The sequence below is a fragment of the Macaca mulatta genome, chromosome 1 (assembly GCF_049350105.2).
Source record: "Macaca mulatta isolate MMU2019108-1 chromosome 1, T2T-MMU8v2.0, whole genome shotgun sequence".
Taxonomy (NCBI): domain Eukaryota; kingdom Metazoa; phylum Chordata; class Mammalia; order Primates; family Cercopithecidae; genus Macaca; species Macaca mulatta.
In genome coordinates, this window is record NC_133406.1 from 39,917,106 (window position 1) to 40,061,284 (window position 144,179).

Sequence of the window (144,179 nt, forward strand, 5' to 3'; positions counted from 1 at the left end):
TCTAAAGAAAGTATAGCACTTTTTCAAATGTAAGTGATATTTTATTGATGATTCATTATTAACAATAATCCTTCCAGTTTTCAGTTTTCCCCCCACCCCCCATGGGAAGGCCTTTTGGACATTATATAAGCTTCCCTACAATCCCAAGGCTTTCAAATTCTTTAAACCCTCTCTGGTTGAAGAATTCTATTCTCAGTAATTCTTGGCTAAATTTTGAAGGGTTATAGGGCTTTTAGTCTTTCATCTTAATATTTACTTCCTATTAGGGAAGAACAGGAGAAATGAAGAGTTGTTTAATGAGAAAACCAAGTGCCTGAAGAGCCTTCAGAGAAAGGGAATTCAAGCCTCTTGGAAGCTGATGTTTTAATTTTAATTTTTTAAAGATGAGGTTTCACTCTGTTGCCCAAGCTGAAGTTCAGTGGTGTGATCATAGCTCACAGCAGCCTTAAACTCCTGGGCTCAAGCAATGGAGGTTGATGTTTTAAATGGGCAGAATATCCAGGAGATACTGCTTATTAAAATTACATCAAATGTAATTGTTTACAAGACCCTTAGGAGCTGAGTTTAGCAATGCAAAAGTCACCTTAGCATGGGAGAGGTTGGAACAGACAAGAGATCTTGGGCACAATTATAAAGAACTTGTCAAATAAAATATTATGAACTAAAGGCTTAAGTATAGGAGGAGTCTTGTATGCCCAAGGGGATTCAGCAGATTAAGTAAGATAAAGACTTATCTTCAGATTAAGGCCTACACCAGAAGTAAGTAGGTCACGCCAGATAGAATCTGGAATCCCTTAGAGAAGGCGTCATTACCTGTTCACAATGGATAAAGTTCTGTTGACTGGGAGATAATTCTGCCCCTAACAAATTACTGTGTCAGGAAAAGCATGGCAACATGAGCAGTGCTGGTGAGTCTCTGAGAGGGATGTCTCCAAGGCCTTGAGTCTCTCAAATAAGGCAAACCATTCATCTTCCCAGTGGTTAATAGATCTGAGCCATTCAGGGGCACCATGGGTGACTTGTGTTATTCATGCGTTTGTTTTCCTTCTCTTTCTCCTTCTTCCCCTTCCTCTTACCTTCTGCCACCAGATCTTTGAGGGGTAGGTCAGGGCCTTATTCATAAGACAACTAAGAGGGAGGAAGTAAAATGTGGATTGGGCCACCTCTCCTCCAGAGAGAAGACTGGTATGGGGTTTGAGATTATGCAGTGATTTAATTTGTTGCCAAGTCAATATTATTATGGTGTGGAATGGGTGCTAAAAGCCTTCTCAAATTATTAGGAAGTTTGAAGGCGGAACAGGTAAGAAGGAAAAACAAGAATGGAGAAATGAGAGGATGAGGAAGGGAAGGATGTACAGAGTCTTGTTTCTATATCTCCTTAAGACTGTCTTGTCAGTGGCAAGCCCTAGCATAGTCAAGCCCCTTGCCACCAGCAGTGTGTGTAGCTATGAAAAACAATCACTGGGGAATTTCTGCCAAACCCCACAGTTCTGCATTCAGATGAGCTCAGTAATTACTCGTTTAACAAATCCATGTTAGACTCTATGAATGATAAACAAACAAAAGTCCAAAAGATTGAAAATCATCGACTGGGAGCATTGGCTCATCCCTGTAATCCCAGCACTTTGGGAGGCTGAGGCAGGTGGATTGCCTGAGGTCAGGAGTTCAAGACCAGCCTAGCCAACACGGTGAAAGCCATCTCTACTGAAAATACAGAAATTAGCCAGGTATGGTGGCGGGCACCTATAATCCCAGTTACTCGAGAGGTTGAGACACAAGAATCACTTGAATCTGGGAGGCAGAGGTTGCGGTGAGCCAAGATCATGCCACTGCGTTCCAGACTGGGTGACAGAGCGAGACTTTGGCCAAAAAAAAAAAAAAAAAAAAAAAAAAAAAATTGAAGATTATCTTTTGAAAGAACAATTTATTCTACATTTACAGAACTTAGACATTGTGGAAACACTTTTAGAGCCTAGAAAAAGGAAGGTGAAAAAACAAAGTCCCTCCTCTCACATGCTCAGTTTGATGAGGAAGACAGATATATCAATGAATGAAAACAGTAAGACTTGTTAATTGTAATAATGGAGGATATACGTGATCGTGTAGGGAGATAGTGATGAATTCTACCATTGTGGTAGATTCTACCATTCTTGGTTCACCAAGAAGATTATATGTAAACCAGTTCTTAATGGATGACTATTAATTTGTAAGCTGACTGTGCTTGAGAAAACATTTTAAGCAATGGGAATATGGGAACAAAGATGTGGAGGTTTCAAGTGAGAGTACCTAGCATATGCAGAAAATAGCAATGCCTTGGCTTAGCTTGCAAACAGGAGGCAGAGTGTGTGGAGAGGCAGGAAATGAGGCTGGGAGGAAACCCCAGATGGGGTGAAGCCTCAGATACTGCACTAGAAAGTTTGGATTTTACCTTCTAGGACATCGAGGAGATTTTGAAAGACTTTAACAATAATATCAACAGATTGTGGTGGCAGTATGTGGAGGGTGGTTGGAAGGACAAGAAATGGGAGCTAGGGAGACCATTTAAGAAGCTGATGCGATAGTCTAAGTGAGAGAGCATAGAGACCTATAATGGAAGAGTAACTTTATGGATGGAAATGAGGAGACAGATTCCAGAGACAGGTACAAAGAGAAACCATATAGCATGGTCCTCCATTGCATGTGGGGGGCGTGAAGGGGAGAGAGAGAGAACAAGAGAGCAAGAGTGAGAGAGATTGAGAGTGAGAGTGAGACAGGGACAGAGACAGAGAGAAGAGTCTCAGTTTTCTGGATTAGATCATTTATAGAATGATGATTCCAGTAACTGGGACTGGGAATGTAGGAAAAGAAGCAGGTGGGAGGTCTGCACACATTGAACAAATTGGGATGAAAGTGCCTGCTGGATGTGCACGCAGATCTGGCCCATAGCTCATGTATATTTAAAACCAGAGTCAAGAAGAGAAGTCTGGACTGAAAACATAGATTTTGGAATCATCCATATGGAATAGATTAAATAAATCAAGGACTGCTTATAAAAAGAAGAGCAGAGGGCTTGGGAAGGGTACAGATAAAACACACATAACACTTAACAGCAAGAAAAAAGATGTATGTGAACAGAGTGCAAGTGCTGACACCAGCTCTGTCACTCACTATAGTATTTGTCTGGGTTTCCTTTTTTTTTTTTTTTTTTTTTTTTTTTTTTGAGACAGAATCTCACTCTGTCGCTCAGGCTGGAGTGCAGTGGTATGATCTCAGCTCACTGCAACCTCCACTTCCTGGCTTTAAGCAATTTTCCTGCTTCAGCCTCCCAAGTAGCTGGGATTACAGGCTCCCGCCACTACCCCTGGCTAATTTTTGTATTTTTAGTAGAGACAGGGTTTCATGTTGGTCAGGCTGGTCTTGAACTCCTGGCCTCAAGCAATCCACCAGCCTCAGCCTCCCAAAGATTACAGGGATAAGCCGCCGTGCCTGACCAGGAGTTTCTAATTCTATTTCTATTATATGAAGCCAACAACCACCCAGTGTCATCAGGAAAAATGATCATTTAGTTTTCTTATGTTATCATAACTACATGTTTGTGACTGTGCATGGCACTTACTGTCCTCATCAGATGCTTAGATTGAGAGATGAGCTTAGGGCATAATATTCGGACCCATTTTTCAGTCTTTCATTATGAACTTTGGGTATGACTGAATAATGTTGGGCCATTGATCAAACAATTAGTGTATTATTCACTAGTCGACCATTGTCCTCTAAGGAGCATAAGGAAGGAGTTAGTTGCTTTGTTCACTTGGGGTCTCCGTGTTTGGCTTTATGACATTCAACATTCATCTCCTTGACTTAACTTGGGCAGCACGATGATCACACCTGAGAGAAGTAATAAGTATGTTTCATGATGAAATTAACATTCAAGAAAGCTCTTGTCAGGCTGTAATGCTGGACCAAACCTACCAAGCTGAAATTTGACTGGAATAAATGTACATTCCTGCCCCTGGTTTCTGAAATGTGACTGCATAAGTAAAAGCATAATGGAGTTAATAGTGTAATATGAGAGCCCCCAAAGCTAACCCCATTTTAGGCCCCATTACATTAGCATCAGATGCAACCTAGGCAAGAGTTCTCTTATGTTCTGCTCTGGGAAGCAGTTGAAATGTTTCAGTTGTGAGTGCCACTCCAGCCAATGAGAGAACCAGATGGAGAGAAGGCCGTGTGAGGAATGGGTTGAAGAACTGCTTGGTGACTAGCTAGTGGGGTTGGTGGTAAGCAGACGTCTGTGGTGTCTTTAGAAATACTGGAAGCACTGTCTCGGGGACTTAAGTGAATTCTGTCAAGCTTCAGAGGGCATAATCTTTACATATAGAAGGTAAAGGATTATAGTCACAGTAGGAAAGAAAAAATCTACCACTTCGCCTTCTTCATAAACGGAACGGGCATACCTGTGAGTGAGTGAGCTCCCCACAGCTGGGAGTGTTTAAGCAGAACGATATTGAAAAAGAGAGTCCAGGAGAAGGGGAGAAATTGAATTGGATGACCCTAAAGGCTGTCATCATGGTGAGATTTGGCAATGTGAAATGATCCATTCAGTTATTTCATTTTCTGAACCTGAATGCAATTCTGATTCACGTTTTGGTTTTTTATTTCTCTCTCTCCATGTAGAGATAATCGGTTCTACAAATCTTATAATTCTGCTAGAGGATGAAATCTTTGCCGATTTTTTCAACACATTTCTTTCCCTCCCGGTAAGCATTCTCAGCTTTAAATACAAATATTTCATTAGCAGCTGAATAGTGAATCTCACAGAACTGAGTGACTTTTTTGTTTGCTTATTGTTATTTGGGGTTTTACTAAATTTCTTCTTAAATAAAAAAACTCTTTTAATTTGAGCAAATAAACATGAACCAGAACCACCTTTAAAATCTCCAAAAGCTTCCCATTGTTGATGTCATCAGATCCTAAATCCCCAGCCTCCTTACTTGCTTTTACCTGTCCAAAGTTACTTCCCATCACACCCTCTGCTGATTCCCAGTGCTCTGGTGACAGAGGCTCTACCCTCACTGGGTATCCCTGGCATTCACCACCTCTGAATCTCTGCTTGGGCTATGTTTGTTTTCTGCCAGGAATACCTTTCCCATAGTTCCACCTATGAAAATCTTAAATATTCTTCAAATACCTGCTTAAATTCCATTCTCCTTAAGGAATTCCTAGGTCCTGAGCATTGGAACCTCCTGATGGGAACTTCTCTGCTTCTGAGCCCCTTGGCACTTTGCAACTCTCTTGAGTTGCGTGTGTGTGTGTGTGTGTGTGTGTGTGTGTGTGTGTGTGTGTGTGTGTGGACCCCAGTAGATTATGAGACAGTGAATTCCTGCAGGACAAGGACTGAGGATTATTTATTCTGCTTTACTCCCTTCACTAGGTGTTTAGCACATAGCAACGGTTGTTGACTGGAACAAGCCTATCTATTTCCTTAATCTATGCAACTAAAACAAACCTCAAACACCCAAGTATTCTTAAACCCAAACCTGGACTTATCCTGAATCTGTTTTGGTTTAAATGCTCGGTGACATTTTAACACTGGTGCCTTTTGAATTGTGGCTCATCTTGATGCACCATTTCCCGTGAGAGGGTATATAGTAAAAGGCGAAATTTCAGTCAAGTGGGAAAAACACCCTCTATATGCCACAAGTGGTTATCGGGTGGTTACTTTGTGCCAGCCCCTGGGCTGGGCTTAGTATTGGGGAGGCACATATTAATGACACCATCCCTGCATCCCTGTCCTTATGGAATTCCCAGTCTAGTGGTAGAGAGATTTAGAAGGTCTGGGTGACATGACAGAAGTTTTCAGGAGGCAGTGAGAGTACAGTACTCACGAGACAGAGATCATCCCTACCTGGAAGAGTCAGGAAAAGCTGACACAAGCCAAATATTAAAAGACAAGGAGGTACTTGGCAGTTAACTGGAAGCAGAAGGTGAGGAGGAAAGGATGCATAAAGAAATAGGAGGAGGCCGGGCACGGTGGCTCATGCCTATAGTCCCAGCAATTTGGGAGGCCAAGGTCAGGGGATCACCTGAGTTCGGGAGTTTGAGACCAGCCTGGCCAACATGGTGAAACCAGTCTCTACTAAAAATACAAAAATTAGCCGGGCGTGGTGGCGGGAGCCTGTAATCCCAGCTACTTGGGAGGCTGAGGCACAAGAATCACCTGAGCCCAGGAGGCGGAGGTTGTAGTGAGCCGAGATCGCACCACTGTACTCCAGCCTAAGTGAGAGCAAGACTCCGCCTCAAAAAAATAAAAAATAAATAAAATAAATAAAAATAGGAGGAAAAGACTACGGAGTGACTAGCAAGAAAAGCAAAAGCCTTATAGACAGAACAGAAAGTAAAGGCACCAAAGAATACAATCTTTTGATACTTTGGGGCAAATCGTAAGTAACTCAGAAAGGCTGAAGAACAGCTGTGAGGGTGAGACACCACAAGAGATCACAAGACACCACAAGCTGCACAGGCAGGCTGGGCCAAGCCCTGGAGATCAGGCAAACTATGCCTAGGAGTGTGGACACTACCCTAAGGCGTTAGAGAGCCATCGAAGGATTTGAAGTAAAGGAGTAACATGTTCAGGCTTTCATTTGAGAAAACTACTCTGCAGAGGTCTGGCCAATGGGTGGGCAGGAGACCTTAAAGGAGGAAGGGAAAGTGGTTAGGAGGTTGTTTCAATCATCTAGGTGGCAAGTAATGAGGGTCTAAAGGGAAAGGGGAGAGGAGGATGGGATAAGTAGAGGAGACTGTTAACAAAACAAAATATAGGACCATGTCACTGTTTAAATATTGGGCGAGGTGGTAACAGGAAGAAAGGAAGCAAGGGTAATAGGTTTGGGTGCTTGGATGGATGGTGGTGTCAGGCAACAGGATTAAAATCAGGATAAGGAAGAGGCCTCTCTGAGAGTGGGTCTTTCCTGTGTTTCTCACTCTTACTATTGTCTCTGCCACTGTCTTAATGAAGGTTTCAGAAGTAATCTTTTTTTTTTTTTTTTGAGACAGATTTTGCTCTTGTTGCCCAAGCTGAAGTACAGTGGCACAATCCTGGCTCACTGCAAACTCCGCCTTCCAGGTTCAAGTGATTCTTCCACCTCAGCCTCCCAAGTAGCTGGGACTACAAGTGTGCACCACCACGCCCAGCTAATTTTTTGTGTTTTTAGTAGAGATGGGGTTTCTCCATGTTGGTCAGGCTGATTTCAAACTCCTGGCCTCAGATGATCTGCCTGCTTCGGCCTCCCAAAGTGCTGGGATTATAGGCGAGAGCCACCACGCCCAGTCAAGAAGTAATCTTAAGACCTGTTAATAAGTCAATTCACCAACACAATTAAAACAGCTCACAATAATGTTCTAGAAATAGAGAGTGATGTGGGGAGGGAGTTCCAGCCAAGAGTATAAGAAAGTGCTGGCCACTTAGGCAGCTATGGCCTATAAAGAGAGACAGCAGTAGTAGTTCATATTGAATACTCCTTAAGTTTACAAATTTCTACCACTTAATTCCCATAGTCACCGTGTGAAGTAGGAAGTATTTTCCCTTTTTACCAATGGATCCCACAAGTTAAATGATTTGCTGTAATCCCAGCACTTTGGGAGGGCGAGGCAGGTGGATCACTTGAGGTCAAGAGTTCGAGACCAACCTGGCCAACATGGTGAAACCCCATCTCTAATAAAAATATAAAAATTAGCCAGGCGTGGTGGCAGCTATTAGGGAGGCTGAGGTAGGAGAATCACTTGAACCCGGGAGGCAGAGGTTGCAGTGAGCCGAGATTGTGCCACTGCACTCCAGCCCAGGTAACAGAGCGAGACTCCATCAAAAAAAAAAAAAAAAAGTTAAATGATATGCTTAAGATCACACACTGAATCTGGGGCAGTTCTAGGAGCTGACCAGGTCTGCTGGCTCCAGGACTGATGTGTTTTCCACTGTAGCCTCTGCCCTCTGTGGTATAAATGTCGGGTAGTGAAACTGCTTCCAAACCCCATTCCCACATAATCTCACAACTTCACAGTCCTACGGCCACTCCTTAAAGGTAGCTTAACATACCAGTCAGGGTGTATTGTGTTACACACTGAGTGCAGAGCAGAGAGAGATCCCTAAGGACTGAGTCTCCTTTACAGACTTTTAACTGTAAAATGCAGACAGCAACATCACCTTCCTTCAGCATCTCACAGCCAGGGACAAGGGACAAATGGGATTGAGGGAAGAGGGCCATACACTAACAAAAGTGTGGGGCTGTTTACTTGGGGAGATGGTCAGACTGACATGATGTGCTGAGAGTTCAGTTAGGAATTAGAGCTTCAGCCCTTCTAGTTTTCTGCAAATACTTCTGGGACACTTTGAAGACATTTTGTTGTCCATGGTGAGACTGCTTAAGTTTACATAGCTGTAAACACTGAAGTCCTTTCCCATCTATTTCAAAGGTGGTTGCCTAGGTGACAGTCTCTTTTCCATGACAAAGGGGGATGGTATACTAGAATTAACGTTATCAACTTTGGACACTCTCAATGCCTCCCTGCCAAGACCAGCTCGGTCAGGGAGACCCTAACCCAGTGGCGCTAGAGGAATTAAAGACACACACACAGAAATATAGAGGTGTGAAATGGGAAATCAGGGGTCTCACAGCCTTCAGAGCTGAGAGCCCTGAACAGAGATTTACCCAAGTATTTATTAACAGCAAACCAGTCATTAGCATTGTTTCTGTAGATATTAAATTAACTAAAATATCCCTCAGGGGAAACGAAGGGATGGGCCGAATTAAAGGAATAGGTTGGGCTAGTTAACTGCAGCAGGAGCATGTCCTTAAAGTACAGATGGCTCATGCTATTGTTTGTGGCTTAAGAATACCTTTAAGCGATTTCCACCCTGGGCGGTCCAGGTGTTCCTTGCCCTCATTCCGGTATACCCACAACCTTCCAGCATGGGCGCTATAGGGCCATTATGAACATGTGACAGTGCTGCAGAGATTTTGTTTATGGCCAGTTTTAGGGCCAGTTTATGTCCAGATTTTGGGGGGCTTGCTCCCAACACCTCCCTATGTAATCTGTATCCCCAGTCTCCACATCTTTAGTCCTCTCTGTCTTCTCCAGTTTAGGTAAATCCAAAGCTATTTTTCACTGGGAAAACATTTAGACATTTGCTTTAACTCTCTAAATCCAGGGAGAAAAGTGAATACTGAATACACAAAGTAAATACATTCTAATATCATGGGCCTTGGCCTTTGCACACAAGCAAATAGCTCTCAGGTCGGCTCAGGCTCCAAAGGAAAGACAAGTCCCAGGTTGGGGCATGGTGGAGCCAAAAGATAAATGAATCTTGCAATTCAGTCTGTTTAGAGCTTTTTTGCATGTGTGCAGGGCAAGATGATGCAGTAGAATAAATTTAAGAATTAATGTCCCTTGAAAGAAAAGAGCCGTGGAACCTCCCTTCTTCTGTGGCTGTAGATGGACTGTGTCATATACATGAAGAGAAGCTCTACTCCCTTGACTGTTTCCTAGCTTTCTTTTGCAGGTTTTTGGTCAGACACCATTTTATACTGTTGAAAATTCACAGTGGAGCTTGTGGCCAGAAATACCTTGTAACTTGGTGAGTAAAATTCTTTAGAGGTACAGGGTTTAGGGTGGAGGATACAGGAACTATATCTGTTTTTTGTTGTTAATTTGTTTTTGTTTTTGAGACGGGAGTCTATTCGGTCATCCAGGCTGCAGTGCAGTGGTGCGATCTTGGTTCACTGCAACCTTTGCCTCTCTTGCTCAAACAATCCTCCCACCTAAGCCTCCCAAGTAGCTGGGACCACACAGGCACATGCCACCATGCCTGGCTAACTTTTTGTATTTTTGGTAGAGACGGAGGGCTGGTCTCAAGCTACTGAGCTTGAGCAATCCACCTGCTTCGGCCTCCCAAATTGCTGGGATTATAGGCATGAGCCACCGTGCCTGGCCTGAGGGAACTATTTGATATGTGAATTGGGAGAGGGAGAAAAAGAGGAAGTCCAGAGGGTAACTATAGGAGAAACTAAAGCAGGTGAGTAGAACTAACAACATCAATCCAGGTCGACATTTCTTCTTTTTACATTTTTTACTTCTTATCCAAGGAATTGCTGGTGAATTCTTTCCATTATATTCTAGTCCATAGTTAGCAAATGCAATTCTCACATCTACCGTGATAGGTTAGACACTTGGGAAACTGTACTGAGAAGAACTTTAAGGGCACATCTAAGCAAGAAAGAGTCTGGGAATTGACTGGCAATGTCTACAATGGGTGTGGGATGGAAAGTGGCAGCCTATGGGCCACATAATTATTATCAGTATGCATTATCAGGTGTAGATTAAGATAAGATGCTTCTCTGCAATTTCATTTTTCTTTTTTTTTGGCTAAATAGTTTAGCATCTTGTTTTTTATTATTCTACTTTATGTTCTAGGGTACATGTGCACAATGTGCAGGTTTGTTACATATGTATACATGTGCCATGTTGGTGTGCTGCACCCATTAACTCATCATTTACATTAGGTATATCTCCTAATGCTATCCCTCCCCTCTCCTCCCACCCCACAACAGGCCCCGGTGTGTGATGTTCCCCTTCCTGTGTCCAAGTGATCTCATTGTTCAATTCCCACCTATGAGTGAGAACATGTGGTGTTTGGTTTTCTGATCTTGCAATAGTTTGCTGAGAATGATGGTTTCCAGCTGCATCCATGTCCCTACAAAGGACATGAACTCATCCTTTTTTATGGCTGCATAGTATTCCATGGTGTATATGTGCCACATTTTTTTAATCCAGTCTGTCAGTAATGGACATTTGGGTTGGTTCCAAGTCTTCACTATTGTGAATAGTGCCGCAATAAACATATGTATGCATGTGTTTTTATAGCAGCATGATTTATAATCCTTTGGGTATATCCCCAGTAATGGAATGGCTGGGTCAAATGGTATTTCTAGTTCTAGATACCTGAGGAATCGCCACACTGTCTTCCACAATGGTTGAACTAGTTTACAGTCTCCCCAACAGTGTAAAACTGTTCCTATTTCTCCACATCCTCTCCAGCACCTGTTGTTTCCTGACTTTTTAATGACTGCCATTCTAACTAGTGTGAGATGGTATCTCATTGTGGTTTTGATTTGCATTTCTCTGATGGCTAGTGATGATGAGCATTTTTTCATGTGTCTGTTGGCTGCATAAATGTCTTCTTTTGAGAAGTGTCTGTTCATATCCTTCACCCACTTTTTGATGGGGTTGTTTGTTTTTTTCTTGTAAATTTGAGTTCTTTGTAGGTTCTGGATATTAACCCTTTGTCAGATGAGTAGATTGCAAAAATTTTCTCCCATTCTGTAGGTTGCCTGTTCACTCTGATGGTAGTTTCTTTTGCTGTGCAGAAGTTCTTTAGTTTAATTAGATCCCATTTGTCAATTTTGGCTTGTGTTGCCATTGCTTCTGGTGTTTTAGACATGAAGTCCTTGCCCATGCCTATGTCCTGAATGGTATTGCCTAGGTTTTCTTCTAGGGTTTTTATGGCTTTAGGTCTAATATTTAAGTCTCTAATCCATCTTGAATTAATTTTTGTATAAGGTGTAAAGAAGAGATCTAGTTTCAGGTTTCTACTTATGGCTAACCAGTTTTGCCGGCACCATTTTTTAAATAGGGAATCCTTTCCCCATTTCTTGTTTCTCTCAGGTTTGTCAAAGATCAGATGGTTGTAGATATGTGGTATTATTTCTGAGGGCTCTGTTCTGTTCCATTGGTCACTATCTCTGTTTTGGTACCAGTACCATGCTGTTTTGGTTACTGTAGCCTTGTAGTATAGTTTGAAATCAGGTAGTGTGAAGCCTCCAGCTTTGTTCTTTTGGCTTAGGATTGACTTGGCAATGCGGGATCTTTTTTGGTTCCATATGAACTTTAAATTAGTTCTTTCCAATTCTGTGAAGAAAGTCATTGGTAGCTTAATGGGGATGGCATTGAATCTATAAATTACCTTGGACAGTATGGCCATTTTCACGATATTGATTCTTCCTATCCATGAGCATGGAATGTTCTTCCATTTGTTTGTGTTCTCTTTTATTTCATTGAGCAGTGGTTTGTAGTTCTCCTTGAAGAGATCTTTCACATCCCTTGTAAGTTGGATTCCTAGGTATTTTATTCTCTTTGAAGCAATTGTGAATGGGAGATCATTCATGATTTGGCTCTCTGTTTGTCTGTTATTGGTGTATAATAATGCTTGTGATTTTTGCACATTGATTTTATATCCTGAGACTTTGCTGAAGTTGCTTATCAGCTTAAGGAGATTTTGGACTGAGATGATGGGGTTTTCTAAATATACAATCATGTCATCTGCAAACAGGAGCAATTTGACTTCCTCTTTTCTGAATTGAATACCCTTTATATCTTTCTCTTGCCTGATTGCCCTGGCCAGAACTTCCAACACTATGCTGAATAGGAGTGATGAGAGAGGGTATCCCTGTCTTGTGCCAGTTTTCAAGGGGAATGCTTCCAGTTTTTGCCCATTCAGTATGATATTGGCTGTGGGTTTGTCATAAATAGCTCTTATTATTTTGAGATACGTTCCATCAATACCGAATTTATTGAGAGTTTTTAGCATGAAGGGCTGTTGAATTTTGTCAAAGGCCTTTCCTGCATCTATTGAGATAATCATGTGGTTTTTGTCTTTGGTTCTGCTTATATGCTGGATTACATTTGTTGATTTGCGTATGCTGAACCAGCCTTGCATCCCAGGGATGAAGCCCACTTGCTCATGGTGGATAAGCTTTTTGATGTGCTGCTGGATTCTGTTTGCCAGTATTTTATTAAGGATTTTTGCATTGATGTTCATCAGGGATATTGGTCTAAAATTCTCTTTTTTGGTTGTGTCTCTGCCAGGCTTTGGTATCAGGATGCTGTTGGCCTCATAAAATGAGTTAGGGAGGATTTCCTGTTTTTCTGTTGATTGGAATAGTTTCAGAAGGAATGGTACCAGCTCCTCCTTGTACCTCTGGTAGAATTTGGCTGTGAATCAGTCTGGTCCTGGACTTTTTTTGGTTGTTAGGCTATTAATTATCACCTCAATTTCAGAGCCTGTTATTGGTCTATTCAGGGATTCAACTTCTTCCTGGTTTAGTCTTGGGAGAGTGTATGTGTCCAGGAATTTATCCATTTCTTCTAGGTTTTCTAGTTTATTTGTGTAGAAGTGTTTATAGTATTTTCTGATGGTAGTTTGTATTTCTGTGGGGTCGGTGGTGATATCCCCTTTAGCATTTTTTATTGCATCTATTTGATTCTTCTCTCTTCTTTATTAGTCTTGCTAGTGGTCTATCAATTTTGTTGATCTTTTCAAAAAACCAGCTCCTGGATTCATTGATTTTTTTTGAAGGGTTTTTTGTGTCTCTATCTCCTTCAGTTCTGCTCTGATCTTAGTTATTTCTTGCCTTCTGCTAGCTTTTGAATGTGTTTGCTCTTGCTTCTCTAGTTCTTTTAATTGTGATGTTAGGGTGTCAATTTTAGATCTTTCCTGCTTTATCTTGTGGGCATTTAGTGCTATAAATTTCCCTCTACACACTGCTTTAAATGTGTCCCAGAGATTCTGGTATGTTGTATCTTTATTCTCATTGGTTTCAAAGAACATCTTTATTTCTGCCTTCATTTCGTTATGTACCCAGTAGTCATTCAGGGGCAGGTTGTTCAGTTTCCATGTAGTTGAGCGGTTTTGATTGAGTTTCTTAGTCCTGAGTTCTAGTTTGATTGCACTGTGGTCTAAGAGACAGTTTGTTATAATTTCTGTTCTTTTACATTTGCTGAGGAGTGCTTTACTTCCAATTATGTGGTCAATTTTGGAATAAGTGCAATGTGGTGCTGGCCTCTCTGCAATTTCTAATGACGACTCGACTATTCTCCAGAGGCATGTTTTCTCCCAGTTTTTTTTCTTTATGGCCTTTTTCTTTTTTCTTATTTTTCCCCTTGTCCCCACTCCTGTTTTCCTTTTCCACTATGTAGACCTTAGACTTACCAGTGGCCTCCACATCCCCTACAAGGGGCATATAGGATCAGAAAGACCACTCTAAACCCTGATAACAACAAGGTTTTGCTTTCCATGAGCTCTGGAGAGTTGAGAAGAGACATTCTATGCTGATGCTTACATTTGATTTCGCAAGGATAACCCTGAAAACTGAAAAAAAAATTACCTCCTTTCTCTGCAGCTTGATTCCTCAGGAATACATCCTGTGTTCTAAATGATGGTATGTGTGAATCTTTGTTTTTGTACATGTGCAATTGATAGGGGTTACGAGCTTGTTAGAAATTATGAGTGTGTTTACAAAGAAGCAAGCTGAATAAAGTTGTGATCTGACACCACAGACCCAAATCTTTTCTGCTTTTCTTCTGTCAAGCAAGACTTAGATTTTTGCTTTAACAACTTCACTCAGGAATAAGAAATAATTTTTTCATGAAAGATGAAGCTTTTTATTTTCTACCGATCCATTTACTTCTTTGCAAATCTCTGCTCCTCTTTGATATTACTTTTTTTTAAGTCCAGGTTCTAGGTTTATAGAAATTATTTTTAATAAACGCACCTCTCCTTCTGGCCAGACACTGCAAGTGTGAGATGATTAGTTGCCCCTTACTAAGTTGTATTTTTTTTAACAATTCAGTTTCATTAGCATTTTTGTTTCTATTTTGCTTCAACTCTAGATTGCCAAATACAAAGGGTTATTGACCTGGTTGGAAAAACACCGATTGCCTTTCTTCTGTAAAACAAACTTGTGTTTCCATTACATTCTCTGTCAGGAGCTCATCAGTTTCATCAAGTCCCCAGAAGGAGGTAAGCATTGGTGTGCGTGTGTGTGTGTTTGTGTGTGTAGAAATATAGGAAGTCACATTTCCTAATGATCTTATGCCTGTCAGTACTATAGTAAGATATAAATATTGGCTGAATTTATAGATATGTGCATAGCTCAGCCCATGTTATGGCAATAGGTAAACTCTTAGCTGGAAATATTGGTATCTAGAGAAATATGCAGTAATCTGATGGACTGGGCTGTTTATCTCACTGTAGTCAGAAATGAGAAAATTAATGGTGGCCACAGAACATAGTAAAATTGCCTAATCTAGAACCAACAGATTTCACCACCTTCATTACTACCATCTGGTTTAAGCCACCAGAATTTCTTACCTAGTTAATGAAATCATCTCTTAATTTGTCTCCTTGCTTTTACTCTTGCTCTCTTGCTCATAGAAGCCATAGTGAGCCTCTTAAAAATTAATTGGTGGTGGTGCTGGAGGGACTCCTAGGAAGATGATGAAATAGGAAGCGCTAGGAATCTATTTCCTCATCTAGACAACAATTGCACTGGGAGAATCTCTATGATGTCAATATTTTGAAACTCTAGAGTCTATTGAAGCTTGAAACTTTCAGGGGGGAAGTTTAGACAGTAAATTGTAGTTGATCTCATTCAATTTCAGCTCTTTGCACAGTAGTAGCTACTTACGCTCAACCCCAGCCCCATGGCACAGAGTTGTGCACATGTTCCTGGGGCAGCTTACAGGAGCTAGGGTGGGCAAAAAGAACCTTGTCTTCCAAATATTAAGGATCTGTGATTTGATTGCTACTTCTGATCACAGAAGTCCAGGCAAAGATGTTGGCAGTCATTATTGTTGGACTTTCCCATTGTTGTAAGCCCCTCTCCCTCTAGCTGAAATGATTTTTAGGGGATTTACAGAGCTGACATCTTCCCCTTTCTTCATTTTTCTCTTTTTTTTTTTCTTTTGGGAGGCAGATCTTAAGGATTAGGGCATTCAAAAACAACTGCATATATGGAGAAAATTAGAAAGTAACTGCCTATGCTTAAAGAAAGTTGCAGGCTCGGAAAAGATATAGGAAGACAAGTTTACACCTCAGGCCAATTCTTGGCACAGAGATATCCTACAATAATAATAAAAAATTAATAAAAATAACAACAACAACAAAACCCCAGCAAACTCTGTGAAAAGGAGGGAATCTGATTTCCAGAGTTAACACATCATTAGGTTCAAATACTGAGTTTTTAACAACAACAACAACAAAAATCAGAAGGCACACAAAGAGGAAAGTATGGATAATTTAAAGAAAATAAAGATAAACCTAAAGAAGTTGTCCTTAAGAGAGTTCTGATGGTAGATCTACTAGATAAAGACTTTAAAACAACTGCCTTAAATATGGTCAAAGAGAAAGTTGGGAAAGTGATAAATGAACAAAACGGAAATACTAATACAGATAAAAACCTTAAAAAAAAGTAATTCTGTAGCTGAAAAGCATGACTAAAATGAAAAGTCTACTAGAAAGATTTAAAGGCAGATTAGAGCAGGCAAAAGAAAGAATCAGTAAACCTGAAGATAGGACAGTAGAAACTATTAAATCTGACAAACAGAAAGAAAAAGGTTTAAAGAAAATTGAACAAAGCCCCTTGATGGGACTTGTGGGGCACCATCAAGCAGGTCAACACTCACTCATTATGGAAGTCTAGAAAAAGAGTAGAGAAAGAAAGGTGCAAAGAGAATATTTGAATATATAATGACTAAAAACCTCTCAAACTTGATGGAAGACATGAATATAGACATTAAAGAGCCCAATGAACTCCAAGTAAGATGAAAGCTGAGGGAGCTTTCCTGCAAGAAATGCTCAAGAGAGTCCTACAGGGTGAAATAAAAGAACACTAGACAGTAACTTGAAGCCATATGTAGTAAAGATCTCAATAAAAATAAATTTAATACCAACACCATAAAATAATAAAAATAATATTTAAAAGCTATCATCATTATAATATTTATAACTGTACTTTTTTTAAGATTTAAGAGATTAATATATGTTTTAAAAGAATAACTACTAGTCTAAAAGATAGTATTATTGTAACTTTGGTTGGTAACTCCACATTAAATTTTGTTTTCCACATAATTTAGGATGTTAATGCACGTTAATGAATTATTAGTTTATATTTTGGGGAACACAATGTAATTTTGTGACATCGACAACCAAAAGAGGTGGAGATAGAGCTGTCAAAGAAGCAAAGTTTTTTTTGTGACTGAAATTAAGCTGGTATAAATCAACTTAGAATGTTATAAACTTAAAATGTTAAATGTAATCTTCATGATAACTGCAAGGGAAATAGGTACAGAATTTACACAAAAGGAAATGACAAAGGAATTTAAGTGTTTCACCAAAAAATCAATTAAACACAAAGGAAGACAATAATCCTGGTAATGCAGAACAAAAGAGCTATAAGGTGTATAGAAAGCAAATAGCAGCATGACGTAAGTTTCTTAATAGTAAATTACTTTAACTGTAAATGGATTAAACTCTCCATTAAAAAGACAGAGATTGGCAGAATAAATTTTAAAGCAAGATCCAATTACATATTGTCTGTAAGAGACTCACTTTACAGTCAGAGACATAGATTGAAAGTGTATGGACAGAAAAAATATTCCATGTAAATAGTAACCAAAAGAGAGCAGGGGTGCCTATAATGATATCAAACAAAACAGACTTTATTTAATTAATTTATTTTTATCCTTCAAAAAATAGACTCCCCTTCCAAAGTAGACTTTACATTTTTTTAAAAAGTTTACAAGAGACAAAGAAGGATATTACTTGTTAATGCAAGGTTCAACATATCAAGATGTAACAACTATAAACATCTACACACCTAATGACAGACTCTCAAAATATATGAAGCAAAAATGGACAGAACTGAAGAGAAAATAGACAATCCTCAAATAATCATTGGAGACTTCAATACCTCACTCTTAATAATGAATAGAATAGTAAGACAGAAGATAGGTAAGGAAATAGACACTTAAACAATACATTAAACTAGCTAGATCTAAGACATATACAGGACACTCCACTCAACAACAACAGCATACACATTCTTCTCAAGTGCACATGGAACATTTTCCTGGATAGATTATATATTAGGCCAGAAATTCTCAACAGATTTTAAAAGATAGCATACAAAGTATCTTCTCTGACCACAAACGGATGAAATTAGAAATAAATAACAGAAGTTAAAGTAGAAAATTCACAAAATTGTGGAAATTAACACAGTCTTAAACAATGGATCAAAGAAAAAATTACAAGGGAAATTAGAAAATACTTAGAGATAAATGGAAATGAAAATATAACAAAACTTGTGGGATAAAATAAAAGCAGTACTAATGGGAAAATTTATAGCTATAAATGTTTACATTTTAAAAAGAAAAATCTCAAATAACACAACTTTACAACTTAAGGCTCTAGAAAAAGAACAGCAAATTAAACCCAGTGCTAGCAGAAGAAAAGAAATAAAGATTAGAGCAAATAATGAAATAGAGCAAATCAATGAGATCAAAAATTGGTCCTTTGAAAAAGTCAGCAAAATAAACCTTTAGTTAAGTGGATTAAGAAAAAGAGAAGACTGGCCCAGTGTGGTGGCTCACACCTATAATCCCAGCACTTTGGGAGGCCATGGGGAGACCAGCCTGGCCAACATGGTGAAACCCTGTCTCTACTAAAAATACAAAAATTAGCCAGGCATGATGGTGGGGTCCTTTAATCCCAGCTACTCATGAGGCTGAGGCAGGGGAATCACTTGAACCTGGGAGGCAGAGGTTGCAGTGAGCCGTGGTCATGCCACTGCACTCCAGCCTAGGTGACAGAGCAGGACTCTCTCAGAAGAAGAAGAAGAAGAAGAAAAAAAAAAAGACTATAAATCACTAAATTCAAAATGAGTCTGGCCATGGTGGTTCATGCCTATGATCCCAGAACTCTACAAAGCCAGGGTGAGAGGATTGCTTGAGGCCACAAGTTCAAGACCAGCTTGGGCAACATAATGAGACCCAGTATCCACAAAAAATGAAAATAAAAAATCCAGACAGGTGTCATGCACCTGTAGTTCTAGCTAATTGGGAAGCTGAGGCAGGAGGATTGCTTGAGCCCAGGAGTTTGAGACTGTAATGAGGAGTTTGATCATGCCACTGGACTCCAGCCTACGTAACAGAGCAAGACCCTATCTTAAAATGAAAATAAAATGAAAGTGGGGACATTACTATCAATTCTACAGAAATAAAAAGGATTATAGAAGAGTACTCTGAACAACTGCACACCAATAAATTTGGTAGCCTAGATGAAATAGAAGGATTCCTAGAAACACAAAATCTACCAATGCTCAATCAAAAGATATAGAAAATCTGAGTAGACCTATAACTAGCAAAGAGATTTAAATGGTAATCTAAAATCTCCTGACAAAGAAAAGTCCTGGACCTGATGGTTTTACTGGTGAGTTTTACCCCAAATACTTAAAGAAGAATTAATGCTAAACTATTCCTAAACTGTTCCAAAAGATTGAAGAGGCAGGACCACTTTCTGACTCATTCTTTGAGGCCAGCATTACCCTGATACTAAAGTCAAACAAGGCGTTATAAGAAAAGAAAAGTATCGGCCAATATTCCTGATGAACATCAATGCAAAAGTCTGCAATGAAATACTAGCAAATCACATTCAACAGTATATTAAAAGGATTAAACACCATGACCAAAAGGAATTTTTTTTTCCTGGAATGCAAGGACACCTCAATATATGAAAATGAATGAATGTAATATACCACATTAACAGAATGAAAGAAGAAAACTACATAATCATCTCAATAGGTGCAGGAAAAGCATTTGACAAAATCCAACACCTTTTCATTTAAAAAAAAAATCCAATAAACTAGGATTAAGAGGAAACTATCTAAACATAATAAAAGCTACATATGAAAAACCCATAGTGAACATCATACTCAATGACAAAAAACTGAAAGCTTTTCCTCTAAGATCAGGAATAGGAAATGCCTGCTTTCACTACTTCTATTTCACACCATACTGGAAACTCTCACCAGAGCAATTTGGCCAAAAGAAGAAGGAAAAATAAGAGACATCATAATTGGAAAGAAAAAGGTCAAATGATCTTCATTTGCAGATAATTTAGTATTTTATAGAAAAATCCAAAGATCACACGCACACACACACACACACACAACTGTTAGAACTAAGAAATGAATCCAGCAAAGTAGCAGTATACAAAGTCGACAAAAAAGAAAAAAAAAATCAGTTGCACTTCCATACACTTACAATGAACAATCTGAAAGGAAAATTATAGGAACAATTTCATTAACAATAGCATTAAAAAGAATAAAATACTTAGGAATTCACTTAAGGAGGTGAAAGACTTGCACAATAAAAACTACAAAACATTGCTGAAAGAAATTAAAGAAGACATTAAAAAAATGCCTCCCATGTTTATTTATGGATTGGAAAACTTAATGTTGTTAACATGCCAATACTACCCAAAACAATCTACAGATTCATGCAATCTCTGTCAAAATCCCAATGACATCTTTTGCAGAAATAGAAACGTCAATCCTAAAATTTCCAAGAAACTCCAAACAGCCATAACAGTTTTGAAAAAAAGAACAAAACTGGAGGACTCACCTTCTGATTTCAAAACTTACTACAAGTTTATAGCAATCAAAACAATGTGGTGGCATAAACACAGACATATGAAAAGATGGAATAGAATAAAAAGCCCAGAAATAAACCTTCACTTGTATGGTAAAATGATTTTTGACAAGGGTGCCAAGACCATTGCACGGGAAAAGGACCATCTTTTCAACAAATGGTCCTGGGTAAACTGGATGTCCACATGTGAAATAGTGAAATTGGACCTTTACATAACACCATATATGAAAATTCACTCAAAATGGATCAAAGACCTAAATTTAAGGCATAAACTGCAAAACTCATGAAAAAACATACGGAGGGCAAAATCTTCACAACATTGGAATTGGCAGTGATGTCTGGATATGATAGGAAAGGAAGAAGCAACAACAAAGAATTGGGTTTCATAAAAAATTAAAAAATTTGTGCATCAAAAGATACTATCAAAAGTAAAAAGGCAGCCTAAATAATGGAAGAAAATCTTCAAAATCATATATCTGAGAAAGTATTGATCTCCAGAATATACAGAGAACACCTAAAACCAACAACAACAAAGAGCAACATGATTCAAAACTAGGGAAAATACTTAATTAAACAACACATTCCTCCAAAGACGATATACAGATAGCCAATAGCACATGAAAAGATGCTCTACAGGACTAATCATTAGGGAAACACAAATCAAAACTATAATGAGATACCATCACACACCCATTGTGTACCAAGAAAAATAAGATAACAAGCATTGGTGAGGATGTAGAGAAATTGGAACTCTTTTGCATTTGTTGGTGGGACTTTAAAATGGTACAAACTGTGGAAAATAGCATGGAGGTTTCTCAAAAATTAAAAATAGAATTACCATATGGTCCAGCAATTTAACTGCTGAGTATATACTCAAAAGAATTGAAAGCAGGGTCTGGAGAGATATTTGTACATTCATGTACATAGGAGCATTATTTGCAATAGTTAAGTGTGGAAACAGTCCAAGTAACCATCAATGGATGAATGGATAAGCAAAATGTGTGTGAGAGAGAGATATATATGCAATGGAATATTATTCAGACGTAAAACAGAAATTATGACAGACTATGACACGAATAAAACCTGCAGACATTATGCTTATTGAAGTAAGCCAGTCACAGAAAGACAAATACTGTATGATTTTACTTATATGAGGTACTTAGGATAGTCAAAGTCATAGAAAAAGGAAGTAGAATGGTGATTGTCAGCAGCTGGGAGGAGGGGGAATAGGGAGTTACTGTTTAATGAGTAAAGAGTTTCAGTTTTGCAAGATGAAAAGAATTTTGGAGGTGGATGGTCATGATGGTTGTACAAAATTATTAATACACTTAATGCCACTAAACCATACATTTAAAAATAGTTAAGATGGTAAACTTTATGTTATATGTATTCTCCCACAATAAAAATATTGGAAAAAATGTATTTCAGATCACATTATTTCCTCACTGTCTGCACTGCTTCTCAACACCTCCAATACTACCAATGACTCCTGTGTCAATGAGAAATTCAGCACCCCTACAGTGATCTTCAAGATCCTAGAGAGCTGGCCCTATTTCCTCTCTTACCTCGTCTCCTCCTACTTCCCTCCTCTCACTCATTCCATTCTAGTCACATTGGCCTCCTTGCAGTTCCTCAAACATGCTGGACACATTTCCACTTAAAGGCTTTGCACTGGCTTTTTCCCCTACCTGGAATGCTCTTTCTGTAGATACTCACATGGCTCCTTCTCTCACCTCCTCAACTCTTTGTACAAATCTTGTCTCATCATTGAAGCACTACCAATTTCTTTTATCCTGCTCCACCTTTTTTCTATTCTGATTATAACCTTCAACCTCACTAGATAATGTTCTTATTTATTATGCTTATTGTATGCCTGTCTCCTTCACAAGAATACAGACTCCTTGGAGGCAGGGATTTTTTGTCCTGTTTGCTGATGTATATCAAGCACCTATATTGGTGCCTGATACTTAGTAGGCATTTAATAAACATGTATTGAAAGAATGAATGAATAAAATTTTCACCTAAAGTTGAATTAGTCACTTTTGGCTCACTAGCCAAAGGAAACTGAATATATTTCACCCCAGGCAAATTTAAGATTCAGGAGTATTCACAGAGTAAAATGTTGTAAGAAATCACCTGCTATATTCAACTAACCCCCTTCTATATATATATATATATATATATATATATATATATATATATATATATGTAAAGTTAGATTAAAATGCACACTAAGGGCAAAGTCCCTGTCAGGTTGAGACTGTAGAAGGGAAGGGGCTTTGGTTGGAGGGTGTTTATGAGCTGTGAATTGTGCGCATGCTTGTGCGTCCCTCCCATGAACCTTAACATGTGTCACTGGATGGTGCCTAGCTTCAAAAGCACCACATAATCTGGACCCTATTCATCTAACTGGTCACAATTTGTCCTCACCACACTAAACAAATGGGGGTCTGGCAGTGTGCAAGGCTGGGAGAGGGGCCAGGGGAAGAGTTCATTCTTTCTATCTTATGGTGGAATTTTCCTGGCAGCCAAGATGATGAGATGGAAAAAGGCAGACCAGTGGCTACTCCAGAAATGCATTGGCGGGGTCAGAGGGATGTGGCGCTTCTATTCCTACCTCACAGGCAGTGCAGGTGGGTTCTTGGGGTTGTTCCTGGGGCTTTTGCAAGTTCTTAATGGTTTTCAGGTTGCCCTAAGCCCCAGTTAACGGTTATGTGTGTTTATGGTGAATATAAAAATGTTTAATAATGCAGTTTGGATAATAATCTTTGAAAACTGAGGTCCATAGTGTAGGTTAAGGGAAAAGCAGTCAGAGTCCCTTTTACTCATTTATTCATTCATTCATTTAACAATATCATTGAGCACTGCTATGTGGCAGCCACTGCGCTGGTAGCTTGGGTTACAAAGGTGAACAAGAGCCATAAGTCCCTGCTTCACAAAGCTGCTATTTTGGTGGGGAGACAGACAAGGAACAAGTAAACAAATCCCGGTAATGGGAGTGATGGGAACACTGGCTTCTGTGCTATTGAGTCCAGTAGTTTCTGGGTTCTGGGAGGCTGGTAGCTGGCCCTGGCTGACACTCCAGCTCAACAACATTAAGTTTTATCCAGGCCTTAGCCCTAATTTTAAGGGTGAAATCCTGGATTTCCAGGGAGCAGGTAGGGAAGATCTAGATGGACTACATCTTTCACTTTGCCACTCAGAGTTCAGGCCTTGCCAAGTTTTAACAAAAGGGGATGTAGTCTTTGACATCTTTTGGCTCCAGTGTCCTTCTGCAGGCCATTCTCAGTCCACGATCTAGGAAATGTGTCTTTTTTTCCCCCAATCTTCATTTTTTTGGACAAAATTTAATTATTTCATAATCCACCCCCAGAGTCTTGCAGTTTCCCCTCCAGTGATGGTTTTTCTAACACCAGCAACAAAAAGTCAAAGGATTCCCATGCATTAAGCCTCTCCTCCCCATGCCTCCAATTCTCCCCCACAGTAGAACTTTTCTAGAGATGATACCTTGAACTAATCACCAGGAATGATGATTGATGCAGTGGAACAGACTGGTGGGGGATATCAGCTGATTCACCCAGATGCAACCACCAAAAGGGCAAAACTAGGGTATAGCTCTGTGCCTCTTCTGTCTCACCTGTAGGTGAAGAATTGGTGGATTTCTGGATCCTCGCTGAGAAGATCCTGAGCATAGATGAGATGGACCTGGAAGTGAGAGACTACTATCTGTCCCTCCTCCTCATGCTGAGGGCCACCCATCTGCAGGAGGGCTCCAGGGTGGTAACCCTCTGCAACATGAACATCAGTAAGAATTATAAAGCATATTTTGGGGGGGATGCAACAAAAAAGTAAATCCAGTGTCTGATAATCCTCAGTCTCCTTCTTTGCAGGAAACCCCACCTTCTTTCCATCTTTGATGTGTCAGAGATGCTAGTGGCAACCCCAACCCTTAACCAGGAAAGTGTTGAAAGACACCAGTTGTCCTTAAACTGGCACTTGCCTCTCTGTGAGATATTACCTGCCAATGAAGGCTGATTGGAAGGAAGGAGGAGGAATTGGGGCAGGATACTTGAAAAGCACCTGTAACATTTAAGCCTACATACTTTTGTATTTTATTTTTTTAATTGGGATTCTCTAGAACAAACTGCAACCCACCAGCCAAATGCAGTGTACGTGGCCTGCGAGCTAAGACCATTTCTACATTTTTATAGGGCTTTTAAAAAAAGAAGGAAATTTTATGTGATTTACAGAGCCAAAATATTTACCAGCTGGCCCTTTACATAAAAAGTTTGTCAACTTCTTCTCTAGAATGTAAGATTTATTTATATTTGTTTGTTCATTGATTAAATGAGGAGGCATTCCTAACTTGAATACAGATATGTTCCAAAAGATGTGCAGTTTGAGATTATTCGCACTCCTCTCTACTCACATAGGTAATTGAGAATTGACAACATTAAAATCAGGGCTAGTTCTACTTATCCAAACCTCTTCATCAAAAATCCCGTTCAGACATAGATGTCTCTTGTTCTTAATCATTTTTCTTGTGCTTTTGCTCTTCTTTGAAGTAACATTTAATAGTCTAAAAAGTAACTAGAAGAATCCCGTAACATGGCTTATTTCTATGGAGAATAAGATAAAGGGATCACTGTATGCTGAGAAAACCATAAAAATGTGTCGACTCTATATTTTAACTCTTCATACTCCAGGATTGTGTGAGGAACTAATAAAATGCTATACAAAGACATTTGAAAAAATTTAAAAACCTCTCCAACATCATCATCACTGCCATCATCACATCATTTTCACCCATCATTTCTCTGTATTATTTCCAGAGTCCCTCCTGAGCATCTCCATCTGGCATCCCAACCAGTCAACCACTAGGAGGGAGATCCTGAGCCACATGCAGAAAGTGGCTCTGTTCAAACTCCAGAGCTATTGGCTTCCCAACTTTTACACCCACACCAAGATGACCATGGCCAAGGAGGAAGCATGCCATGGTCTGATGCAGGAGTACGAGACTCGCTTATACAGCATTTGTTACACCCACGTAGGAGGGCTCCCTCTGAACATGAGCATCAAGAAGTGCCACCACTTTCATAAACGGTACTCAAGCAGGAAAGCCAAGAGGAAGATGTGGCAATTGGTAGATCCTGACTCTTGGTCTCTGGAAATGGACCTCAAACCAGATACTATTGGTACGCCCCTACAGGAGACATGTCCTCAAGAGAAAGTGGTTATACAAATGCCTTTCCTGAAAATGGCTTCTTCAAAAGAAACAAGAATCAGTTCCCTGGAAAAGGATATGCATTATGCAAAAAAATCCAGCATGAAGAAGAAAGCCAAGAGCCACCTCCACATGGAAGGCCTCTTTGAGACAAAGGTCTCTACTCGCCTGAGGACCGTCACCCCCATCATCCATCACTCCTCCAAGATGACAATTCAGAAGGCCATCAAGCAAAGCTTTTCTTTAGGATACATCCACTTGGCCTTGTGTGCTGACTCCTATGCAGGGAATCCTTTCCGGGACCACCTGAAGAAGCTGAATTTGAAAGTGGAGATCCAACTTCTTGACCTTTGGCAGGACCTGCACCATTTCCTCAGTGTCCTTGTGAATAACAAGAACAATGGGAATGCAATCTTTCGTCACTTGCTGGGTGACAGAATCTGCGAGCTCTACCTGAATGAGCAGATTGGTCCACGCTTGCCACTCAAATCCCAAACCATTCAGGGCCTAAAGGAACTGTTGCCTTCTGGAGATGTGATCCCCTGGATTCCCAAAGCCCAGAAGGAGATTTGCAAGGTAGGCCATGCCTCACAGAAATGAGTTAGTATCTGGCAAATTAGGACAAAACTGACTAAAAATCCCATCTGGTCACCTATACTGGCTAAGTAACTACATAATTACCCACATAAACCTTCACATATTGAAGAGTTGGTTGTTCTGTTAAGGCAGGGGTCCCTAGACCCTGGGCCACAAATCTGTATCAGTCCATGGCCTGTTAGGAACTGGGCCGCACAGCAGAAGGTGAGCAGTAGGTAAGCAAGCATTACTGCCTGAGCTCCATCTTCTGTCAGATCAGTGGCAGCATTAGAGTGCAAACAGTATTGTGAACTGTACATATGAGGGATCCGGGTTGCATGCTTCTTGTGAGAATCTAATGCCTGATTATCTGAGGTGGAACAGTTTCATTCTGAAATCATCCCCCCAGCCCCCAGTTCATGGAAAAAGCTGTCTTCCACAAAACTAGTCCCTGTGTCAAAAAGGTTGGGGACCACTGTCTTAAGGCACACATTTTGCATCCTTCCCCAAATCAGCCAATAACTCTAAAGTACAGTGGAGGTGGGGAGTGGTTGATGTCCATTCCTTCTTCACTTTCTTGTTATATGAAGCCTCCCCAAACCATGAACCTCAGAGTATTCTATGAGGAAAGTTTTAAATTTCTGTTATAAACATTATGTATTGAAAACAAGGTCTCCCTTTATTAGACTAGCCATCAAGGAAAAGTCCAATTAGGATGAGTTTATTCTCCACAATAGATCATGTGCTAAGTCACAAAAAGGTCTTAACGAATTTAAGATTAAAAATATTCCATAGCCAGATGTGGTGGCACATGTTTGTAGTCCTAACTGCTTAGGAAGCTGAGGTGGGAGGATCACTTAAGCCCAGGAGTTTAAGGTTACATCTATGATCACACCACTTCACTCCAGCCAGGGTGAAAGAATGAAACCCTGTCTCTAAAATAATAAAATGAAATAACATTACAAGTTTGTTTGTTTTTTTGTTTTTTTGTTTTTTGAGACAGAGTCGCGCTCTGTCACCCAGGCTGGAGTGCAGTGGGGCGATCTTGGCTCACTGCCACCTCCCTCTCCTGGGTTCAAGCAATTCTCCTACCTCAGCCTGCCGAGTAGCTGGAATTACAGGCGCCCACCACCATGCCCACCTAATTTTTGCATTTTTCTTAGAGACGGGGTTTCACCACATTAGCCAGGCTGGTCTCAAACTCCTGACTTCTGGCAATCCACCCCTATCAGCCTCCCAAAGTGCTGGAATTACAGGCGTGAGGCACCGCACTTGGCCACAAGTATTTTTTTTTTTTTTTTTTTTTTTTATCAAGTGCAATGGAGTGAAACCAGAAATCAAGAATAGAAAATGGGAAAATTTATAAATACACAGAATTAAACAACACACTTTTTTTTTTTTTTTTTTTTTTTTTGAGACGGAGTCTCGGTCTGTCGCCCAGGCTGGAGTGCAGTGGCCGGATCTCAGCTCACTGCAAGCTCCGCCTCCCGGGTTCTCGCCATTCTCCTGCCTCAGCCTCCGCAGTAGCTGGGACTACAGGCGCCCGCCGCCTCGCCCGGCTAGTTTTTTGTATTTTTTTTTTAGTAGAGACGGGGTTTCACTGGGTTAGCCAGGATGGTCTCGATCTCCTGACCTCGTGATCCGCCGGTCTCGGCCTCCCAAAGTGCTGGGATTACAGGCTTGAGCCACCGCGCCCGGCCTAACAACACACTTTTAAACAACTAGTAGCTCAAAAAAAAATCAAAAAGGGCATTTGAAAATACTTGAGACCAATGAAAATAAAAACAACATACCAAAACTTACGGGATGTAGCAAAAGCAGGACTAAGATGGATGTTTATGGCAATAAATGCCTACATTAAAAAAGAAAAATCTCAAATAAACCACCTAACTTTACACCTCACAGAACCAGAAAAAGAAGAACTAAACCTAAACTTATCAAAAGGAAGAAGAGGATAAAAGTTAGAGAAGAAATAAATGAAATGGAGACTAGAAACTCAATTTTTAAAAACATAAAACTAAGTTTGTTTTCTTAAGCAATAAATGAAATCAACAAATCCTTAGCTAGGCTTAAAAAAAGAGAAGATTCAAATAAATAAAATTGTAAATGAAAGAAGAGACGTTACAATTTATTCCTACAGAAATAAAAAGGATAATAAAAGACTATTATTAATAATTATACATCAACAAATTGGACAACCCACAAGAAACAAATTTCTAGAAACATACAACTTACCATGACTAAGTCGAGAAGAAATTGAAAGCCTGAACAGACCAGTAACAGTTAAAGAGACTGAAGAAGTAATAATAAACTTCCCAAAAAAGAAAAACCAGGGACAAGATGGCGTCACTGGTGAATTCTATCAAATATTTTAATAATTAATACTAATCCTTCTTAAACTCTTCCCAAAAATACAAGAAGAGAGAACATTTTCAAAGTAATTTTATGAGGCTAGAGCCACCCTGACACCAAAGCCAGACAAAGACACAAGAAGAAAGTAAACCACAGGTCAATATCCCTGAGGAAAATCGATGCAAATATTCACAAGAAAATACTACCATGGCCAGGTGCAGTGGTTCATGCCTGTAACCCCAGCACTTTGGGAAGCAGAGCTGGGAAGACTGCTTGAGCCCAGGAGTTCGAGACCAGCCTGGGCAACATGACAAAACCCTGTCTTTATAAAAAATAAAAATATTATCTGGGCATGGTGGTGTGTGCCTGTGGTCCCAGCTACTTGGGATGCTGAGAAGGGAGGATTTCTGGAAGAATTTGAGGCTGCAGTGAGCCATGTTCATGACACTGCATGTCAGCCTGGTGACAGGCAAGATGCTGTCTTTAAAAAGAAAAGCAAAAAATACTAGCAAACCAAATACAACAGCATATTAAAAGAATTATACACAATTACCAGGTAGGATTTATCCCTGGGTTATAAGGATGGTTTGACCTACACAAATCAATCACTGTGATGCAACGCATTAACAGAATTAAAGATAAAAATCACATCATCAACTCAACAGAGGCCAAAAAATTACTTGACAAATTTCAAAATATTTTTCTCTCAAAAAGTACACATATAAGGAAGATACCACCACACAATAAAGGCCATTTATGAAAAGCTTGCTGCAACATCATACTCAATGGCGAAAGGCTGAAATCATTTCCTCTAACATCCAGAACAAGCTAAGGATCCTCATTCTTGCCCCTCCTGGTCAACAGAATACCGGGAGTCCTAGCCAGAGCAAGTAGACACGAAAAATAAAAAATAAAAGGCATCCAAATATAAAAGGAAGAAGTGAAACTATATAGAAAAAGTAAAACTATCATGCCTCTGTTTGCAGATGACATGATCTTTTATGTAGATAACCCTAAAATTACCACAAAAAACTGTTAAAACTAATAAGCAAATTCAGTAAAGTTTCAGGATAAAATCAATATTCAAAACCAGTTGTGATTCTATACACTGACACTAAACCTGCATACTATTTTTCACACTGGATGCCCAAATTTACATTCGTTTGTGGGAGTGTAAATTGGTGTGACCAGTATGGAAAACAGTATGCAGGTTTCTCAAAAAATGAAAAGTAGAATCACCTTTTGATCCAGCAATCCCACTTCTGGGGATATATCCAAAGGAATTAAAATCTGGATCTTGAAGAGATATCTGCACAATCATGTTCATTGCAGAATTATTCACAATAGCCAAGATATGAAAACAACTGAAATGTGCATCAAAAGATGAATGGATAAAGAAAATGTGGTGTATATGATGCAGTACTATTCAGTCTTTAAAAAGAAGGAAGTCCTGCCATTTGCAACAACACAGGTGAGACCTGGAGGACATCATGCTAATTAAAATAAATGGACACAGAAAGACAAATACTGCATAATCTCACTTATGTGCTGAATCTAAATCAGATAAATTCACAGAAGCAGAAAAAAGAATGACAGTTGCCAGCGGCTTCAGGGAGGTGTTGATTAAACTGTACCATGCTTCAGGCATGAGAGATAAATTTACTGTACAACATATGAAATATCGTTTAACAATTCTATATTGTATACTTAAAATTCACTGAGAGAATAGGTCTTGTGTTAAGTGTTTTTACCACAAAAGAAAAAAGAAACACAAACAAAACCAAAGGGAACAGGAAGAAATTTTTGGAGGATAGGTTTGTGGTATTGATTGTGATGACAGTTTAATGGGTGTATACTTATCTTCAAAGACATTAAGTTGTATACATTAAATTTCTACAGGTTTTTGTATGTCAATTATACCTTAATAAAGGGCTTAAAAATAATTTTTAAAATACATACATAACATATGTGTGTATATATATAATAAATGTATAATTTTCATAATGTATATGAATACATATATGCATATAATGTACATCTATTATGTACACATAAAATATAGTAGTATTATATTTCAAATGAGACATAATGTGCATATGTAATATTTATAGACATGTATTTCTATTGTTTTGCTTATTTTCATTTTTTAACTTTTATTTTAGGTTCGGGGGTACCTGTTCTGGTTGGTTATATAGGTAAACTTATGTCACAGGAGTCTGTTGTACAGATTAGTAGCGCTTGGGTCTTGGGGTGCACGTTCACTTATGTAGAATGGTTGGATGTAGGCTGCCCACAGAGCCAGGATATGTGACCCTGCAGCACTGCCTAGTAGCTCAAGCCCAGGGGTTCGGTTGTAACTGTGATTCTACCCTGAGGGACAGAGCACAGCCCTGGCCCAGCGTTGGGGAAGAAGGGGTACTCTGGAGGTTTGGGCCCACAGAGTGGGTTTGGGAACCTGAGCCAGTAGCGCTCAGTGGCAACTCAGGTCCCTAGGGATGAGGCACCATGTAGTCGTGACTCTGGACCCTGGGATGGTGGGGCTCAGAAGCATCCCATACTGTGAAGCCAGCTACAGTGGCACCAACTATCCTAGAATACTTGGGATACAGTGAAAGGGATGTCTTAGCAGCTAGGACTCTGGAGGGATAGTTCAGCTCCAGGGAAGCACGATACTATAATTCTTTTGGCCTGTAGTGTGGGGTTCCTCAGCTCAGCCACTGTTCTGTTTCCCTGGGACCCGGGGTACTATGCCATCTTAGCCGTGGAATGCACAGCTGCTCAGTGCCACGTCAGCTTAGGGCCAGGGGTGTGACTATTCCAGGTAGCCCAGGCACTATTTCCCTGGGATGTAAGATGCCACTCAGCTTAGGTATTGGTGTACATGACCACTCTTCTGGGAGGCAGGACACTGTTTTAAATCAGGCACTGAGAAGATGTGACTGCTCTGAACAGCCAAGGTTCTGTTCTCCCAGGGGCCAGGGTACAGCAGCAACTGGGAGAGGTAGATGGAAGAGTTCTACCAACGCATCATTTTCCCAGGAGGGCGTGTGAAACTTTGGCTTCAGTTCACAGGTTCCGGGCTCAGCAGTGACTGGGAGAGAAATATGGCGCAGCTGCACCAAGGCACTGTTTCCTCAGGAGGCAGTATGCCATTTCAGTTCAGGCCCCTAGGGGCAGAGTGCAGCTGTGGCTGAGAGTGGTAGATGAAGCAATTGTATCAAAGTGCCATTTCCCCAGGAGAGAGCTTAATGTTCAGCCTGAAGGAGTTGGGTAGAAGTGGGCAGAGCAGTTCCACTTGTGGTTGGCCCCAAGGGAAAGAGTGTGACAGCTGCCTGCAGCTTGGCTTGGGGATGTTAGACCATGGGGTGGGGGTAGTTTGGCAGCAGTTTACCCTCAGGGATGAAGAGAAGTTGTGGCTGCTTGCCCCTGGAGCAAGATACATTCCAGCAGTAATATCAGGTCCAAGATGGTATAGCACAGTAGTCTTGCAGGCCACAGGGGGCAGGGCACAGTGTCAACTCCTTCTCTTGGGGGAGCATAGCTGTGTGGCCATTAGGCAGCTCCCTCGGCTGGGCTTAGTGCCTGTGAGGACTGCAGGGGACCCCAGTGATGAGGACTGTAGGTGTCTAATGTGTTAATGAGGGCTGCTGAGATCCTCTAGCCTAGCTTTTCACAATAGGGAGAGGTTCCTCCTGGTCCCCAGCTGATCTAGGCTTGGGGAGTGGGTGGTGGAGACCCAGTGTTTCCTTTCATTCTCTCTGAGTTTCTGTGTTCATCAGGGTTTCTGTTACTCCTTCAATGTACACTTCAATGTACACTTTCCTTTTGTTATTTTTACTTTTATTAGAATGTAGTTATTCATGTATTGTTTCAGTTGTGTTTATGGAGGCATGGGCAAGTGCTAGGGGCTTCTAGTCAGCCATCTTGCTGACATCACTCAACCTGATCCTTGGTTTTCTCATCAGTACATTGGGGATCATAATGGCTGCTTCAAAGACACTCTATATGCAGCGCCTGGTAATGAGTAGGTAAATACATGTTCATCCTCTTCTGACCTCTTTTCAGACACATATAACCTTAGAATAAGTCATTAGAGGTTCTGTCATCCCTTCTTTCATTGTATAGCTGATGGGTCAAATTCTCAGGTCTCACTGCTATTTACTGACAAGTGCAGAGCCAGTGTCCAGATTCCTGTTCAGTCTATTGCAAGGTTAGCAAACTACAGTCTGGGCACCAAATTCAGCTTCCCACATGTATTTGCATGGCCAGCAAGCTAGGGATGGTTTAACATTTCTTTATAGTAGAAAAAAATTTAAAAAAGAACATATTATGGCACATGGTTAATACATGAAATTCAAATTTTAGTGCCCATAAATAAAGTTTTATTGCAACAAAACTGTACCCATTTGTTTACATACTACCATGTCCTACAACTACCCAGTTGAGTACTTGCAATAGACTATATAGCCTATAGTAAATATCATAAAATATTTACTATCTGGCACTTTATAGAAAACATTTGCAGAACCTTGATCTATTGCATCATACACTGCTCTGAGAAGGGGCCAGGAGGGTTTATCAAGTGATGGACAAGCTCAATTCTAAAGGCAATCCTAATACATTCTAACAAAAAACTATTATAGGGTTTTTAGATGCTGTTTTATCATATTTATTATTTTTGGCTACTATTTTAATGCATATCTGGTTGTTTCTTTTAATAGAAAATGCTCTATTAAGCTTTGTTTCTTAAGAAATAAATGTATTTATCAATTAATTATTAGGTAGAGTCTTGTTTTTTTTTTTTTTTTTTTTGAGACAAAGTCTCCCTCTGTTGCCCAAGCTGAAATGCAGTAGCATGATCTTGGTTCACTGCAACCTCCACCTCCTGGGTTCAGGTGATTCTTCCACCTGAACTCCCCAGTAGCTAATTTTTGGTACTCCCTGGGGGTGGCATGCGCCTCCCACAGGTGCACGCCACCATGCCCAGTTATTTTTTTTGTTTTTTATTTTTTGGTAGAGCTGGGGGTTTCACCATGTTGCCCAGGCTGGTCTCAAACTCCTGGTCTCAAGTGATCTGCCCACCTCAGTCTCCAAAAGGGCTAGGATTACAGGCGTGAGGTGTGAATCACTGTACCCAGCCTGAGTCATAAATCTTTTTTATTTATTTATTTGTTTGAGATGGCATTTCACTCTTGTTGTCCAGGCTGGAGTGCAATGGCATGATCTTGGCTCACTGCAACCTCCGCCTCCTGGGTTCAAGCAATTCTCCTGTCTCAGCCTCCCAAGTAGCTGGGATTACAGGCAGGCATCACCATGACTAGCTAATTATGTATTTTTAGTTGAGACAGGGTTTCTCCATATTGGTCAGGCTGGTCTTGAACTCCCGACCTCGGGTGATCCGCCCGCCTCAGCCTTCCAAAGTGCTAGAATTACAGGCGCAAGCCACCGCGCCTGGCCTAGTCATAAACCTTTTAAACCAAATGGGATGTTAATAGGGTGCTCATTTCACACATGCTTTTTTATTATTTATATTTAATATATATTTACAGTTACTTATTAATGAGTAACATTATATTACATTACATATTGCTCAGATTCAATCACTGAACTGAATTGTCTCAGGAATATACTTCACTCAAGTTTCCCAGGAGCCAAGGAGATTTGTTAAAGCTACTAAAATTTATATCCCTAAACTCACCTTTTGGCTGCATGATTGAGGCAGTTGGCGGAGATAATCTTACATTCTTAAAAATTACTATCAACAATTCATTGCCTACAAAATAATCCCCAGATTACTCAGCAAGTCATTCAAGTCCCTCATATATAATTCCAACGCATCTCTGCTTCCTCTCTTGCCACTTCCCCATCCCTGGGCTCTTCACATGAATGCTACATTTCAGCCCACACTGGAGTACTCATCATTCCCGAACATGTTCTTTCCCATCCCCATGCCTTTGTTTAAGCTCTTTCTACTGCCTGGCATGATCTTTACTCAACTTCCCTATGATGAGCTCCTACTTATCTTGCAACGTGCACATTAGATTAAACCTCCTTACCTTTATGAATTCTTCCTGGATTTCCCTGACTGAATCAGAAGCTTTGTTCATACCCCTGTTAGAGCATGTGTTATGCTGCTGTTCATGCTGGAAGTTGAGCTCCTTGTACCAACACTTGCAGCATGTTGATCTCTATATTGCCAGCAATTTGTAAAGTGCCTGACACATAGGAGGCATTCACAAAGCATTTGTCAAATGAATGAATGAGTGAAACTGAGAGCACGGGTTAAAATATCTAGCTAAGCACTAACTCACAGGTTTTGTTGTGAGTTGGTGTGGGAGATATGAGTAGACACACCGAAGAAAGACGCTTGGTTTTCAGGGCCATTTTGAGAAAAAATGGGATATTACTTTGGAAAAGAATGAAATAATATGCCGATGTCAAGTAATAGTTCTGTAAATTATTTGTCATCTCTCTTCTTAAGTAAATATTTAGTGCTTTTCTCTGAGACTTAGAGAGAGGCTGTGTTAGCTGCTCTATTCAGAGATAAAAGAATGCCTCCTAGTTGGTCATAGCTAATGTTTGCTGTTCCATTAGATCTCCCAATTACAGAACCCAGAATCTTCAGCCTACTCTGCTCCCAGGTGAACATGTTCAGGAAAGATGCAGCAAGCTGACCATCCACCTCATAATGCATAGGCTGTGTTTGGCTTTCAGATGCTGAGTCCCTGGTATGATGAGTTCCTGGATGAAGAGGACTACTGGTTTCTCCTTTTTACGGTAGGAAGGACTTTGGATTGGGAAGGAATCATGAGGATGAGGGAAGAAGAGAGAGTAATTGCTGTTTTAAAAGGCTTATGTGTTAAAGTAAATGAAATTGTTATTTTTCCTAGAGTCAACCAAAGATTGGCATGGTCCCTGTTGTTCTAAAGCTAAACCTCTCAAGGAAAAGGACTCAGTGCATAAGATGACTTTGAAAAAGTCACAATCATAGAAAATTTATCCCTTATAGAAAATGAGTTCGATTAGAAAAGGGTGGAGGTTGGCATGTAAAGAAGCAATGGTTCTTAACAATTGAAAACAACCTGCGTAATAGCCGTATGACAGGGAGGCATGGAGCACTGAGTTATTACAAAACTATTGCTTCTGGTCTAATTCCTGTAACAAATACAGTCTTCCCCTCACCCTCTTCTCTTAGACACAGAATAAGTTCATCAGCTCCAGACAGCATAAAAGAGAATTTATAGGCAAAGAAGAGAACATTCTTCTTTATAAGAGGATTCAGCATTCTCTAGAGTTAAGCCAGGCTTTGGCTGACATGAAGGAAATGGACTATATGCAGTGGCGAAAGATAGCTACTGAGGACCTGAAACAAGGAGGGTCTCTTCAGGTAGAGCTGACATCTCCAGTGTTTCTCACAGGTCAGAGCAGTCACTGTAATTTTTTTGACCTTTACATATAGGCAACTGGAAAATAATATTTAACGTTTACTAATTATTTACTAAGCGTCAGCACTATGCAATGCAGAGATTACCTCATTTGATCATCAAAATAGCCTATGAGGTATGTACTAAGTAACTGAGGCACAGAGAGGATGTGACCTCCCCAGGGTCACAGTAAGTTGCAGTCAGGATTTGAATCCAGACAGAGTCACCGTAGAGCTCCCTGCTGGATCTGAGTGAGCCAGAGTGCTCAAGTGTAGCTAGACTCTTGCCCACCAAAGCATCACCACAGTTGATGCTGAATACTTCGTTTCATGCATCTGATAAGCATGTTCCACCTCACCACATTTCCTCCAGAATAAGGTCCAAGTGCATTTCTGTGAACATATTTTACAGTCACCCGCTTCCCTGACATAACACACCAGCCCACCCAGGCAGTGGAGAGATGTTGTTAGAAACAAAAGGCTTTGCTGTCCCGGAAGTCTGGGGTTACACCCGTACTCTCCCATTGACTTGTATGCTTGAGCAATGCATTTAACCTCTCTTTGACCCCCAGTTTTCTCATCTGTAAAATGAGAATAATAACAAACTTGTTGTGCTGGTGACCTGAGATCATCTATGAAAGCTATTAGTACAATGTTTGACAATCACTTAAGAGTTCAATACTGTAAATGTTAGTCATTATTATTCAAATTGAGCATACTGCTTTAATTATCTATGTTGAGACAGTTGGAATACTGCATATCTCTCAAACTTTGATCCACAATAAATATGTTTGACTTCATAATTACTTAAACATAAATATATACGTGTGCACATATATATGGAAAAAATTTCCAAAGCAATACTTGCCCTTATTACATAAGATGCTGTACTCCAACATTCTTTATTCTATTATGTTTCATGTCATATAAAAGCTAACAATATCACCATTTATTTTTTGGCACACTTGTGAGTCATGACCTACACTTTGAAAAACATGGATAAAGAGTAAGCAAAAGGTTTGAAAATTCAGTTGTACCATTCATATGCTCTGTGAGCTTTGGCAAGTTACTCCATCTCTCTGAACCTAATTTCTTTATCTGTGCAGTGGAGATAATGGCCCCTAATTTGTTTAGGATTAGAGGTAATGTATTTACATAACAAGCAGGTGCTAAGTAAATCCGACTCTTTTTTAAAACTTTAATATGCACTCTATATACAAACCAAGATGCCCTGGATGCTTGCCCCTCAGAGCCATGCTTGGGCATAAAATATTTAAATCTAGCATGAACAGGCCCTCTTTTTTAACCATAGAGATTCCACTCTCTCTCTAAATCCTGAGGATCTTAGATTCTTTCCCAGGAATCAAGACCAAGTAGAAGAAAACATGGCTGGTAAATTTCACCACACATATGTTGGGCAATGGGCATTACTTTGGGTGGCTATGGGGCACCAGGGATAGCCAGTAAGAATGTGAACCACCCTCCATGGAAGCTCCTTGTCCCTCTCCAAAGCACATATCATTACTTTCTCTATCACTGCTTTTTTGGAGCACAAGTCTGGCCTAATAAAGGGCCTTCTTTGCATTTGGCCAAGTCAGGGCCCTGAATCCCAGGTAGGCTGGTGTCTCAAGCTGTACCCTAAACTCACAGAGCACCAGAGCTAGAATACTATCTTTTTTTTTGAGATGGAGTGCAGTGGAACCATCACAGCTCACTGCAGCCATGACTTCCCAGACTGAAGTGATGCTCCCACCTCAGCTTCCTAAGTTGGTGGGACTACAGGCATGTACCACCACACCCAGCTAATTTTTTATTTTTTGTAGAGGTGGAGTCTTGTTATGCTGCCCAGGCCAGTCTTGAACTCCTGGGCTGAAGTCATTCTCCCGTCTTGGCTTCCCAAAGTGCTTGTATTAAAGATATGAGTGACCATGCCTGGCCTATGTGTGATACTTTTAAAAAATTATTTTTTTTTGTGATGGAGTTTCCCTTTGTCACCCAGGCTGGAGTGCAATGGTGCTATCTTGCCTCACTGCAACCTCTGCCTCCCAGGTTCATGTGATTCTCCTGCCTCAGCCTCCTGAGTAGCTGGGATTACAGGCACCTGCCACCACGCCCTGCTAATTTTTGTATTTTAGTAGAGACAGTGTTTCACCATGTTGGCCAGGCTGGTCTCGAACTCCTGACCTCAAGTGATCCACCTGTCTTGGCCTCCCAAAGTGCTGGGATTACAGGTGTGAGCCACCATACCCAACCACTATCATCTTTTATACAGGGAAACATGACTTCCAGAAAGGTGAAAAGACTTGCCCAAGGTTGCTCAGCAAGGAAGGAATTGATACAGGACCAGAAAACTGGATCCACTGCAGAAATAATCCACTGCTCATAACACTTATGGTCAGATTCCCCTTGATTATACATGATGAAGATGATGATGATGATGATGATGATGATGATGATGATGACATAAGAATAACTCACATTCATGAGTCCACACCCCAGTACTCTTTTTAGACTTAAATAGTATAGCTTCAGAAAGTACTGAACTACCTAGAGAGTTCCAGGAGAACTCTGTGCATTTAGATATACTCTAAATCCCAGAACTCACAACCCAAATGAATGTTTCTCCTTGATAGGCAGTAAGGTGCTATTATTCTGCTTCTGTTACCCAGATCATTGTTAAAACTTCTCTTGCTATCTCAGCCTCATTGTCTCACCACATTTTGGATACAAAAACGTATTCCCTCTCAATTCATGATGCATAACTTAAGATGATATATGGCTCTTTCTAGAAAACAATAATCCACTCCAAAGGACAATGATTTGTAACTATTGATAATATTCAGATATGTAAGTTAATTCTGAAAGTAATTCCTGAAGTTAGAGCTGAGAAAGGGAAAACATAGCATAGCATGTTCTTTGCCATTTGTTATTCTTAGGGGCTTCAATTTTTTTTGAAGCAATAGTAGAATGTTTGAAGTGCATTTGTAGGTGTGGTCTCACGCCTTTAATCCCCACACTTCAGGAGGCCAAGGCAGGAGTATTGCTAGAACCTAGGAGTTCAAGACTAGCCTGGGCAATATGGCAAAATCCCGTCTCTGCAAAAGAACAAATACTCAATCCCTCAACAGATGGATGCTTTGCAGGAGAAGCCATTCATTTGTATGAGTTACTTCTCATATATGAATTAAAAAAATAGTAGCTCTTTCAAGTCATATCTTGGTTACCCTAGCATCTCTCAGGCAAATAATCTCCATGGGTCACTTTTCCTTAAGAAGGAGAGGATCTTCTCATTCTGGAGGGGAGAGGAGGCTTATTTCCTTGCTTATAATTTAGCTTAGGGAACTTGTATTATTTCTGTAAACATCCCATTAAAACACTATTGGCCTCTTTAAATAACCTTTTTTTTTTTTTGAGACGGAGTCTCCCTCTGTCGCCCAGCTGGAGTGCAGTGGCCCGATCTTGACTCACTACAAGCTCCACCTCCCGGGTTCATGCCATTCTCCTGCCTCAGCCTCCCAAGTAGCTGGGACCACAGGCTCCCGCCACCACGCCCAGCTAATTTTTTTGTATTTTTAGTAGAGACGGGGTTTCACCATGTTAGCCAGGATGGTCTTGATCTCCTGACATAGTGATTCGCCCATCTCAGCCTCCCAAAGTGCTGGGATTACAGGTGTGACCCACTGCGCCTGGTATTTTAAAGGCAATACCTTCAACAAAAGTATATGAATCTGAACCTAGACTTTGGACAACTAAACTCTATCTCTGTTTTCCTTACTTCACAGACGTAACTAAAATGTCCTTTGAGGAGCTTTGCTACAAGAATCCAAAGATAGCCGTAGAGAAGATCAGTGACGACTACAAAGTATACTGTGAGAAAGCACCTAAAATAGGCAAGTGTTTAAAATCAGGGATAGACAAGGCAACTAGGTTTTTTCAAATCTAAGAGAACATCTGTAATCTTATGTTCCTTAAGGAACATAAGCCAAAGGAGGAACCATGCTTTGTTGGAAATGGAGAGGTGGTTAGGGGGTAATGACTATGTCTTTTTTCTCCTACAAAACCATAGAAGAGCATCAAGAAAATAAGATGTAATCGTAAATGAATGAAGTGATGATGGTCAAGATTGTTCATTTCTACTTTCTTATCTAGTTATCACTCTGGGGTTTTAAATAATGTGGATTCTTCTTCTGTCAAGTTACTTGGAGGCTGAGATTTGTGAAGGGATGTTTGTTAAGGAGTGCTCTCGGGAATAATACCTATAAGAGAGTAAGGAAGGCAGGACTGGGGAGAGGCAGATGCTCATCTGTGGAGCAATCACAACAGGCCTCAGCAGATGCCATGAGAAGCTCTGATGCCAGCGTGGCCCTTCAGAGTTGTCCGTCGGTGAGGTAAGAAATTTAATTTGAGCTTTAGTTCTTCCACACTGATCCATAGGAGATGTGAATGCCCCTGCGGAGGATATAACCTAGGGTTTATAGCCAGGCAGTTTCCTTTGGCTGAAGCAACTTCCAGAAGGGGCCTCATCTCTGGGTCATCAGCAGAAAACACTCAGGCATCTAGGGAAATGAGCGCTTTGGCCCTGAAGGGAGATTCTGGGTAGTACCCAGTACCACCCACTACTGTCCATTTGCTTTGTATAGAAATTTCACCTCACCTTGGAGTAGCTCCTCCAGGAATCTGATGGTTTCTTGTCCTGGGAAACGTATTTGAGAAAGGCAGGCTCACATTACTCTACCTTATCTGAAGACCATTGCTAATACTCCTCTTCTTCCTCTCCTGCTCCCCATCCTAGATTCCTCTCATGCTCAGCTAGCACCTCTGCTGGTCTTGGGGTCTTACTAGACTCTCATCTCTGGGATATCTGAGCCCCTAGTCATCATGACTTCTCAGGCTGTGGCTGCTTCACTTGTGAACCTATCATACAAATTGGGCCAGGGAATACCAAGGGTGGCAAGTGAATTGTCCAGTATCCCTGCTATGTACCATGATCTTAATGATTAGGATCAATTACCCTATCAGTACAGTGACTCCTTTGCTTGCCTGCTGACTTCTCAGCATAAGGAGCTTAACGCGACTGAATACCTACTATTTCCTCTAGTAGAAGCATTCTGCCTCTAGGAACTAGGATCTCTAGACTGGCACTGTCCATTACAGAAGCCACTAGCCCCATATGGCCATTGAGCACTTGAAATGTGACTGGTACATGTGGGTAAATAAAATACACTGTTAAAATTAATTTCACCCTTTTCCTTTTAGCTTTTTCAATGTGACTACTAGAAAATTTTAGATTATATATGTGGCTCACATTGTATTTTTATTGGACAGCCCTGGTCTAGACCTACAGAACCTAAAGGTATAAAGATGACAAATTTCCCTAAGTCAGTCACTGATACTGAGAGGTAAATGGAACACTTCTTTCATTCCTTGGTATCTGGGCCCATGTATTCTACTACTGAAGACACACCTTATAATGGTCTTTGATTTATCCTGGAAGATGATGCCTCATTTTCCCAAGGTATGATCATTCACCCCCAGTATTCCGGTAGCTCCAAGCTGCTTTCACAGCTATGCCTTCAAAAAGTGGCTCCATCACTCTATCAAGCCAGTAGCTCTCAAAGGAAATAGAATTAGTAGATCTCATCCTCATGGTACCCATTGGCCATTGCCACACCTTCTTTGCTATGAAGTGTATCCCTTGGTCAGAGGCAATGTTATGTGAGATCCCATTGAGGGATCAATCACTTGTAAGTCCCGAGGTGGTGATGCTGTCTGAGACCTTGCAGGCAAGATACATATCAGTTCCAGTCAAAACGAATTGCTGCTCCTTCCAAAGTAGAAGGGGTTCAGTGTAATCAGTTTGTCACTAAGTGGCTGGTTTTTATTAGGGATGTTACTATACTGGGGGCTCTGCATTTGTTTCTGTTGCCTGCAACTTGAGTGTTTGGCACTCAAACATGGGCACATGCTGTTGGTCTGTACATAGCCTCCATCACTGCCACCTAGAGCTCTGTCCACGAGCTCACTGTGCCAGCACTGGAGTGGCTTATGACAGAGCCTTGCTGGCATCAACCAGCAGAGTGTCATTTTGTCTGCTTGGTTGTTTAGTGTCTCTTTCATGGTAGTTGTTTTTTGGTGGGCTTTAAGACAGAATACAAAGATCTTCCCACGTCATGTTTATTCTCCTCGTTCCATCCACATGTGTATATTTCCAGACCTGTTCTTCCCCAGTACTCTAATCTTCCTCCTTTTAAGCCCCTGGCTTACCAGCCAAGCCATTCATCACTGCCCATGAGTATGTATATGTTCTTACCCTGGGCTACTTCTCTTTCCACACAAACGAATGCACAGGTTCACTGCCCAAAGTTCTGCTCATGGGGTCGCAGGGGATTTTCTCTCCCCATCATCTTTCAGGATCACCACCGAGAAGGGCTTCAGCTATTCATTTTCACCAATGGACCATTGAGATGGTCCATTCATGAAACAGGTTCAGCTTTTTTCCTCTCCTGTCAGCTGGTCATCAATGTGACCAGCCATAGATGTGATGACAGTGAAGCGGCAGTGCCACAGTAGTAATGACATGGGTGTCTGGGTCACCTGCTTAGGTAGTTTCTTGTACCTTCTGACCTGCCTCTTGCCTGATTCCAGATGTACCATTTCCATTTTATGATGAATTACTGTTGGGCCACCTATGACTGGGTCATCTTGAATAACCCAGCTTATGATGGTATAGTAGTCTATTCTCACACTGCTATAAAGAAATACCTGAGGCTGGGTAATTTATAAAGAAAAGATATTTAATTTAGCTCATGGTTCCACAGGCTATATGGGAAGCATAATGCTGGCATCTGCTTGGCTTCTGGGGAGGCCTCAGAAAATTTACGGTAATGACAGAAGGTGAAAGGGGAGCCAGAACTTCACTTGGTTGGAGCCAAAGGAAGAAAGGGGGACGTGCTACACACTTAACCAATCAGATATCATGAGAGCTCACTCATGATGGTGAGGACAGTACCAAGGATGTGATAATACATTCATAAGAAACCGTCCCATGAGCTAATAATCTCCTACCAGGCCCCACTTCCAACATTGGAGATTATATTTCAGCATGATATTTGGGCGGGGACACAGATCCAAACCATATCAGATGGGTAGGTCTGTCTTTCTGCTCACTTGATATCACATGGACAGGCTCTCTTACTTTACCATAGCTCAATAGCACATTCAAGTATTTTTTGAGTAGTGTAGTTTTTTGCTGCAGATAACATGGTCTTACTCCAGAACTTTACAGATCTATTTCAAAATTATCCTTTTCAGGTTTGTCATAAACTCCATTGTCTTTTCCCACTACTGATACTCCTAAAACCATGGGCTCTGTTGTGTTGTATGGCCTAAGTGGTAGGGCTATTTGTACCAGAACCTTGACTTGCAGCAAAAATATTTTCCTACTCTCGGTCCCCCTAACATCTGGCAGCCTTATATTTCAGAAAAGTATTTTCAAGTGTGAAATATGCTGTTTCTAAAACATAAAGAAGTCTACCAGATTTTATGCTTCCTTCTTAGTAGTGAAAGATGAAATACAATCTACGTCCTTTATTTTGGAGAGGATGTCCAAATATGCACCAGATCACACTGGATTCTAGAACCTTTACTGATATGGTGGACCATTCAGTCTTGGTAGGATTTATTCACCTCTGAAGCATATGTGTCTTACTAAGGCCCCCAAAATGCTTAACCTTTATTGTTTATCTTGCCCAATGTATATGGTACATGTGATACGATGCATATGATACTATTGATAATGTGGACTAATATAGTATCTAGATGGTTTGGGGCCCATTGAATTACATTATGTCAGAGGATAGAAAAGTTAATATAATAATGGCAAGACAGTAAATACATATGCCGTCCTTCCTACATCAATGTGAACTGCTTCTTGTCCTTCTTTATGATAGGAATGAAAAAGAGACAGAAAGATAGACAGACAGATAGATAGGTAATAGACTGTGTGTATGTGTGTGTGTGTGCATGTGTGTGTGTCTGTGTATCTTTTTCAGGAGATATATATTTTATATATATATTTTATTGTTTACTCAGAATTCACTCAGGAGCAGGTTGTTTAGTTTCCATGTATGGTTTTGAGTGATCTTTTTAGTGATTTTCTTAGTGATTTCTATCTTTATTGTGCCATGGGCCAACAGTGTGGTTGGTATAAATTCAGTTTTTTGTTTGCTGAGTTGTTTTATGGCTGATTATGTGGCCAATTTTTTTTTTTTTTTTTTTTGAGAGAGTCTTGCTCTTGTCGCCAAGCCTGGAGTACAATGGCACGATCTTGGCTCACTGCAACCTCCACCTCCTGGGTTCAAGCAATTCTCCTGCCTCAGCCTCCTGAAGAGCAGGGATTACAGGCGCCCGCCACCACACTTGGCTAATTTTTGTATTTTTAGTAGAGATGGGGTTTCACCATGTTGGCCAGGCTGGTCTCGAACTCCTGACTTTAGGTGATCTTCCTGCCTCAGGCTCCCAAAGTGCTGGGATTACAGGTGTGAGCCACTGCACCTGGCTCTTATGTGGCCAATTTTAGAGTATGTTCCATGTGCAGATGAGAAGAATGTATGTTCTGTTGTTTTGGGGTGAAAATGTCTGTAGATGTCAGTTAGGTCCATTTGGGTCAAGTGTTGTGTTCAGGTCTGGAAAATGTTTGTTAGTTTTCTGCCTCAAATATCTAATACCATCAGTGGGGTGTTGAAGTCTCCCACTGTTTTTGTGTGATTGTCTAAGTGTCTTTGCAGGTCTCCAAGAACTTATTTTATGATCCTGGGACCTCCTGTATTGGTTGCATACATATGTATTTAGGATGGGTAAGTCTTGCTGAATTAAACCTCTACCATTATGTAATGCCTTCATTTGTCTTTTTTGATTGTTGTTGATTTAAAGACTGTTTTGTTTGAAATTAGAATAGCAACCTCTGCCTTTTTTGTTTGTTTTCCATTTGCTTGGTAGATTTTCTCCATCTCTTTACTTTGAGCCTATGGGTATCTTTGCATGTGAGATGATTCTCTTGAAGATAGTAAAGAGTTGGGTCTTGCTTGTTTGTCCAGCTTGCCACTCTGTGCCTTTTACTTAGGACATTTAGCCTATTTACATTCAAGATTAATATTGATAGGTGTGGATTTGATTCTGTCCTCATTAGCTGGTTATTATGCAGACTTGATTTTGTAGTTGCCTTATAGTGTCAATGGTCTATGTACTTAAGTGTGCTTTTGTGGTAGTCAATAACAGTCTTTCATTTCCATATTTAGCACTCCCTTAAGGACCTCTTGTAAGACAGATCTGGTGGCAACAAATTCCCTTAGCATTTGCTTGTCTGAAAGGTTAGATACTAGATTCTTATCAGATATATGATTTGCAAATATTTACTTCCATTCTGTGGGCTGTATTTTCACTATCTCGATAATGTTCTTTGATGCACAAAAGTTTTCAATTTTGGTGAAGTCCAATTTGTGTTTTCTTTCATTTTTGCTTGTGCTTTTAGTGTCATATTTAAAAATTTTTGCCAAATCCGTGGTCTTGAAGATTTACCTCTTTGTTTTATCCAAGAGCTTTAAAGTATTAGCATCTACACTTAAGTTTGTTATTCATTTTGAGTTACTTTTTTTGTGTGGTGTGAGGAAAGAGTTTAACTTCATTCTTTTGTATATGGATAGTCAATTGATCCAGCACCATTTGTTGAAGAGACTCTTCTTTCCCCCCATTGAAAGGTGTAGACATGCTAGTCAAAAATAAATTGACTGTATATGTATGTTTTTATTTTTGGAATCAAAATTCAATTCCACTGATCTCTATGTTTATTTTTATGCTAGTACCACACTATTTTGATAACCATATTTTGTAGTACGTTTTTAAATCAGGAGATGTGAGTCCTTCAATTTTATTTTTTCAAGATAGTTTTGGCTATTTGGGATAGCTTGCAATTCTATGTGAGTTTTTGGACCAACTTTTCCATTTCTTCAAAAAATAATCATTAGGGTTTGGATTGAGATTGCACTGAATCTGTAGATCATTTTGGGTAGTATTGCCGTATTCAATCTTCCAATTTATGAACACAGGATTTATTTTTCTTTAATTCTTCTTTAATTTATTTCAGCAACACTTCGTAATTTTTGGTTTACAAGTTTTACATTTTCATGATTACATTTATAAGTATTTAATGCTTTCTGATGCTATTGTAAGTGGATCTATTTTTATTTCATTTCAGATTGTTCATTGTTAGTATATAGAAATACAACTGATTATTGCATATCGAACTTGTATCCTAAAACTTTGCTTGATTTGTTTACTAGGCTTAATAGTATTTTGTGGATTCTTTAGAATTTTCTATACATTGGATCGTGTCACATGTCACCTCTGAATAAAATAGCTTTGCTTGTACCTTCCCAATATGGACATTTTTCTTTTCTTTTCTTGCATAAGTGCTCTGGCTAAATGCTCTGGCTAGAACTTCCAGTACAATGCTAAATAGAAACAGTGAAAGAAGGCATCCTTGTCTTCTTCCTGAGCTGAGGGGCAAAACTTTCAGCCTTTCACCATTGACTATGTTTCCTGTGACTTTGCCCTTTATCATGTTGAGGATGTTTTCTTCTTATTTCTAGTTTGTTGGATGATTTTATCATGAAAGAGTGTTGGATTTTGTCAAATGCTTTCTCTCCATCAATTGAGATGATTATTTTTCATTGAGTCTTTCTTTCTTTCTTTCTTTCTTTCTTTCTTTCTTTCTTTCTTTCTTTCTTTCTTTTTTTTTTTTTGAGACAAGGTCTTGCTCTGTCACCCAGGCTGGAGTGCAGTGGTGCAATCTCAGCTCACTGCAACCTCCACCTCCCGGGTTCAAGCAGTTCTCCTGCCTCAGCCTCCGGAGTAGCTGGGATTACAGGTATGTGCCATTATGCCTGGCTAATTTTTGTATTTTTAGTAGAGATGGGGTTTCACCATGTTGTCTAGGATGGTCTTGAACTTCTGACCTCAAGTGATCCTCCTGCCTCTGCCTCCCAGAGTGCTGGGATTACAGGCGTGAGCCACTATGTCCGGCCTTGATGTGTAAACTCCTGTTAATATTCTACTGGATTTGATATGTTCACATTATACGTATTGAGGATTTTTGTGTCTATATCCATAAGGAATGTTGGTCCATAGCTTTTGTGGGTTGCCTTTGTCTGATTTATTATCAGGATCATGCTTACCTCAGAATGAGTTAGGAAGCATCTCCTCTTCTTCAATATTTTGACAGAGTTTAAGAAGAATTGATGTTAATTCTTCTTGAAATGTTATGTAGAATTTATTAGTGAAGTCATCAGGTCCTGAGCTTTTCTTTGTTGGGTGGTTCTTGATTATTGGTTCAATCTCCCATTCGAACTGTTTATTTTTTCTTGGGTAAGTTTTAGAAGTTTGTGCATTTCTTGAACTTTGTTTATTTAGATTACTTAATTTGTTGCCATAAAATTGTTTATAGTAGTCTCTTATAATCCTTTTTATTTCTGTAAGTTTGGTTGTAATATTTTCACTTTTATTTCTGGTGTTAATAATTTAATTCTTTTCCCTTTTTTCTTGATAAGTCTAGCTAAATGTTTGTCAATTTTGTTATCTTTTCAAAAGAAAAAGCTGTTGTTTTTGTTGATGGTCTCTATTGCTCTCAGAGAGTAGATGCTTCTGCTCCCTATTTTGTTTACCTCCATTCTGGTCTTTATTATTCCTTTCTTCTGCTGGTTTTAGATTTAGCTTGGCTGGGTGCAGTGCCTCATACCTGTAATCCCAGCACTTTGGAGGCCAAGGCAGAAGGATACCTTGAACCTAGGAATTTGAGACCAGCCTGAGCACATAATGAGACCCTGCCTCTACAAAAAATTAAAAAATTAACCAGGCGTAGTGGCACATGCCTGTAGTCCCAGCTACTTGTGAGGCTGGGGTGGGAGGATTGCTTGAGCCCAGGAAGCTGAGGCTTCAGTGAGCTATGATCACGCCACTGTACTCCCGCCTAAGCAACAGAGTAAGACTCCATCTCTAAAAAAACAACAACAAAAACAGATTTAGCATCCTCTTCTTTATCTAGTTCCTGAAACTGTAAGGCTAGATTATTTACTTGGTATCTACTTTTTTAATATCTGCATTTATAAGGTTTTTTTTGAGCAGTGTTTTCACTGCATCCCATAGGCTTTGGCATGTGATGTTTTTATTTTCGTTTAGCTCAAAATTAATGTACTTTTCAAGGTGCCCAACATCATCGATCAGAGAAATGCAGATTGAAACTACAATGTGATGTCATCTCACCCCAGTTAAAATGGCTTATATCCAAAAGACAGGCAATAATAAATGATGGCAAGGATGTGGAGAAAAAGAAACCCTTGCACACTGTTGGTGGCAATGTAAATTAGTACAACCACTATGGAGAACAATTTGGAGGTTCCTCAAAAAACTAAAAATAGAGCTATCATAAGATCCAGCAACCCCACTGCTGGGTATACCCAAAAGAAAGGAAATCAGTTATTGAAGAGTTATCTGCACTCCCATGTTTGTTATAGCACTGTTAACGATAGCCAAGATTTGGAAGCAACCTACATGTCCATCAAGATGGACATGGATAAAGAAATGGATCCAGATGAATGGATAAAGAAAATGTGCTCCTATACACAATGGAATAGTATTCAGCCATAAAAAGATACTATTCAATCATGTGCAACAACATGGATGGAACTGGAGGTCATTATGTTAAGTGAAATATGCCAGGCACAGGAAGACAAACATCGTGTGTTCTCACATATTTGTGGGATCTAAAAATCAAAACAATTGAATTCATGGAGATAGAGAGTAGAAGGATGGTTACCAGAGGCTAGGAAGGGTAGTTGTGGGGTTGGGGGAGGGTGAGTTGTGTAGGGTGGTGAGGGGGAGATAAGGATAGTTAATGGGTACAAAAAAGTAATTTGAATGAATAAATCCTAGTATTTGATAGCACAACAGAGTGACTATTTTCAATAATAATTTAATCATACATTTTTAAATAACTAAAAGAACATAATTGGATTGTTTGTAACACAAAGGATAGATGCTTGAGTGGATGAATACCCCATCTTTCATGATGTAACAATTCTATATTGCATGCCTGTATCAAAACATCTCATATATCCCATGAATATATACACCTGAGTACTCACAAAAATTAAAATTTAAAAAAAAAACAAAGTTATCGTGCTTTTCAGCCCCACAATTTTTATTTGGTACCTTTTGTAATTTCTCTCTCTCTTTTTTTTTTTTGAGACAGAGTCTCATTCTGTCACCCAGGCTGGAGTGCAGTGGTGCAGTCTTGGCTCACTGCAACCTCTGCCTCCCAGGTTCAAGCGATTCCCCTGCCTCAGGCTCCTGAGTAGCTGGGACTACAGGTACACACCACCATGCCCAGCTAATTTTTGTATTTTTAGTGGAGATGGGGTTTCACCATGTTGGCCAGACTGGTCTCCAACTCGTGACCTCAGGTGATCGCTTACCTACAGCCTCCCAAAGTGCTAGGATTACAGGTGTGAGTCACCATGCCCGGCCAGTTTGGTACTCTCTTTTGGTGAGACATCATTCTCCCGGGTATTTGTAAGTTTCTTTGTCCATGGTTTCCTTTAGTTCTTTGAGCGTATCTGAGACAATCGATTTAAAGACTAGTAAGTACAATGGCTGGACTTCTCATGGACAATTTCCATTGGTTCTTTTTTCCTGTGAATGGGCCATGCTTTGTGTGTGTGTGTGTGTGTGTGTGTGTGTGTGTGTGTGTACCTCATAGTTTTTTGTGAAGACTGGACTTTTTAATATCATAATGTAGCAATTGTGGAAATTAGATTCTCCCAAGGAAATTAGAAACTCCCCAGGATTTGTTGTTCTGCCTTTGGGGTTGGTGTTGTTTATTTAGTGACTTTTCTCAACTATTTTTGTAAAGTCTGTATTCTTTGTCATATGTGGCCACTGAAGTCTTAGTCCTGTTAGCCTGTGGTCATATAGTGTTTTGACAGTTTCCGTAAATTCTTGGAGCCAAAAAAGAAAACAAAAGAAGAAAAAAATAAATTACCGGTCTTTGTAGATTGGCTCTGTGTTGGGATGCTCTTTCAACACGTAGCTAGCCAGGCCACTTATGTAACTCTTCTTTAGCCTTCACTCCTCGCTTGCCTGGAAACTAAATTTCAGCCAGAGGTGAAAGTTTGGCGTCTTCTAATGCCTTTTCTGAGCATACATCCAGTTCTAGGTATGTATATGGACTTCTTGATTCTCTGGTATACATACAAGCTTTGAAAACTCTTATTACCCCCTATGTATCCTTCCCCAACTTCATCTTTTCCCAGCTTTTTGGTCTGTCAAATGCTATCCCAACTGTTGTCCCTAGGCCCAAGCTGTGGTGGTCAGTACTTGTGTCCTTAAATTCTTTTAGTCATTTCACTTGGGAAGCCTCCCCAGCCTTGGAAACACTCCAAGTATGGCAAAATAAAGGCTAGTCCTTGTGTCAGTTGTTCAGGGAGCCAGATAACTTTAGGTCAAAACAAACAACCACAATTTTTTGAAAATAAGATTCATATTTTGCCTTCTGGCACTAGCAACCTGCATTACAATATGGGCTGCTGTCATCATGGCCACCACTGATGTGGAGATTGGGGGTGGGGGGTATGTGGACAATTTAAAATGCCACACTTTCTTTACCATGATGCATCCTCATCCTTCTTCACCAAGACTTTCCCTGGTTGTCATAAGTTCTTGACTAGATTCAAGAATTCTCCAAAGCTCTGATTCTCACCATTTTTGTCATATCCTTAGTTGCTTTTGTGGAGGGATGAAGTCTGGGAGCTCCCTCCTTTGCTATTTTCTGTGACATCATTTCCTGCTATATCTTTTAATCCATGGATTTGGCATATTCCTCCATTTATTCATGTATTCATTAATTTCTATTTAAAACTAATAATTTTTATAGTTTTCTACTTAATATTATTATATATTTTCTATTATATTTATTTCTAGACCTTTGATGTTTTCTGATGCACTTATAAATGATGTTTTCTGATGTACTTATAAATTTTTAAAGTTTTATTTTTAACTTTGTCTGGCATATAGAAATATAATTGATTTTTATGTAATAGACCAGTGTTTCAAAACTGTACTAAATTAGCTAATTCTACAAGTTCATCTGCAAATTCCTTTGATACACACAATTATGTCCTCTGTGAATAAAGAGTTTCATTTTTTAAGATATTTATATATTTGATTTTCCTTTATTACCTTATTGCTCTTCCTAGGTCTTCCATTACCTTTTTAGATAGATGTGGCATTACGTTGAGACACCCTTGCCTCAATCTCAATCTCAATTTAATCACAGATTTAATCTCTTCAAAATATATAGGACTGTTTAGATTTTCTGTTTCTTTTTATGCCATTTTAGTATGTTGTATATTTTATGAATTTGGCAATTTCATTTGACATTTCAAATATATTGACATGAAGTTACTTGTGATACTCTCATTATATTTAAATGTCTATAATACATGTAATGTTGAGTGCAGTATTCTGTATATGTTAGTTAGGTGTATTTGGCTAAGCACATTCACATTTTCTATATTTTTACTGATAGTTTTCGTTTTCATTTCTATCAGTTAGAAGAGACATTACTAATCTCCCACTCTGGATTTTTTCATTTATCTTTTTAGTACTTTCACTTTTTGCTTTATTTGAGTCTACATTGTTAGATGCAAGCAAATTTGGAATTACAGACCCCTGCTAGAATAATTATTTTTCTCTAATAACACTTCCTGCTTTATAGTCTTTGTCTCCATTTGAATAGTCATTACCATTTTCCCCATCTTTTTATTGTTTAATATCCCTTTGTTCTTATATTTAAGCTAAGCCCCTTTTAAGCCTAATCTTGTTTCTTATATTTTTGTTTCCATTTAAATCCAATCTGACAATTGCCTTTTAGTAAGCATATTTAGTCCAATTACATTTGATATTATTACTCCTACATTGGGTTTAAAATGCTACCTTACCATTTCAAGTTTTTTTTTAACGCTGCTGTAATAGATGTACATAGTTTCAGGGTACATGTGACAATTAAACACATTCACATAATTTGTAAAGATAAAATTGGTATACTTGGGAGATCCATCACCCTAAATATTTGTTTTTCTTTGCACTGGAACCATTAACATTCTTCTCTTCTGGCTAGCTTGAAATATATAATAGATTGTTGTAAGCTATATTGCTATATTCACCCTGCTCATGCTCATCTTTCTCTTTTTTTTTTTTTTTTTGAGACAGAGTTTCGCTTTTGTTGCCCAGGCTGGAATGCAATGGCACCATCTCGGCTCACTGCAAACTCCACCTTCCGGGTTCAAGCGATTCTCCTGCCTCAGTATCCCAAGTACTGGGATTACAGGCATGTGCCACCATGCCCGGCTAATTTTGTATTTTTAGTAGAGACACGGTTTCTCCATGTTGGCCAAGCTGGTCTCGAACTCCCAACCTCAGGTGATCTGACTGCCTTGGCCACCCAAAGTGCTGGGATTACAGGTGTGAGCCACCGCGCCTGGCCTCACCTTGCTCATCTTTCTAACACTAGGTCTCATTTCTTCTATCAAACCACATATTTATACTCATTAATCAATTTCTTTCTTTCCTCCTTCCCCCTAATCTTTGCAGCCTCTGGTAACCACCAATCATACTCCTTGTCTTCATGAAATCCCTTTTTAACTCCCACATATGAGTAAGAACATATGATATTTGTCTTTTTGTGCTTGGCTTATTTCACGTAACATAATGACCTCCAGTTTCATTCATGTTGCTGCAAAAGACAGGATTTCATTCTTTTTTGTGGCTGGATAATATTCCATTGAGTATATGTACCATGTTTTCTTTATCCATTCATCTTTTGATGATTACTTAGGTTGATCTCATATCTTGGCTATTGTAAATAGTACTACAATGAACATTGGAGTGCAGATTTCTTTTTTCCTTTTTGGGACAGGATCCCTCTGTCACTCAGGCTGGAGTACAGTGGTGCAATCATGGCTCACGGCAGCCTTGACCTCTTGGACTCAAGTAATTCTTCCACCTCAACCTCCTCGAGTAGTTGGGACCACAGGCACATGCCACCACACCCGGCTAATTATTTTATTGTTTTAGAGATGGGGTTTTGGCATGTTGCCCAGGCTGATCTCGAACTCCTGGGCTCAAACAATCCACCCACTTCAGCCTCTCAACGTGCTGATAGTGTGAGCCACCATGCCCGGCCCAGATGTTTTTTTTGATATGTTGATTTTCTTTCTTTAAAATACATACCCAGTAGTAGAATTGCTGTGTTATATGGTAGTTCTATTTTTAATTTTCCGAGAAACCTCCATACTATTTTCCTACTGGCTGTATTAATTTACATTCCTACCGACAATGTACAGGTGTTTTCCTTTTTACACAATCTCACCAGCATCTGTTACTCTGTCTTTTTGATAAAAAGCCATTTTAACTAGGATGAGATCATATCTCATTGTAGTTTTGTTGCTGTTGTTATTTTTGTTGGATGTTGTTGTTGTTGTTATTGTTGTTGAGATGGAGTTTCCGCTCTTGTTGCCCAGGCTAGAGTGGAATGGTGTGATTTTGGCTCACTGCAACCTCTGCCTCCCGGGTTCAAGTGATTCTCCTGCCTCAGCCTCCTAAGTAGCTGGGATTATAGGCGCCCACCACCACACCCAGTTAATTTTGTATTTTTAGTAGAGACGAGGTTTCACCATGTTGGTCAGGCAGGTCTTGAACTCCTGACCTCAGGTGATCCACCCACCTGGGCCTCCCAAAGTGCTGGGATTACAGGCGTGAGTGACTGCGCCTGGCTGTCATAGTTTTGATTTGCATTTCACTGATGATCAGTGATGTCGAGCATTATTTCATACACCTGTTGACTATTTGTATGTTTTCTTTTGAGAAATGTCTATTCAGATTTTTTGCCCATTTTTAAATTGGATTATTTGGTTTGCTGTTGAGTTGTTTGAGCTTCTTATATATTCTGGTTATGAATCCCTTTTCAGGTGGGTAGTCTGCAAATATTTTCTCCCAGCCTATGTGTTGCCTGTTTATTTTGATAATTGTTTTCATTACTGTGAATAAATTTTAGGATGTAATCCTATTTGCATATTTTTATTTTGGTTGCTGGTGCTTTTGAGGTCTTACACAAAAAGTCTTTGCCCAGACGAATGTCCTGGAGCATTTCCCCAATGTTTCAGGTCTTAGAAGATTTTTGTCTTTAATACATTTTTATTTGATTTTTGTATACAATGAGAGATAGAGGTCTAGTTTCATTCTTCTCCATACAGTTATCCAGCTTTCTTTTCTATTTTTTATTTATTTATTTATTTATTTATTTATTTTTTAGACAGAGTTTCACTCTTGTTACCCAGGCTGGAGCGCAGTGGCGCAATCTCAGCTCACCGCAACCTCTGCCTCCTGGGTTCAAGAGATTCTCCTGCCTCAGTCTCCCAAGTAGCTGGGATTACAGGCATGCACCACCATGCCCAGCTAATTTTGTGTTTTTAGTAGAGATGGGGTTTCTCCATATTGGTCAGGCTGGTCTCAAACTCCCGACCTCAGGTGATCTGCCCACCTCGGCCTCCCTAAGTGCTGGAATTACAGGTGTGAGCCACTGTGCCTGTCCAGTTATATAGGTTTCTTAGCACCATTTAATGAAGAGACTGTAATTTCCCCATTGTATCTTCTTTGCACATTTGTTGAAGATGAGTTGGCTGTAAAGGCATGGATTTGTATCTGGGCTCTGTGTTCTGTCCCGTTGATCTATGTATCTGTTTCCATGGTGCTGATTTGGTTACTGTAGCTTTGTAGTAACTTTTGAAACCAAGTAGTATGATGCTTCTAGCTTTGTCCTTTTTGCTTAGGATTGCTTTGGCTATTTGGGGGTCTTCTGTGATTTCATATAAATTGTGGGATTAAAAAAATTTCTCTGAAGAATGTGATTGGTGTTTTGATAGGATGAATCTATAAATTACTCTGGATAGTATTGTCATTTCGACAGTATTAATTCTTCCAATCCATGAGCATGGAGTAACCTTTCGTTTGTGTATATCTTCTTTTTTGTTTCTTTCATCAGCATTTTGTAATTTTTCTTGTATAGATCTTTCATTTCTTTGGTTAAATTTATTCCTATATATTTTATATTTTTGTAGCTATTATAAATGGGATTCCTTTTTACTTTTCAGATTGTTCACTGTTGGTGTATACAAATGCTACTAATTTTTGTATGTTGATTTTGTATCCTGAAACTTTACTGGATTTGTTTATCCGTTCTAACACTGCTATTATTGTATTACGGTCTTTCTCTCCTTTTACATCTATTAGTACTTTGATGCTTTGGTGTTAGGCACATAGATATTTATAATTGTTGTATCCTCTTGCTAAGTTGACCTCTTTATTACTATATAGTGACTCTCTTTGTCTCTTTTTATAGTCTTTGATTTGTTGTCTATTTTATATGATGTAAGTATAGCTATTCTTACCTCTTTATTTCTGCTTGTATGGAATATCTTTTTCCATCCCCCCACTTTCAGTCTGTATATGTGAAATGGGAGAGTTCCCTGACGGCCCCACCCCCCGGCCCCACTGCAGAAGGTGCAACAGGGGTGTGGCTCATCTGTTCGGCTGCTGCATGCTCAAACCCCTTACAGAAGGAGGGGCATGCAGACAGGCAGGTGCAGGAGCCAGGGCGAGCACTTCTGGCCTCCAGCCCCACAGTAGCTTTGACAGGTGGGTTCCTGCAATTATCAGAGCCCCAGTGGGTGCGCCACAGTGCCGTTTTAGCTCTACCGTCCAGAGACAGCTTAAGTGTTAACCAGCTCAGTGCCCTCTTTGTACCTGGGTTCTTGTCTGGTGTCCGGCAAGAATCAGGGCACACACAGATTTGAAGGATGGTGCATGATGGAGATGGCTCTCAGCAGAATGGAGGTGGAAGTGAAAAAGGGATGGAGTGGGGAGATGATCTTCCCCTGGAGTTTGGCTACCCCATGGCTGATCTTCTGACTGTCCCCAGCTGAACTCCTCTCAACATTCTGGTGCTACTTCTCTCCTCTCCTTCTCTGCTGTGCTACTCTTCTGCTCCTCTGCTCTTCTGTTTATCTGCCCATGGAGCCTGGGGTTTGGGGTTTATATGGGCACAGGACGGGGGGCGGGGCATGGCAGGCCAAAAGGCAACATTTGGGTACGAAAACAGGAATGCCTGTTCCCATTTAGCAATGTGGGTTTCCAGGCCTAGGGGTAGGGCCTTTGCCAGGGAACTGCCCTCTTCAGCCCAGTATTTCCCTATCTCCAGTCCATATTGTTTTCCCCCTCTGAAGAGGCACATCTAACTGCCATTAGAATATGGATGATGACCAATCTTAGCTACTTCCTGCTGACAGGGGCATTGTTTTGGGGAAATCAGAAGTCAGATTCCTCCCAGATCTATCTAAGGGTCTCTGGAAAAACGAAGCCATCATCCAAGGCTCTGGTTGCCTGACCATTTGGAGTTTGATAGCCTAGGCGAGAGAGAAAAAACAAGTTTTATAAGGTTAAGTACGCATGGGTTAAACATGTGTATTATACAAGGAAAGAATCTAGTGCCAAAGACTACAGAAGTAAGAAGTGAAATATACTAACAACTTGTACCCCAAGCTGTTTTACCCTAGTGAAAGAAATTAAACCTTGTACGGGAGCAGTCATACTTTAGAAGAGAGATAACTATTCTTGCCACATCTGTAGCAGTTAACAGATGCATTCTGGGAATTCTGGGGTTTGCGGACTTGCATGGTGACCCTTAAAGCTTCTGCCTCTTTCTTGTGTCTCCCTGTCTCTATTGTAAAAGACTAAGGCAGCCACTTCCAGGAGGTTCTCCAAAGTACTATCTGATCCCAGGGCCCGTTTCTGCAACTTCTTCCTTGTATCAGGGGCTGCCTGAATAATAAATTTATCCTTTGGGGTTAGCTGTCACTTGACAGAATCAGGAGATAGAGAGCTGTACTTTACCAAGGCCCTTCTTAGCCTCTCTAAGAAAGCAATGGGATTTTCTTTTCTCTCTCTCTCTCTCTCTCTTTTTTTTTTTTTTTTTTTTTTTTTTTTTTTTTTTGAGACAGAGTCTCGCTCTGTTGCTCAGATGAGAATGCAATGGCGCGATCTTGGCTCACTGCAACCTTCACCTCCTGGGTTCAAATGATTCTCCTGCCTCAGCCTCCTGAGTAGCTGGGATTACAGGCACCTGCCATCATGCCCGGCTAATTTTTGTATTTTTGTAGAGATGGTGTTTTACCATGTTAGCCAGTCTGGTCTTGAACTCCTGACCTCAGGTGATCCACCCACCTCGGCCTCCCAAGGTGCTGGGATTACAGGCGTGAGTTACCATGCCCAGCCTGCAGTGGGATTTTCATTAAATCCCTGGTGTATCATGGATAGCTTGCTGTAATTGAGAGGCTTGGTCCTCGTCCTGCGTAAGCCTTCCATTATGCATACCTGAAAGTGTCTCCTCTTCTAGTCTCCCATCTCATCACTGGGATCCCATTTAGGGTCATTCACTTGTACTGCTTCTCTTCCAGTTGGATGAAGTTTGCCCCCTTCCCTGATGCTATATGTGATACAAAGCTTATCCCCAAATCTCTCTGCCGCTTGCAGAGTGGCCTGCTTCTCAGTGTTCCTCAGGGTCCATTCAAAAGTAACATCACGTCTCTCCAGGAGAGTGCAAATATTTGGGTTAAATTCTGGAAAGCCTCTATATATCTGTCGGGGTCATCTGGAAACCTGCTAAGATCCCCCTTAATTTGCTTCAAGTCCTGTAGAGAGAAGGGGACTTGGATCTTTTTAAAACCAAATTCACCAGGCATCTGCTGGAGGGCAAGAGTGAGACTGGGGGTCTACAGGGAGGACTTCTAGGAGGGGGCAAGCATGAGACTGAAGCAGGATAGGACCTTTTCTACAGAAAAGGTCCAACCGCCAGATGGTGTCGAAATGAGTGGTTCCTTCCTGAGACCAAGCCAATCCTTCATAATTTGGCCAAACTTTTGTGCAGAGGGATATGAGGCATTTTTTCCTCCAGATTCCGAGGGTCAAAGCAGTCCCAGAGGTTCAGGATACACTCCAGAGGAGTATAAGCTGGGGGTGGTGAAGAGAGCAGGTTGCCCATTTTGAAAGACAGGAAAATAGAAGTGTTTCTCATTTCCTTTCCTTCTTTCAGTGAAAACTCAGGATGTAAGGGAGAGAGAAAACAGGGAGTCCTCCTTTCTCTTCCATCTTTTCGTCCCCGAGTCCCAGTAACCACGGCAGGCGCCACCCATGGGTGTCACTGAGTCCCAGTAACCATGGCAGGCGCCACCCATGGGTGTCACTGCAGCCTGCACCCATGAAGCAGGGAGGGCCTAGAGAATAGGAATTGTCTGCATTCACTTATGTCTCCATCCCACTACTGTTGGCAACTTTGGGTTCCCTGGGCCTTATCTATGCCATAGAGCATGGCCTCCTTTCATGAAGCAGGGATTTAGTCGGCAGGAATTGGTCTTGCCCATTTACATTGTGCCTGTTGCCTGGCTTTGAATCCCTCAGATCTGGTTTTCCTTTCTAGGGCCGCAACCTGGAGCCTGGAATCGAGTTTGGGACAAAAAAACTATTTCAGAGGCTGCATGGATCTGTTTAAGTCTCAAATGGGCCCTGGTGAATTTGCAGTTATCAGTCAACAGGGGTTGCTCCTCCCTATCATAAGCAGAGTGCATGGGGGAAGGAAAGAAAAAAAAAAGAAAACAGTTTAAAGTACTAAAAAAAAAGGAAAAGAGAGACAGAGAGAGAGACAGAGGGGGTGGAGGGAGAACTTCTTGCTTTGAGCAAATGAGTTCCTTTAATTATTGTATCTTTCCCCCAGTTTAGACCAGTGAGGATCCTTCAGCCATGGGGGGAATGGCTCTGCTGGCAAGGCAAACAGGAGGCACTGGCCAGCTGCCTACGCAGGGTCCCAGCGGCAGCCGTGGTTTTTTTCTACCCCCGCCCCGCCCCCGCACCCGTGGCCATTGGGCGCAGCCGGTACATGCTGCAGACTCGCCCAGGTGCCCTAGCCAGAAGGGGAGGGGATAAGGAGAGGAGCCACTGTGCGTGGGACCCTGTGGCCGTGGGTTGGGCTTCAGGGTCGCACCAAACAGAAACCACATCGTTCTGAATTGCACCTCTGATGGCTGGGCCAAATGCTCATTCTATTTAATGTCATTGCCACAGTCTGTAGCAAAATCCTTTACATTATAAAAGAAGAGATAGGAGCCATTTCAAACCGTGAAAGAAGAGAGAGCACAGCAAAGTCCAGGTGTCCTGGCTGATGGAGTTCAGTCTTGGAGTCTTCCAGCAACAAATGATGCCTTTGTTGCCCCAGGGATTTACTTCAGTCCTCTGTGATGGCTAGGCCTCCGTGAAGGGAAACAGCCAATATTCCTTTACCCACAGGAAAGAGAGAGGTGGCAGGCCAGAAGGCAACATTTGGGCACAAAACCAGAAATGCCTGTTCCCATTTAGGGTCGTGGGTTTCCAGGCTTGGGAGTGGGCCCTTTGCCAGGGAACTGCCCTCTTCTACCCAGTATTTCCCGTCTCTATCTCCTGTCCATATCATCTGTATGGGTGAAGTGAATTTCTTGCAGGTAGCATATAGTTGGGTATTGTTTCTTTATCTGTTTAGCCACTCTCTACCTTTTAATTGCAGGATTGAGCTCATTTACACTCAGTGTTATCAATAAGTAAGGACTTACTACTGCCGTTTTGTTGCTTATTTTTCTGGTTGTTTTACAACTCCTTTCTTCCTTTTTTCCTTTCTTACTGTCTTTCTTTGTGGTGAAGTGATTTTCTCTTGTAGTATGTTTTAATTTGTTGCATTTGATTTTTAGTGAATGTATTATAGATTTTTGCATTGTGGTTACCATAAGGCTTACAAAAAACATCTTATAGATATGTTATTTTATAAAGAAGTTAATCTATCTTAGATCATAAAGAATAAAAACAAGGAAAGTATTTTTTTAAAGCTTTTACACTTTAACTCCATCCCTACCACAGTTTGACTTCAGTTATCTTAATTTACTTATTACTAATGTTTTAACAGTTTCTGTAGCTGTTACCATTTTTGATAGTTTTGCCTTTTGGGTTCATACTAAGTTATGAGTGGGTTGAACACCACAATTATAGTATTAAAGTATTCTGGGTTTGTCTGTGTACTTAATTTTATCAGTGCGTTTCATACCTTCAAATGTTTTTTCATTTGTTTGCTTTTTTAAGTTTTCTTTTCATGTTAGTGTTTTTTTCTTTCAGATCAAAGAATTCCCTTTAGTGCTTCTTGTAAAACGAGTCTAGTGTTAGTGAATTCTTTCAGCTTTTGTTTGTCTAGGGAAGACTTTACCTCTCCTTTATAGTTGAAGGATAACTTTTCCGGATACAACATTCTTGCATGGCAGTGTTTTTCTTTCAGCACTTTGAAAATCTTGTTCAACTTCCTGCTGGTCTGTATGATTTCTATCGAGAAGTCTGTTACTAGACGAACTGGAGGTCTCTTATATACTATTTGCCTCTTTTCTATTTCTGGTTTTTATTTATTTATTTATTTATTTATTTATTTATTTATTTGTATTTTTCTCTCTGTCCTTGACTTTTAGGTGTTTGATTATTATAGTCCTTGGGGTAGTCTTATTTGGGTCAAATCTGTTTGGTGTTCTCTGACCTTCCTGTACCTGGATATTTATCTCTTTCTCAAGTTTTGCAAAGTTTTCAATTATTATTGTTTTTTAAATAAATCTTCTATCCCTTGCTCTTGCTCAAGTCCTTCTCAAACACGAGTAATTCAATTTTCTCTTTTGAAATTACTTTCTATATCTTGTAGGCAAACTTTGTTGATTTTTATACTTTTTCTTCTTTTTTCTCCTCTGACTGTGTATTTAAAATAGACTGTCTTCAAACTCACTGGTTCTTTCCTCTCCTTGATCCATTTTGCTTTGAGAGCCTCTAATGAATTTTTCAGTTCAGCAAATGTATTTCTAAGTCCCAAGATTTCTGTTTAGTTTCTTTTTATTATTTCAACTTCTTTGTTAAATTTCTTCAATGGATTTCTGAATTGTTTTTCTGTGTTATCTTGGAGATCACTGAGTTTTCTTAAAACTGCTATTTTGAATTCTTGGTCAGAGAGCTCACATATCACCATCTCCTTAGTGTTATTTTCAGGTTCCTTGTTTTGGTCCTGGGAAAGGAAGATTGTGGTTCTCTGTTTGCTCTTGTTTCTTGTGGGTCTACATATGTGTCTTTGCATTAAAGGGTTATTTATTCCAGTCTTCTCTGTCTGGCTTGTTTTGTTTTTTATTGAATATATTTGCTTAGAGGATTTTTTTTGTTGCTTGTTTGTTTTGATATGGAGTTTTGTTCTATCACCCAGACTGGAGTGCAGTGGTACAAACATGGCTCACTGCAATCTCAACTTCCTGGGCTCAAGTGATCCTCCTGCCTCCACCCCCCAAGTAGCTGGGACTACAGGCAAGCACCACTATACCCAGCTAATTTTTTTTTAAAATAGAGATAAGGTCTCACCATGTAGCCCAAGCTGACCTGCTAGGTCACACCCTCCTTTTCAGCTCTAGGAGGTATCTAAACCTCAGAATTGCCTCAGTTCTAGTAAAGGATTGGAGCACTGCTCTTCCCAAATGGAGGGGATCCCAAAGGGAATATCCTGGCAGTGCGGGAAGGCTAGTTAGGGGTTTGTGCCTATGGGACCTGTGGGACAAACCTCCTACAGTGTGATGTTGCTGAACAATCACTCTAATTTGATGTCTCCTTTGACTGATTTATAGAGCAGAGTTTCCAGAACTGGGGATGGTGGTCCCACCTCCCCGCTTTGCCTGTCCTCAGGAACAAATTTCCCTTCAGGCACTCTGAGTTCTTCCCATGAAGATGTTTCCCCTGCCAGAAAACCCAAGATGGTGGAGAAGCTGGTTTTAAACCTCAATCTCACTTTTTCCACGGTAGAAACAGCAAGTTGGGGGAAAATTTTCCATGTACTTGTTGCTGGGCATAATGTGGGGAGGGGTGTCTCAGATGTGGAAGTCCAATTCTCTTACCATCTGCTCAGAGTTTTTTCACTTCTCTGCATCCCTGGGAACTGTCTCATATTATATTTGAGTTCCAGGATATTTCTGGCAACAATCTTAGCATTGTCCATTTGTTTTTGTTTTTCTGGGTTGTGGTGGGTGGAGAGTGAAGCCAGCATCCTTCCATGCTGCCATTTTGGTACTCTGTGTTACTATTTTTTATTTGTCCCTTCTGTTCTATATTTCTTTTTCTTTCCTTTTCATTTTCTTTTAGATTAAGATGGGGGGGGGTAGGTCAATAATTTCTGTATTTTTTATCTAGTAAGGTGTTTTCTTCTTCTTTTAGAGATTACCATATCGATTTTCAAATGCATCCCTGACATACTGGAGTTTGATGTAAACCAGTATTTCTAATGAATATGTATTATTGTTTTATGAGTCAATATTTATTTAGGCTAACTCACATATTTACCTTTTTCTTTCTTTTTCATTGATTTTTGCTCCCCCAAATTGCCATCTAGAAATTCTTTTTATGTCTAAAGAACACCCTTTGATATTTCCTTTAGTGTTCATCTGAAAAATGTCTTTATTTTGCTTTTATTTCTGAAGAATATAATTTCTGGATGTAGAATTCTTCTTGGAGTTGTTTCCTATTAACACTTTGAAAATGTTATCCCATTGTCTGTTGGCTTCCTTACTTCAATTTGAGGAGTCATCTGTCAGTTTTCATTGACATTGCTTAGTAGAAGAAAATAGTTCTTTTTTCCCCCTTTTCTTTACTATAATATGCCTCAGGTTTTATGCTGCTTGTAGCTTTGGAACTTCTGGACTAGATATCTTTTGTCAGTTTTAGGGACTTTTCAGTTATCTCTTTGTATTTTTCCTGCTCCATTCCATCTATCCTGATAATTTTATTTTACATATTTTTGACTTTTTAAGTGTATTTTGTATACTTTTTTCTGTATTTTTTATTTTTCCTCCTCTGTGTGTTTCAGTCTGGATATGTCCTTTGCATCTAACTCCTAGTTCAACAATTTTCTCTTTAGTTGTGTATAATCTGTCATTCAACTCATCTGCTAGTTATTACTTTTCTTACTTGTAATCATTAAACTTTTTATTTCTAGAATTTCCATTTTTTATAATAGTATCTATTTTGATATTTTTCTTTTTATCTTATAATTACTTGAACTATACTAACAATAGTCACTTTAAAGTTTATATTTGAATTTTCAGTGCTTATTTCAAGTACCATTTCCCCCCTCCCTTGGTTTTTGGAGAAGTCTTTTAAAATATCTTGTTATTTCTGCTTGATTTATGAACATCATTGGTGAAAATTTGTAGAGCCAGTTTGAACCTCTGGATGAAGTTATTTTCCTCCAGAGAGGATTTTTACTTCTGACATACACTAAACTAGTAGCATCCAAATAACCTTAATTTACCCAGGGATTAAGTTGTTTCAAAGCTAGTTGTCATTCCCTTTATGATGAGCTATTTCTTGTTTTCTTTACTCTTTGGAGTTCCAACTGAAAGCTTGGGGTGTTTATCAGGGCCTCTTCTCCTTTGCTGTTTTGTAATTTTTGCCCCCTTCTGCCCTGAGAATCTGCCAAAAGCTCTGCTAAATTCCCCAGTAGCAATTTGTTTACATAATTGTCAAATGTCTTAAGAATAAAAGCTATGTCCAATGTTTTGCCCATTTGCTAAAGACCTATGGCTTTGTCTTGTGTCCCATTGTGACTTTAACACTGGAAATGCCTTTAGGGTGGTGAAAGTATTGTTATAAACTGACATTCCTGGTTTTTAGCATCCTCCTTGTTTCTAACCTCTATATATTGATGTTGTTTTGTCTTAATTTTTTATAAATTTACTTTCACTTGGAAAGCGTATTATTTTTATCCAGTATGTCTAGGTGTTTTGTATTGGGAGGGTTTTGGTTTTGTTTCATTTTTATTTTATATCTGGTCTTCCATAGTCTAGATTTTATTTTTTCACTTAGTTGCATTTGTTTAGATCCAACATATATTTCTATTGCTTTTAATACTTTTTGTATGCTTTCTGAAGGTATTGCCAAGCTACACACAAATTTCCTGTGTGGGTACATTCTATTTAAAAATTGTTTTAAAACAATAACTATATAACTAGGTCATGTTCTAATTTCTATAAGTCAGATGAGTAACACACCATCTATACCTTTGATGAGTTCATAGTCTATGTTTTCTTCTACAACATCAACCGCAAAGGGCACTTATAATACTGAAATTCATGAAATCTATTGTTCTTCAATAATAATGTTTTGTTTTTATTATTTAAAATTATTTTTATAGACAGAGTCTTACTCTGTTGACCTGGCTGAAATGCAATGGTGTCATCATAGCTCACTGCAGCCTCAAACTCCTGGGCTCAACTGATCTTCTTGCCTGAGCCTTCCAGGTAGCTAGGACTGCAGGTGCACACAACCACACCCAGTTAATTAGAGATGGGGTCTCACTGTGTTGTCCAGACTGATTTTAACATCCCAGCCTCAAGTGATCCTCCCACTTTGGCTTCCCAAAATGCTGGGATTATAGGCATGAGCCACTGTGCCCAGGCAATAATGATGTTTTGATATATGCGAGAGAATAATGGTTTCTAAATGGCAATAGGGAACCAGACACCCATTCTGAACTTGTATGGTGTGCTAGAATATCATTTGAGAAGCTTACAGGGGAAGCAGCATCCTTGGGAAAGAAAATGGTTTTTATTAAAACAAGAAGATGGAGGGAACTCTTAAAGAAGAAGTCAACAATCTGTGAAAGTTTGCTTATTACAAAGCAGGGATTCCAGGGGACAAGTGGAAAGATTTAGGGTAGGATAATAGAAGTGTCGAGGAAGACAGAATGTCATGTGGAGTATGGTCTAGTAAAAACAGCTGATCGGAGGAGGCCTGACATTTGGCATTAACTAATGTAACGAGGAGAGAGACAATCTGTCTGAGGAAGGTGGGCGCTAGACCTAAAGGCCAACATACTTAGGTAACATAACCGGGACTGATGTTCATGTCAGGGGTATCAGTCATCCCTAAGTCTGTTCTTAACACTAATGACCTGAGATGGCAGCAGTTGTGGGGACAGTGGTTTTTTCACATGAACTTAATGTCTGAAAAATGTCCTTGCTACTTTTTCTCTTTTCATTGCTTATAATATAGTGTTCTCCAACTTAGTGATTTTTTTTCTTTTAGATTTTAAAGTGGAAATTATCAAGGAACCAAAGATATTTTCACGCTCAAATAGGAAAATGTCCTTCCTCAAAAAAACTCTTGTAAGGAAGCCATCAATGAGACCCAGGTGAGATATAGAATCTGGCTACAGCAACATCTTCAGGCACACACTTTTGAAAAATCTCAATGTGTCTAATGGTAAACTTATCTCTCTACGTGTAGGTTTTCAGACCCTGTTCCATATACAATACATAAGGCACAGATACTCTTAGTATTTTAAATCATTTATTTTCTAAAATCAGCACTATGCAATGTATATATGTTATACAATAACTTTTCAAACTTAAACTATCATAGACATCTCATGTCAGTATGTGCAGATCTACCTCCTTCCATGAGTGTACTACAATTTATATAGACATTTACATGGTCTTTAATTTTTTAATTGCCATAAACAGTATCACAATAAACATCTTTGTCCCTGTTTCTTTGCCTATTTGTGTCTTCTGGATTATGTACTGCTGTAGTAGCCTCCTAACTGGTTCCTTACTTCTTGTCTCTCTCCACTTATAATCAATCTGAGAATCAAACTCTGATAAGGTCCCACACTAGGCAAAGACCCTGTGGCCTTTTCTTTCAGGAGTGCCCACCCACCTTTCTGTCCATGTACCTCAGCATAAGTGCCACCTATACATAAAAATTTCTCCAAATATTATGTTTGCTATAACTTCCTTCTCTTCTGAAACCCTAAATGTCTAAAGTACAGTATCAAGCATTTATATGTACTACTTTTTACTGATCTTTACTTTTTAGGTATGTTTTCCAACTTCTTGACTTGACCATAATTTTCTTGTGGGCCACAGCATTCACTTACTCATGTATTCATTTTCATTCGTTACTATCTATTATCTGTCATGGCTAGCTATATGAAAGGTCCTCTTCTAGATGAGGATATGGTAGAACATACACATTTGCTAGTCAAAATCTCTGGCGGAATATTTTGCATAGAAAAAACTCCCACCAAACATTTTCTTTTTTTAATTAATTTGTTTTTCTTGAGACAGAGTCTTACTTTTTGTGTCCCAGCTGGAGTGCAGTGACTCAATCACAGCTCACTGCAGCCTCAACATCCCTGGGCTCAAGTGATCCACCTGCTTCAGACTACAGGCAAATGCCACCATGCCTGGCTTTTTTTTTTTTTTTTTTTTTTTTTGGTAGAGACTGGGTCTTGCCATGTTGCCCAGGTTGGTCTCAAACTCCTGGGCTCAAGTGATCCTCCCACCTCAGCCTTACACAGTGCTGAGATTACAGGTATTTGGACCCAGCCAAGAATGTTTTCCTTTATTGATGACATTCATTGAGGGTGATAAGTCTTTTGTCTCATCTAACCACTGTAGATAGATCTTCCTCCCTTTCAGCAACTGAAATTATTCTCTGAGGTTCAATCATTTGTCGTTTTTGCTTTTCCAATTTGTTCTAGTCACTGATCTCCAGTATGTCTATAGAAATACTTAGTTTTCAATTTCGTTAAGCATGAATACCACGGAAGTCTTAAATCACGTATCTGTAAGATCACCGAGTCCTAGAAGACATATCAGGGTCATATCGTCTAGTTTCGTGACTTCAGTTAAGACCAAGCAGAATAGCTCACAGATACCACAGCTGCAATTCTCTTAAACCTTTTCCCTATCCCTTATTCAATAAGTAAATGGCTATTGATTATATACTGTATTCTAGACACTCTGAGTTCTAATGATGTAAAAATAAGACATAGTCCTTGCTCTTAATCTAATTATGTAACTAAAGAAAATGCAAGGCTGACCTTAAAATGTCATGATACAATATTAGCTAATTACTATGGGAGTGAAAGGAGAGAGAAATTTTGAGTGAGGATCAGAAAAAGTTAGAATATCAGAAGATGCTCAGAATAGCATGTGCAAATTCAATTGCAAAGAAATTAGAGTATTTTGTAGGTAGGGATAAACCCTACTCAAAGGTGAAGATAAAACACAAAGCTATAAATTCATGAATATAAATGTAATATTCAAAGACTTGAAAATAGTCCAGTGATGTTGAAGTATAGAGTGCATGTGGCGAGGGGACATAAAACATAAAAAGCCAAATTGAGACCAAATAATTAGAAAAAGGTATTGGGTAGATTATTAAAGAATTTGCATTGATTAAATGGCAATGAGGGTATTCTTTGGGGTTTGCTGGAGCAGTGGGTGACAGAAATATCTACTATATAGATTTTTAAAATATTACTCTGACAGAAATGAGAGTATAAGGAGTCAGACATCCAGAGGTTGAAGGCAGAGATAATGTAGTTGGAAGGTCTTTGCAGTGTTCAGGAAAATGATAAAGATTTGAGGTAAACAGTGGAAGTAGAAATGGAAAGGAAAATACAGATGTACAAAGCAATGAAGGGAGAAAATCAGACTTCTGGAATGGTAGAGCAAGAACCTTGTAAGTAGTCTCTCCATAAAAGTAAAACTGGGAAAACTTGTCAAAAAGAATTTCAGAACTCTGTAAATTAACTGAAGGCATATAACAAATAAAAAATTGCTCATCCAAGAAAACTACCAAACCTCAGTAAGAATAGTGTAATCTGTGCCATTTTAACTTGTAATCACTCAGATCACCAACAAGCTTCATAGTCATGAGCACCAGCCGTCTTGCTGCCAGCAGAGGCCACTGATATGGTCTGGAGCTCTACAAAAAAGCCAATGACCAGGAGCACTGTCAAAACCAATAGTAAGCCTCGTGGCCCAAAAATTGGGAGGCCACTATCACAGCCACTTAAGGCAGTGATACTAGTTCGGCAAGCAGTAAAACATTTAAAAGTAAAAAAGGGAAATCTGGGAGCAAGATATTCCCAAGGGACTGTGCAAATGCTGTGCAGACGCTCAAGAGAGACCAAAGAGGAACCCAGTTATCTATTTATCATTGGGTTATCATAAGGCCCTGAAAACTAGTATAAAAAAGAAAATTAAGGATTAAAAAGAGAAAAAACTGAGCAGACACTTTAGTAGCCACACACTTCAGGGGAGATATACGCCACAGAACTAGCCCAAGTAAGACATTTAACAAAAAACAAAATATAAAAAGCAAACAAAACCATCAACAGCAGCAACCTTTGGTGGATGAGGGATGGGGTGTAAATTCAGACTCCAGGGTTGCGATAATATATTACCCCAAATTCAACTTTAAGCAAAAAATTATAAGACACACACACAAACAAAATCCCAGGAAAGTATGGTCCATCCACAGGGAGAATAAAGGCAGTCAACAGAAACTCTAGGGTAATTCAGATGTTGGACTAAAGACTTCCAAGCAATAGGTTCAAAAAACTAAAGAAAATCATGTCTAACGAATTAAAGGAAAGTATGATGATAATTAATGAAATATAGAATATCAATAATGAGATAGAAATTATAAAATATAATGAAAAAATCTGGAGTTGAAAAGTACATAACTGAAATGAAAAATTTACTGGAGGCAATCAATAACAGATTTAAGTTGACAAGAGTCATAGAGATCCACACATAAACACATCATAATCAAACTGTTGAAATATAAAAACAGAAAAATCTTCAGTGCTGCAGGAGAAAAAGAACATATATTCAGTGGAACTACAGCAAGATTAAAGTTTATTTCACATTAGAAACAATGATACCAAAAGTAGTGAGATTATATATTTAAACTAAACTCAAAGAAAATTAATAATAACTGCTAGTGTGTAGTACATAAAATAAAGAGAAAAACATAGAAAATCCAGGTAAATAAGTTAATTCTTTGTAGAGGTCAATAAAATTGTTAAACTGTAAGATGTATTGACCAGGGGAAAAAAGATGACACAGATAATCAAAATCTGGGTTTAAAGAGGGCATATAATCACTGCCCTGCAGAAATTAATAAGATTGTAAGGAAACGCAAGAAACAAACTAGGCAACTTAGATGCAATATATAAATTTCTAGAAACACCCAAATCATTGAAGTAAGCTAGCTACTTTTCAAGGAAAAGTAGAAAATGTTAATAAATCTATAATAAGAAAAAAATCAAATTAGTAATTTAAAATTTTCTCACATAGAAACACTCAGGCACAGACAGCTTCACTGGAGAACTCGATGAAATATTTAAAGGATAAATAATGTCAATATTCCATGAACTCTTTGAGGAAACAGAGAAAGAAGGAACACTTGCTAACTTTTCTATGAAGCCAGTATTTTCCTAATCCCAAAGCCAGACCAAAGACGTCATAAGAAAAGAAAACCACAGACCAATACTCCCTCTAGTTTCTAATGAAAACCTTCAATACAATATTAGCAAATCAAATCCAGCAATATATAAAAAAGATCAGTGGACAGGCATGGTGGCTCATGCCTATAATCTCAGCACTATGGGAAGCCGAGGTGGGCAGATTGCTTGAGCTCAGGAGTTTAACGCAAGCCTGGGCAACATGGTGAAACTCCATCTCTACCAAAAAAAAAAAAAAAAAAAAAAAAGCAAACATTATTAGCGGGGAATGGTGGTGCATGCCTGTAGTTACAGCTACTTGGGGGCTAAGTGGGGAGATCACTTGAGCCTGGGAGGTCAAGGCTGCAGTGAGCTGTATTCAGGTCACTGTACTCCAGCCTGGGTTACCAAGTGGAATTTATCCTAGGAATACAAGGAATGCAAAAACCAGTTAATACACCACATTAATAAAATAAGGGGAGGAGAAATTCACATGATTATCTCAGTTGATGTAGAAAAAAAGGCTTTTACAAAATCTAACACACACGTGTGACTTTTAAAACTCTCAATAAAATTAGAATAGAAGGGAATTATCTCATTCTGATAAAGGGCATCTATTAAAAATCTATGGCTAACATTATACTTAATGAAATAGGTGTATAAAGGAAGAAGTTGTTGGTCAAGATGTGGGTGTATGTAGAGAGGTTTAAATAATAACTATAACATAAAGATGAGGTTTGATGTGGGCAGTTGAAATGTAGAAGTGGAGCTCATGGGAACTGGAGATATAAATTCACTATATCAATAAAATTTAAAATCACTTCCTCATATCAATAAAAATTGAAATCACAGAGGAGGCACAGATTACCCAGGAAAAACCATAAAGCAAAAGAATAGAGGATTAAGGATGAAACATTAGGGGCACCTTTATTTGAGGAGCAGTGAAAGAAGAAATCAGCAAAGAAAATTTAGAATCATTAATTGAAAACTGCTAATCATGCTCCACCTCACAGAAATGACTGCTAATTAGGAGTTGTTTTGAATCCATAATGTAAAAAGAGAATTCCCTTGAAAAAATTGTCCCCGTTAAAATATCTACCTTCATCTTCCATTGGGAAGAAAGATATTGGACCAAGCTTAGAAACGGTACATAAAAGTTCAAGTTAATCACCAAAGAAATAGACAGATTTAGCCAATCCATCCACAATGCTCTTCACATATGGCTAAAGGTCCTATAGCCTGGGCAATGCCCTTCCACATTTTCTAATTGAAACAGAATCCAGAATCATCATTCCTTCCTCTCTACCAAAGATGCTTTCTTGTTTTCCAGAAACTTGACAGAAGTCCTCTTAAATACACAGCACTTGGAGTTCTTCAGGGAGTTCCTCAAAGAACGGAAGGCTGAAAGCCCATTGCAATTCCTCATAGCTGTACAGAAGATCAGTATGGAGACCAGTGAAAAGATTTGCAAGTCTCTCATAGAAAACGTAATCAAGACTTTCTTCCAAGGCCAACTCTCTCCTGGTATGCATCCTCTCCTGATCCTGTTTTCTCTCTCTCTTTAGTGTCTTAAGAGAATAGCCTGTCTCGTGTGAGCCCCCAGAGAGAGTGGTACAGAGCAGCAGCCACATGGGGCAATATTGAGACAGATTAAGAGGGAAGGCAAAAGCAGAGAACAGTAAAAATAAATCCAAAGTCTTAATACAAGTTGTATTACTCTGTTCTCACACTGCTGTGAAGAAATTCCTGAGACTGGGTAATTTATAACGAAAAGAGGATTGACTGACTCACAGTTCCACATGGCTGGGGAGGCCTCAGGAAACTTACAATCATGGCAGAAGGCACTTCTTCATGTAGCAGCAAGAGAGAGAATGAGTGCCAAATGAAGGGGGAAGCCCCTAGTAAAATCATCAGATCTCATGAGAACTCACTCACTATCATGAGAACAGCATGGGGGAAATCATCCCTATGATTCAATTATCTCCACCTGGTCCTGCCCTTGACACGTGGGGATTATTACAATTCAAGGTAAGATTTGGGTGGGGTACACAGAGCCAAACCACATCACTCCACCCCTAGCCCCTCCCAAATCTCATGTTCTCACATTTCAAAACACAATCATGCCTTCCAACATTCCCCCAAAGTCTTAACTCATTCCAGCATTAAGTCCAAGTCCAAAGTCTCATCTGAGATAAGGCAAGTCCCTTCTGCCTATGAGCCTGTAAAATCGAAAGCAACTTAGTTACTTCTAGAAACAATGGAGATACAGGCATTGGGTTAATACACCCATTCCAAATGGGAGAAATTGGCCCAAACAAAGGAACTCAGTTCCCATGCAAGTCCAGAATCCAGTAGGGCAGTCATTAAACCTTAAAGTTCCAAAATGATTTCCTTTGACTTCATATCTCACATCCAGGTCACACTGATACAATAGGTGGGCTCCCACAGCCTTGGGCAGCTCCACTCTTGTGGCTCTGCAGGGTGCAGCCCAACTCCCAGTACCAATTTACTGTATTAGTCCATTCTCATACTGCTATGAAGAAATACCTGAGACTGGGTAATTTATAAAGAAAAGAGGTTTAATTGACTCACAGTTCCACATGGCTGGGGAGGCCTCAGGAAACTTTCAGTCATGGTGGAAAGCACCTCTTTACAGGGTGGCAAGAGAGAGAATGAGTGCCCAGCAAAGGGGGAAGCCCTTGTAAAACCATCAGATCTCATGAGAACTCACCCACTATCACTGAAACAGCATGGGGGAAATCACCCCCGTGATTCAATTATCTCCACCTGGTCCTGCCCTTGACACATGGGGATTATTACAATTCAAGGTGAGATTTAGGTGGGGACACAGAGTCAAACTATATCGCTAGTAAAAGGAGCCAAGTCTAAGATACTTTCACATGTATCCTCTCATTTCATTTAATTTTATTTAATTCTAAAAATAGAATTTTATTTAATCCCTGTACTATAGGGATAGGCAGCTCCACTTTACTAATGAAGAAAAGGAAACACAGAAAAGTTAACTAGCTTGTACACTTGGTAGAACTTGAATTCAAATTCAAGTCATTTGACCATTAAACCAACTAGCCTGAAGTTAGATACAAAAAGCAAGAGTTAACTGCCTGCAAAGGTGGAGTATCCACCACCCATGAACTGTGAAGAAAGTTGTACTGGGAAGGAGAACTGTATGCCTGAAAATCTTTGTTTCATAAGTTGTGTCTTATATTGTTTCCTAAGGTGGAAGGGTAAATATGGTAAATAAAATCTTGTCTAAAAGCAGAAGTTGCAAGTAATGCAAAGCAGTGAAGACAAAGCCTCCTGTTTTGTCACAGATGGTATTTTTGTGTGTTTGTTTTTTGCTTGTAGTAAACCAAGATAAGAAAATAAATTTTTATGAATATAGAAAATATAGAAAAATAGGTCAAATTAGCAAATCTTTATTTGTAAGCAATATTTATTTGTTGATCTCAGGATGTTGAGATCTGTACAATATTTTGAATGAGCTAGAAGAGGAAGAGTGTCCACATCCTATCTTTGATTATTTTCAAGTCTCATTAATGAACACAAGTTTCTGAACAACTGGAGAACCATACTGCCCTCACAATACTTACCTGGAATCTTGGATTCCCCATCTGCCCAGCAATCTAACTATAATCCTTCTGCTCTCTCTCTAAATCCGAATTTTTCAAACCAGCTGCAGAAATAAGTCCTTTGAAAATTTCTTTCCCCTTAAGCACTCATCCTCAAAATTTGAATGAAACTCAATGAGGAAAAGCTTTTGATTTACAAATGCATTTGCACATAACATTTCAAATATGCTTTGAAGATTTTCAAACAAACTATGGCGGGATCAGAGTCTAGCCAGATTGAAAATGGGGGCTGTGAGACTCTAAGATAAAAAAACCACCAGCTATCTCAGAAATGGTAGATGAGGATTACGGCTTCTTTTCCCTCTTGCATTTTCTAGAAGAAATGCTGCAGTGTGATGCCCCTATTATCAAAGAAATCAGTCCCACGCGTCATGTCACCACAACCACCCTATTAATTCTCCAGGGATATATTATGAAATCTATAGAAGAAAAGTGGTGAGTATACTCAATGAAGGAAAGGATTCTTCCTGGAGTTGCTCCTTGGCTTCTGAAAGCCATATTCATCAAGGGTTTCATAATCCATTTTCATAGTTCATTGCCAGAGCCTCTCTACAAAATAAAAAGTCAAACTTATCTTGAACTTTCCTACCTATCTACCACACACACACACACACACACACACACACACACACACACACACACAAAAACACACATACACATTTCTGTTCATTTGCATTAACAAGAAACAATACAGTGTTGCTCAGGAAGGTTTGGCTGACATTAACAAAGGTCTGATAGAGTAAGAAGATAATTTTTCAATATTTTACCATTCCCCAATTACCACTGAGACTTCCTCTAGAGGCTGAGGTAGGTTTGCCTGGACCGTTATCTTTTATGTGCTAGATTTTTGTCCTGTTTGATATTCCTGATGTCTTTCTGGCAGGTTTAAAGATTATCAAGACCTGTTCCCACCTCGCCCTGAGGAGGTGGAAGTGCAAAGTGAAGTACAAGTTTCGTCTAGGAAGCCCTCAAAGATAGTGTCAACTTACCTACAGGAATCCCAGGTTAGTGAAGAAGAAAGTGAAACAAGACATTAGAGACAAGAAAACCATCATCTTGGGGGTAGGTTTTTAAATCCCCATTTTGCAAAGGAGGAATCTGAGACTCAAATTATTATACTAGGGATTTAAGAAGTCCCTCTCTTCTCTACCTGTGATTGGAATCAACTGAGTAATAGGTACAGGGGTTGGACACATGGAGTTCTTCTAGTTGAAAGTTAGTGTGGAGGGCATGGATTGGCAATGAAGCAAAGTGATTTTGCTGGTCCTCTGCACCCAAATTAAACTTACAAACCTAGTCACTGGTCTAATGGAACAACTTAGACCTCCACTTACCAGGGTGAGCCTCTTGCTGTATAACAAAAGGTGAGCTTGAAACAGGTGTCTTGCAGACAAACAAACCAGAGTGAGAATGCAAAGTACTGAGAACACCATTTCCTTCTTTCAAACTATCTAGCTCATTCTTTGTCCTATGGGAGGACAGAAAAAAAGGAAGAAAGAGGAGACAGGAATGTTACTCAGGAAAGTCTCTATATGGTTTGAGAACAACAACAAAAAATACATGCCCCGTTAGAGAATCACTTGCTCACTGTGTTTGAGTTGGTCAGTATCAGAAAAATTTTAGCCCAGCTTGATCTGACTCCAAAGATCATTCTAAGATATCTCAGAAAATAATGCCTAAGTCCATTGATCCAGTACTCAGGAATGAAAATGTGTTACTCTTCTTTTTCTCCTCTGTATTTCCTCCATATATGAATAAACTCCATGTCAGGGCACCATGAATGGTCATATGGACTACTAAAAAGAATACTGTACCCAGAACCAGTGCACTTGGTTTAATTTCAGACCTTCCAGTTCTTAGAAAATAAGATAAAAGGAAACCAACATGTACTTAATACCTACTCTTTGTCAAGCATTGCATTGGGGTTTACATATAACCATTAAGTCTCACTGCAACCCTGAAGGGCTATTGTTTCTAGCTTACACATGGAGACATGGAGACATAGGTTAAGCAACCTGACCCAAATTACACAATTCGGTTCTGAGAAGCTGAGCTCCAGACTCAAACTTTTTGATCCCAAATTCAGTGCGTTTTATACTTCACTGCTTTCTGTCTAAAGCCATGCTTATGTTGTTTCCCTCTCTGTAGACTGAGATAACTGAACTAGTTAATCAACAAGAGTCTTTCTGGCTCTAAGTGTCAATTTCTTGAAGGACAAATAAAATGTACAGTGGTTCCTAGGTACCTATTAAAAAACAGATGAAGAAACTTATGAAATTCATGTGCGTGCGCATGCATGTGTGTGTGTGTGTGTTTGTGTGTGTGTGTATGTAGGTGTATGAGTGGGTGCAAATAATTATATTTTCTTTTTTAAATGCTTAGAAATGGTTTTGCTCATTTCCTTATTCCTTCAGTGTTTCCAAATTTGCCTGAGCCTTTGGTTCTTTATTTCTGTCCTCTTTTCTTCCAGTTTTTAGCTCTCATGCTCCCTCTCCCAATCACAGCATCTCACATCTTCACTGTTGAAAGGCTATGGTAGAAGGAGCATGGGCAAATGGCTCCAGTCTGTTGAAGCTGAAATCTTTCACCCACCAGCTACTTAATTACGGGCAGATTATACAAGCTCTCTAACCTGAGTTTCCTCACCTTTAAATTGGAGCTGAAAATTATTCCTTTATGGAGGTGTTGTGAGGATTAAATGGAATGAATGCCAAGTTTTGGCACACAGTAGACTCTCAGTGAACAGCAACTATACTAATGAACATGTTATACTCCTCTTTCTTTCCCCAGAAGAAAGGCTGGCTGAGAATGATCAGCTTTATCAGGAGCTTTTGCAAGTACCGCAGATTTATGTTGAATCCTAATAAGCGCCAGGAATTTGAAGACTATCTTCGCCAGGAAATGCAAAACAGCAAGGAAAGTAAGTCATTTCTGTATTTACCCCCACTCCCTGTTGATATTTGAGCCATGAGGGTCAGCCCACCTAAGAAGCTTATTGCTTTGTGTCATGCCTGTGTCAGCCTGGAGTCTAGCAAAAAGACCCCAGGTCCTGTGTGCAAAACCAAGCCCAGGCCTGCCTAGAGAGGATGCAAGCCCGGAGGTCTCTGCTTAAGGAACCAGCAAGGGTAGGGAATAATTAACCTAAGGCACTGCAAAATCTTTCATTTTACAAAATAATTTCCTTATGTTTTTGAATTTGGTCTTTAAAAATTATTTTCAAAATTTTTCTGCTTATAAAGTAATACATGCTGTTAATAAAGAAAGAGGTAACAACAATTACAGAAATATGTAGTATAGAAGTGAAATTCCCTCAAGAGATAACATTGTTAATGCTTGTAAACTTACCTCCTAATTATTTTTCTGTATATGTATCTTAATATTTACTTTTCCCACAAAATTGATCCCACATATTTGATTTGTAATTTGCTTTTTTTTTTTGCTCAATAATGTATCTTGGACATCATTTTGTATCAGTAGACATATATCTGACTTGTTTTTGACTGCCATAAAATGTCCATTATATGGATTAATTCAACAGCTTCACTCATTCATTCATTCATTTAACACACTTTTCGAAAATCTGCTATGTGGCAAGCAGTTTGCCAGGTGCTGGAGATACAGTAGTGAACAGTAGTGAGCCTGCAGCAGAGGATCTGCCCTGTAGCACCTACAGATTTCAAACAGAAAATACAAGCCACAGATACTGGAGCTGGAGTGCCTGGATTTGAATCTGCTACTTTCTAGTTGAAGGACCTTGGGAAAATTACTTTGTATCTCTGTTTTCTCATCTGTAGAATGGGAATGAGAATTGTTTCTATTTCACAGGGTTATTAGAACTATGCTTGGCAATAGTACATGCTATAAGAGGGTTAGCTAGTGTTACTGCTATTATTATATAATTGTGATGAGTGATCCCAATGATAATTGCAGGGAGATCCTATCAGTTAAGGCACAGGGCCAGAGAAAATGTCTCCCAGAAAATGACATAAAGTTGAGTTTTCAGAAATGACCAAGTTAAGTAGGTGGGATGGGAGGAGGGTGATTTCTAGGTGTGCACAGAATCATTAAACAAGAAAGAGGACGGTGCAATTCAGAAACTGCAATCAGGCCAATTGGACTAGAGATTAATGAGATGGGGCAAATGCTTGAGATGAGACTGGAAAGATTGGCAGTGACAAATCATGACTCTTTTGATGACATTTGAGTTGTTCCAACTTTCACTTAAACAATGCCGCAACCATAAAAACCTTAGAAGAAAACCTAGGCAATACCATTCAGGACATACGCATGGACAAGGACTTCATGTCTAAAACACCAAAAGCAATGGCAACAAAAGCCAAAATTGACAAATGGGATCTAATTAAACTAAAGAGCTTCTGCAAAGCAAAAGAAAATACCATCAGAGTGATCAGGCAACCTACAGAATGGAAGAAAATTTTTGCAATCTACTCATCTGACAAAGCGCTAATATCCAGAACCTACAAAGAACTCAAACAAATGTATAAGAAAAAAACAACCCCAACAAAAAGTTGGAAAAGGATATGAATAGACACTTCTCAAAAGAAGACATTTATACAGCCAACAGACACGTGAAAAAATGCTCATCATCACTTGCCATCAGAGGAATGCAAATCAAAACCACAATGAGACACCATCTCATACCAGTTAGAATGGTGATCATTAAAAAGTCAGGAAACAACAGGTGCTGGAGAGGATGTGGAGAAATAGGAAGACTCTTACACTGTTGGTGGAACTGTAAACTAGTTCAACCATTGTGGAAGACAGTGTGGCGATTCCTCAAGGATCTAGAACTAGAAATACCATATGACCCAGCCATCCCATTACTGGGGATATACCCAAAGGATTATAAATCATGCTGCTATAAAGACACATTCACACATATGTTTATTGTGGCACTATTCACAATAGCAAAGACTTGGAACCAACCCAAATGTCCATCAGTGACAGATTGGATTAAGAAAATGTGGCACATATCCACCATGGAATACTATGCAGCCATAAAAAAGGATAAGTCTGTGTCCTTTGTAGGGACATGGATGCAGCTGGAAACCATCATTCTCAGCAAACTATCGCAAGAACAGAAAACCAAACACCGCATGTTCTCACTCATAGGTGAGAATTGAACAATGAGATCACTTGGACACGGGAAGGGGAATATCACACCCCTATTGTGGGGTGGGGAGAGTGGGGAGGGATAGCATTAGGAAATATGCCTAATGTAAATTGACGAGTTAATGGGTGCAGCACACCAACATGGCACATGTGTACATATGTAACAAACCTGCATGTTGTGCACATGTACCCTAGAACATAAAGTATAATAATAAATAAATAAATAAAATAATGATTAAAATTTAAAAAAAAACCAATGCTGCAAAACATGCATATTTTGTAATTGTGTGCTTCTATGAAACAAGTTCCTTAAAATGGGAATGATGGGTAAATGGTTAAAAACAGTTAAATTTTGACCCTCCAAAAACATTGCACTAATTTAAACTCTTGCCAACCATATAAACTAGTGTCTGGTTTCTCACATTCTCATCAACACAGTGTGTTGTACATTTTAAAAAACTGTCAACCTGGTAAATAAAAAATAATGTGCCAGATAGTCTATTCTTATTTATATTTCTTTAGTAGTTGAGCATCTTTATTTACTGGCCATTTGTATTCTTTCTTGAACTGTTTATGCCCGTTGTCTATTTTTCTATTGGTATCTTAATATTATTTATTTTAATTTTAAAAAAGTTTGTATATATCTTTTATGAACTGCTTCACAACCAAGTATTTTGGCTTCAATAATAGTTCTAGCAGACCAGGCATGGTGCCTTATGCCTGTAATCTCAGTACTTTGGTAGGCCAAGGCGGGTGGATCACTTGAGGTTGGGAGTTAGAGACCAGCCTAACCAAGATGGTAGAACTTCATCTCTACTAAAATACAAAAATTAGCTGGGCATGGTGGTATGCACCTGTAATCCCAGCTACTCGGGAGGCTGAGGCAGGAGAATCGCTTGAACCAGGAGGCAGAGTTTGCAGTGAGCCGAGATTGCACCACTGCACTCCAGTCTGGGTGACAGAGCAAGACTCTATCTCAAAAAGAAAAAAAAAATAGTTCTAGTTCTTTTGTTTCTTCTTTTAAATAAAACCAGCTCAAGCCCTCATGCCCCAGAATGGTAGGAAGTCCTGTTTCATCATTCTTTGACTACCCACTTCCTCAATATTATGTAAGAACCCAAGACCTGTACTTATCCAATTCAATAGGAGGTCTACCAGACTTCCAGTTCCCCTTAGATACAGTGAAGAGCTTGTGACACTCAGCCTGCCACTGGTCTAAGTTCTTTTATTTGAAATAGAGCATACTTATAAGTGACTATATGAGCAGCTGAATACCCATTATCCAAGCCAAGAAATAGAAAATGACGTAACTCAGATGACACCTGGTGCCCCTTTACCCATCACAGATGCAACTCCTATCTTGAACACAAGCATTTATTTTACTATTGCCTTTTAAAATGTACATGTGTTTTCATACTCCTTCTATAGCGGTCCTGCCTCAAACAAATTTGATTCCCATTGGAACTTCCACTCCATTCATCTTACTGATTTTCTTAGGAGTATGTGTGTGTTTAGTATCTGAGAAAACAGAAGCAATCAGAAGAGAAGTTTTACAGCTTCCCTCCCCTGAATCACCTGGTCAGCTTCCTCTGTATTCACAGGCTCTGGTCGCTGAGTAGGCTGCCTGTCCTTGCTCCTAAAGAAGCATCCAGGCCCTCATCTACTCAAGGGCATTCATCCAGTCATTTTTACTTATTCTCCTGCATCATTTTTATTTTCTCTGCTGGATTACTCAGTTGGCACCAAATATGACATAGTACCTCTCAAGCAAAAATTAATAATAAATTCTCCCTGATTCTACATTCTCCTCAAATTATCTGGCACATTTGTCTGTATCCCTTTTAAACAAAAATCCTCAAGAGTTACGCATTCTTGCTGCTTTGTTTTCTTTTCTTTCCATTTATTTTTAAATTACTTTTTAGAATCACTTTTTAAGCTACAATTTTATACAGTAAAATTCACCAATTTTAATTGTGCAATTTGAGAATGTAAGTATCTCTGCAGTCATGATATAGAATACTTGCTTCATCACAAGAAATCCTTTGTGTGTCTTTTTAATCAACACCCTTCCCCTTCCACTACTACTCTCTGGTCTGGCAACAACTGACCTACTTTCTAATACTACAGTTTAGTCTTTTAAGGAATTTAATATAAATGGAATCAAGCAGTAGTCTTAGTGCATGCATGCAATAGTCTTTTGTGACCAGCTTCTTTTATATAGCATGATGCTTTTGAGATTTGTCTATGCTCTTGCATATATCAGTAGTTCATTCCTTTTTATTGCTGGGTAGTATTCCATTGTACCATAGCACACTTTGTTTATGCATTCACCAATTGTTACATATTGGGTTGATTCCACTTTGGGGCTGTTATGAATTACCCTGCTATGAATATTCAAGTACAAGTATTTGTGTGGATATATGTTATTTCCTTTGGGTAAATATCTGAAAGTAGAAGTGCTGGGTTATGTGGTAAGTGTATGTTAACTTTATAAGGAATTGTCAAGCTGTTTTCCAAAGTGGTTGTACCACTTTTGCATTTTCACCACCGATGTAGGAAAGTTTCAATCGTTCCCCATCCTCACCAACCTTTGGTATTACCCATCTTTTTAATTTTAGCCATTCTAGAGGGTATGTAATGGTATTTTGTTTTTGTTTAATTTTTATTTTGTCTAATGACTAATGATGTTGAGTATGTGTTCATGTGCTTGCTTGCCATGTTAGTCCATTTTCACACTGCTGATAAAGACATACCCGAGGCAGGGAAGAAAAGGAGGTTTTAATGGACTCACAGTTCCATGTGGGTGGGGAGGCCTCACAATCATGGCAGAAGGCAAGGAGGAGCAAGTCACATCTTAAGTGGATGGCAGCAGGCAGACAGGAGCTTGTGTAGGGAAACTCCCCTATTTTAAAACCATCAAATCTCATGAGATTCACTATCATGAGAACAACACAGAAAAGACCTGCCCCTGCGATTCAATTATCTCCCACCAGGTTCCTCCCACAACACATGGGAATTCAAGATGAGATTTGGGTGAAGACACGGCCAAACCATACAATTTGCCATACATATTGTGCTATTTTTAGTGAAGTGTCTGTCCGTATCTCTTGCCCATTTTTTAAGAACTTTGTTGTCTTATTATTGGATTATAAGAATTCTTTACATAATCTGGGAATATTTTTGATGGATATGTTTTGAAAATATTTTCTCTCGGTTGATGGCTTGCTTTTTCATTTTTTAAGTAGTGTCTTTTGAAGATCCAAAATCTGAAATCCTCCAAAATCCAAAACTTTTTGAGTACTGATATGACACCACAAATGGAAAATTTCACACCTAACCTCATGTAACAGGTTGCAGTCAAAATGCAGGGAGAGGTGCAATACACAATTTATTCAGTGTCCCCAAGAAAAAAAATAAAATTATCTTAAGGCTATATGTATAAGGAATGTACAAACATAAATAAATTTCGTGTTTAGATTTGGGTTCCAGGCCGGGCGCGTTGGCTCACGCCTGTAATCCCAGCACTTTGGGAGGCCGAGATGGGCAGATCACGAGGTCAGGAGATCGAGACCATCCTGGCTAACACGGTGAAACCCCGTCTCTACTAAAAAATACAAAAAATTAGCCGGGCGAGGTGGCGGGCGCTTGTAGTCCCAGCTACTCGGGAGGCTGAGGCAGGAGAATGGCGTGAACCCAGGAGGCGGAGCTTGCAGTGAGCTGAGATCGCACCACTGCACTCCAGCCTGGACAACGGAGCGAGACTCCCTCAAAAAAAAAAAAAAATTCAGCAGATTAATAATAGTAGCCAAGTTAGAATGATCATCCTGACTGTAATGTAGGGAATATACTACACAAAAGCAAAATTAAGTGTAGGAAGCACAGTCAGGGCTGGAACTAGGGTAAGGCAAGGGAGGCATCTAACACACAAAAATTAAGGAGGCACTGACCGTCAGGCTCATGCAGATGCCAACCCCGCACTTGTAACACGTTGATCGTGAATGCTTCCTTAAACTGTGTCCTAGGCACCTACCTCACCTTAGCAGGTCAGGGCCCTAGTCCTGACCCCGAGAACACTAAAGCGGCTTTTGGAACAAGTGAAAAATGATGATGCTTTAAACAAATGTCACTGCAAGAAAGACCAATAGTGGATACACTTGAAATATATGTAGAAAGTAGAATCAACAATATTTGGTGACTAATTGGATGTGGAAAGAGGAAGAAGTCAAATACGATTCCCAGGTAATAGTGAGTTGGAGCTGCTCATACTGGCTGGTAAGAGCCAGCTGTTAAATATCCTGAAATTTTGTGAGCTACTGAACAAACGTCAGTAGCTAAAAATCTATTACAGTGAGAATATTTACTACCTAAATTAGCGAATAATACAAATTAGGTCTCCCCCTCTACTACCAGAGCCAGTTTACAAGCATCCGATGGCTTCCAGGTTTATTGGGTGAATTTATCACCCTCTTTTCCTAGAATCCCTAACCATCATATCAATTTACACTGTTATCTAGACTTTTTTTTTCCCTTCAAACTCAAGTCTAAGAGAGAAAGATTGAAAGATAGTAGGTGAGGGATCTTATGTCTTATTCAGTATAGTAACCCTAGGGTCTAGCACAATGTCTGAGACATAACAAGTGCTAGATATTTATGGATTCTTGTAGTTACCCTCCCATTCTATATACAATACTGCACCAAAAGGAATCCCACCTGCGCCATAGGGAGCACCACACCGACTTCAATAAATCCTGAACAGCACTCCAGAATAAAGGATTTGCAGGCAGAATGGTAAATTCTAGAGCCAGATTAGATATTTGTCTGAAACCCAGCCAGATAATTAACCAGGGTCTATATGTCAGATCCAGCCCAAACCTGTTCTTTTCTCAGACCTGAATCCCTATGAAGAGATGTCTTTGGATATAATTTAGTCAAGAAACTTTCTAAAGGAAGCATTTTATTTTTCTGACACACAATCCAAATCTTCTAGTGGCTCTTGTGCTCTCCTGTACTCGTTACTCTCTTTTGTACTCTAGCTTTCTACCCTCGGTTTCCTTAATAAACTTCTTTACTCCTGATATTTTGACTTTTTCTTTGTGCTGCTTTCCTCATTTGCTCCTAAATTACTTCCTGATAAAACTTGAGTAAGCACCATCAGTGCTACACACTCCATTTGGAAGGTCACATCTGCATGTTTCATTTTCACAGTCTCTGCAGAAACCTTAGGGATTAGCATAACTGTGGTGTGATTCTATTTCTATGAGATAAGCACCTTCAGTGCTCAGTTGACATATGTTTTATGTGTGTTGTCGTACTATCTGAGTAGTTGGATTTTTCAAGTCCAAGTAAAAGGTTGAGCCCAATGGCAGAAAGTGACTATTTCAGTAGGCCAAAAGGGTAGATTCACAGTCTCCTTTCTTCTTTTTGTTATGCCCAGGTTGAGGGTAAGAGTGACTTGATCAAACAAGATTGTAATTCCTTCTTCTTTCTCTCTCAGATTTCACCACATCACACAACACATCGGGACGTTCAGCTCCACCCTCCACAAATGTCCGGAGTGCAGACCAAGAGAATGGAGACACAACCCTTGTAAAGCGTCGTGTATTTGGCCACAGGATTATCACTGTCAACTTTGTGATCAATGATCTATATTTCTTTTCTGAAATGGAAAAGTAAGTTTCCCACCTCTCTTTCGTCTGCCCTGAAAATGACTTTTCATCCTTAGGACTACCCAGCAGAAACTGGCTTGATCTGTTAGAGATACAGTGATTTCAGCCCTGCCCAGTAAGAATCTCTCCTTCTGAAAATCTTACTGTATGCCGTCACTCAGTTGATTTCCATCTTTCTATTCTTTGGGTCCTAAAAGCTCTTCAGTATTCCAGAAATTCCACTGTCAAAATGCAGTTGCTTAGTCCCAGAAAAGGGAAGCATGTTTTTCTCCATTATTTATAAATGTGGAAAAGTCCTATTATATAACACCATGGGACCAATATTCTTTAGTTAAAGCCAGGAATTATGATAATACAAATTGTGTGTGTCTGTGTGACATTAAACAGATATTTTTAAGTTAAGACATACTAGTGTACATTAATTCACCTGTCAAATTTTTTATGTAAAACCAAAGTCAATCCACAATGGAAGGTCTGTAAATTTTTCTTGTATAGACTATACCCCGAAAGCTGTCTACTAATTTTTTTTAATTGATACATAATAGATTTACATATTTTGGAGGTGTATGTGATATTTTGATACATTCATATAATGTGTAAAGATCAAATCAGGGTACTTGAGATATCCGTCATCTTCTTTTTTTTTTTATGCTAGACAGATTCAAATTATTCTCTTCTAGATATTTTGAAATGTACGAGAGATGATTACTAACTATAGTCACCCTACTGATCCATGGAACACTAGGTCTTACTTCCTCTATCTAACTGTGTATTTGTACCCCTTGATCAAACTGACTTCCTTCATCTCCCCACCCCCTACCCTTCCCAGCTTCTGGTAACGACCTGAGATCCACTTTTTTAGCTCCCACATATAAGTGAAAACATGTGATATTTGTCCTTCTGTGTTTGACTTATTTCACTTAACATAATCAACTACAGCTCCACGCGCGTTGCTGCAAATGACAGGATTTTGTTCTTTTCTGTGGCTTAATACTATTTTATTGTGTATCTGTATACACCACATTTTCTTTAACCATTCATCCACTGATGGGCACTTAGATTGACTCCATATTCTGGCTATTGCGAATAGTGCTACAATAAACACGGGAGTGCAAATATCTCTTCAACATACTCATTTCCTTTACTTTGGATATATACCCAGTATTAGGATTGCTGGATCACATGGTAGTTCTATGTTTAGCTTTTTGAGGAAGCTCTATACTGTTTTCCACAGTGGCTATACTAATTTACATTGCCACCAACCAGATACAAGGTTTCCCCTTTTTACATACGCTCACCAGCATCTGTTATTCCCCATCTTGTTGATAATAGCCACTTTAACTAGGGTAAGATGATATCTCGTTGTGGTTTTGACTTTCATTTCTCTCATGATTTGTGATCTTAGCAGTTTTTCATATACCTTTTGGGTATATGAAAGACAAAAGAAGACAAGAATGTCTTCTTTTGAGAAATGTCTATTCAGATCTTTTGCACATTTAAAAAATCAGATTATTTGGGTTTTTTGTTATTGAGATGTTTGAGCTCCTTATATATTCTGGTTATTAATCTCTTGTCAGATGGATAGTTTGCAAATATTTTCTCCCATTCTGTGGGTTATCTCTTTACTTTGTTGATTGCTTCCTTTGCTGTACAGAAGCTTTTTAGCTTGATGTGATCCATTTGTGTATTTTTGCTTTGGCTCCCTATGCTTCTTACACAAAAACCTTTGCCCAAACCAATGTCCTGCCGTGTTTCCCCAATGTTTTCTTCCAGTAGTTTCACAGTTTTAGATTTAAGCCTTTAATACATTTTTATTTGATTTTTGTATGTGGTGAGAGATAGGTGTCTGGTTTCATTTTGCTGCATATGGACATTCAGTTTTCCTATCACCATTTATTGAAGAGACGGTCCTTTCTCCCATTGTACATTCTTGGCACCTGTGTCAAAAGTGCGTTGGCTGCAAAGGCATGGATTTATATCTGAATTGTCTATTCTGTTTCACGGGTCTATGTGTCTGTTTTTAATGCCAGCACCATGCTTATTTAGTAACTATAGCTTTGTAGTATATTTTGAAGTCAGCTAGAGTGATGCCTCCAGCTTTGTTCTTTTTGTTTAGGATTGCTGTGACTATTCAGGGTCTTTTGTGGTTCCATGTAAATTTTAGGATTGTTTTTTCTATTTCTGTGAAGAATGCCATTAATATTTTGATAGGGATTGCACCGAATGTATAAATTTCTTTGGGTAGTGTAGACATTTTAATAATATTATGTTTTCCAACCCATGAGCATGGAATATACTTCAATTGTGTGTGTGTGTGTGTGTATGTGTGTGTGCCTTCTTCAATTTTTCCATCAGTATTTTCTTGTATGTATTTTTCAGTTCTTTGTTTAAGTTAATTCCTAGGTATTTTACGCTTTTTGTAGCTGTTGTCAATGAGATGGCTTTCTTGATTTCTTTTTCAGATTGTTCATTGTTGTTGTATATAAATGCTTCTGATTTTCATATGTTGATTTTGTATTCTGCAACTTTACTGGGTGTATGAGTTGTAACAGGCTGTTGGTGAAGTCTTTAGGTTTTTCTAAAGATAAGATTATGTCAACTGTGAACAAGGCTAATTTGACTTCTTCCTTTCCAGTTTGGATGCCCTTTATTTCTTTCTGTTGCCTAATTGTTCTGACTAGAACTTCCACCACTATATTGAATAAGAGTAGTGAGAGTGGGCATCCTTGACTTGTTCCAGATCTTAGAGTAAAAACTTTCAATTTTTCCCCATTCAGTATGATGTTAGCTGTGAGTTTATCAAATATTTGCATTTATTATTTTGAGGTATATTTCTTATATACCCAATTCATTGAGGGTTTTTATCATAAAGAGATGTTGAATTTTATTGAATGCTTCATCATCTATTGGAATGATCATATGGCTCTTATTCTTGATTCTGTTAATGTGATAGATCACGTTTATTGATTTGCATATGTTGAATCATCCTTGTATCCCTGGGATTAATCCCATTAGATGATGGTGAATGATCTTTTTAATGTGTTGTTGAATCTGGTTTCTAGTATTTTGTTGAGGCTTTTTGCATCTGTGTTCATCAGTGATATTGGCCTATAGTTTTCTTTTTCTCTGCTGCATCCTTCTCTGGTTTTGGTATCGGGTCAATGTTGGCTTTGTAGAATGAGTTTTTAATATTCTCCCCTTTTGCATTTTTTAAGAGTTTGAGTAGAATTAATATTAGTTTTTATTTAAATTTTTGGTAGAATTAATGCCATCAGGTCCTGGCATCTTCTTTGATGGGAAACTTATTATGGCTTCAGTCTTATTACTCATTATCTGTTCATTTGAGTTTTCTGTGCCCTCGTGATTCAACCTGGTAGTTTTTCTGTATCCAAGAATTTATTTATTCATTTCTTCTAGGCTTTCCAATTTGTTGGTGTATAGTTGTACATAATAATCTCTAATGACTATGTCTCTTTTTTGTTTCTGATTTTATTTATTTGGGTCTTCTCTTTGCCTTTATCAGTCTAGCTAAAGGCTTAATGATTTTGTTTATATTTTTAAAAAACCAACTTTTTGTTTCATTAATCTTCTGTATTTTTTAGTCTTAATTTCATTTATTTCTGCTCTGATATTTATTATTAATATTTTATTCTTTCTACTAATTTGTGTTTGGTTTGTTCTTGTTTTTTAGTTTCTTGAGGGCATCATTAGGTTGTTTATTTGAAGTCTTTCTACTTTTTTGATGTAAGTATTTATTTTCTAAACTTTCCTCTTAGTACTGCTTTTGTTGTGTCCATAGATTTTGGAATGTTGTATTTCCATCTTCATTTGTTTCAAGGAATTTTTTAATTTTCTCCTTTATTTCTTCATTGACCCATTGGTCATTCAGGAGCATGTTGTTTAATTTCCATGTACTGTAGGAAACAGTTTCCAAGGTTCTGCTTGGTATTGATTTCTAGTTGTTTTCCATCATGGTCAGACAGGATGCTTGATTTTATTTCTACTTTTGGAAATTTGTTGAGACTTGTTTTGTGGTATATTTTGAAGAATGTTCCATGTGCTGATGAAAAGATTGTATATTCTGTAGCAGTTGGGTGAAATGTTCTGTAAATGTCAGTTAGACCTATTTGGTGTGGTGTGTAGTTTAACTGCAATTTTTTGTTGTTGATTTTTCTGTCTGGATAATCTGTCCATTACTAAGAGTGGGGTATCGAAATCTCCTACTATTATTGTATTGCAAGCTTTCTCTCCCTTTAGATCTTTTAATGTTTGCTTTATATACTTGGGTGCTCTCATCTTGAATGCATCGATATTAATAATTGTTATATCTTCTTACTGAATTGACCCCTTTATCATTATATAATAACTATGTCTCTTTTTAGAGTCTTCAACTTGTAGCTTATTTTATCTGATGTAGCTAAAGGTATCCCAGCTCTTTTTTTGGTTTCTATTCACATAGAATATATTTTTTCATCCCTTCACTTTTAGTCTATGTGTGTTTTTATAGGTGAAGTGAGTTTCTTGTAGGTAGTGTGTAGTTGGGTCTTGTTTCTTTATCCATCCAGCCACTGTATGTTTTTTAATTAGAGAATTGAGTCTATTTATAGTCAACATTCTTGTTAATAAGTAAGAACTTACTACTGCCATTTTGTTGCTTGTTTTCCAGTTGTTCTTGAACTCCTCTCTTCCTTTCTTACTGTCTTCCTTTGTGATTAAGTAATTTTCTGTGGTACTATATTTTAATTCATTGTTTTTTATTTTTAGTGTAACTATTATAGGTTTCGGCATTGTGGTTACTATGACGATTACCAAAAATATTTTGTGGATATAACAAATTATTTTAATAAGATGACAGCTTATCTTACATCACAAAGAAAAGAAGAGAAACAACAACAACAAAAAACTAAAATGAACCTCTACACTTTAACTCCATCCTCTCAACATTTGGACATTTTGTCTCAATTTGCATATTTTTTTATTGCTTGTCTCTTATCAGATTGCTTCAGCTATTGTTCCTTCTGATAAATTTGTCTTTTAGGCTTCATACTAGAGTTATGAGTGAATTGCACACCACAATTACTATATTAGGATATTCTGGGTTGGTCTGTGCACTCACTTCTACCAATAAGTTTTATACCTTCAAATGCTTCCTTCTTGCATGTTAGTGTCATTTTCTTTCAGTATAAAGAACTCTCTTTAGCATTTCTTATAAGATATGTCTATTGGTCATTAATTTTCTCAGTTTTTGTTTGTCTAGGAAAGGCTATCTCTCCTTCATAGTTGAAGGATAGCTTTACTGGATACAGTACTCTTGGATGGTGGTTTTTGTTTTATTTTTTTTGTTTTTTTAGCACTTTGAAAATGTTTTCTCATTTTCTCCTGGCCTTTATGGTTTCCATTGAGAAGTCTGTTGCCTGATGAATTGGAGCTTCTTTGTATGTTATTTTCTTCTTTTTATGCTTTTAAGATTATCTCTTTTTCCTCGACCTTTAAGAATTGATTACTATAATACTTGGGGTAGTCTTATTTGAGTCAAATTTATTTAATGTTCTCTGACCTCCCTGTACCTGAACATGTATGTCTATGTCAAGTTTCAGAATGTTTTCTGTTGTTGTTTTGAATAAGTTTTCTTTTCCTTGCTCTTGCTCAACTCCCTCTTGAACACCAATGATTTTTAGATTTGCTCTTTTGAAGTAATTTTATATATCTTATAGGAGTCTTCATTACTTTTCATTCTTTTTACTTTTTTCTCCTCTGTCTCATTATATTTGAGTTCTGAGATATTGCTGGTAATAATCTCAGTACTATTTGTTTGTTTTGAGTTTCCATATGGGAGAATGAAGCCAACTTGCTTCCATGCTAACATTTTGGAACCTAGAGTGTCTGTCTACTGATTTGAATTTTTATTTCTTTAAAGTGGAAGAGAATTTAAAGATTACTGTGAAGCAATTCAATCCTTCTGGATTTTTATACCTTTTTCTTATGTTTTAAACTGCCTGGCCCCACCTAACTCAACAGTCTTTTGTTTTTGTTTTTATGAGACGGAGTCTCACTCTGTCACCAGGCTGGAGTGTGGCACCATCTTGGCTCACTTCAACCTCCGCCTCCCGTGTTCAAGCGATTCTCCTGCCTCAGCCTCCCAAGTAGTTGGGACTACAGGCGCATGCCACCATGCCCAGCTAATTTTTGTATTTTTAGTAGAGACGGGGTTTCACCACGTTGGCCAGGATGGTCTCGATCTCCTGGGTCTGATCGCCCACCTCATCCTCTCAAAGTCCTGAAATTACAGGTGTGAGCCACTGCACCCAGCCAACAGCACTTTTTTAAAAAGCTACTTGCCTTCATTAGAATTTCCAAAACATTCTAATTTGTTTTCATAGAAATAATAACTTTTCTTTCATGTTCATATTTTATCAGTTTTCACAAGTTACTAATTATAGAAATTATAGTTACTAATTATCTTTACAATAGGGAAAGATACTTGGGAGGAAACACAACTCCTGGTACACATTCACTTCTACTAGTTTGAGAAAGGTGAGAGTTTACTAAAGATGTCCCTCTAATCTATGCAGTCAGCATATCATGGGCATCAGTCAGTGTGTTTTTCAAAAATGTAGACACCTGGTAACTCATGCATCAGTTAGAAGAGTTTGGTTAAGAGATCTTCTACTGCACTCCAGTGATGGATTTAGCTCATTTCCACAAATGCTTGTTGATTGCTCACTCTTTACTGAACACTGGGTTTGACACCGGATATACAAAAAACAACTAAGACGTGCTCTCTACTTCTAAGATCCCACAAACTAACGAGGATGGCAGAAAAGACACAAACAAAAGTTAGGAAGTGTCTCAGGATGATAGGTGCTATGGGAGAATCAGGCGCAGGAAGAGTATTTAGACAACTGTGAGTCCTCAGGTATGGTTTCTCGGGAGACCCAAAATTCTTGGGTAATCTAAGCTAAGGAAGACTAGGGGTTAGTCAGATAATAAAGGATGTAGGGGGAGGCAATGGAGGAGCAGAGGGAGATACTAGTCAGAGTGCATAGCCTCACCTGCTGCTGCTCCCATTCCCACCACATTGCCTCTTCTTCCTCGCTTGACCTTTACAAACTATTCTCTGTATAACAACCAGCGTAGCCTATTAAAAACACAAACCAGACTAGATCATTCTCCTGCCTAAAATGTTCTACTGGTGGCCGGGTGCGGTGGCTCACGCCTGTAATCCCAGCACTTTGGGAGACCGAGGTGGGCAGATCACGAGGTCAGGAGATCGAGACTATCCTGGGTAAAAAGGTGAAACCCTGTCTCTACTAAAAAATACAAAAAATTAGCCGGGTGTGGTGGCGGGCGCCTGTAGTCCCAGCTACTCGCAAGGCTGAGGCAGGAGAATGGCGTGAACCCGGGAGGCGGAGCTTGCAGTGAGCCAAGATCGCGCCACTGCACTCCAGCCTGGACGACAGAGTGAGACTCTATCTCAAAAAAACAACAAAAAAGAAAATCTTCTACTGGCTTTCCATTACCACTGGAATTAAGTCCAAACCTCCTTTCATTGCCTTTAAGTGCTCTACAGGAGTGGGACCTGCCTGCATCTCAGGGCTTGCCTCAGGCCAGCACAGGAGAGGGAAGAGCAAGATAGTCCTTAGGCCTTTAAGTCATTAGAGGTGCCAATGCTGCAGGGCCAGAATGGGTGAAGAAGGGAAGGTGGGATGAACAAGGGGATTTGTGGTGAAGGAATTCAATGCACTTGAAGGGGCACTTGACGTGTTATCTGACCTGTGGTAAGTGCTCAGTATTTGCCAATGGATGAATTATGACTGAATGAATAAAGTCACAACCTGGCCTAGAGCTGGCCTTGCCTTTTTTGGGCCAGAAATGAGTCTAGGCTGGGGGACTTGTTAGTCACTGTTTTCATCTTCTCCTCCTCATTTCCTACTTCACATTTCTTTTTTAGATTTAATAATCTGGTAAGTTCAGCCCACATGCTGCAGGTCAACCGGGCATACAATGAGAATGATGTGATCCTAATGCGGTCCAAAATGAACATTATCCAAAAACTCTTCCTGAATTCTGACATCCCTCCAAAGCTGAGGGTAAGAAAGACTCCCACTCCACTCTGGCCTTTCACCAAGAAGCATTTCCCCCACAAGGACAATTAGAAAGCTAATTATCAGGCACCTTGTAAGTCTTGGCCAACTAAATATACTTTACCCAGCAACTCCATGAAAACCATCTGCCTTTTGGAGAGGGGGTGGTCATGGGGTTCTGGGGGCCAGGAGAGGTTTTCTGCCTTCCCTTGGAGCTTCCGTCAGTGACAGGCTCCCACTCTGCGGATAGGTGAATGTCTCTGAGTCCCAGAAGGATGCCATCCTTGTTGCCATCACAGAGGGCTACCTAGATCGGAGCGTCTTCCATGGGGCTATCATGTCTGTCTTCCCCGTCATTATGTACTTCTGGAAAAGGTAAGTATTTCTCCTTATTCAGTGACTGCCAGGTCAGGAAAACACACTTAGTTTGGAGAGAGTTTTCTGTCTTCCTCTAGCACTCTGTTTCATTTTTCCAGTATCTAGGGGGAACTGAGATGGTGTTTTCTTATCCTATTCACCTCACTCCATCCCTCACACAGAACACCAATCACTGAATCCACAGATGGAAGGCAGAGTAAGACTGAGAACCAAAATGCCTGGTTTCCCATCCCTCCTCTTTCTATGCTTGCTTGGAGCAAGAATGTGAGATTTTCATAGGCCTGGGTTTCTCACAAGAAGGTAAGACTGAACCACAGCCACTTGGGGAGAAATTCTGTTGAGGCTAACACAACTGCTTGTGCTTAAGGGGCTGCATGAAGAAAGTAAGCCAGAAGTGTTTTGTTCTGCTGTGCTCAAATCCCCATAATTACCACTGAGGGGGACACAGTTGCTAGATACTCCAATTATCAAGAGGAGCTAGACATTCAAATGTGTATTTCATCTCTTCCAAGGTTAAAGTGGCAAATATGGCAACTAACAAAACTAAAACATGGTGAAGAACCTGTGAAGGCCAAAAATCAAAAATGAAGCAAGCAAAATATATGCAGATATTTTGTGGCCAAATGCAATCTGTGGTGCACTGGTTTCTAACCTGTCCTGTGGAGATTTAGCCTGAGCCCTCCCAGCTGGTTATTTATTCCTGTGGTCTGCCAGAGTTTCAGCTCATATCTTCCACATGGTGAATGGCAGTGCCTTGGGTGGTAGTGACCAGAGGACACCTGACTGAAATGTTCCCAGACAAAGATAATCAGGACACTTAGATTATAAAGTGACTTTGACTCTTAGAATTTCCCATCTTCCACCAAAAAAAAAAGTTATTTTATTAAAACAGAAGTGTGAAATTGCTTACCAATCTCTAACCTTTATTTTAAAATCCCTAAGATAATAAATTATTTAATACAGAACTGAGAGAAGTACAAAAATCTAAGTTCAAGACAAGCAATTTAACCTTTTGATCATCAAATGTTGTCTAGAACTTAATTCTAGTTCTCCTAGCAAGGACTAAATAGATATTCACCCAGAGACTTTTGGAGGGATTGGGAACCACTGAGAAATACATGCTTCACTTGAATGAGCCAGTGTTCAGCTGTCTCCTATGTGCTTAGAAAAATGAGACATGCTTTAGGGAGGCTTTGGATTCCTGTTCCTCCTGCAGTTTCTTTACTTACTTTCCTACATACTTATAAAGAAATTTATATTATGCAAATTGTGTTTACATATATTATCTTAAATGAACCTCTCCACAACCCTATGCAGTGGGTGGGGAGGAGTATTACTATCCCTGCTTTACAGATGAGACTGAGGTTCAGAGTGGTTGAGGGACTTGCCTAGAATCACTTGGTAAGTGGTAAAACCAGCATTAGAAACCAGGTCTCTTGGTCTCTCATCACCATAAGTAATGCATGTGTGGCATATTGGAAAGTCCATTAGGGGAAGGAGACCCAGTTCAGCAAGTGAAATGGGAAAAGTCTACTGGGATAGAACAGACTGTCCCTCAGAGAGAGGGGAGGAGGGCAGCAGGCAAAACCACCAGAGCCAAAGCGCCAGAGAAAATAAATTCAGTCTTAGCCAAGATTGACCTCCAAGGGGTCCAGTCCAAGGACTGGCTGAAGGTAGGGATAACAAGGGGCTTGGAACCAGGAAGGAAGAGATGGTGGTGAGTATTGCACAGGCTTCTGGAGAACATAAAAGTCATAAAGAGTATATAAATCTGAGTTCACATGAGAAACCAGGTCTATTCTAGGGAAGGGCCTGCTGGGAATAGAGTGAGGTGGTCAAGGCTCTCAGTAAGGGTCAGGGTGGAAACTAGGATTAGGACCTGAGCAAAAGCCCTTCGGACACTCTGGCCATACCAGGTGGGGTCAGATAGGGATGACAGAGTCTGATGCTGGGGTGCACCTCAAGGGTGAACCTCACCCCAGGCCTCGGGATAGCAGGCCCTTTACAGGCTCCATTCACTGATGGCTCCAGAAAGAAGTCCCAACAAACTGCCCATGCCAGGCCCCCACTGGAGCCAGGTCTGGACAAAGAGGAGGCCTCAGAACAAAGGCCACTGGCAGGTAGTACTCCAAGGCCAGGATGCTCTCCTCTTCTCTGTTGGACACCCATATTCTCTGAGGACTGGCCTGGTCCCATTTCCCCTGTGCTCGGTGCTCCAGCCCCCTCCACTGGGGGTTCCCTCCTGTGACCAGAAGCCTTTCTTCCCACAGGTTTTGTTTCTGGAAGGCGACCCGCTCTTACTTACAGTACAGGGGGAAGAAGTTCAAGGACAGAAAAAGCCCTCCTAAATCTACGGAGAAGTATCCTTTCTCGAGTGGAGGTAAGCTCCACCATGACTCACAGCCCCATTCTCTAGCAACCAAGACTTGCGAAGAGAAAGCAAGGACCCAAGGGGCCAAATTCAAGGCTTCCTCCAGGGTGTTTGCTGGAGCCGGGACAGCTCATTTACTTGGCCCTCAGGGAGACGGAGGACTCAGGGTAAAGCACGAATTATCTGTCACTAGCAGTGCTAGCAGAGGGTACCTCTCCCCAGCAATAACTCCGGGACACCTCTGTGCATGCCGGTCACAGTCTATGTTGAGGGTACATGGAGAGGATGATCTGCTTTTCTGCTGCTTAAGAAGCCCCCTGCTCTATCTCCATTAAACCCTCCCATTTAGAAAGCATTTATTTTATAGCATTAAGCGACAACATTAAAACCTGCATATATAGTTTTAATGTGATAAATATGTTTTTATGTACATATAATTTTTATGAAAGCTGACATATATATATAAAAGCAGATATATGAAAGCATACACATATTTACTTATGTACGAATTCACAAAAAATAAATATGCATATATATATATATACACATATACACGCACACACAGCCATGCACCACACGTTTCAGTCAATAATAAACCACATATACAATGGTAATCTCATAAAATTATAACACTGTACTTCTACTGCACTTTTGCTATGTTTAGATATGTTTAGATGCACAAATACCATGGGGTCACAATTGCAACAGCATTCAGTACAGTAGCTTGCTCTATAGGTTTGTAGCCTAGCAGCAATAGGCTATTCCATAAAGCCTGAGTGTGTAGTGGGCTCTGCCATTTGGTTTGTGTAAGGACATTCTATGATATTCACACAACCACAAAATCACCTAATGACACATTTCTCAGAATGTATCTCTGTCATACAGCTGTGATTGGTACTTGAGCACAAGGGAATTTTAACAAGGAAGAGGATAGTGAACAGGTCAGTGGCTGGTGAGGACAAGGCTGAATGTCTTTCAGGGGAAAGTTCTGAAAACCAAAGAAATCAGGTCTGTGAATCTGGGAACAGCATCAGAGAGTCATCATGTACAAGTTGCGAGACCTTGAGCATGGTGCTCCCCTCTCTCAGCCTCACATCCTTGATCTCATGTCTCAGTCCATTTTGTGTTACTAAAACAAAATACCTCATATTGGGTAATTTATAAAGAAAGAAATGTATTTGGTTCATGATTCAGGGGACTGGGAAGTCTAAGAGCATGACACTAACATCTGGCAAAGGGCTTTATGCTACATCACCCCATGGTGGAAGGCAGAAGGGCAAGAGAGTATGAGAGAGAACAAGAGACGGCTGAACTCACCTTTATAACAAACCCACTCCCATGATAATGGCAATAATCCATTCATGACAGCAGACCCCTCATGGCTTCATCATCTTTTTTTTTTTTTTTTTTTGAGACAGAGTTTCGCTCTTATTGCCCAGGCTGGAAATGGAGTGCAATGGCGTGATCTTGGCTCACAACAATCTCCACCTCCTGGGTTCAAGCGATTCTCCTGCCTCAGCCTCTCACATAGCTGGAACTGCAGGCACACACCCCCATGCTTAGCTAATTTTGTATTTTTAGTAGAGATGGGGTTTCGCCACATTGGTCAAGCTGGTCTCAAACTCCTGACCTCAGGTGATCCACTCGCCTCGTCCTCCCAAAGTGCTGGGATTACAGGCATGAGCCACTGTGCCCGGCCAGCCTCATCACCTTTTGAAGGTCTTGTCTCTTAATACCATCTCTGTGGCAATTAAACTTCAACATGAGTTTTGGAGGTGACATTCAAACCATAGCATTTCACATACAAAGGTTTAGATTTAGATAATGTTTTATCATTAACATTTTGTAATCTAAGGTGTGTTAAACAAGAGCTTTATTACTTACTTAGAAAGATTTATTTCAGTAAGAGTTGTTGCAAGTGTTTTTAATGCTTGTTTTTGTCCTTCCCCAGGAGACAATGCCATCTTAAGGTTCACCTTGCTCAGAGGTATTGAGTGGTTGCAGCCTCAACGGGAAGCAATAAGTTCAGTTCAAAATTGTGAGTTGGAATTGGATCCCCACTGGCAGCAAAAGTTTGCTACTCAATCAGAGGGTGACTTTAAAACCAGCTTGACCAATCCCCTCATTGACCATAAAGAGACTGAGACCCCCAAAATGTGAAGTAACTTGCTGAAGATCACATAGTTTGTGAGTGTCAGAGAGGAGGTGAAAATTGTGTCTCCTGACCTCCTTCCATGGCTCTGTGGGCAACTCTCATCTAAATAATTCTATCTTCTTGGTTTTCGTAACCCCAGGAAGGCAGGTACCTTAAGCTTCTCTGTATCTCTGCTGACTCCTCATTTCCAGGCATGGTGTATGATCTTTATTAAGAGACTATCACAATGTCCTAGTTGTCACTTCTCCCTCACACTGAGACTAACTGCTGGTTTGAACACACCATCTCATACCTCCTGCTTCCTGGAGGCTCCTGCTATGCATCTCTTCCCTGTCACAAACCCTTCAGTTCTAATCTCACATACTGAGGCCATATTATATCCTTTTTCTTCCCCATCTTCAGTCTTAAGGAGACAACCCCACTCCCACACACTAACCCTGCCTTTGTTTCCACATGGTCTCTCCTAACAAACCTTCCCTTTCTATCCCAACTGCCAGCTTCTATTAGGGGAAGAAGTTGGAAATACTGCTTTTCTGCATCTCACAGAGAGCACCTGACCTGCCCATTTGTACATGTTTCCTCATTGCTTCAGGGGGGAGGCCACTATGGAACACTGCCTGTGATCCATAGGCTCCAAACAGTCCTAAAGTCTTGTGATTCTAGTGTTCATCCACCCTAATCTCCTATTTTACTTCCCTGGGTCTATGTGATTGACATCATGGCCTTCGTGTCCAGCCGAAAGGTCTCCTGGGACACACACACACACACACAAATTGCAGTGTAGAAACCAGGTCTCCTGAATATCCCTGGAACAGGCCTGCTTTACCTTCACTTTCCAACCCCTGCCCTGGAGGTGTCCATGGAAGCCCTCCCGGCATGGTCCTCCAGGCTGGAGACCTTTCAGTGACTGGGTCTGTGTCATGAGTTCTGATGCAGTTTTTCTCTGTATTTCTCTTTAGCTTCATCAAGCAACCTTACTCAGCCAAGACTCGTGGTATCTGCCATACAGCTGCATCCTGTCCAGGGGTAGGCATGAGCTGGGAATCCTCTTCTTCAGTTCAGAGCTGCTATGTCCAAGCATGCAATGGGAGATGGTATAAACTTTCCAGAGACTAGCCTCATACCCTGCCTCTCCTCAGCATGCAGAACCTAGAAACTGAACTTGCTGCCTCTGGCGGGAAGTTAAGGAGGTGTTTCTCTGTGGGGGTCTTTTCTCACCTCCAATAGGACAAGCACTTTTAAGAAGTTGGAGTCTCTGACCCACTTTTCAATAGAATACTACTGCTGTGGAAGTGTCCCAGATGATCTTTGATTTGTATTTTTAATTTTTGTCGATTTAAGGAGTACAAGTGCAGTTTTGCTACATGGATATATCGGGAAGTAGTGAAGTCTGGGGTTTTAGTGTAGTCAGCATCCAAATAGTATACATTGTACCCATTAGGTAATTTCTCATCCCTTACCCACCTCCCACTCTTGCACCCTTCCAAGTCTCCAGTGTCTATTATTTTGCTGTCTATGTCCAGGTGTACGTATTATTTAGCTCTCACTTATAACTGAGAACATGCAATATTTGACTTTCCTTTTCTGAGTTATTTCACTTAAGATAATGGTCTCCAGTTCCATCTATGTTGCTGCAAAAGACATGATTTTATCTTTTTATAACTGTTTAGTATTATATTGTGTATATGTATCCTACATTCTCTTTATTCAGATGATCTTTTATTGCCAGCTTTCCAAATAGTCCAGGCTGCTCAGGGCAGGGTGCATAAGGTGGGAAAGAAAGAAGATCTGTTCTTCTGCTTGGCAGGATATTGGCAATAAGAACAGAAGGGACTTGAGTCTGTTAAAATCTGCTTCAGCTTAACTCACTTCTGCACAAGCTTCCAAGTGAAACTGATGCTAAATTAGGGCTCCGAGAGAATCCCCAGGGGTCATGAAAACCATAGCTGATGAGTGCCAAAGAGTTATTTGAGGGCCAAAGTGGTAGACAGCAGCCTCTGAATGACAGGCCTGGTGTCCTTGCCAGCCATGTCACTTATCAGGCCTGTTTCCAGACCTGCCCTTCCAACAGGGACTTGGAGCTGCCCAGGCATTATTTGCCAGTGCCAGTGCCAGTGCCCAGAAGACAAACCAGATACTTTGAAGCTCTTTACACTGGAAAAGCAATGCATGGCTTCAGAGTTTATAAGACCTTGGGGAAGGTGAGATTAAGAATGTGAGAAGCCCTATTCTGAAGCCTGAAGGTTTCAGTTTTGGCTCTTGCCATTCCTAAAGGAAATGACAGCGACAAACCAACAGAGAACACAACTTCAATTACTGCATCATAATTGTGATAACTGGTTGTTCTCTCTCCCTTCAGACAAAAATTATCCTACACCAAAAAAGAGAAGAAGTAATCAAACCAGATCCCCAGCAGAGGCAAATCATCTCTCAGAGGCCTCCTAACACTGACAGAACCTTTTCTGCTCAAAAATGAAAGGCCCCGGTGCCATCTTCCCCAGAAATGATCAAGAAGGGCAATGGGGTGACAGCCCAAATATGGCAGGACCAGACTGCAATGGGTAAGACTTGGGCAAAGCATGAGAGGAAGCGCTTCTTTCCACAGTGAGCTGGGTCGGGAGACCTGGGCTCTAGGTCTTGCTCCACAGCTTCGCGGCTGTGTGCAAACCCTGGCTCAGGTTGTTAAAGAATCCCATGAAATGGATGTAGAGATCACTGAAGGCAATCAGGAGCAAGGTGCTATAATTATCAGCAGGGACAGATGGTGTCTTTTAATGGTAGGATCTCTCATTTAGACAGTGACTCACACCCATTGTCTCAGTAAGTCCTCACAACAACCCTGTGGGCAACCATGTCAGAAATCATTTATTTTTAAACAGTTAAAGAATCTGACTCACAGAGAAGGTAAGTGACTTTCCCAAGATTACTGGGCAGTAAATGGCAGCATCTGGACTAGAACACACCATTTCTGATTTTTTGTCCTGTTTTTGTTCTGTGCCAACCCATTTACGCAACTTTTCATGCACAAAAAGAATAGTTCTTTCTGAGAGGTCTGTTCATTTGCCAACTAGTAGATTAAAAACCTTTAAGGTTTTTGACCTAAATCCCTAAACTGTTGTCATAATTTTAAATGAATAGGCCTATTTTCTCTCCTTTGAGAAAAAAAATCAGAAGTAAAATGAGTCAGAATTTCCTGAACAAGCCCTCCACCTGAGGTCACTGCGGTGAGGTTGGCTTGTCATCTCTGTGGGTTACAGAACAGGAAAGGGCTGGAAAGCTTTTTGGAGAATCCTTTCAAATTTCCAGCCAAAACTTCCTGCTGTGCCGATGTTTTTTATTTCCCAGACTTTTCACAAGGGTGAAAAAGGCGCTGTTGGAGCAGAGCTCGTGAATGCCTGAGACTCTGAGGTCACCTGGTGGGGCTGTGATTGCAGGAGATCCAGGCAGACTGTAGGCAGACGTGACTCTAGAGGAGGCTGAAGAAAGGTCAGGTGTGGAGAGCCCCCTGGGCCCCTGGGAGAAGGCCTAGCAAGACAGGAAGGCCTGGACAAAAGGATATGAGACTTCCCTTCCCTATCAGGGCTAGAGCTTTAGAACAGGACTGCAATTAATAGAAGGAAGAGTGGGCATGAAACAGAATCCCACTTCCTAAAAATCAGGCAAAAAACTAAAGCAAGAACCCAGGTAAGGAACAAAGAAGAGCTCAGTTAGTGAAATTGAGGTAACAGGGAAGCGCTTCATCAAAAAGGAGCAAGTCACAAGCCCCATGCATGAGACTAGAGGGGATGTGAGGCCAGCAACAAGGTGACTGACGAGGATCTAGCAAAATACTAACTCATGGTCACATACTGAAATACACTCACATTGGAGTGGGACATGGCTGAACCTGCATCTTGGCAATAGATGGGCCCCACTTAAGGAAAAGAAAGGTACTTTTCCTGATCCATTTGAACTTAGATCTTTGCCCCATCTTCCTATTTCTTAATTATCTTTGTCTCCACATTCACCATGGGTATACTCATGTGTAGGTATACAAACACACAAACATGTTATTTAAAAGGATTCACGGTACTTAATAGGTCATCCCTGAGTTGGAAAAAAAAAAATCTTCTCCTTCATTAAGTCTTGGTGATTGCTTCTTTCAGTTTCTTACATGCTCCCTTCAAAGATCCCAGATCTAACATGTTCTAATGCCAGTTAGGCTAGTGTCACTAAGTCAGTCACCTGTAGAATACAGGCAGGGTGTATAAATGAATAAAGCAGTCCATGAGAGATAGGAGGGAGTGGTAGAGACTGCGGTGAACTGGAGAACGTGTCCCAAAGGGGTCAGAGACAGTCCGCTCAAGTCAGCCAACCTAGTATTGCCAGAGCTTCTACTTAGGAAAAAAAGGAAGGAAGGAAGGAAGGAAGGAAGGAAGGAAGGAAGGAAGGAAGGAAGGAAGGAAGGAAGGAAGGAAGGAAGGAAGGAAGGAAAAAAGTGAGAAATTAAAAATGTCTGTAACATTACAGTTAAAACAAAACTTACCTAGGGACAAGACTGACCCACAGCCCAACAAATTGCAATATTTGCTTTAATTTTTTTCTTTGCCCTTGAAATTAGATTTGGGTCTTGGGTCTAGTTTGAACAAAAAATATGAGAGGGGAGGAAAAGGAGTCCCAATAACAGATCCAGGGGCCACTGCCATCTAAGGAAAAGGCCAAGAAAGAGGGACCAGGTAAGGAACCTGGCCCACTTCAGTTTCTGTGTTAGTTTCCTTTTGCTACCATAACAAGTTACCAGAAACTTACTGGCTTAAAACAACACAAATTATTATCATACAAGTCTGTAGGTCAGAAGTCTGACCTGAGACTCAAGCTAACATCAAGGTGTCTGGAAGGCTGTGTTCCCCTCTGGAGGCTGTTGGGAGGATCTGTTTCTTGCTTCATTCAGGTTGTTGGCAGAATTCAGTCTTTGTAGGTGTAGGACCGAGGTCTTGCTTCCTTCCTGACTGTCAGCTGAGAGCTGTTCTCAGTTTCTGAGAAGCCACCTGCATTCCTTGGTTCAGGGCCTCCTTCCTCTGTCTTTAAATCCAGCAATGGTGGGTCAAGTCCTGCCCATTCTTTGAATTTCTCCTGCCTCTTCTTCTATCATCACATCTCTCTGGTTCCTTCTTCTGCCTCCCAACTCCCTTTTAGGGCCCACCTGGACAATCCGGAATAATGTCTCTGTTTTAAGGTCCTTAGCCTTAATTCCACCCACCAAATTCCTTTTGCTATGTAAGGTCACACATTCACAGGTTCTAGAGATTAGAACATGGATATCCTAGGGCAGTCACCTGAAATTCTACCTACCACAGTTCTAGACCACCTTCCTTAGAAAAGAATGTATGAACTCACAATCTGGGCCTCTGATGCGATTACTGCCTCCTAGAGACTTGGGAACACCATTTTTTTCTTTCTCTTGTCATACTTCTGACTATTCTTTCCCATTCTTCTTCGCATTCTTCTGCTTCTTCCTTAAATGTCAGTGCCCCCTGTGGCTCTCCTGTTGAACTTACCTTCTTACAATGCACTCTCCCATTTGCTTGAGATCCCTAGCCCCTTGCTTCTCCTCTAATAGGAGCCACTGCAAATTTAATCCATTCTAACAGGGTCCACAACACAAACTAAATGTGTGCCAAATCAATTTTGGCCCCTTTATTTCTTTTCTCCAATCAACCCCATCTTCCAAGCTAGAAAACTCAGAATTATCCTCAACTCATTCCTCTGCCTCCCTTCCCATGTTTTACCTACAGGAGTGGGAAGTTCTGCCACTCTGCCGTGGACATGTCACTGCTATCCAGGCCTTCCTCTCTATCCCACTGGCACTGCTTCTGTCAGGCCCTCGTCGCCATCTCTGGCCCTGTGAAGTCACCACACTCCCCTCTCCACACACACCCAACACACTCTGCTTCATCCCACACACTGAGAACAAATCTGACCTGCTCATTTCCTCAGTGTGAAAGCTTTTATTCCCCTCCTTCACCTGGTTGGAAAAGTCTCAACTCCTTTGTGGGACATACAAGGCCATTGCTAATATGGTCTCAGTCCAGGTTTCCAGCTTTATCTTTCCCTCTCTCTGTCTCATACACCCCATTCTGCAGCAACTTGGTGATCATCTAAAGGGCCCTTCCCTTTCTTCTCTGTCACACAGACATCACACTGTGATACCTCCTGATTCTCCTTTCTCCTCTTACTCTCTCCTCTTAGTTTTGGAGACACATTTTTTCCTCTCCTTGAGATACTTATTCATGTATGTGTCTCACCTACTAGACTACATGCTTTTGCAGTGCAGAGACCAACACCTATTTTTATTTGTACCTAGAATAGAATAAGAACTATTTTTCACCTTACCTAGCACAGTGACATGCAGATAATAGTTGCCTCATAAATACATATTGAATGCATGAGTAAATGAATTGTGCTGGGTGCTGGAAATGCAGTGGAGAAAACAGAATGTGAAGTTCATGCTTTCACTGACCTTATAGTCAGACTGTGCTATTAACAGAAAATCAATTCGACTATCAATCACAGTTGTGGCTACCACCATAAAGAAGAAATAGCAAATGCTATTGTCTTCATGAATTTTTTTATATTCCAATAAATCTTGATGCTTTAAGAACTCTTTGTTTTTTAGGAATCTCATACAGAGCATTCAGACTAAAGGGTGACAGAAAGAGGCAGAGGAAAGCAGAAAGAGCAAGAGTGACTGAGACCTGCCTTCACCTTCATAGAAGCCTTTTCTGATACATGTCAGAGAGTGACATGAAGTCTCCCCTCTTTATACAGAAGTATGAAAAGACATCTATCCCTCATTTTGAGAGCTTCCAACTGATCCAAGTGTCATCCAGAAGAGGAAGTGGCCCATGTGTGCAGGACCTCAGGGTGCCAGCCCTCACCCATACACCTCCAGGGCTGCAGGTCATTAGCCAGAATAAAGGATGTCCACATTCACAATCTGTGGGCCTGCCATCCTCTTCTTAAGTAAAAGAGCACAGGGAAAATGATAAGTTGCTCCCAAGAGGGCTCCCAAAGCCATTTCCAATCCAAATGATTCGTGGATACAATACTTCTCTTCCCAGATGAAGATCACAAGCCAGCTAGTCCCACCCAGTGACTTTGACAAGTGGTCCCTCCGCCAACCAACAGAGTACAGACCAGGAGGCCCTGCACCCTCCTTCAGAGCTCATGGTTTTCCATGAGGCAATCTTGTTTAAATCCCATCTCTGCTCCTAGCAACTTTGTGATCATCAGCAAGTTGCTTACCCTCGCTGACCCCCAACACTGTATTGTGAAATGGAGCTGATGATGTCTACCTCATAGGGTTGTTTGAGGACTGACTGCATATAATGTAGTCCAAGAGCACAGCATAAGGCCAGGAACAGATGGAGGCTGGGGGACTTTAGTTGCTTTCCCTCCTTCTATCTTTTCCCCAAATTTCCCAGGACATGAAGGAAGTGGTTGATCAGGAGTGGTATAGTGAATAATTTATTCCTGGGAAAATTCGGAATGTGTTTTCTCCAACAAATTATATGGTCCTTGGGGACAGAATGAAAAGGGCATCACAAGTCCCAGCTACATGGGAGGCTGAGGTGGGAGGATCACCTGAGCCTGGGAGGTCGAAGCTGCCATGAACCGAGATCGCACCACAGCACTCTAGCCTGGGCAACAGAGTGAGATCCTGTCTCAAAACAAAACAAAACAAAACAAAACAAAACAAAAAACAACAAAACCCCACAAGATCCGTTTAATTCTAACGCAGATGTAGTCCTTCGGAGGATACCTGTGTGTTATATGTTTGTTATTAATAGGGAGCAATAAGACTTCTTTCCATACCCTCTACACGCACACCCTGAGTTACTGACAGATACATGCTTTAAAAATATTAGTGAGCCTTTATTGCACACTAACTATGTGACAGCAGGGCTAGGAATTGCAAGCCTCATTCTACAGGCAAAGTAATGGAGGCAGGAAGATGCCAGCACTACACATCTTGTCAGTGGCTTCAAAATATGTGATGCTTACTGGTGTCACGTGGAGATTCGGAACACAAAGACTCAACAATTTGTTTAAATGTCAGAGGAAAATCAGAGAGTCTATACGAGTCATTTTTTCAAGAATTGTATTTGTGTCAAAATATGGATTTGGGTAGGTGGAAATGGGAACAGTAGGAAAAAAAAAAAAGATTGAAGAGATGTAGGACTGCCAGACTTAGCAAATAAAAATACAGGCACCGGGTTGAATATGAATTTCAGATAAGCAATGAATACTTTTTTAGCCTGAGTATGCCCAAATATTGCATGGGACATATTTAGCTGTTACTAAAAAAGTTATCTGTTGCTTACTTAAAATTCAAATTTAACTGAACATCCTATGTTTGATCTAGCAACATCCCCTGTTCCCCGCCTCCAACCAAAATGGGATGGATCTGGGAATTTGAATACTCAACATTGGAGCTGGGACTGGGGTTGGGATAGGGTCCCAGCAGAGATGAGAGGAGCATCTGCTTTGGTGGGGGAATTACTCTTCTCCAGTCCTGCCTCCCGAGGCCCCATCCTGGACTTTCTGAGGGTGAAAGTGAGCTGTGAGTGCTGAGTCCCTGCAGGTGAAGGGAGGAGCAAGAAGAGTCCAGGGGGCTACAGAAAGTGGGGAGGGAAGGGGAACCACAAGTCCTCTGGGCACCTTCAGGAGGGGAGAGGATGGCTGGGTGTAAAATTTCAATTATACTTGGTCTAAATGGGCACTGATGGCCTCATCTGACAAATTCAGTGCCAGTGATGGTATTGTTTCTGTGAGACATGATGATTCTACTTCCAGCTATCATCTGTCAAAGAAATTTGGAAATTAAACCCATTCATATGCTGCGAACTAGGGACTGGTGTGGCGCCATGGATAGTGAGGAGGGATAGAGGCCCCAGAAGAACACAGGAAAGGTCCCAGCAGAGGAGAGATGGCACTCTCTGATTAGGGTAATCTGAGGTGGTTTAATAAAGGGACAATTTACAAAGGCAGCGGAGAGTGCAGGGAGGTTGTGAGGGAAAGTACAGTACCCAGAGCTAGTTACACAGGGGCTCCAGGACCAACACTGGGCTCTGAGGATAGGGTGCCTAGTAGCTGCATCCAAGGACAGCATTGGGAAATCAGACCTCTTTGCCAGGGGTTTGGGCCATAATCATGAAAGACACAATCCCAAACACTATAATCTTGAAGGCTGAAATCCTGAAAGATCACAATCCCTAAAGTCTAAAATTCAAAAAATCACAAGCCTGAAAGATCAAAATCCTGAAAACACAATTCTGCAAAAAAAAAAAAATTTTTTTAATTATTTAAAAACATTTATTTACATTTTAAAAGGGGATGTATTTGGGAGACATAAAAACACAACAGAACTCTTCATAGGTCACTTGACAAGATAAAATAGACAATAATAACATTTTTGTTAGTGTAAATACTCAGCTATACTAATGACAGTCACACAAACATTAACAGTATGAGCAGACGAACCATAGTCATAAGGAAGTCAGGCAAAAGCAAAATATATAATGCATATCACTATGCTTGGTAATGGTGTGCACCCAGCTTTATAACTGCAGTCATCTGAAATATTATGACACACAATCTAAGTATTTTGACAAGATCAATAAAAAACCACACTAGGCCACTACTACCATATATGCAGTTGCCCAAAGAGCTAAGATCTTGAGAAATGTTATCTATCATAAAAGCAGATATACAAAAAGGACATCTCTTTATTTACTGAGAAAGTTTCAGTGTTTTTACATACATGGACAAAGTCAATGAAGGAGTCAAATTTGCAAAAAATGCATAAAACAAATTAGAATTCTCTAAAAGTCTTTACACAATTTATACCCCCAGTATTGGAAATGATGCAAAGATGGAAAACATAACAAATTGTCAAAAAAAATGGTGACAATTTAAAATAGTAGGGGAACAAAACAAAACAAAAAAAAACTTTAAAAATTCAATGTATGTAAAGGTATATTACATATTATGGGCAATTGCTTGGAGGTAGTCCATAAGAGTGGACCGACTTTTATGATCATGATATTTTGAAGTCTTGCATCTTGAATAGCTGTTTTCTTTTTATCTTTTAGGGTGTGTCTCTCCTTGGAGAATTGTTCACACTCATTTTCTATATGGCACTACTTTTTTTTTAATTCTTCTATGATTTGATATAAATGGACATGAGTACTCCCTATTAAATTTTCTCATCTTCTATGCCATGCTTCTATGTTGCTTTGGGTATTCGTAAATCCCTTCTGCACGCATTCATATATAAGACCACAAATTTGGCAGAAACAATCTAGTGTGCAAACAGCAATACCTTTGTGTGTCTTCTTATTCTACTGTGTGTGTAACTGTTTTCAAATCTGTCAGTAACTTTGCTGGTTTCTTCAGGCAAATGCAACTTTAATTCATGAAAAGCTCCTGGAACTTCAACAGTTGGAAGGAATGCCAATGCAGAAAAATGATGCATTTTTAAATGGGGTTTTTGTCGTTGCTATGTAGCGTGGTCAATCCAACTTATCTGAATTTTCCGCCAAATTCAAATAAAGACAATAGTAAGGTGATAGATTTGCCTAGCCTGATGCAAATAATGATGCAACTACCTTGTGTTTAATGGAAAATTCACTAACCCCTTCCCCAGAACTCAGCTTTCAGGATTTCAACACTCAGGATTTTGTTCTTTTGGAACTGTGATTTTTCTGGCTTTTAGATGTTAGAGATTTTGATCTTTAGGAATTTTTGTCTTTCAGGATTTCAATATTTGGGATTATGGTATTCAAGATTGTGTTTTGGGGGGTGATGAAGGGCAGTACTTTCAGGTGACTGAATCTTCACAGCTCCAGGAAACCCTGGAAGGGGAAAATAAGTACCCAGACTTTGTCCGTCTCCTTTTCTCGGATTTCCTACCAAGACTTCCCATTGGTTGAATTCATTCATCAGCCAGAGTGAGGAAACCCATTGATGTAGTCCATTGAGGTTGGCTGTGGGGATAAACCTCAGGGTAGAGAAGAGTAGATACTGAATGTGGAGCATCAGATTGAAGATAAGCAGCAAATATAAACAATCCACACTGGAGTCAGGGAAACTTCCTCCAGGGAACATGCCTGAGCCAAGGCAGGAGGAGAAACAGGAATCCCACACACAATCAGGAAAGGGAGGTGGTTTAGACTATAGAAGAAGCACACATCGTCTGAACATGAGCAGGAGGCCAGCACGTTCCCAGAACCACAAGAAGTTTAGTAAAACCTATGTAGACAGGAAGGGTAGTGGAGAGAGTGATGATAATTACAGGATTCCAGAATGTGATAATTAGCATTTATTAAGGACTTACTATGTGCAAGACAAGTGCCTAACACTTCACATGTGTTGTTTATTCATGTATTTATTTATTTCAGAGCAGGAGTGGAAGTTTATTTAAGAGCTTTAGAGCAGGAAAGAAAGTACACTTGGAAGAGACCCAAGCAAGAAACTTGAAGGACAAGTGCACACATGTGTTATTTCATTTTCCCAATAAACCTGTGAAGTAAATACGTTCATATTTAATGAGTAAAAAGACAAAAGCTTACAAAGTTTAAGTAAACATCCAAGGTTCCACAGTTGGTAATTGCAGATCTGAGATTTGAACCCTGGAAGCCTGTTAACCATGCCTGTTACCACTATTAACTATGACTCTTTTCTGCTTTTTGTATGCCATAAAATAACTTTGGTTCCCCCCCAATCTTGCTGCACATTGAAATTCCTGGGGGAGTTTTATAGATAGATGGGTAGATAATTGATAGATAGATAGATAGATAGATAGATAGATAGATAGATAGATAGATTTCTTTAAGCAGTTTTAGGTTCACAGAAAATTGAGCAGAAAATACAGGGAGTCCCCATATACTCTGTTCCCACATGCATAACCTCCCTACTATCAATAACCTGCACCAGACTGGTACATTTGTTACAGTAGATAAAGGTACTCTAACACATCATCATCCAAAGGGGTTAGGAAGATTCTTGAGCCCAATGAATAGGCAGAGCACTGAGGATTTTTTTGGACAATGTAATTATTCCATATGATACTCTAATGGTGGATATATTTAATGATACATTTGTCAAAACCCCTAGAATGTACAATACCAAGTGATCTGTAATTTAAACTTTGTACTTTGTTTGTTTCTTCTGTTTGATATTCTAAGAGCTTCCTAGATCTGTGGTTTCATGTCTGACATTAATTTGGGGGAAAATTCTTAGGCATTATGGCTTCAAATATTTCTTTTATTCTTTTCTCTCTTCTCTTTCCATTCTTCTAATTATGTGTATGTTAACATGTATGTAAAACCTTTTGTAATTGTCCCACAGTTCTTGAATATACTGGGTTTTTTTTTCTATCTCTTTCCTCTTTGCTTTTCCGTTTTGAAGGTTTCTTTTGACAAATCTTCAAGTTCAGGGATTCTTTTCACAGACATGCCCAATCTACTAATAAATCTATCAAAGGCATTCTTCATTTCTGTTACAGTGTTTTTGATCTCTGGCATTTCTCTGCTTACAGTACTCATCTGTTCTTGTATGTTGTCTACCTTTTCCATTAGAGCCCTGTGATAGTTAACTTTAGGTGCCAACTTGGCTGGATTAAGAACTACTTTGATAGCTGATAAAGCATTATTTCTGGGTGTGTCTGTAAGTGTGTTTCTGGAGGAGACTGGCATGTGAGTCTGTGGACTGAGTGGGTAAGATCTGCTCTCAAAGTGGGTGGGCACCATCCTATCAGTTAGAGGGCCAGATAGAACAAAAAGGCAGAGGAAAGGCAAACTCTCTCTCTCTCTCTTTCTCTCCTTCTCTCTCTCTCTCTCTCTCTCTCTCTCTCTCTCTCTCTCTCTCTCTCTCTTTGTCTCACCATCTCAGAGCTGGGACGCCATCTTCCTACCCTTAACATCAAACCTCCAGGCTTTCTTGCCTTTGGACTCCAGAACTTACACCAGCAAACCCCTGGTTGTCAAGTCTTTTCAGACTCAGACTGAGAATTACACTATTGGCTTCCCTGGTTCTAAGGCTTTTGAACTTGTACTGAGCAATGCTATCAGCATCTCAGGGTCTCCAGCTTGCAGATGGCCTGTTGTGGAACTTCTCAGTCTCCATAATTACATGAGCCAATTTCCCTAATAAATCCCCTCTCATCTATCTATCTATCTATCTATCTATCTATCTATCTATCTATCTATCTATCTATACATACATACATACATATATATCTGTGTGTATATATAAACCAAGTGTGTGTGTATATATATATATAGTTTTTAATTCATTGATCATTTCAACATTCCTGCCATATTTGGGCCTAGTTCTGATGCTTGCTCTGTCTTTCCAAACTGTGTTTCCTGTCTTTTAGTAAGCTTAGTAATTTTTTTTTTTAAGTTGGACCTGATCTACTGGGGTAAAAGAAAATTTGGTAAATAGGCTTTTAGTAGTGTAGCCATAAAATGGAAGAGGAAGGAAAGTATTCTGTGGTCCTATTATCAGGCTCTAGGCTTTTATCTTTTAGTCTGTGCCCTGGGCTGTGAACTTTACAAGTGCTTCTCAGTTTTTCCTTTTTTACCCTCTTTGGTACAGAATGACTGGGGGGGACCATAGTTGAGTATTTCCTTTCCCCATGTGAAAGGCTGGACTGGCTGGAGTTGAGTGTTTTCCTTCCCCCAGGTTGATTAGACTTCGATAAAACTCCAGTATGTTAGGTTCTGGTAACATAGGTTCTTCTCTTGGGGCAAGTCTTTTTGAGAACAGAATGCTCTGGCATATTTCAAAATGGTTACTTTTTTCCTCCCCAGAGCCTGAAATAATTTTTATCTGATCTTCACTGATAACCATAGAGTTCCTGAAGGCAAATCTCACAAAGTGTGGGGCCCCCCTGTGACAGGGTCTCTCTGAAGCTTTTGTCTCTCAGACCTGTCCACACTGAGCCTCCAGAAACCTGCCATCACTGATCAGGCTTTCCTACACAATGTTGGCTCCTACTCAGGTGGGTTTCTGCTCTGGTGAGTTCTGATTCTCTGTTTCTGCCTGTCTGTCCCCCCAGTTTGGGGGGCAACAGTTTGCCCTGTGACCTCACTTCTCTGAAGGATCTAAGAAGAGTTGTTGATATTTTCGTTTTTCAGCTATTTACTTGTTGTTAAGATGGAATGATGACTTCTATGCTCCTAACAGACCAGATGAGAAACTGGAAGTTCCTGGGGGATTTTTTAATGCTGGAGCCTAAGCCCCACCCAACATTCTGATTTAATTGGTCTAGGGTCGAGCCCAAGTGATTCTAACTTGCAGCCAGAATTGAGAACTATTGATTTGTATCACATGCACTTTATTGGTGAAAAAGGAGAGAGATAGGCAATCAGAATGGGCACAGAGGACTTTATCTTTGGTCAGTCCAGTCAGCCTTCTCCGGACTGGCTACAGTTCTGTAGGTCTTATTAAAAGAAGTGTTATCCATGTGGCATTTGTTGTTCTGCTCCTGGCCCTGCCATTCTCAATGATCTCTGTGTATTTATGCTAGGAATTAGTGACATAGACAGCTTTAGACTTTTCTTTAGTTGTCTTACTAATGATAACTCAACATTTCTGTGGCTTCAAGAACAGTGCCAGTTTGCCTCAATATCTTTAGTCTGCAGTGACTCTGGGATTCTCTCCAGGAGCGTGACAGCAAATGTACTTTACCAACTTCTTAAAAATGAACAGGGTTATATCTTTCTCCCAAAGAAATATGTTTGTAAATTTTTCTCACACCTACATACTCTCAATTTAGCCCAATCTCTGTGGCATTTTACTTGGTTTATTATAGCATCACTGTCAAACTTAAAGGTTTTTCTATGACATCATCTTTCCCCAATCTTTATTTAAAAAAAGAAAAAGAAGAATGTTGTAGCAGGTAGGTACTCCATGAACTAAAATATGTCAGCAATGTCACATTATTTGTATGTTTTAAAAAATTTTTTAGCTGGGTGTCAGGGCACATACCTGTAGTCCTAGCTACTCAAGAGGCTGAGGTGGGAGGATCACTTCAGCCCAGGACTCTGAGGCTCCAATGAGCTTTGATCCCACCACTGCACTCCAGCCTGGGCAACAGAGGGCGATCTTGTCTCTAAAATTAAAAAATATATTTTTAAAAAATTTAACAACTTTATTGAAATACAGTTCACCATACAATTCACTCCTTTAGGTTGTATAAGCTATAGTTTTTAACTGTATTCACAGGTTTTCACAGTCAGTACAATCTAATCCTAAAACGTTTTTGTTGCCCCCAAATGAAACCCCATACCCACTGGCCATCACTCCCCATTTCTCCTCACTATGCTCCCCAGCTCTGTGCTACCACTAAACTACTTTCCATCTCTATAGGTTTGCCTTTTCTAGACATTTCACATAAATGGAATCATACAACATTTAGTCTTTTGTTAAATGACTTCTTTCACTTAACAGAATGTTTTCAAGATTAATCTAAGTCATAACAAATACTCATTCTTTCTTATCACTGAATAATATTCCATTATATGGATACACCACACTTTATTCATCCATTTATCAGTTTATGAACATTCGAGTTGTTTTTCACTTTTTGTCTACTATAAATAGTGCTGCTGTAAACATTCATGTGTAAGTTTTCGTGTGGATTTATGTTTTTATTTTCTTTTAGTGTCTATCTAGGGGTAGAATTGATGAGTTATATGGTAAGTCTGTTTAACACTTTGAGAAACTACCAGAATGTTTTCCAAAGCAGTTTCACATTTGCACCAGGCATGTAGAAGTGTTTCAATTTCTCCACAACCTCAGCACAATTTGTCATTGTCTGTCTTTTTTATTATAACCATCCTAGTGAGTGCGATGTGAAACCTCACTATGGTTTTCATTTGCATTTCCTTAATGGCTAATGATGTTGAACATCTTTATGTATGCATACTGGTTGTTTGTGCATCTTCTTTAGACAAATGTCTATTCAAATCCCTTGCCCTTTTCTAAGTTGGATTATTTTTAGTTTTTTATTTTTAAGTTGTGCTTTTTATATATTCTGGATACAAGTTTCTTATCAGATATGCGATTTGCAAATATTTTCTCCCATTCTGTAGGTTGTTTTTATACTTTCTTAGCATTATTTGCAGCATAAACTTTTAAGTCTTGATATAGTCAATTTTCTTATTTTTTCTTTTGTAAGTTGTACATTTGGTCTTATATCTGAAAAACCATTGCTTAAACAAAAGCCACAAAAATTTACTCCTATGTTTTCTTCTGAAGGTTTTATAGTTTTAACTCCTACATTTAAGTGTATTATTCATTTCGAGTTAATTTTTGTGTATGGTGTGAGGAGGAGTATCGATTTCATTCTTTTGCATGTGTATATCCAGTTATCCCATCTCCATTTGTGGAAAAGACTATTCTTTCCCCCATATAATTGTCTTCCATACTCCTGGCAAAGAATCAACTTATGATCAACATAAAGGTTTATATCTGAACTCTCAGTTTTATTTCATTAATCTACTTGTCTGTTCTTATGCCAGTACCACACGGTTTAATTATCATAGCTTTGTAATAAGTTTTGACATAAGGAAGTGAGAGTCCTCCAATTTGTTCTGTTTTTTTCTTTTTCCAGATTGTTTTAGCTAAGTTGGGGCTGTTGTATTTCCATATTTTAGGATCAGCTTAATTTCTGCTAAATAAATAAATAAGTAAATAAACAAATGTCAACTGGATTTGATAAAGATTACAGTGACTCTGGAGTTCAACTTAGAGTGTATTGTCATCTTAACAGTACTAAGTCTTTCAATCCATGAACATAGGATGTCTTTCCATTTAACATAGTAAAATTGAGACTTATATATTCTTAAGACTAAAATTGGCATTACAGGTAAGTCTTGCTTTGGATAACAGCTTAATTAACCCATTTTTATATCAGATCACTTTTTCATAGCTAATATTAATAAATATTCATAGAAATTCTTGGCCACCCTCCACCCATATGTACAATTTAAAATGATGCAAGGCCACATGCCAAAAGTATTTCAGTTAAATTGAAAAGGTAGAACAATTTAAAAAATTCAAAGTGAAGAAAATAATCTTGGAAGGGGAATGACTTTCTAAGCATCACACAAAGGCAAAATACTGAAAGAAAAATAATGATGTATTATACTACTTAATGATCTAAAGTTTCTATTCTTCAAAGTTTCTCATAAACAAAATTAAAAGTACAATTTAGAAAGAAGACTACATAGAAGATACTTGACAAAGTGAATAATTTCAATCTATAAAGAGCTCCTTAAAAATGACAAAATGTGAACACTTCAAAGTTTTTGTAATGGAGAAAGAACATGAGCAGTCACACAAATCATTATCTACCAATAGAAAGTGTAAATATTTGGCTTCAGAAGTAGTCAAAAAAATCCAACATAAAGCAGGAGAGTTAATTTCTTATCTATGAAACTGATAGAGCTATTTTTTGTTTGTTTGTTTTTTAAATAAAGAGACTGCCTCGTGTTAAGTGTGAGGGAAAACAGACATTCTCATATAGAGAAAAGAAAATTGTAAGTTGATATAGTCCTTCTAGAATACAATATGCTAATATATTTCAAACTCTTAAAAATATGAAGACTTTTAAACCAGTTATTCAAGTTCTAGATATTTAAGGAATTAATCACAGATGTGTGCAAAGGCTGATCTCAAATTAATTTTACTGTTGTTAATTGCAGTGAATAAAAATGCTAACTGTCCAGTAAGAGGGGTGCAGTTAGATAAATCATGGTGCATGTTGCAGACAAATATTTAATAATATGAGAAAATATCCAGAATGGAAGTCAACACAGATACAAAAGCTTCATTATGCTATGACTCAAGTTATGACTAATAGTATGCATATACATGAATCTATATTGTTATGAACATAATAATATAATGTATATGCATATTAAAAATACCAGAAGTTGGGAGGCTGAGGAAGGAGAATTGCTTGAACCTGGGAGATGGAAGTTGCAGTGAGCCGAGATTGCACCACTGCACTCCAGCCTGGGCGACAGAGCGAAACTCCGTCCAAAAAAAAATTCCAGAAGTTTAACATTGATTACTCTGTGTCAAGATTACAAAGTGCTATTTATTTTATTCTTTCTTCTTTTCTAAAATTAATTTTCCCACAATTAACTAAAATTAAGTATACACATACATACACACCCAGGTATTTCACATATTTCAAGTAATAATTATGTATACATTTTTACAGTAATATTTAGAAGGAAGAAAATAACTCTCTATATATATAAAGGAAGAAATTGTATGTGTGACATAGATCTTTGGAGTATTAGTCATATTAAAAGTGGAAGCAAACTAGAAATAAACCAAAGGAAAACGTGGAAACAATCTTGGATACTTTAACCGGATAGAGTATTAGATACTAGTTTAAATAATTACTATAAATCAATATGATGCTATATTTGTAAAATAAGTAATTTTATCTAAGTAAAAATGCAGCATCAGAATGAACTAATACACTAGGGTGTCAATTATGCAAAACTCTCATATGCATGTAAATGAGTTCAAGATAAAATACAAAAAAATAGCTTGTTATAGTAAAAAGAGTGTGAGTCCTTTTATTTATGATGCTTTCATTGCATTATTTATCAATAATATGAATTATAACATAATTGGGTTTCTCACAGGACACTACTATTAAACTTATAATACATTTGATTACTCATTTTTAAATTGGCTTATGTCTTAAAGTTCAATTCTATTTTGCTTCTGTTCTTTTTCAACCCACATCATTTATCCAAAAATTTTTTTAAAAGTGACATCCTACAAGTGCTATTTTGCTGTTCTGTTCTTTATGGGAAGTGAAAAAAAGCTCCCTCATCTCTATGTATTCAGGGCCCAGCACACAGCCAGTAGTACTTACTGCATATCAGTGAGACTAATTCAAGTATAAAAATTAGTAAAACATGGCTGAGCGTGGTGGCTCACGCCTGAAATCCCAAGACTTTGGGAGGCCGAGGCGGGCAGATCACGAGGTCAGGAGATCAAGACCATCCTGGCTAACACGCCTGTCTCTACTAAAATTACAAAAAATTAGCCGGTTGTGGTGGCGGCGCCTGTAGTCCCAGCTACTTGGGAGGCTGAAGCAGAATGGTGTGAACCCGGGAGGTGGAGCTTGCAGTGAGCCAAGATTGCGCCACTGCACTCCAGCCTGAGCAACAGAGCAAGACTCCATCTCAAAAAAAGAAAAAAAAAAAAATTGGTAAAACATAAGCCTCAATTTCCACTCAGATGTGGGTAACTGGCAGACACCTGTAAGGCAAATCTCTCCTTTCAATTTTTATTTGTTTGTTTGTTTGTTTGTTTGTTTGTTTGTTGAGACCTGGTCTCATTTTGCTGCCCAGGCCAGAGTTCAGTGGCATGATCATGGCTCACTGTAGCCTCAGGCTCGCAGCACCACAGCTATTTTTTTTAGGTGGGGTTTCACTATGTTGCCCCCTTTTTAGATGTATTTGCTACCCCTTGTCTTTGCTTCCACTTTAATCTCTTGTCTTATTTTTTTGTCACACTTCTCCATCCCCTTTTTCTCCCTCCTCTACCTCTCCCTAACCTTTTTTCTCCTCTTTCTATCCTACTTCACCTCTTCTCTTTTCCTCATATACTCAGACTCCTCTGCATTCCTGCCTTCATATTTCCCGCCTCCCTCCTTTTCCTCCACTTTCTCTGCCCAGTCCCATCTTCTTGTTCTTCCTATTCTTGTCACTTTTGTCTCTGCCTTCTGTTCCCTTTTTTCATTGGATGCATCATAAAAACACCAAGTTGGAAGCCATTGCTAACTGTTCCTCTTCTTATTTCCCTTCTCCTCTTCTTATTTCCCTTCTCCTCTTCTTATTTTTAGTAATAGAACCTGCTACATTTTAGCTGCACCCCTGGTTACCCAAGTAGAAACTTCATTCCCCAACCTCCCTTGCAGCTGGGTAAAGACATGTAGCTGAGTGCCGCCCAAAGGAATGTAGGCAGAAGTGATGGAAGTAACTATTTGACCTCTCTTCCTCTTTCTCCCTGCTATTTTCTTCCCACACTCATTCTCTCAATAATCATTTCTCATTGCAAGGCCTTTAATACTATCATTAGATGACTCACAAATTTCTCCCCAGCCAATCTCCCTGAACTCCTGATCCACACATCTAACCCTGTATGACACTTAAATGTCTATTAGGAATATCACTTTTGGCATGTCCCAAATGAAACTCTTGGTCTTCCCTCTAATCCTGCTCCTCTGGAAGCCTTTCCACCTCCTTTAATAGCAGCCCTACTCTTCCAGTCACTCAGGCCAAAAGGCTAACAACTGTCCTGGACTCGTCTCTCTCACACCATATCTCACTCTGTCAGCAAATCCTGTTGGCTCTACCTTCAAAATGCATCTCCAGTCTGCCTGCCCACTTGAAGTCCACCGTCACTCAGTGTTGGCTACTAAAGTCTTTGCACGAACTATTTATAATCTCCTAACTGATCTCCCTGTTTTTACTCTTGCCCTCTGCTTTCTGTTCACAGAGGACCCAGAGTGATTAAGTGTTAAGTTACATCATGCCACTCCTCTGCCCACAGTCCACCAAGGGCTTCCCCTCTCAGTAAAAACCCAAACCCTTCCATGTGCTTTGGGGCCCTCCCTCTCTGGTTCCCTGACCCCTCTGTCTTCCCTTCTTGCTGGTCTTTGCCTACTCTGTATGGCAACCACGCTTTTGTGCTCCTCAAACAACTCAGGTAAGAACAGGCCCCAGGGCCTCTGAACTGACTATCCATCCCCTCTGTTTGCTTTCCCTCAAATACCTCCACCACTTGCTCTTTTGCTTCCTCGTAGTTTCACTTGGTAGGCTCCCTCTTGATGCGGCCCACCTGACCCCCGTCTTTAAATTTCGTCTAGTCTTCCTAACTACCAACTCTTACCTTGCTTAACTTTCTTCCTGCTTACTATTACCCTCTAGTATTCTCTGTCTTTATGGATGTTGGTTTTCTTCCCCACCCCACCCTGCTCCCACCTCATGAGGACAGGGATTATGGTCTTATTTGTTCACTGACTAATGGAGCATAACTTCCTACTTCCTGGTCTGCTGAACAGCTGAGGCTTTAACATGAAAAACACATGATCTTCTACTTTATCTGAGTCACAGTCATTTGGTCCCTGTTAAAAGAGTTAAACAAAATCCTCGCTGATTATTTCAGTTTCACAAAATGTACTTTTTAAAAGACTTGATTCTCAAGAAGAGAGAATTTTCAGTGAGCAGAAAGAATGAAATTCTCTGTGTTTATGTTTCTCATTGCTTTGGGTTCACTTCTGCTGTGGACATCAAATCATTTCAAGATTCCTGTCTCACGCGTCCATGTGAAGAGACCACCAAACAGGCTTTGTGTGAGCAGCAAGGCTGTTTATTTCACCTGGGTGCAGGCAGGCTGAGTCTGAAAAGAGAGTCAACAAGGGTGGTGGGATTATCATTAGTTCTTATAGGTTTGGGGATAGGTGGTGGAGTTAGCAGCAATGTTTTGCGGGCAGGGGGTGGATCTCACAAAGTACATTCTCAAGGGTGGGGAGAATTACAAAGAATCTTTTTAAGGGTGGGGGAGATTACAAAGAACGTTCTTAAGGGTGGGGGAGAAACAAATCACAATGGTGGAATGTCATCAGCTAAGGCTATTTTCACTTTTGTGGATCTTCAGTTGCTTCAGGCCATCTGGATGTATACGTGCAGGTCACAGGAGATATGATGGCTTAGCTTGGGCTCAGAGGCCTGACAATTCCTGTGTTAAATTTGTATAGGCCAATATTAATGGCTAATATAGTAATGTTATTATTTTTAATAATATTATTAATAAATAATATTAAATATAAATATTATCAACATAGAATCCTGTTGATGGTGTTCTAGAGCCTCCAAAAATCCAATTCCTTTGCTTTTTCCCCACCCACTTCTCTCCTGTTGTTAGTACCATCTTTGGGTCTTGTTGGGAACAGGCCCCCCAAAATCTGGCCATAAACTGGCCCCAAAACTGGCCATAAACAAAATCTCTGCAGCACTGTGACATGTTTGTGATGGCCATGACACACACGGTGGAAGGTTGTGGGTTTACCGGAATGATGGCAAGGAACACCTGGCCCACCCAGGGTGGAAAACCGCTTAAAGGCATTCTTAAATCACAAACAATAGCATGAGTGATCTGTGCCTTAAGGACATGCTCCTGCTGCAGATAACTAGCCCAACCCTTCCCTTTATTTTGGCCCATCCCTTTATTTCCCATAAGTAATACTTTTAGTTAATCTATAATCTATAGAAACAATGCTTATCACTGACTTGCTGTTAATAAATACATGGGTAAATCTCTGGGGCTCTCAGCTCTGCAGGCTGTGAGACCCCTGATTTCCCACTCCACACCTCTTTATTTCTGTGTGTGTGTCTTTAATTCCTCTAGCAACGCTGGTTTAGGGTTTCCCTGACCGAGCTGGTCTCAGCAGCGTCTTTTGTTTGTTTGTTTTTGAGACAGAGTCTGGCTCTGTTGCCCAGGCTGGAGTGTAGTGGCCTGTTCTCTGTGCACTGCAACCTCTGCCTCCCAGGCTCAAGCTATCCTCCCATCTCAGCCTCCCGAGTAGCTGGGACCACAGGCACATGCCACCAAATCTGGCTAATTTTTTTTTTCTGCATTTTTAGTAGAGACAGGGTTTCACCTTGTTGTCCAGGCTGGTCTTGAACTCCTGATCTCAAGTAACCTGCCTGCTTCAGCCTCCAAAATGCAGGGATTACAGATGTAAGCCACCACACCTGGCCCCATCTTTTGGTCTTAGTCTAAGCAAATAGGCCATAAAGCAATGAAAATATTACACAATGAAAAACACCGTGGAGGTGATGAAAAAACATACCTTTTATATATATATATATATATTTCTGTTCATGTGATAGGAGGAGACTGGCAGAGCATAAACATTTGCTGCAAGCCTATTATGTGCCAGGTGATTGTCTTAGTCACTTTTGTCCATCGGGGTCCTGGTGAAGACTCTCATTGTGGCTTGCAGATGGACAGTTTCTCTGTGTGTGCTCATAAGGCAGTGAGAAAGGAGAGCTCTTTCTCTCTTCTTATGAGGTCATTAATCCCAACATGAGGGCCCTATCCTCATGACCTCATCTAACACTAATTACCTTCCAAAGACCCCATCTTAAAATACTAACACACTGGGGGGGTTAGGGCTTCAATGTATGAACTTGGGAGGGACACAATTCAGTCTATAGCAGTAATTAAGAACAACAACAAGTAAAACTGGGTGCGTAGTGTATGCCAGGCACTGTACTAGGCACTTAGGCAAGCCTGAGAGAAAATCTCCACAGAAAGGAAAAAGGAAAGCTGAATTTCCCAGGGTCTCCTCCAGAGGAAGGTTGTGCTGTTCTTTACCCAAATCATCTTAAAAGCCCACTGAGTCCTAAAGCTGATGGAGTACAGAATGGAAGAGCTGACCCAGGGCTCAGCTCCAAGACTTACCTCTCTCCCAGGCTGCAGCTCCAGTAAAGACCCACCAAAAATCAAATGTTAAACGTTCTTCTCAACCTGTGAATTCAAGGAGTATCTTATAACTTAAACACACTACATACTTATACCAGGCACCATGTGAGGAACTGGGATATGACCTCTGCCCTCTCAGGCCTATTGGAGAGACACGTAAATGCCACCAACTGCTGAGTAAAACATATGGGGATAGAGCTTTTACCCCCAAGCAAGAGTGCAGAATCAGCCTGCCTAACACAGGACCTGATATGAACTACATGCTCAATGAAACGTTTGTGGTGATGACAACTGAATGAGAACTCTTTGCAGAGTGTCAACAGAAACTCTCAGAGAACTCAAGCAGAGGGAAAAATGATCATTTCCTCCTTTCTCTCGCTACGTGCTAGGCCCACATTGTTCCAGAATTACTAGAGAGTCAAAAATAGCTCCTTTTTCCATTTTCAGACAGCAGGATGTCCTTTCTTAAAACTTACCCAGGAATTACTTAGCGAATACTTCCTACTGTAGATATCACCCACTCCCTAAAGTGGAAATGTCACTTAAAGAAAATCAGACTAAATAAGATGATTTAAAGTTTTATTGAGTAAGCTTCACAAATGGGCATGTTGATTGACATATCCAGGTGCTCATTACAAATCAGACAACCAAAGCTTCATTTTAAAAGTTAAAGCAATCTTGCTGCTCATAAAATATTTTTTAAGCCTTAAATCTGTTCCTAACCAACATTTAATTTCATTTGGTGATATCTATTTATCCATGGCTAGATACCTCCTTTTCAGAAAGAACCTAAGGTACTGTTTTATTCCCATTACAAAGCTCCATCTAAACCACCACAGTGATTCATGGAAAGAACATCAGACTTAGCACCAGAAAATTTGTTCAAATCAAGACAGTAACACTTCCTAGCTATATGTCCTAGAGGAAATCAAAATGTTTCTAACCTTAGTTTCCTCATTAGCAAAATAAGGATAACAATGTTGACCTTAAAGGATTGTTTTGAAAATTAAATAAAATAAAATATGCAGATATAATGTATACATTATAAAGCACCAGAAAATGTAAGGCAGTAGTATTATTCACGTACGAAGATGGTTCATTCATTATTCAATGCATATTTATTGAACATTCCCACTTGGCAGACTTTTTGCTTGGCAATGAAGATACAAAGTCAAGAAAAGATAGTCATCACCCGTAAGGAGCCTACATTCCAGTGGAGGAACCAAAACTAAAAGGTGGAGGAAAGCTCTGGGTGCTTGGGAGCCAGAAAGAGCTCCTAGACTGGGTATGGGAAGTGAGGGAGGCCTGGGAGCCTCCTGAGGGGTTGACACCAGAAGGAACTCCATCGCTACACATTCAGCAAGAGTAAACAAATCTGAGTCCCTCCTCTGCGGGGTGGTCCACACACTCCACAGTCCTGGGCCCTAAGATAGTTCAAAAGCATCCCAACCCCTTAAGGCAGGCTTTCTCAACCTCAGCACCATTGATATTTGGTCTGGATAATTCTTTGTTGCAGGGGCTGTCCTGTGCAAGGTAGGTTTGGCAGCATCCCTGGTCTTGACTCACTAAATGCCATAGCATGCGCCCCACAAAGCTGTGACACCAAAAACTTCTTCAGACACTGCTAAATGCTCTCTGCAGTGCAAAATTGCCCCCTAGTTGAGAACTACTGCCTAAGGTCATGGAAAACCAATGCAGTTGGTTCTGGAAGGAGTGGAATTCATGCACCCAGTGCCCAGACTTATACTAGATGCTCAATAAATACTGAATGAATGAATGAATGAGTGAATGAGCTTCCTGGAGCCCCTATATATGTTTTGGGACTCATCTGGAAGAGCCTTGGAAGGATAGTTAAGTTTTAAGGTGCCCAAATGAGAGGTACCAATAACACCACGTCCATTTATAAAGTGCTAGGTATAAATTGAATAAGCTTGGGCCAGTAGCTCACACTCTCTGAGTCTCAGGTTCCTCAGTTCTTAAATGGGGATGGATGATAATCCCTGTGTTGCAAGATCATTGGGAAAATTAAATGAGAGAATTGTAACATATGCAGCATTAGGGGTCAAGGCACTCATTCTTTTGGTGCAATTGACAAAAGGAATCTTAGCAGAGTGTCGTTCCAGTTAGTGGGTAAGGCTTATGGACTAGTGTAGTCTGGGCATATACTGCTTTTGTTATAGACATATGAAATACACAATGCCAGGAACTGACATATCAGCTATACAACTCATCCCTCATAAGCAACCTGGTGAGTTAAAAGGCCCAGAACGTTGTGACTTGCCAAGGACTCTACAGCTAATAAGTAGTTCCCTGAACTCCAACAAATCAGTCCATCAGCACCCAGGGCTGGCCAACCTACTGGTCCCACCAGCTCCATCACACTGAGGCTTGTTTGAACTGTGGGTTTGGGGGAAATGCTTTCTATATTCTGTGTTCTGTAGTTTTGTATAGACATAGATCACCAGATCTGGAAATGTCTTCTGAAAATACCGGGAAGGGTCTCCAATTTTTAATTTCATCCTGAAATAAAACACAAATGGTTCAGCATGCTTGCCCCAAATTATTCTTCCCCACTTCACAGCATATGGCCCTGAAGATCTCTTTGCTCGCTTGATTTCTATTGCAGAATGAATAAGGACTTTGGAATCTGACAGAGCAAGACTCCTCCCCTGACTCTTCAACTAATTGTGCAACCTTTGGCCACAATCTTTCTGCACTTTAGATTGTTCATTCATAAAATGGAAATAGTGCAATGCCACAATCCTCTACCTATAATTCCAAACTCTAGAAGAGCCCTGAACTGTAAGACTTTTTTGTGAGTTTGTAGCTAATATTTTTGTCAGCAAAAGTTGATCGAACTAATGTGGGCTATTTTTAGACGTATGTAACTCTACATTCACTTTATCTAGCCGTCCAGTCTCCTGTGTTACTTCACAGAAGGGAGTCACTAGCTCCTGTTCAATTTGTTTTACCATTTATCCAACAAAAAAATAACAAAGAAGATGAAAGCCTGCTGGACATGTCCCTCATTAATTGTAAGGCCACAGTGATAGCCCTTTTACACACAGAGGGAAGGAATTACTTTTCTTTCATCAAAATAAATTTTCTTTTTTTCATCATAGGTATAAACTTAGAATTGGATTTTTTAAATTGTTCTCATTTCACATATAATTTGTAGGAATGAAAGCAATACTTACTTTTTATGCTTTTCTTCATCAATGTGTTCTCCCAAATTCCGGATGAACTTTAGCAGATCACCCACAGTGTTCTGGTAGAAATTGCCACTTTTTTTATAAAACTCATTCATTTTTTTCATAACATCTGCATTAATCTAAAAAAAACAAAAAATAACACAAAAATGTGGTAGCAACACAAAATAAATCATGATGGAATATTCATACCAAAAGGCAAAATATAAATTTGAATATATTCATATATTCTATAATTACCAACTAATTAATAAAGCAAAATAATTTAAAAAGGGAAGTAAATGCTGTATACCAAAATGCTAACTATAATTGTGTCTGGGCCGGGCGCAGTGGCTCACATCTGTAGTCCCAGCACTCTGAGAGGTCTTAATGGGCAGATCACCTGAGGTCAGGAGTTTGAGACCAGCCTGGCCAACATAGTGAAACCTTGTTTCTACTAAAAACACAAAAATTAGCCGGGCGTGGTGGCACCGCCTGTAATCCCAGCTACTTGGGAGATGAAGGTAGGAGAGTCTCTTAAACCTGGGAGGTGGAGTTTGCTGTGAGCTGAGATCGCGCCACTGCACTCCAGCCTTGGCAACAGAGCGAGACTCCATCTCAAAATAATACTTTTTTTTTTTTTTTTTTTTGGGAGATGGAGTCTCACTCTGTCGCCAGGGCTGGAGTGCAGTGGCGCGATCTCAGCTCACTGCAACCTCCGCCTCTCAGGTTCAAGCAATTCTCCTGCCTCAGCCTCCTGAGTAGCTGGGATTACAGGCACCTGCCACTATGCCCAGCTAATTTTTTTTTTTTTTGTATTTTTAGTAGAGACAGGGTTTCACCATGTTGGCCAGGCTGGTCTCAAACTCCTGACCTCGTGATTCGCCCACCTTGGCCTCCCAAAATGCTGGTCATTACAGGCATGAGACACTGCGCTTAGCAAAAAAATTAAAAATTTTTAAAAATTAAAACTATATATATAATTGTGTCTGCACGTGAGATTATAAGTATGTTCAAATGTGTGTCTGTATTTTCCAAGTAAATTGTTTTCATAAGAAATTAAATATATTAAAATACGGTTAAAAATCTTTGACTACTATACTAGGAAATTTGCTATTATACTATACAATATTTTTATCCTGTGGCCACCCTTTCAAATTCGTACTTGATTACATTTCTTTCTTTAAAAGGGCTGTTCAGACTGAAACCAGGCCTGCAACCATGGCCAAAGTGAATGGTTTTTTTTGTTTGTTTGTTTTTGTTTTTCTAGGTATATTTCCAAAAGGAATAATTAATATTGTTAAAGTGATCACCCTGCCCAAAGCAATCTACACATTCAACGCAATCGCTATCAAAATACCAACATCATTTTTCACAGAATTAGAAAAAACAATCCTAAAATTCACATGAAACCAAAAAAGAGCCCCAACAGCCACAGGCATCTTAAGGAAAAAGAACCAAGTTGGAGGCATCACATTATGATACACTTCCAATTATTCCGCAAGGCTAAGATAACCAAAACAGCACAGTACTGGTATAAAAATAGACACATAGATCAATGGAACAGAACAGAGAACCCACAAATAAAGCCACGTATCCACAACCAACTGATCTTTGACAAAGTCAGCAAAAACACACACTGGGAAAAGGATACACTATTCAGTAAGTGGTGCTGGGACAATTAGATTGCCGTATGTAGAAGATTAAAACTAGACCTCTCTCTCACACTGTATACAAAAATCAACTCAAGATGGATTAAAGACTTAAATGTAGGATCTGAAACTATAAAAATACTAAACGAAAACCTAGGAAAAACTCTTCTGGACATTGGTCTAGGCAAAGAATTCATGACTAAGACCTCAAAAGCACAAACAACGAAAATAAAGAGAGATGGGGTTTAATTAAACTAAAAACTTCTGCACAGCAAAAGAAATAAACAGCAAACAAACAACCTGCAGCATGGGAAAAAAAAAATTTGCAAACTATGCATCCAACAGAGGACTGATATCCAGAATTTACAAGGAATTCAAACAACTTAACGATAAAAGATAATAACCTCATTAAAAGGTGGGCAAATGACATGAATAGACGTTTCTCAAAAGAAGACATACAAATGGCCAAAAAGCATATGAAAAAATGCTCTGGTGTGCAGTGGCACCATCTCAGCTCACTGCAACCTCTGCTTCATAGGCTGAAGCAATTCTCATGCCTCAGCCTCCCAAGTAGCTGGGATTACAGACGTGTGCCACAATGCTTGGCTAAGTTTTGCATTTTTAGTAGAGACAGGGTTTCAGCATTTTGGCCAGGCTGGTCTCAAACTCCTGACCTCAAGTGATCCACCCACCTCGGCCTCCCAAAGTGCTGGGATTACAGGCGTGAGCCATTGTACTCAGCCCAAGAAACCTTGTATCAAAAAGATACCTGCACTCATATGTTTATTACAGCACTATTCATAATAGCAAAGATATGGAATCCACCTCAGTGTCCATAACAGATGATTAAAGAAAATGTTTACATACATATAAATATATACATATATATATTTCAGTCATAAAAAAGAAGAATGAAATCATGTCTTTCGTAGCCACATGGATGGAACTAGAGGCCATTATCGTAAGTGAAATGACTCACAAACAGAAAGTCAAGTATCACATGTTCTCACTTATAAGTGGGAGCTCAATAATGTGTACACATGGATGTACAGAGTGGAATAATAGAATTGGAGACTTGGAAAAGTGGGAGGGTTGGAGGAGGGAGAGGGATGAGAAATTACTTAATGGGTACAATGTACATTATTCAGGTAATGGTTAAACTAAAAGCCCAATTGTACCACTACACAATATATCCATGTAACAAAACTGTACTAGTACCCTCTAAAATTTATATTTTAAACAAGGTTACTTGTTTCTTCTTGCCTGCAGGTATCCCAGGGCAACTCCTTTCATATCATAGTAATGTCATCCTCTTTCTCTGTGCTTGTCACCCTCATAGATACAGAGCCATAGATGGCTCTCATATTTAGAAAGAGTTTGGGCTACAAGATCAAAATGCAACAGTCAAGAATCCAGTGGGTCACTTAGGAAGAGTAACTGATGAAAGAGCAATGCTAGTGAGGATGCTGCTGAGACTGGCCAGGTGCACTCTGTGCAGAACACCCATGAGAAATGTCAAGCATGTATGTGTGGCAGGATGGGGCAAGTCAAGAACCAATACAGTCATACAAGCTGGAAAACTTGGGCTCCAGACCTATGCTAACAAAATTAATTGTGTGACCATGAAAAGGGGCAAGTCAGCAGGAAAACAAAGTGTAAAATGGGGATTAAAAGGTCAAACTTGAAGTTAAAACTTGAAGTCTATCAAAATTCAATATAAGCTCATGGAATTTCGGGAAAAGAACCAATACATTGGGAATAAAAGAACAAGTTCCTCTTTCCAGCTCTGCCAATCTCTGACTGTCCAGGCATGAGTAATTTGAGTGTGGTCTCTGAGCCTCAGTTTCCTCAGTGAATAAATGAGTTGGTAGACTTGACACCATCATAGCTTTGTGTAGTAGTGTGGCTTAAGCACATGGCCTCTGCAGCCATCCTTCCCAGCTTCAAATCCTGGTGCACCCCTTACTGGTTCTGTGTAGTTGGAAAAATTATTTGTCTGTGCCTCAACTTGCTCATCTGCAAAATATAGATGATTGTCTCAGCAGTTGTGATAAGGATTAAATGTGGTAACTCATGTAAAGTCCCAAGAACTATGGCTGCTACATAATCAAGCACTGTGTAATCATTAGCTATCATTATTACAGCTGCTTTCAAATTCCTTTGTTTCTACAAGTTAAAGTTTTAGCCAAAGTTTGATAGACATTCGTTTAGTAGAGTTATGGCACATCTACTCCATGCCAGGGATACAATAACTCACAAGACAATGGGTAGTCTCTGCCTTCATGGACCTTATAGGCTAGCAAGGAAAATGGACCATAAGCCAGTAATTATGAGTGTGATGTGCAGTCTAGAGACCAGTGAGCGAAGGAAAGCAAAACAAGAATCAGGAGAAGCAGTATCCCAGGTCAGGCCTAGGATAGGAAGCTGTTGGTTTCCAAGACCTGAAGATTATGGGTTCTCCCATAGTGCTTTGCACATGTCCCTGGGATGCCCAGCACACATCCCACAGCATCATTTCCACGGGCTTCTCAGCCCCACAGGGACACACTGTATTCTGCTTTGTATGCTCAGGGCCTTGCATGGGTCTAGCACATAATTGGTATTGTATAGATGTTTGTTAATTAATAATGAAAGTTCTGACAGTACTGACTAGATTGAGATGGTGAATAATTTTGTAGAGTTCCACTATACTTAATGCAAGTTACATGGAACTTTTCTTAAAGAGAGCAATTTGAAAGATCATCTTTTCTTCATAGTCTATTTCCTCAGGCAGAACGTAGGTCTGTGTGTGGATCCTGAGAGCTGGGCTGTTCACAGGCAGTGGAGGCAACCAGGCTGTACCCGGACTGAAACGCCTCATGGTGAAGCACTTCCCTTGGATTAAGTTCTATTTAGTCAGCTGCTCTTGCCATAATGGTAATAGGATTATCAGCCAAGTGTGAGGGAAAGGCTCATGGGCTGGGATAAGGCTATCCAGGGGGAGCCTGAATAACAGTCTATCAGAGGGGCATGGGTCTGAATGCGAGAGAGAGAGGGCCAGCTTCTCTCTCTGGAAGTAGACACCCCAGTGGGGAGCCTAAGGGAATAGGAATGGGGAGGACAGGAGAGGAAATCACCTCTTTCAGGCTCTGGTCGGCCACTGGTATAAAATAAGATAGAAAAACTAACATAAAACATTACACAAATTCTTATTGCTGGAATAACCCCTGCACTGTAGGAATTATTCATACCTTAGTCGTCCACTTGTCAAAACTTACAGAATGTTCAGAAGGCCCAGGTTGCAGTAGTTTGAGGATCTCACTTTTATGTTTTCGTGTTTTGATGTCGGATTCATTTCCCACATTCCGAAGCGTCCTATAGCGGCTGAAGATGACTAAATCATCTAAATGATCATGATCACCCCATCCCTCCCTTTCCTTTTCTAGAAAAAGGAAACTGTTAGATTTTGGCGTTTTTGTGTTTTCTTTTTTTTTTTTTTTTTTTTTTTTTTGAGATGGAGTCTTGCTCTGTCCCCCAGGCTGGAATGTAGTGGCACAATCTTGGCTCACAGCAACCTCCACCTCCCGGGTTCAAGCGATTCTCCTGCCTCAGCCTCCCAAGTAGCTGGCATTACAGGCGCCCACCACCACGCCCGGCTAATTTTTGTATTTTTAGTAGAGATGGGGTTTCACCATGCTGACCAGGCTGGTCTGGAACTCCTGACCTTGTGATCTGCCCACCTCGGCCTCCCAAAGTGCTGGGATTACAGGCATGAGCCACCGCGCCTGGCCACATTTTGATTTTTAATAAAAGTAATACAACCATGTCTTCAAAAATTCTGCATGATGGGAGAGGCAAGCATCTCTTTTTTTCCCTCCTTATTCTTCAGAAATGAAAAGCAGATTCCAGAGAGGTTAAGTCATCTCTCCAAGGACACACAGCCAGTAAATCCCAAGCTGAGAAAAAAGCCTGGGTCTCCTGATGTGCAGCCCAGACTTCTGTCTGCACCACCTCACCCTCTCCATCCTGGAAGCCTGTAGCATCTGCTCAAAGTTTTACTTACCTCTCCCAAGTCCAAAAGAAGGGATGACCTAACAAGTCACCCAGACAGTCCCTCACATGTTCCCCAGGGTGGAAGAGACGATGAATGAGGTCCTTAGTTTCCTCATCTGGAGAAAGTCGAACTACCTCTTCATTACTTTGAGCCTTCAGCTCCTCAAATGAGATGCTTCCCTTCTTTACCACATAGAGGACCAGCCGTCCAAGGTCCTGCACAAAAGCCGTAAATCAAGCCAAAGGTGCTTACTAATTATTAGGGTAACCCTGGAAGGAGTGGTGCAGGCTATTAGCAAACAAGATGATAGGAGGAATCTCAAGAAATTTGTAGGCTTGTTAGGGAGGGAAGACACAGATTTGTGCATAGAGACCTCTTCAAGGCAGTATATGGCCCACACCACTTAGTTTTATGAAGAGTAAAAGATACATATGAGTCACAGTTGTTAGGGCAGACTGCTTGGAGGAAGAGAGATTTGAGCTGGGCCTCAAATGTATGGATAGAATATAGATAAATTAAGGAAAGGGAGAATGCTTTAAACAAAGGGAGAACTGGGAGCCTGGCTGGGAACTGGGACTTTGGGTCTGAGGCTATATCACGCAGCAAATAAAAAAGTCAGTCCAGGCCAGGAGAGGTGCAGTGATGACTCTGGGCATTAGGCCATGGCCAGGAGGAAAGGCCAAGAAGAAGGTCGCCGAAGGAACTCTTTGCACTAGCCACCAGTCAAGGAAGGAGCCGAAATCTGGTGCCACCAAACCAGGAGGCCAGACATATGGATGGAGAGTCTTGTCCATTGGGTTGAAAGTGCAGCACGCTGCAAAACTCTCCAGGAAAGACCTACCCTGACAGGGTCAGAATCAGCCTGGGGGCTTTGGCCTATAGTGGCCAATCTCCATGCCCTCTCAGGAGCAACAGCTATTTCAGAGTCGTCATCTTTTTGGCCAAGCTTAGGTTCTTTCAAGCTGGGAATTGACCTCACTCCTCCCAGGAGTTTTCAGAGAACCTTAGTATCCGGCCTTCTTCAGAGCGTAGCCCACGAGTTTGAATTTGTGGTGAAAGAAACCTCACTTACTTTGTTCTTAGGTAGAAAAATAACTCCTCAATGAATATTGAAGATATTTGAAATTCTCTCCTGGAGAGAAGATGTGGCATGCTCAGTTTATTTACTTATTAAGCTAATGGAGGAAGAGAGATTCAAAGAGATACAGTAAGGGGACACAGCGACAGCCAACTCTGCACTGACCCAAGCTGTTGCACGTTCCCCTTGTCATCCTGAAAGCTCTGCTGAAGGAGAAGCCCAAGGAAATGCCGTGGCCTGCAGGGGAGTCAGGACAGTGAGCAAGATGGGGAAAGCCTTGAACATTCTTTTTTTCCTGGTTAAAATAGAAAGCCCTCCAATTGCCCATAAGAAATAAGGTAGTGAACGGTGATGGTTAATATTGAGTGTCAACTTGATTGAGTTGAAGGATGCAAAGTATTATCCCCTGGGTGTGTCTGTGAGGGTGTTGCCAAAAGAGAGTAACATTTGAGTCAGTGGACTGGGAGAGGCAGACCCACCTTCAGTCTGGGTGGGCACCATCTAATCAGCTGCCAGCATGGCTAAAATAAAGCAGGCAGAAAATGAAAGAGCAGATGACTTGCTAAGACTTCTGGCCTTCCTCTTTCTCCTGTGCTGGATGCTTCCTGCCCTCAAACATCAGTATCCAAGTTCTTCAGCTTATGGACTTTTGGACTTACACCAGTGGTTTGCCAGGGGCTCTCAGGCCTTTGGCCACAGACTGAAGGCTGCACTGTCAGCTTCCCTACTTTTGAGGTTTTGGTACTCAGACTGATCCACCACTGGCTTCCTTGTTCCTCAACTTGCAGATGGCCTATTGTGGGACTTTATGTTGTGACCGTGTGAGTCAATTCTCCTTAATAAACTCCCTTTCATATATACACATGTCCTACTAGTTCTGTCCCTCTGGAGAACCCTGACTACTACATGAAAGAATAAGGAGACAGAAAGAAGAAAGGTAAACTGGATTGTAGAATTTACCTCTAGATCTCTCTTGACTTCCTGTGGATCTCCAGTCCACTTGATGCTCTTATCAAAATCTGCCAGGTGAACAGCATTCTTAGAATCTAAGGAAAAGTGTGCAGAGGCACATTGAAAATACTCATTCTCCATAAAGTGAGAGTCAATTGATTTACATAAATATGTAACATGCTGTAAAAATCATCATCTCCGTGGAAGGCAATAATAAACCTTATATCTGTATTGCCATTCACCCCTCAAAACACTGCCATGTGCACTGTTTCATTTGATCTATTAGGTACCTGCCAAGAGCAGCACTTACATTTTATTTTTTCCAGGCCAGGGGGTAGGAAGGGACGAGGACAAAATTTTTTTTTTTAATTATACTTTATGTTCTAGGGTACAGGTGCACAACATGCAGGTTTGTTACATATGTATACATGTGCCATGTTGGTGTGCTGCACCCATTAACTCGTCATTCACATTAGGTATATCTCCTAATGCTGTCCCTCCCCCCTCCCCCACCCCACTACAGGCCCCGGTGTGTGATATTCCCCTTCCTGTGTCCAAGTGTTCTCATTGTTCAATTCCCACCTATGAATGAGAACATGCAGTATTTGGTTTTCTGTTCTTGTGATAGTTTGCTGAGAATGATGGTTTCCAGCTGCATCCACGTCCCTACAAAGGACATGAATGGGATGAGGATAAATTTAACCAGCTCCTCGTTCATGCAGTTCCAGGGGCCAAAAGCACAGATCTGTAAAGGAGCTGTTCCTTTACACTGAGCTTAAATCTCAGTGCATGTCTATGGATAAGGTATGTACTCTGCTTAGACCTTTAGGCAAGAACAGCCTTTCCTGAGCACCTGTGATGTACCAAATGACTTACTACTTCAGCATCGCACTTAGACCTCATAACAAACTGATGAAGGAGGCATTATCAGTCTCAAGTGAAGAAACTGAGGCTCACAGTATCAAGGGACTTGTCTGAGGTTATAAAGCTACACACTGGTGAGACGAGGCTTCAAGTCACCCTAATCATCGCTGAAGCCCTGGCTTGCTACCCTGTACCATATTGCTTCCTGGGACTTTCCGGTCAGCTCTGCTTTTCTTTTAACATTTAAAAGAAAATCCTATTTTTCTTTCCTTTGTTTGGCTTGGACCAGTGGATTCTGACTTGTTCTGCCTTGGAGTCTGTGTCTTCACTACATCACATCTTGTCCTGACATCCTCAACTTTGACCTCAATTTTGCCAGTAAATTTCATGGTTACTGCCAACTTGTCTGAAGGAACTCACCTCTAGGATTCTCAAATTTCTAGAGCTACTTTGATCCATGACAGGCCATCATCTGTTTATTTTGCCAATGGCAATATAAGGCTAGCCTGGTATTCTGTTGGCATCAAACAACCTCCATGTAGACTAACAGAACCCAGTTATAACTGGTAGCAGGAGACACTGCACTGTAATTCTGTAATTATGAATTTATTGTAATGATCCTCAAATTGAATCATCCACATTTACTCTAGGCCTTTCCTCCCTGCAATGAAAAACTTTTCCTTTCGTAAACAAAGATCCCACAATTTCTAAGAGAGAATTGGGAACTGGGGACTCACCTATTAAGATGTTTTGTGGTTGCAGATCCTGGTGGGTGTATGCACAGGACAAGTGTAATTCTTGAACAGCCTTAAATAGAGATGACAGGACATTTCGGGCAAACTCATCTTCCGCATTTTCCACATCTTCCCCTCTGTGCACCTCCAAATACGCTTCCAGAGTCTGCTCACAGAGAGTGACACACACAAACAAATGGCCCCTGTGGCTCTCACTCCCATAGAATGTCACCAAGTGACTGTTCTCTCGGCTGCTTTGCAGACAACAGACTTCCTGCCGTGCACGTGGGCTGCCCTCACAGAACGTCTTCACGGCTACTTCTTGCTTCTCATAGAGCCCCAGGTAGATGCCTCCTTCTGAAGTATCAGCAATTTTGTATTTTTCGTCAATAAAGAACTTGAGTTTGCCAATCATAGGGCGGTACATTCTGTGGAGATCCTTCAGGGCTGCCCCCCAGTGTGAGCTCTGAGGCTTCCAGTCTTCGGCAGGAGGGTGAAAATGTTCTTTGGCTCCATAAGAGAGAAGAAGCTTCACAAGGGAACGGTCATAATTCCGCCTGGCTATCATAACAAGATCCCCACAATCTGTACTGGCTCCACGCTCGCACAGCAAGTCGGCGATGTCCTTCAGTTTGAGTTCAACAGCAAGCAGCAGTGCTGTTTTGCCGTCACTGTCTGTGTCATTAATCTCTATGTGCTCTTGCTCCAGAAGCCTCTTCACCAAACCAAAGTGCTTCTTCTCCACTGCCAGGATCAAGGGCGTCTTCCCTCTTTCTCCCCTCACATTGACATCAGCCCCATGGTCCAGCAGCAGATGCGTAATAGCCTCCACATCCCAATTGTGAGAGCTCAGGAGAGCATGGATCAAGGCATTTCTGCCCATATTGTCACAGGCATTGACATCTGCCCCCATCTCGTCAAGGAGAATCTTCAAGACCTCTACGTGTCCTTCTTTGGCAGCGTCCATGAGAGCTGTGGCTCCTCCTTTCCTCAGCCGCTCTTGATCCTCCTTTGTCTTTCGCCTCAAATTCACATTTGCTCCTCTCTCATAAAGGAATTTTAGGGCTTCGACATTACCATACACAGCGGCTTCCATGAAGGCTGTGAAGCCATAAAAATCACACTCATTGACATCTGCTCCTTTAGAAAGGAAAAGTTCCAGCAGCTTCACGTTCCCCGCAATCGCTGCGACGATAAAAGGCGTGGCCCCATTCTTCTTCCTCAGAACAGGGTCAGCATCATAACGAAGCAGAAGTTCCACAATGTCCTCCCTGCTCATTTGTACTGCGTTATGCAGAGGTGTCCAACCCCCTTCCTCTTCCTGAAAATTAACGTTGGCCCCACCTTCCAGCAATTGCTGGACCCGGTCAACATCTTCAGTTTGAACAGCTTTAATCAGCAGGTGATTGTCTTCCACTGTAGCCCTTCTACCGCTGGAGGACATGGGTCCCTCCTGGGGGTCATTATGATCCCTGGTCTCCATGACGGTAAATGCCACCTGCTACCACTTTTGCCTTTTCCTTGAGAAAATGCAAACTTACCTCCCAGCACTTAATCAAAGAAGCTTTGAGTGTAAATTGGGATTCTCTGGCAACAGAGCAGCAGTGTGAGGAAGGAACAATGTTCTCAGTCTTCTGACATTCCACCTGGTGACAAAGAGAGGTGCTTTGTAATTTTACAATAGGGAGAAAACACTTGGATTAGAGAAATTAATTATATTAGCATTTTTCTAAATATATATATATTTATTTCTTATAAAACTTTTAAATTACAGAATATTATAAATATATGTAAATTCAAAATAAGAAAATTATTTCTCTAGTCCCAATGCCCAGAAACAGCCAATGATAATATTTTAGCATATTTCTATATATTTATTAAGACATTTGGAATTATACCCTGTTAGTAACTTTGTATCCTACTTCCTTTCATTTGATGCCATATTATAAGTCATTTCCTGTGTTACTGCAAAGTCTTGTAAAACATTTTTCATGGCTGTGTAATATGAAATCATACAGTTGTTTCATTTCTCTGTTACTGAGTGGTTTTCAAAAATAAGTTTTAAAGGGTTTTTTAAAATTTTAAATTTAAAAATTCTAAATGATGTTGCAGCAAATTCAGCTTATTTTAGTTTATTTTCTTATGATAGATCTTATGATAGATTTCATATGATAGACTTCAAAGAATTGAATGACTATTCAAAAGATATGATTGCATTTAGGATTTTTAACCTGTATTAACAAATTGCTTTCAATGTCATATAAATATATTCTTACCAGAGATGGGTGGCTTCTTAAACAAAAAAATAGAAGGCCCTGAAAATATGCACATCAATCATTTATCAATAAAAAAAGAAGAACCCTCATTCAATAGGAAAAATATATTTCTTGGCTTTTTTTCCCTTCGCATTTCTCACGTCACCATGAAGGTTGATCACTGTGTTTGCTGTCCTATGCATGTCCTATGCATGTCCTCTTTGTACAACCGTGTGCCCCTATTTAAAGTACAGACAATATCTGACTTATGATAGTTCAACTTGTGATTTTTTTGACTTTGCAATGGTGGAAAAACCATAAACATTCAATAGAAACCACACTTCAAGTACACATACAACCATTCTGTTTTTTACTTTCAGCATAGCATTCGATAAATACATGAGACATTTAACACTTTATTATAAAATAAGCTTTAAGCTAGATGATTTTGCCCAACTGTAGCCTAATGTAAGTGTTCTGAGCACATTTAAGGTAAGCTAGGATAAGCTATGACGTTCAGTAGATTAGGTGTATTAAATGCACTTTTGACTTAAAATATTCTCAATTTAGGATGGGTTTATCTGTATGTAACCCCATCATAAGTCAAGGAGTATCTGCAGCAGTGAAAAGAGTTTGTACTCTGACCTTAGGGAGATGTAAGTTTGAGATTGTGGCTGTGTAATTTTTTACTATTACTTCCTGTAACCTTGGATTGTTGAATCTCAATTTTCTGCTTCCTGAAATGGAGACAAAAACAAATAGTCATGTGTGTAAAGTACAGTCATGTGTGTAATGTATAAAATATTAGCCTCTCAATGAATGTTAGAGCTAATTATATCTCTTTATGAAGAAAAAAAATTGCTTAATGAATTCTATTCTCCCTACACATGTGCATAGAGCTACTACATGAATAGGCAACTGGCAGCTATCAATTTCATCCAACTGTCAACCAGATCTGAGAATTACAGATCCAGTTCAATCATCAGCCCGAAACTGTTACCTGAATGTTTAAATAACTGTATCTGCTATAGATTTCAGGAAGCAACCCTTTTTCAGCAATCTCACCACTCTGACGGTTTCAAAGCCTCAAAGGTTAATCGATTAGTCTCTTAGAGGTTTAATTAATTTTGCAACACAAACACAATCACCAGGCAATGAAATCTTTGAACCAAAGTGTTTGTGTAGACAGTCCCCATTACAATCAGATGTGAGGTGGGCTGGTATAAACAAAGGAGCTGAGAAGGAGAGGAAATATCAGGAAGCCCTGAGTGGCACATCGGAGTTGAGAAGAGACCACCCGGCGGAAGCACTGCAACAGACAATCCTGCTTTCAGTTTCACTTTCTCTGTGCGACCAGAGATGCCTGAGAAACTAAGGACATGGATAAATGATGTGTGGACTGTGACAGAACCCTGGAAGGGCACTGGAGGAAGATCCCTCCGGGCAGCCAAGGGCTGGGACCTCCCCTCCCACTTCCCAAGTTCTCCAGCACCTGGCCTCTCCAGTCTCCGAAGCCCAAGAATTCTTCAAGATCGACTTCTCGAGCTTTTCTAGCTTTCCTCCTTCTGCCCGCCTTACCTGCTCAACTCAGACGTCTGTTATTCCTTTGGCAGCCACTAAGCCTGGAAGACTGTTTGCAGCCGGAGCAGTTTCCTCCTTCTGCGTCACTGAGCAAGCAGGGCGGAGCCAAGAAAGGAGTGAGGAATGTGATAGTGGAGGGAAAGCAGGCACAGGCTCACTCTGGCAGCAGGAGCCAAGCTTCTGCTTGTATACCTTCTGGAGCAAAGCAATGGCCACTTTCTGTCTGCTGATGAGGGATGTGATGCCCCGGGTCATGTCACTCACCTCTCAGTCTTGCAGTCTTTCAGGTGGCAGCAGCCAACTCCGTCCATCACTCTTTCATCCTTTCTTTGTCATTGCAAATTCTGGCCTTCTTGGAACAAAGGAATGGAAAGTAAACAATATTGAGCACCTGTTGTGTGCCAGACACAATGCTTTACCTGCAGCATGATCCCAGTTAACCCCTGACAATCTTGTTGATTATGAAACTCAGGCTCACAGAAGCCAAGTAAGCCGAAAGCCCGAGCCCTGTCACCTGCCTCAGCTCACTCAATTCACAACTCTGAGGTAGTGCGGCCTCCTCAGAAGGGCACTGGACTGGCAGTCTGGAGACCCGATCCTACAGCCAGCTCTGTGGCTGCTTAGCTGAGTGACCTCAGGCATGTGATTTAACCATGTCAGGCCTCAGTTCTCTCCTGTAACTTGGTTTTGAAGGTTCCTTTCTGCTCTACAAGTTCTGTTCTTGACTATCTTCCTAGCACTGAGCTGTGTACTGTGTACTTACTGCTGCAGTGGAAAGTATTTCCATCCCCAAAGAATACCCAGCCTTGCTGGGGAGACAAAGCTCTGAGACTTGTAAACAGCGAGTAGTGGGTGGTCACTTGACGACCGGCTGGGTCGCCATCCAGGCCTGGGGCCTCTACCAACCCTTATACACTAGGGACTCCCAGGCCTCGCTCTCTAACCCCAGCCTCTCTGCTGAGCTTTAGACCTACAAATCTCGAATATGTGTCAAATGGAAACACTCATCTTTTCCTAAATTTGCCCCTCCTCCCATTTATCCCATCTCTACAAATGGCACCCCCACCTGGAGGCCATCCCTCATCCTCATCCCAACACCAAGTCTCTTGCTTTCATCTGCAAAGGGATGACCAGTCGAGTCCCTGTCATCATTTACAGCAAGAAACTGATGACTTGCTTCCTAGCTCCTCATCCATTATTCCACCCTGCATCATTGACTCACCATCATTTTCAGGACAAAGTTCAAAATCCTTAACCCATTATTCATTTAATTAATACTTCTTGGACAGGTGCGGTGGCTCACGCCTGTAATCCCAGCACTTTGGGAGGCTGAGGCAGGCAGATCACCTGAGTTCGGGAGTTCAAGACTGCGTCTCTACTAAAAATACAAAAAGTAGCCAGGCGTGGTGTCAGGCACCTGTAATCCCAGCTACTGGGGAGACTGAGGCAGGAGAACTGCTTGAACCCGGGAGGTGGAAGTTGAAGTGAGCCAAGATAGCACTACTACACTCCAGCCTGGACGACAGAGCAAGACTCCATCTCAAAAAAAAGAAAAGAAACTTACTGAGCACTGACTATGTTATCAGTGACTATTCTGTATGTCTGGCATAGAGTGATTTACCGCACCAGTTCCTCATGGAGTTCTTCTTGGAGTTTGCATTTTAATAGGGAGAAATAGATAATAAACAGTTGAAAAACCCAACATACATGATTTCAGGTTGTAATACAGTCCCTGCCTGTCCCTACTCCTCATGGGTATCATCAGTGCTACCCTCCAGTTCCCCATCACATTATGTCACATGCTTCTACCTCTACATCTTGGCCTACGCTGCTTTGCTACCAGAGCTAATGATGGTAGTAAGAGTGATGAAGATGTGGATGGTTCTGTTAATAGTGACAAACATTTACATAGCTCTTTAATATGGTCCAGGGACTGTTCTGAATACTTCATATATGTATTAAATTGTTTAATCTTATCCTTATGACGTCGGTACTATTTTTGTCCCCATTTTGCAGATGAGAAAACTGAAGCATAAAGTGGTTAAGCAACTTGCTCTAAGGATTTGATCTGTATCACTGAACATCACAGAGAAACAGCTTGTCCCCATTCTTTTTTTTTTTTTTTTTTTTTTTTTTTTTTTTGAGACGGAGTCTTACTCTGTCACCCAGGCTGGAGTGCAGTGGCACAATCTTGGCTCACTGCAAGCTCTGCCTCCCGGGTTCAAGCAATTCTCCTGCCTCAGCCTCCTGAGTAGCTGGGATTACGGGCACCCACCACCACGCCCAGCTAATTTTTGTATTTTCAGTAGAGATGGGGTTTCACCATGTTGGTCAGGCTGGTCTCGAACTCCCGACCTCATGATCCGCCTGCCTCAGCCTCCCAAAGTGCTAGGATTACAGGTGTGAGTTTTTTGAGACGAAATTTTGCTCTGTCACCCAGGGTGGAGTGCAATGGTGTGATCTTGGCTCACCACAACCTCTGCCTCCCAGGTTCAAGTGATTCTCGTGCCCCAGCCTCCCAAGTAGCTGGGATTATAGGCATGAGCAACCATACCTGGCTAATTTTTGTATTTTTAGTAGAAACAGAGTTTCACCATATTGGCCACGCTGGTCTCGAACTCCTGACCTCAAGTGATCCACCCGCCTCGGCCTCCCAAGGTTCTGGGATTACAGGTGTGACCCACCGTGCCCAGCCCCTGCCCCCATTCTTACTGAAGCCAGATAATGAACAAAATAAGTAAATCATGTAGCGTATCGTAGGTAACAAATCTACAGAAAATAACAAGGTAGAATAAGGAGGATTAAAAGTGCCAGGATGGGGATTGTGATTTTAAACAAAGCAGTCGGGAAAGATCTTGTTCAGAAGGTAACATTTGAGCAAAGACTTGAGAAGAATGCAGCAACAGCTTATGAAGATGTCTGCATCAAGAACACAGCAGTCAGAGGCAACAGTAAGCACACGGGTCCTGAGGAGGGAGCATGCCTGGTGGGAACAAGCAGCAGCAAGGAGGCCAGTGAGGCTGGAGCAGAGTGAGGGAAGGGAGATGACAAGCAGAGGTTCAGGTCATGCGCGACCTTAGGGCCCATTGTGAGGCTTTTGGCTTCTACGCTAAACAACATGGAAGCCATTGGAGTATTGGAGTAGAAGAGTAACATGATCTCCATTGCTTTTTTTTTTTTAGAGGATCATTATCAGTCCTGTGCTGAGAAGAACCTGGGGATTGAAAGCAAAGGGAGAAGTCAGAAAATCCGTTAGAAGGAAATTGCAGTAATCCAACTGAGAGTCAATGATGGCCCAGACCAGGGTGGTAGCATAGAGGTAACAGTGGATGTTAGTTTGTCCTGAACAGATGATTTGGTAAAAACTCCTGGAGAATGCTGACCCTTCTGGTCATAATGACATATGTTAAAGTCTAGTGAGCAGAACGATACCTGCAGTGAAACCAAGGCAAATGTATTACCAACTACAGTGAGGGAGAACTCATCCCAGGAACTGCAGAGTACCTTTTTTTTTTTTTTTTTTTTTTTTGAGATGGAGTCTTGCACTGTCACCCAGGCTGGAGTGCAGTGGCATAATCTTGGCTCACTGCAGCTGCCACCTCCTGGGTTCAAGTGATTCTCCTGCCTCAGCCTCCCGAGTAGCTGGGATTACAGGTGTCTGCCACCACGCCCAGATAATTTTTTTGTATTTTTAGTAGAGACAGGGTTTCATCATGTTGGCCAGGCTGGTCTCAAACTCCTGACCTCGTGATTTGCCCACTTCAGCCTCCCAAAGTGCTGGGATTACAGGCGTGAACCACTGCGCCCAGCTTCTTCTACTTTTTTTTTTTTTTTTAAAGTGACATGATCTTGCTGTGCAGATCATTCATATAGCTGGTACATTCATATAGCTCACTGCAACCTCAACTTCCTGGGCTCAAGTGAACCTCCTGCCTCAGCCTCCCGAGTAAGGCATGCACCACCACGCCCGGCTAATTTTTTAATTTTTTTCTAGAGATGGGCTCTCACTGTGTTGCCCAGGCTGATTTTGAACTCCTGGCTTCAAGCAATCCTCCAGCTTTGTGCTCCCAAAGCACTGAGATTATAGATGTGAGCCATTGCACCCAGCTCCAGGATATCTTCTAAAAGGGAATTAGGATACTTATTATAGGGTTTGAGCTTTTGGTCAGGTGATTTGGGGAAGGGTTTAAGGAAATAGAGATTTGTTCTCAACTGGGTGGTGTCAGGAAGCAGAAACACTTCGGTGCCTTCATTATGATCATCTAGGAATCAGAAGGAACAAAGTGTAGCTAGCACTGTCACTGCTGAAGAAACAACAGTGGCTCATGTTACCCAGGAGAGGGGGTGTTGGTTACTTTTATGGTGGTATGGCATCTTTTCTTCGCTTAGTGTTCAGTCCTCATCAAGAAGTGGCCTTATTTTTGTCTTGTTCTGCTGTAGTCATGGGACAACATCATCTTCTTATTGTTGGCATTCTGCAAAATTGTTTTGTTCCATGGGAGCCAGGAGTATCGAGGAGGGGGGTGCCCCAAGAGACAGATGGAGTCTGACAACTGTCCTGGCAGAAGGAGAGATCAGTCTGTCCACAAGGAGACCCCAGTCGCTGCTGGGTTCAGAGGCCCAGACTCTGAAGACAGAATCACCAAGAACAAAGAGACTCCTCCCAGCAGCGGATGTGAATTCCAGTCTGGGAACCTGCAGAGAGAAACCAAGGCCAAGGTGAAATGTAAGGATAGCTTCCCCCTTCCTTCCAGCTCCCTTCTTCCCACACTCAAGATGTTAGAATTAAGCAATGTTCTTAACCTTTTCTTCCTTTAACAAGAAAGATCCCTGAGACTGCAGAGATTTTCTCTAAGCTTAGGAAAAAATTGCATTTTACTTACCAAAAGCCCTTCTTGGATCTTAGTGAGAAGACAATAGGGTCGAATTGATCACTGCGCTCCAACCTGGGTGACAGAATGAGATCCTGTCTCGAAAAGAAGAAAGAAAGAGAGAAAAGAAAAGAAAGAAAAAAAGAAAAGAAAAGAAAGAAGGAAGGAAGAGAGAGAGAGAGAAGAAAGAAAGAGAAAGAAAGAAAGAAAGAAAGAAAGAAAGAAAGAAAGAAAGAAAGAAAGAAAGAGAGAAAGAAAGAAAGAGAGAAAGAAAGAAAGAAAGATTACACTGATGTTCTGACATCAGTAATATGAGAATGGTTTGGAATCGTTTGATGTTATGTAGCAATGGCTAACTGATACAGCTACTTTTTAGCTCTTTGAATTTGGGCAATTTACTTAAACTTTCTAGGCTTTGATTTCTGTGTCTATAAAATAAGGATGATAATAATAGTAGCTAACTTATAGGAGTATCATGAGGATTACAGAAATTAACATATGTGAAGGTCTTAGAACAGTGCCTGCCACATACAAGCAGCTACCATTTTTTGAACACTTACTTCTAAGTGCTATGATAAATATTTTTCCTAAATGTTCTCATTGTCATCACAAAAGTCCTATGAAGACAATATTATTGTTATTCACATTTTACGGGAAAAAGTGAGGCTCTGAGAAATTGAGTAATGTGCTGCAGTTTACTCAGCTGATAATAGCGGATGTGGAACTTAATTCAATTGCCTAACTTCCAAGCCTGCTGACTCCATGATTAGGTTATCCCACGCTGCCTGTGAGGCTGCCCCTTGGAACTGTGAGATTAACTGAGCTAAGGCAATTCTCCTCCCCAGCACGGAACGGTCCCTTAAGTGGCATTCCATTACAAATATAAGATTAATCCACACGTTGTTGCTTTTCTCAAATATTAAATTAAATCATTCTCCAGGTTACAGATCAAAACTTGAAAACCACCAACATTGTAAATCAAGAAACATCTTTTCTAAATGATGGGGACTCCAACTCCATTATCCAGCACCTAACCGCTGTATATCTCTTACCCTTAGGAACACACCTCTGTTACGTAAATTTCAAATCTTTCTTTTCTTCCTTAAAGCAATTTGAATATAACTGGACCAATTTAAAGGATTCATGACAGCAAATTATTTTGCAGTCAGCAAGGCAATAGGCCCTGACACTTTTTTTTTTTTTAATTGGAGTTTTGCTCTTGTTGTGCCAGGCGCAATGGCGTGATCTTGGCTCACTGCAACCTCTGCCTCCTGGGTTCAAGCAACTCTCCTGCCTCAGCCTACCAAGTAGCTGGGATTACAGGTGCGTGCCACCATGCCCAGCTAATTTTTTGTATTTTTAGTAGAAACGGGGTTTCACCATGTTAGCCAGGCTGGTCTCGAACTCCTGACCTCAGGTGATCTGCCCGCCTCAGACTCCCAAAGTGCTGGGATTACAGGCCTGAGCCTCCACGCCCAGCCCCGGACACCTTTTTTCTCTCTTCTCTACAGCTTCCATTTTTAAAAGTAATTTCATCCCTATAAACTAAAGAATCTCGGTTTAATTCCTATACCTGCTGGGCTGTCTTAGTAGTGATATTAATAATTCTCATTTCTATTAAAATTTCACATGTTTATTAAAATGCATTAATAAATAAAACTACAGTAAAACAACTTAAAGCCATTGGATGTATAATTCCAAAGGAAGAAGCCGAACTTTAAAAGCTTGCATTGCCTGGAATGGCCACAGTGAGGCAGTAGAAGGTGAGAGACAAGCGGCCTTGCACAGTCAGAGGGCACATATTTGAAAACAGCGTTGGCTGACCTGGTTTGCAGGAATCCCATGGTCCCTGTAATACCCTGGCTTGCTTAATGCCTCCAGCCTTCCATTTCTTTATCTGAAATTCTGGAATCCTGTAAACGTCAGATGAAATATGGTATTGAAGCAGCTAAAAAAAAAAAGTAGATTTAGAATCCTGAGTTCAAATTCTGATCCTGCCATTTTATTCAAAAAGTCAAAAGACTTTTTGACTTGACTAATGCCTACTGTATACAAATTACTGTACTAAGTACTGGGAATCAGATAATAATAATAGCCAGTAGTCATGAGGCATCAACATTGTGCCGCACACTTTTATTTCATTCAGTGTTCCCAGTGAAGCTTACTCTTATTATCCTCATTTTACAGCTGAGGGGACTGAAGCTGAGGCTTAAGCAACTTTCCAAGGTGAATGTCCGGGATTCCAACCCAACATTCCGACTCCACAGCTGGGACTGAAGAACCGCTTTGCTGTACTCTCTTCTGCCCCATCTCACCAAGGTGAATAAT

General features: G+C 40.2%; 2 protein-coding genes across 7 annotated transcripts; one reads left to right on the forward strand and one right to left on the reverse strand.

The window, feature by feature from the left end:
• Positions 1–895: 895 nt before the first annotated feature.
• RGSL1 (regulator of G protein signaling like 1) lies at positions 896–99,466 on the forward strand. 2 transcript variants are annotated; one of them, XM_015122377.3, is made up of 22 exons: positions 896–908; positions 4,654–4,736; positions 9,533–9,607; positions 14,698–14,827; positions 23,043–23,147; positions 24,158–24,319; positions 25,347–26,314; positions 35,381–35,443; positions 35,862–36,084; positions 39,872–39,979; positions 65,418–65,523; positions 70,964–71,157; positions 73,601–73,718; positions 74,167–74,287; positions 76,074–76,203; positions 83,911–84,085; positions 92,034–92,172; positions 92,417–92,541; positions 94,815–94,924; positions 96,867–96,953; positions 98,030–98,096; positions 99,430–99,466. In XM_015122377.3, exons 1-22 carry the CDS (start codon positions 896–898, stop codon positions 99,464–99,466), a joined length of 3,339 nt encoding a protein of 1,112 aa, XP_014977863.1. The 2 variants fall into 2 exon arrangements, with proteins under 2 accessions (XP_014977863.1, XP_077857207.1); XM_078001081.1 differs by lacking the exon at positions 23,043–23,147.
• Positions 99,467–121,206: 21,740 nt separating this feature from the next.
• On the reverse strand, positions 121,207–138,533 carry RNASEL (ribonuclease L). 5 transcript variants are annotated; one of them, XM_015121466.3, is made up of 7 exons: positions 136,978–138,533; positions 133,148–134,790; positions 131,556–131,641; positions 129,527–129,732; positions 128,715–128,847; positions 123,842–123,975; positions 121,207–123,164 (listed from the first exon to the last, which is right to left on the reverse strand). In XM_015121466.3, exons 2-7 carry the CDS (start codon positions 134,625–134,627, stop codon positions 122,978–122,980), a joined length of 2,226 nt encoding a protein of 741 aa, XP_014976952.2. In that variant the 5' UTR covers positions 134,628–134,790; positions 136,978–138,533; the 3' UTR covers positions 121,207–122,977.
• Between the last annotated feature and the right edge of the window lie 5,646 nt (positions 138,534–144,179).

Bases quoted from the DNA above. Each gene is read 5' to 3' on its own strand.
- RGSL1 (XM_015122377.3), top strand. The intron at 35,444-35,861 runs GTAGGAAGGACT...CTCTTCTCTTAG, and splicing joins ACTGGTTTCTCCTTTTTACG to ACACAGAATAAGTTCATCAG. The intron at 65,524-70,963 runs GTGAGATATAGA...CTTGTTTTCCAG, and splicing joins AAGCCATCAATGAGACCCAG to AAACTTGACAGAAGTCCTCT.
- RNASEL (XM_015121466.3), bottom strand. From the start codon at position 134,627: ATGGAGACCAGGGATCATAATGACCCCCAGGAGGGACCCATGTCCTCC. The intron at 131,642-133,147 runs GTGAGTCCCCAG...ACTTTTCCTTAG, and splicing joins ACCACAAAACATCTTAATAG to ATTCTAAGAATGCTGTTCAC. The intron at 128,848-129,526 runs GTAAGTAAAACT...AGTCATCTTCAG, and splicing joins TTCTTTTGGACTTGGGAGAG to CCGCTATAGGACGCTTCGGA.